Source organism: Musca vetustissima, unplaced genomic scaffold, assembly GCF_032173495.1.
Source record: "Musca vetustissima isolate MV318-11 ecotype Yass unplaced genomic scaffold, APGP_CSIRO_Mvet_v1 utg29163, whole genome shotgun sequence".
NCBI classification, from domain to species: domain Eukaryota; kingdom Metazoa; phylum Arthropoda; class Insecta; order Diptera; family Muscidae; genus Musca; species Musca vetustissima.
The window spans coordinates 1-106,192 of NW_026878112.1; the positions used below are offsets into that span (position 1 = coordinate 1).

A 106,192-nucleotide genomic window follows, 5' to 3' on the forward strand; every position below is an offset into this window, starting at 1 on the left:
AATATTTTTTCAGAGATCCATACAAGACGTGGATTTTTTAAAGATTTTTTTTTCAAGGGTCAATTTCAAAGGTCAATACAAGGCGCGGTTTTTTAAAGAATATTTTTTCAGAGATCCATACAAGGCGTGGATTTTTTAAAGAATATTTTTTCAGAGATCCATACAAGGCGTGGATTTTTTAAAGAATATTTTTTCAGAGATCCATACAAGGCGTGGATTTTTTAAAGAATATTTTTTCAGAGATCCATACAAGGCGTGGATTTTTTAAAGAATATTTTTTCAGAGATCCATACAAGGCGTGGATTTTTTAAAGAATATTTTTTCAGAGATCCATACAAGGCGTGGATTTTTTAAAGAATATTTTTTCAGAGATCCATACAAGGCGTGGATTTTTTAAAGAATATTTTTTCAGAGATCCATACAAGGCGTGGATTTTTTAAAGAATATTTTTTCAGAGATCCATACAAGGCGTGGATTTTTTAAAGAATATTTTTTCAGAGATCCATACAAGGCGTGGATTTTTTAAAGAATATTTTTTCAGAGATCCATACAAGGCGTGGATTTTTTAAAGAATATTTTTTCAGAGATCCATACAAGGCGTGGATTTTTTAAAGAATATTTTTTCAGAGATCCATACAAGGCGTGGATTTTTTAAAGAATATTTTTTCAGAGATCCATACAAGGCGTGGATTTTTTAAAGAATATTTTTTCAGAGTCTACCAAAGGCGAGGCGGGGATTTTTTAAAGAATATTTTTTCAGAGATCCATACAAGGCGTGGATTTTTTAAAGAATATTTTTTCAGAGATCCATACAAGGCGTGGATTTTTTAAAGAATATTTTTTCAGAGATCCATACAAGGCGTGGATTTTTTAAAGAATATTTTTTCAGAGATCCATACAAGGCGTGGATTTTTTAAAGAATATTTTTTCAGAGATCCATACAAGGCGTGGATTTTTTAAAGAATATTTTTTCAGAGATCCATACAAGGCGTGGATTTTTTAAAGAATATTTTTTCGATCCATGGATTTTTTAAAGAATATTTTTTCAGAGATCCATACAAGGCGTGGATTTTTTAAAGAATATTTTTTCAGAGATCCATACAAGGCGTGGATTTTTTAAAGAATATTTTTTCAGAGATCCATACAAGGCGTGGATTTTTTAAAGAATATTTTTTCAGAGATCCATACAAGGCGTGGATTTTTTAAAGAATATTTTTTCAGAGATCCATACAAGGCGTGGATTTTTTAAAGAATATTTTTTTTTTCAGAGATCCATACAAGGCGTGGATTTTTTTAAAGAATTTTTTATTTTTTCAGAGATCCATACAAGGCGTGGATTTTTTAAAGAATATTTTTTCAGAGATCCATACAAGGCGTGGATTTTTTAAAGAATATTTTTTCAGAGATCCATACAAGGCGTGGATTTTTTAAAGAATATTTTTTCAGAGATCCATACAATGTCCTCAGACCCTTGGAGATCACATTTTTTTCTATGAGTATTAATTGTTTCGTTCTTTCTTCTCTTTTCAGTCATCATTCCGCATTTGGGTACCCAAACGATTAAGACTACCACCGAAATGGCAATGGTGGCTGCCAATAACCTCATCAACGCCCTGGAAGGAAAACCTATGATCTGTCCTGCCTATTAAATTTTCAAATTTATTCATCATTATCCTTTACACTCAAACTAATAAATAAAGTATCCCATTCTTCACGATTCAAAGCGTTCAAATATTTCCTTCTCTGTTCCAGTACCACTTCCATTAAATCCGGTTCATGTTTTTGGGCCACCTCCAACGCCTTACGCCAGTTGTGCATACGCAGACACAATGCCACAGCTTCACGATATTTCCGATTATGAATTAATATCGTCTCCGCTTCAATAAGTCTACCCAACATCAGGGAATTTTCCGCCATATATTCCGGACTTGAGGGATCCAATGTTTTAATGTGCTGCAAATAGCTAACCTTATCGATTTGCAGAGCTGCCGAATAGGCTTCTTCGCTAATTTGTAGTTGATTTTTACGTGTAGCCACTGCAGCCAAGGTGGCCCATAAGTAGGCATTGTGGGCTAGGCGGCATATCTTCAGCGATTGCTGCCATTGGCCCTCGGCAAGGGTGCGATGCAATATCTCACAATACATATTCACCGCGATGGGCAGCAGAGCCCCTGAACAGCGGAATGTCACAATGGAATCTTCAAAGGACTCAATGGCAATGTTTTTACCAAATTCCCTAAAAGAGAACCAACAACAAAGTATTACAGATATCAAAAAATAGAAGAAGGGTAGCAAAACTTACGTTGCATCTATGGTCACTGTGGTCAGAGCAATAATTGTTGGATCTGGTGCCCCCTCCCCGGGGCAATACCAGATGCTATAGCATGTGTCATGGACACCCACCAAAATATTGGACTCACTTGCCCATTGTACTGTCGTCACCTGGGTTCCAATTTTATATATTTCTCCAGAGCTCGATCCACTGATACTACCAGCAATGGCACTTCTTTCGTTACTGCTATTCAAATTTCTGGTCTCAGTTATATACAATTCCCGATTGTTGTCTATCATCACAACAAATTGATCATCGACAGTTCCAGCACGACAAGCCGCAATTTCGGCAATTTGTGTCTTCGCCTTTAGCATGAAGGGTTCATATTGCCGCGTCGCTCCCGGTATTAAATCGAAAATGTGAAGGACTAGAATAAGAAACATGTACACAAAATTATAATGGTAATACACTTTTTTTCAAGGACCAAAAAGGTGAGTTCATTAACTTACCCATTGTATCCGAATTATCTCTAACCACCAAAGTATCCAATCCTAACGAAATACTGCGGCCATTTAGCAATGGTATTTGAGCCTGGCTGCCCGGATAGCGTGGATTCAAATGTAAACGTCCGGTGTAGGTATAAACCCATATAGAGGTGGAGTCCAAGACCATAAAAAACCTAAAAAATATATTTGAACGATTTTAATACTGTTTAAAAATATAAATTAAAAAACCCTTACTTCTTCCCCACTTGTATAACCCTGACATCGGTCCGGCCATCAATAATAATCGGTGTATTGATATATTTTTCATTATAAATATGTATTTGATTCGAGGTGGCCACAATCAGATGACCATAACCCACGGCGAAATTTATAACACGTTCAGTAAATTCCAGCATATCACTGCTGCCATTCGATGTATCTTCCAAACGCAGGGATTTCCTTCCTGTTGTTGTGGCCTTTAAGTTCCTCGATATCATTTGCTTTTGGACAATATAGCCCACAATTAGTTGTCCTGTCGAGGTACCACATGCCACCTGAGTACCATCCGAGGACCAGGAGAGGGTGTGGAATGATCCAACAACAGGTTCATTGAATCGGGCTGTGCTATAGGACCACTGGAAGAGAGAATATTTTCTTAAAATGGGATACATGCCAATTTTTCGGTTACTTACCCCCGCAGTGGAACACAGTTTTAGCATGTTGAAAGTGCTGACCAGCAGTATATCCTTTTCGGGGTTAAAGGCCACAGCCGTTATGGCATATTCTTCGGTGGTACTGGTGAATAAATTCGCTCCCTGGGAATCCCAAATTTTAAAACGATAATCTTCTCCACCAGAGGCTATGATATTCGATTGTGATGACCAGCTGAGGGATAAGACCAGGCCATCATGGGCACGCCACTGTCATGAGGAAAATAGGAAAAACAAATCGAAATTCAAAAAATTCTTACAAAATGCCAAACATAGGGTCATAGGAGGCCTGAAAATATACTCAGAATGCATTATTAGATGTCTGAAAAAGCTTAGAGTTTAATATTAGAAGGTCAAAAATAGGCTTAGAAGGTCTGAACAAATATTCTTAAAGTGTAATATTAGGGGACTCAGAAAAATATTCCCAAAGGGTAATATTAGGAGGTCGGAAAAAGATTCTTAGAAGGTACCATTCTGTGCCCTGGAAAAATATTCTTAGAGGTTTAAATTTGGATATCTGAAAATGGTTTTAAGAAACTCTAAGTATTGCTGGCCTTTCAATATATATTCTTTAAAAAATCTTCCATGTAGCAAATATTCTTTAAAAATTTCGGACCTTCGGAAAAAACATCCAAGCCACCAAAAACATTGATAAAAATCCTTAAGAAGCTCCTTACAAAATTCAGGCCTTTAGAAGGACATTTAGGAGGACGTTAAAGAAATCTACAAAATCCGCGCATTGTTTGGTTAGACCCTGATAAAATATTCTTTAAAAAATCCGCGCCTTGTTTGGTTAGACCCTGATAAAATATTCTTTAAAAATCCGCGCCTTCTATAGACACTGAAAAAATATGCTTTAAAAAATCAGCGCCTTCTATAGACCTTGAAAAATATTCTTTAAAAAATCCACGCCTTTTTTAGACCATGAAAAAAAATTTTCTTTAAAAAATCCACGCCTTTTTTAGACCCTGAAAAAAAAATTTCTTTAAAAAATCCACGCCTTTTTTAGACCCTAAAAAAAATTTTCTTTAAAAAATCCACGCCTTGTTTAGACCCTGAAAAATTATTCTTTAAAAAATCCACGCCTTGTTTAGACCGTGAAAAAATATTCTTTAAAAAATCCACGCCTTGTTTAGACCGTGAAAAAATATTCTTTAAAAAATCCACGCCTTGTTTAGACCGTGAAAAAATATTCTTTAAAAAATCCACGCCTTGTTTAGACCGTGAAAAAATATTCTTTAAAAAATCCACGCCTTCTATAGACCGTGAAAAAATATTCTTTAAAAAATCCACGCCTTCTATAGACCCTGAAAAAATATTCTTTAAAAAATCCACGCATTTTACAGACCCTGAAAAAATATTCTTTAAAAAATCCACGCCTTTGGTAGGCCTTGAAAAAATATTCTTTAAAAAATCCACGCCTTTGGTAGGCCTTGAAAAAATATTCTTTTAAAAATCCACGCCTTTGGTAGGCCTTGAAAAAATATTCTTTTAAAAATCCACGCCTTTGGTAGGCCTTGAAAAAATATTCTTTTAAAAATCCACGCCTTTGGTAGGCCTTGAAAAAATATTCTTTAAAAAATCCACGCCTTGTATAGACCCTGAAAGAATCCACGCATAGTTTAGACCCTCAAAACTATTCTTTAAAGAATCCACGCCTTGTTTAGACCCTGAAAAATATTCTTTAAAAAATCCACGCCTTGTTTAAACCCTGAAAAAAATATTCTTACAAAAATCCACGCCTTCTATAGACCCTGAAAAATGTGTCCTTTAAAAAATCCGCCTTGTTTAGACGCTAAAAAAATATTCTTTAAAAATCCCTGCCATCTATAGACCCTGAAAAAATAATCTTTAAAAAATCCGCCTTGTTTAGACGCTAAAAAAATATTCTTTAAAAATCCCTGCCATCTATAGACCCTGAAAAAATAATCTTTAAAAAATCCACGCCTTTGGTGGACTCTGAAAAGATCGTTTGGTCTTCATACTCACCCTTATCAATTTACTATTGGCCGCCAAAGGCTTCACCGATATATAGCTGCCCTGACAGAATACAATCGATGTGGAATTGGGTGCCCATCGGGCACATCGTATTGGCTCATCACTTTGTATGACCGTTGAGCGTAACATTCCCGATCGGGACCAGATTTTGATGACACCATCTTCGCCAGCTAGAAAAAATAAACCTCAATATCAATTAAGACTTCCAATAAAATTTCAATCCTTACCAGTCAACAGTCCAGCTGCATCGGGACTCCATCTACCCGACGAAATGGCCGCAGCATGGGCTGTAATACTCCTCTCCACCCTTGAACTTTTATTCAAAATAATAAAACGTCCATCATTGCTACAGATTAATAGAGTGTCACTACCCTTGCCCCCACCACTGCTGCGGCCACCCAGTAGCAACCAATGTAAATCTGTGGGTATGAAATCATCCGGTAATTTTGCCACTTCCACAGAGTCCCTTGTTGCCGAACTCCATTTGAAAATTTGATGGTCATCACTGTAATAGAAACAAAGTAGAATTATTTTTTCCTTCTCCATATATTTTTAAATTTATTCTAACCTCACAAAATAAATTTCATCATTACTGCTCCAGTCGACACAGCTCAAGGGGAGATTTTCCAATGTCTTATCCTTACTCGAATTTTCTTGATTACCACCAGGTCCACCAATATCCTTATTGGAAATTATTTTCAATGGATATTCGCCATTGATATTCGATGGAGTCTTTTTGCAGATGTGGGTTTTCAATTTCATTTTTTTGTTGTTCTTTTTTTGTTCTGCTATTCCATTTGACGTTTAGGAGGCTCAAAAAAGGACTGAAGGATTCGTTTTTTCCTACCAACCAATGCCATGGCAACGTATCGGTTGGTTACAAGATGAACGTTTCGCCGGTAAAACACCTGCTACATTTTGTTTTCATTGCATTTGAAAAATAGGGGGTTGGTTTGATTGATAATGGGATAGAGTTGTGGCTACTAGACCATAGATGGCACCCTCTAGTTTTCTCATTGGTTGAGAAATTGGGTACCTATGGCTTTGCTATGAAATCTCAAATGTGTTCCCATCCAAATAGGGCTATAATATTAACAATCTTTTTATATTTTTGTAAAAAAATACGTTTTTGGAAAAAATATTCATTTAAAAATCCACGCCTTATATAGGCCTTGAAAAAATATTCTTTAAAAAATCCACGCCCTTTGTAGGCCTTGAAAAAATATTCTTTAAAAAATCCACGCCCTTGGTAGGCCTTGAAAAAATATTCTTTAAAAAATCCACGCCCTTGGTAGGCCTTGAAAAAATATTCTTTAAAAAATCCACGCCTTTGGTAGGCCTTGAAAAAATATTCTTTAAAAAATCCAAGCCTTTGGTAGGCCTTGAAAAAATATTCTTTAAAAAATCCACGCCTTTGGTAGGCCTTGAAAAAAAATTCTTTTAAAAATCCACGCCTTTGGTAGGCCTTGAAAAAATATTCTTTAAAAAATCCACGCCTTTGGTAGGCCTCGAAAAAATATTCTTTAAGAAATCCACGCCTTTGGTAGGCCTTGAAAAAATATTCTTTAAAAAATCCACGCCTTTGGTAGGCCTTGAAAAAATATTCTTTAAAAAATCCACGCCTTATATAGGACTTGGAAAAATATTCTTTAAAAAATCTACTCCTTATATAGGCCTTGAAAAAATATTCTTTAAAAAATCCACGCCTTATATAGGACTTGGAAAAATATTCTTTAAAAAATCTACTCCTTATATAGGCCTTGAAAAAATATTCTTTAAAAAATCCACGCCTTTGGTTGGCCTTGAAAAAATAATCTTTAAAAAATTCACGCCTATGGTAGGCCTTGAAAAAATATTCTTTAAAAAATCCACGCCTTTGGTAGGCCTTGAAAAAATATTCTTTAAAAAATCCACGCCTTTGGTAGGCCTTGAAAAAATATTCTTTAAAAAATCCACCCCTTTGGTAGGCCTTAAAAAAATATTCTTTAAAAAATCCACGCCTTTGGTAGGCCTTGAAAAAATATTCTTTAAAAAATCCACGCCTTTGGTAGGCCTTGAAAAAATATTCTTTAAAAAATCCACGCCTTTGGTAGGCCTTGAAAAAATATTCTTTAAAAAATCCACGCCTTTGGTAGGCCTTGAAAAAATAATCTTTAAAAAATTCACGCCTATGGTAGGCCTTGTAAAAAATCCAGGCCCTTATGAAGGTCTTGAAAAAATATTCGTTAAAAAATCCAGGCATTTTATAGGCCTGGAAAAATATTCTTTTAACAATCCACGCCTTATATAGGCCTGGGAAAAATATTCTTTTAACAATCCAGGCATTTTATAGGCCTGGAAAAATATTATTTTAACAATCCACGCCTTATATAGGCCTGGGAAAAATATTCTTTAAAAATCCACGCCTTATATATGCCTTGGAAAAAATATTCTTTAAAAAATCCACGCCTTATATAGGACTTGGAAAAATATTCTTTAAAAAATCTACTCCTTATATAGGCCTTGAAAAAATATTCTTTAAAAAATCCACGCCTTTGGTAGGCCTTGAAAAAATAATCTTTAAAAAATTCACGCCTATGGTAGGCCTTGAAAAAATATTCTTTAAAAAATCCACGCCTTTGGTAGGCCTTGAAAAAATATTCTTTAAAAAATCCACGCCTTTGGTAGGCCTTGAAAAAATATTCTTTAAAAAATCCACCCCTTTGGTAGGCCTTAAAAAAATATTCTTTAAAAAATCCACGCCTTTGGTAGGCCTTGAAAAAATATTCTTTAAAAAATCCACGCCTTTGGTAGGCCTTGAAAAAATATTCTTTAAAAAATCCACGCCTTTGGTAGGCCTTGAAAAAATATTCTTTAAAAAATCCACGCCTTTGGTAGGCCTTGAAAAAATAATCTTTAAAAAATTCACGCCTATGGTAGGCCTTGTAAAAAATCCAGGCCCTTATGAAGGTCTTGAAAAAATATTCGTTAAAAAATCCAGGCATTTTATAGGCCTGGAAAAATATTCTTTTAACAATCCACGCCTTATATAGGCCTGGGAAAAATATTCTTTTAACAATCCAGGCATTTTATAGGCCTGGAAAAATATTATTTTAACAATCCACGCCTTATATAGGCCTGGGAAAAATATTCTTTAAAAATCCACGCCTTATATATGCCTTGGAAAAAATATTCTTTAAAAAATCCACGCCTTATATAGGACTTGGAAAAATATTCTTTAAAAAATCTACTCCTTATATAGGCCTTGAAAAAATATTCTTTAAAAAATCCACGCCTTTGGTAGGCCTTGAAAAAATAATCTTTAAAAAATTCACGCCTATGGTAGGCCTTGTAAAAAATCCAGGCCCTTAGGAAGGTCTTGAAAAAATATTCTTGAAAAAATCCAGGCATTTTATAGGCCTGGAAAAATATTCTTTTAACAATCCACGCCTTATATAGACCTTGAAAAAATATTCTTCTATAAATCCTCGCCATATATAGCCCTTGAAAAAATATTCTTCTATAAATCCTCGCCATATATAGCCCTTGAAAAAATATTCTTTAAAAAATCCACGCCTTTGGTAGGCCTGGAAAAAATATTCTTTAAAAATTCCACGCCTTTGGTAGGCCTTGGACAAATATTTTGTAAAAATCCAGGCTTTAGGAAGGTCTTGAAAAAATATTCTTTAAAATATCCGCGCTTTAAAAAATATTGGGCTTTTAATCTGCCCATAAAAACAACCACAACATCATTCATCATATTTTTTATAAATCATAATCGACAAAAAGAGACTTGGGGGGTTTAACCATAATCCATGTTATGGAACATGACAGGGCATTGATTATGTAAATATTTTACTATACTCTTTTTTACATTCAAGTAGATCCTTGTCCCTTCGGAACACAAAACTAATTTTTTGTATCAATCTTCTGTCATCAACAAACAATTCCTAATTTATGCATGTTTTTTTTTTTTTTTTTGTTTTGTAGTGTATGACAATTATGTTGTGTGACCTGATTTAAAAGGACGATGTCATTGTCCTTATACATTTAGGTTACACAACAAATAAAGCAGGTATTACCCATACGTGGCCCCTTTTCATTTACATCCATTCATTTGTTGTTACAATGTCCAATCAAGTTGAAAGTTCCACTTGATTGTTGTTTGTTTTATTGAAAATCGCTCATCTCATCATCGTCGTCGTCGGAGCTGATAAAGTTGTAAATGTGTTATGTTGACACATTCTGTTTTTTTTATGTCCTTGTGGAAGGTGTTACTGATGGGAATGTGTTTGAAAAACTTATTTTGAAAACTGACTGCGCCAAAAGTTCAACGTATATTGAACGAATAAGAAATACTTTTGAAATGGTGTACATGTCCAGTCCTTGAAAAAATATTTCTTTAAATAAATCCACGCCTCTCTCCATTGAAAAAAAAAAAAATCGTTAAGTTCGGCCGGTTCGATCTATTTATGGTCTCCAACATATTGAGTGTTTTAAGTTCAGTAAAGTACGTATAAACCCTTCAAAATACCGAAAATAGGGCGGGACTTTTATTTGTTTTGCCACAAAAGCGATGGTTCTCAAAAAAATTAAAAAATCGTTAAGTTCGGCCGGTTCGATCTATTTATGGTCTCCAACATATTGAGTGTTTTAAGTTCAGTAAAGTACGTATAAACCCTTCAAAATACCACTTCGATACGCTTCACTTCATACTTTTTAGGAGGTCCCAGTTCCTTGGTACAATTTTCTTTAAATTTGGTAGTGTTTTTTTTATAAAAACAACAAAGTGGGATTCAGCCTAACTATTTCGCAAAACAAAATTTTCTTTAAATATTAAAAATATACATTTTAACAACTATAAATTAATATTTGTTTATACAAATCCAAATATTAAATAGATCTCAAAAAACGCTTTTAATACCTTATGGAAAAATGTTCTTTAACAAATCAGCGCATTCAATAGTCCTTGAAAACAATTGTTTTTATAAAATAACTTAAATAACTATTTTTTTTTAATCCACGTTAAAGGGTCCTACCCTTGAACAAAATATTTCTATAAAATCCACATTTGTTCAATGTCCTTGAAAACATATTATTAAAGAAAATATCACACTGGACCACTGTCCTTGAAACCTTTTTTAAACAATACATGTCTTTAACAGTCCTTAGAGGTAATATTTTTTAAAAATATTATTTATACTATTCCACCATGGAAAAAAGATAATTCCATTGAAATAGCGCATGAAAAAAATATTTTACAAATCAGCGGAATGTCATTGGAAATATATATTTAAAAAAAATCCTCAATTGCTCCCCCCTCTGGCTATGCCGCTGACCTACATCATGAAATCCAATGGAAATCTGATTACCCTATTTCAGGATTCCAGCTCTATTGGTTCACTCTAAATCCAAATTGTACCAAGTTTGGTGCCATTAAATACTCATTCGTAGACATTTGTAAAACTTCCTACATACCGCAATCCAATACCCACTCAAAATGTCATGATTCTGGCTCTACCGATTCACCTAAATCCAAATTTAGTGTAATTTAGTACACATTTTCAGGATCCAAGCTCTATCAGTTCACCTAAAATTAAATTGTTCCAAATTTAGTACCAAAAAGTATGCATTTTCAAAACAATATCGATACCCCAATCCTACACTCAGTAACCTTATTTCCAATTGTCAGTGTTCCGGCACTATCAGTTCACCCAAATATACATTCGGTACTAATTTGTACACATTAATACGAATTTCAAAAATGTCCTACACCGCTCAATTCTAAACCCCAACAATGATCCTAGCTTCATATTTCAAGATTTCAATTCTGTGGGATCACCCAAATCCAAATTTTGTACTATTTAGTACTCAATAGTACGAATGTCCAAAACTTTCTACATAGGCTAATCCTACACTCCTACAATGGTCCTAACTCCAAATTTCAGGTACCCAGCTCCATCAGTTCACCCAAAATTCAAATTAAAACAAAATTTTTTACAATTAAGTACCCATAAGTATTAATTTCCAAAACTATATCGATACCTTATTACAGTGTTCCAGCTCTATCGGTTCACCTGAATATAAATTTGGCACCATTTTATACACATTAGTAGAAATTTCCAAAATTTTTTACACATCCCAATCCTACACTCCAACAGTGACTCTAACTTCAAATTTCAGGATTCCAGATCCATTGGTTCACCTTAAATTGTACTGGATTTAGCACACCTACGAATTTCAAAAATGTCGTACATATGTCAATTCTAATCCCCAACAATGATCCTAGCTTCAAATTTCAAGATTTCAACGCTGTCGGTTCACCCAAATCCAAATTTGGTACCATTTAGTACACATTAGTACGAATTTCCAAAACATTCTACATATCCCAATTCTACACATTAACAATGGTCCTAACTCCAAATTTCAGGTATCCAGCTCTGTCAAAATTCAAATTGTACCAAATTTAGTACAGATAAGTACCCAATAAGTACCCCAGAATGAATTTCTCAAACTACATCCATACCCCAATCCTACACTCCAACAGTAACCTTATATCCAAATTTCAGTGTTCCAGCCCTATCGTTCCACCTAAATCCAAATTTAATACACATTAGTAAAAATATCCCAAAACTTACCTCAATCCCGCACCCCAACAATGATCCTAGCTCAAAATTTCAGGATTACAGCTCTTTTAGTTCACCCAAAATTCAAATTGTACCAAATTTAGTACACGTAAATAGGAATTTCCCGAACTACCAACATACATTAATTCAACAATGCAGTAATCTTATTTCCTACATATCGCTATCTACACTTCGGATCAAGATTCCAGAGCATCCATTTCTCTAAATTCAAATTGTACCAAATATAGTACCATATAGTACGTTTCGTACACATGAGTATATCGACCCCACTTCTCAAGCCTAATTCGCTTTCCATTCACATGCTACGAAATTGAAATCAATTTTAGTAAATATTAGTACTTTTCGGATACTTACAGTTCGAATTTGCAGAAAAATCCTTTGCTACATCTATTCTACACTCCATCAATGACCCTCATTTTAAATTTAAGCGTTCTAGTTCTATCGGTTCGCCAAATACAAATGATATCATATTTAGTTCTTTTCGTACCGTTCTAGTATGAATTTCCAAAAACACAACCTTATCTGACACCTTTTTTCAATGGACTACCTATGGAATAGTTATAAGGCGTAGTTACGGTATACCTATGAACAGACATGTATAAAGCATGTCATTACCCTTTCGAAAATAGAATTTTAGTATGAAAATAAATTAAAAACCTGAACCCCCTCTGCGTACATCACTGCCTATGTATTTATACCCTTCAGCACACTGTGGTACAGGGTATTATGTCTTTGTGCATATGTTTGTAACAGGCAAAAGGAAACGAGATAGACACATGGTTCCTTTTGAGAATAAGCATAGAATCAATTTCTGAGTCGATTTATGCATGTCCGTCCGTCCGTCCGTCTGTTGGTGTTAAATTGTAAACAAAGTACAGGTCGCATTTATAATCCGATTTGGATGAAATTTAGTACAGCTCATTTGTTTGGCCCAAGGACGAACCCTATTGAAATTGGGGAAAATCGGTTCAGATATAGATATAGCTCCCATATATAATTTCGTCCGATTTTATGTAAGTGGTTTACCAAAGGCCCTATATTTCTTTCGATTTGCACGAAATTTCCCACAGCGCAATGAATTAGGTCTAGAATGGTGTGTGTTAAGTTTCCTGAAAATCGGTTCAGATTTAGATATAGCTCCCATATATAGTTTCATCCGATTTTATGTGAATGTTGCATTAAAGACCCTATATAGCTTTCGATTTGCACGAAATTTGGCATAGCGTACTCAATTAAGTCTAGAATGATATGTGCTGAGTTTCGTGAAAATCGGTTCAGATTTAGATATAGCTCCCATATATATTTTTGTCCGATTTGATGTAAATGGTGTGCAAAGGCCCTATATATCTTTCGATTTGCACGAAATTTGTCATAGCGTACTCAATTAAGTCTAGAATGATATGTGCTGAGTTTCGTGAAAATCGGTTCAGATTTATATATATATATATATATATATACTGAATTGAGTCTAGAATGATGTCTGCTAAGCTTCGTAAAAATCGGTTCAGATTTATATATATTATATCATGTCAATGTTCTTTCGAAAAGGCGGATTCTCTTAGGAGACATATGTAGCATATACCCAAAGTGGTGAAGGGTATCATATAGTAGGCCCAGTCCGACTTTACGAGTATCCTTACTGGTTTTATTATCAGTTTATAAAAAATAATTTATATGCACTAGATGTACAAAAATCATCTCACCCTAGATAATAATTTATATGTCCTGTGGTTATCGTGGATATGTATGTTAACGAGGATATTGACCTATTTTTGTCAGCACATATTTACACAATGTCCCATTTCCTTTCAATTAAGTAAATAATCGCTATCTGTCTATCATTTGTCACAATATTACCACCAGACAATTAAATGTAATTTTTATAAGATCTACTACCGTTCCAATGCCATAAGTGGCCATATTATTTTTCGGCTAATTATTTTATTTCCTTTTCGTTAACACCATCTAAAAATAAAAGTGTATGCGGAAAGGAGTAACACATAAACAGGAAATGACATTCAAAATATGTCGTATTTACCATAAATAGTTAATAGTCATAGTGTCATTATGACACTGATATAAACACAAATACTAAAACCAATTAATAAAACCAGGATATGTTTATGTTTTGTATTTATATTACAATAAATTCGAATCCTAATTGCTCACAGCCATTTACTGATTGTAAGCGATTTTTGTTATTTCCTGCGCTACCCATACCCACCTTCCAATTTTCGAACCTTATGGTCACATTAATGAAATGACATTAGAGTACACCATGTACGAAATCCTTAAACGTATGTCATGCTAATGTCCATATCCCCTTCCCGACACAATATTCAGGACACTTAAAAGTACATCGGTTGTGTGTGACCTGATTTATGCGGACAATGACATTGTCGGTTGAGTTTCCCCAATCACTTTCTTTGTTTCATTTTTTTAGATCAACTTGAAAATCTCCGGTCGTGTCATTTTTATCGTTGAAATTTATTTTTTTCTATAGTAGATTTTTTATAGCCTCCATTGAAGTCCTTAAAGTAAATGTAAATGAACTGCTTGCTGGTTGGCTGACTGACGACTGGCAGTGCGAACCGTTGACAATTTTATGTCACACATTGTAAAGTCATGTATTTCCGTTGGCACGAGAATGATATCCGGAGGAAACTTTTAAATTGCCGATTGATAAAATGTTAGACAGAACAAAATAAAAAATTATTGATATGGGACAGGATACATAAATACATTAAATAGTACTGGAAAAATATTCTTTTAAAAATCCACGCCTTTTATATGCCTCCGAAAAATATTCTTTTAAAAATCCACGCCTTTTATATGCCTCCGAAAAATATTCTTTTAAAAATCCACGCCTTTTATATGCCTCCGAAAAATATTCTTTTAAAAATCCACGCCTTTTATATGCCTCGAAAAATATTCTTTTAAAAATCCACGCCTTTTATATGCCTCCGAAAAATATTCTTTTAAAAATCCACGCCTTTTATATGCCTCCGAAAAATATTCTTTTAAAAATCCACGCCTTTTATATGCCTCCGAAAAATATTCTTTTAAAAATCCACGCCTTTTATATGCCTCCGAAAAATATTCTTTTAAAAATCCACGCCTTTTATATGCCTCCGAAAAATATTCTTTTAAAAATCCACGCCTTTTATATGCCTCCGAAAAATATTCTTTTAAAAATCCACGCCTTTTATATGCCTCCGAAAAATATTCTTTTAAAAATCCACGCCTTTTATATGCCTCCGAAAAATATTCTTTTAAAAATCCACGCCTTTTATATGCCTCCGAAAAATATTCTTTTAAAAATCCACGCCTTTTATATGCCTCCGAAAAATATTCTTTTAAAAATCCACGCCTTTTATATGCCTTCGAAAAATATTCTTTTAAAAATCCACGCCTTTTATATGCCTCCGAAAAATATTCTTTTAAAAATCCACGCCTTTTATATGCCTCCGAAAAATATTCTTTTAAAAATCCATGCCTAATATAGGCTTTGGAAAAATATTCCTTTTAAGAATATTCATTATGTAGTCCTTCGAATGAAAAAAATAAAAAAGGACTTTCCCCCAACCTTAAACAATTAAAAGAATCTAAACAAAGATTTTTTTTATTTTAGCCAAATATTTGTATTTTTGTTGCTATTATTGCAAGTAAAAACAATTTTTGGTTAAAATATTTGAGTCGCCTTATCACAGCTGAGGCATCAGTCGCCGACATAATGTGTTAATGGTTTGCGTTATTGCCTTCCCTTATTTGTTTCCTTTGGGAGCCAGCAAAACTTCATCACTCCATAATTGAGGAGAGTCGTTCGGTTGGCAAACAATTACATGGCAGATTTTACACACATGACACGCAAGCCACAATTTAATTGACAGGAATTGGGGAATATTCGTGGAAGTAACTTAAAATATATTTTCCTGACAATTTATGGGTGTATTTGTATCTGTGTAGGTTAGTGTCCTGATTGTCATTGACTTCACAAAATTCTCCCTTACTTAGTTAGATAAAATAAAACCAACAATAAAGTTAGATATTGAATAAAAGTTTTCTAATCTTATTAAAAAAACCAGTGAGCGGAGCAGTATAGTCGGACGGGGCCGACCATACGATACCCTACACAACTACCACGGAACTCAAATTATCTGCGGATGTTTATTCCGAGACTGGGCAATATTTCGTGATATTTGCACCCTCTTACCCGATTAAAGGTAAACAGCACCTTTTCCTCACACTGACATATTTTCCGAATATTACGAGTATTCAGTACAGTTATTGCCCAGATTCCCTTCACCGTGGGTTGTGTTGTGATGTTCGGCTTTCATTTGAGGTCTATAGATCGACTCGAAAATAACACAAAAAATTAAGTTTTCGGTCCACTTCATTCCAAAATTATTATCTGATCATCACCGAAAATTATAGACGTTGTCCTTGACCATAACTGGAACCTCATGGAACATTTCGAAGCGATCAGCGCTATAGTTCCGCTCTCCAGAGTGATAATGGGTTACTTAATAATATACGAATATGGAAATACCTGTAAATATTTAGGTGTAACTCCCACATCGGAGCGCATACAACAATATAATTGGTCTTAATTTAACGGTCAACCACTCTTCTTGGATATAATATCAACTTCTCGGGTATATGTCCTTCAGGGGTAAATATATACGCCATAGAATACAAATTTTGTCATTTTTCACACAAAAGTCAGGGTCCATTTGACCGGCTAAATATTGACCGATCTTTCTCCAAACAGGCATGCTTATTCTTTGGCCCGATCCGGTTCTCCATGCAAAATTTCACGATGTTCGGTCCATTGTTGCGGCCTCTGGAGCGACCAGAAAAACCGACAAAAATTTAGTATTTGGTCCATTTCATCCCCTAAATATTAAACGATCTTTCCCAAAAACAATAGGGGTCTTCATTGTCCAGAACCCATCCTACATGCAAAATTTCGTGAAGATTGGTCCATAACTGTGGCCTGTATCGTGTTTACAAATTATAATGGACAGACGGACGGACGGACGGACGGACGGACACACATGTCTAGATCGACTCAGCTAGTCGAGATATGACGATCGGTATACTTAAAGGTGGGTCTAGGACCAATATTTCGCGGCGTTACAAACTTTTGGGGCTGCACAAAGCTATAATACCCTGACAACATAGTTGTGTAGGGTATAAAGACGACAAATAAACTGAGAATAATTTTTAAAGTAATACTGCAAATTTTTAGGGTAGAGTTTGAAAAAATATTATTTCAAGTATCAACATGGGCGTGAAATTTTCCATGCAATTTTTCGAACCGATCTATATTCCACAGTTATAAGCTGATCATCACCATACAACCCACGCTGAAGTCAATCTGGACAAGTAATGTACTGAATATTAGTAATATTCGAAAAATATGTCAGTGTATGGATGATGTGCTGTTGACCTCTAATCGAACAAGAGGGTGCAAATGTCACAAAATATTTCCCAGGCTCGGAATAAACTTCCTTAGAAAGTTAGAACTCCGTCGTAGTTGTGTAGGGTATCGTATGGTCGGTCCCGTCCGACATTACTACTTTCCTTACTGGTTATAAATATTTTTCTAATGGAAACCGACATCTTTTCGTAGTTTTGCTTTGTATTGACATATTTTTTTTTTGTAATGAATATACCCCCTACACATTGTTGTCAAATATTCTCCATTCTATTTTCCTAGTATTTTTCCCCCCAGCAGCATGTGTTGCATCTTATTGGCCACGCTGCAAGAGACGCACAGAAAAACATTTTTCGACAAAAAAAAAAAAGAAAAAATAGAAAAACGTATATATATATATATATATATATATATATATATACTTATATATACACGAATTTTATTTTTGGTCAAATGATGGTCTTGGGAAACTTTTGATGGGTATTAACAAAAATGTCTCTTGTGTGCATTTACAAACAAAAGCGATTTCTATTTTGGGATAAATTATTGGCCAGACCACATTTTGGTTGTCTATGAAATTAGCATTTAAACGAACATCCAAATTTTATTAAGTAAAGAATATTATTCCAAATTCGTAAAGAATATTTTTTTCTAAATTTAAGACGAAGATTTTTAAAGGAATATTTTTCCCAGTCCTATATAAGGCGTGGATTTTTTAAAAAATATTTTTCGGAGCCATATATAAGGCGTGGATGTTTTTATTGCCCACTCCCTACAAACGGCAGCAAAAGCAACACTTGGATACCAAAGACCACCATTAAGATCTCCGTGGTACGATCAGGAGTGTCGTATTGCTAACGCAGCATATAGGGCAACCCTGTAGCAACACGTAATGTGATGGAGAAATATCGGAAGAAAAGGTGAGAGAAGAAACGTATTTTCAGAAAAAAGAAGAAGAACAAACGAAAAAGCGTAATGTTCGACCGGGCCGAACTTTGGATACCCTCCACCATGGATATACTGATATATAGGGAACATACCAAAAAGTGGTCCTTTACCGACATTTCTAAAAACGGATTATGTAATCCATAATGTAAACCATAATACAAATTTCAGAAATTTTAATGGATAATTATCTTCAGCCTTTTGGCTAATGAGGGTGTATACACTTTAACACGGGGCTAGGCCTAAATCCGGGCTATAGTTCATATATAGTACATTATCTAAGCTTACGTTCTATACTCCACAGGTGAAATGATTACAACAGAGTCTTAGAACCAAATCCAAAACGCAGAACAAATTAGATAACTATTTTAATATAAAAAAGGGGTTATATGGGGACTACGCCAAAAAGGGGGCGAATATTAATATTTTTTAGTAGGGAGATTTGTTACCATATACGACTACAAAATACCAAATTGCAGCGAATTCGGTTGAAAAACGCGCTCAAGAACCCCAAAATGCCGAAAATTGGTGGTACCCTTATATGGGGGCTATCCGAAAATATGGACCTATATTAATAATTTTTTGTCGAGAGATTTGGTACCTATTAAGAACACAAAATACTAAATTACAACCAATTCTGTGGAAAAATACGACCAAAACCCCCAAAATACTGAAAATTACGAGGTACCGTTATATGGGGGCTACCAGAAAAGTGGACCCAAACTTATAATTTTTGTGGAGACACTTAGTAGGCAATAAGAACCCAATGTACCAAATTTCAGCGAACTCGACTGAAAAACGCGCACAAAAACCCCAAAATACCGAAATTTGGCGGGTACCCTTATATGGGAGCTATGCCTAAATGAGGACCGATATATCCCATCTTCGAACTTGACCTGCCTGCAGATAAAGTACAACCCTATGCAGCACCCTATCTCAATTCCTTCAGAAGATAGCGTGATTACAACAGACGGACGGACGGACATGGCTAGATCGTCTTAAAAATTTACCCTGATCAAGAATATATATACTTTATAGGGTCGGTAATGAATATTTCAATGAGTTACAAACGGAATGACAAAATTAATATACCCTCCATACTATGGTGGAGGGTATAAAAACATGAGCGTGAGCAAATCGAGATGTACAGGAGTCAGAATGAAGTCCGAAAATTCTACCAACGAGTAAAACACCAAACCGAAGGCTTTGGTGCAGGCCCCTCCTCCTGTAGAGATGGAGAAGCAAACCTTGTGGCCGATACAGACAGCGTGTTGAGGATCTGGAAGGAGCAGTTTTAAAAAACTTCTGGTATCATAATAGTGGTATAATAGTAGCGGTGAAGAGGATACCCCAGAACCTATAATAGATGACGGTATAGAGTGTATACCACCTAGCCAATAGGGATACGTAGTCGATCGCAAAAATCTTTAAGACTTTTCGTTTTTTGCCTCTGACCAAAAAGACGATTTTTAGACTTTTCGATTTTTGCCATTGAGTAAAACGTCGACTCTTCGATCTCTCGATTTTGTCAAACCTGTTCAAAATCGATTTCCGACTTTTACCATATAAAAAATCAAAACTGACTAAAAATTTAATTTTTTGTAAGAATAATTGTCAATAGATGAAATAAAGTTCTGGAATGTGTAATTTTAGGGCAATTTCGACTTTTTGGTAATTTCGACTTTTCAATATCGACTTTGCGATTTTCTCAATGATCAAAAATCGACTTCGACTTTTAGACTTTCAATAGAAAAAGTCGATTAGTCGAAAGTCGATTTACTTATCCCTACTAGCCAAGATGAAGTCAGAATAGCAATCAATCGGCTGAAGAATAATAAAGCAGCAGTTGCCGATGGGTTACAAGCCGAACTATTCAAGACTGGTGAGCAGACGCTTATTAGTATAATTTGGCTAGAGGAATGCATGCCCAATGATTGGAACCTCAGCATCCAGTGTCCCGTCCACAAAAAAGGAGATAAGACGATATGTGCTAACTATCGCATATAAAGTGCTATCCATCACATCCCATCGCATATAAAGTGGTATCCAGTGTGATGTGCGAACGATTGAAGCCAATGGTCAATGACATTATTGGACTGTACCAATGCGGCTTCAGACCTGGCAAATCCACAGATTTTCACTCTGCGCCAAATCCTGGAAAAGACCCACGAAAAACACGTCGACACATTCCACCTATTCGTCAACTATAAAGCCGCATTCGACAGCCCTATCCATTCAGAGGTGTTTAAAGTCCTGTTACATCGACATAATAGGTCGGACATTGCGAGCGGTAACAGCCACTTTTGAACAACTTGAGAAGGAGTCTGCCAAAGTGGGTCTGGTAATAAACGACGAGAAGACCAAGCTGATGGTATCAACGGGCAAGACGTCCAGCTTCAGGTACAGCTTCGAGGTAGTTAATGATTTTATATACCTTGGTACCGTCATAAATAAAACGAATGACATCAGTTTTGAAATTCGGAGAAGACTTGTGATGGTCAACAGATGCTACTGTGGTCCAAGTAAGCAGTTTAGAAACAATTCCACCTCCCGTCAGACCAAACTCACACTTTACAAGACGCTGACACTACCCGTGTTGTTATATGGATCTGAAGCATGGGTATTCGCGCAAGCAGATGAGACAGCTCTTGGGGTGTTTGGAATAAAAATTATCCGAAAGATCTACGGGTCGATCTGCGTCGACGGCGAATATCGGCGTCGAATGAACCATGAGATTTACAATTTATTCGAGGACATCGACATAGGCATTCGTATTGAGCTGCAGCGACTACGATGGCTAGGCCATGTTGTGCAAATGAATGAGAATGTTCCAGTTCAAAAGGCATATAAAAGCGAGCCTACTGATGGTTCCCGTAGAAGGGGAAGGTCAAGAATCAAATGGAACGACCAAGAAAACAACATCTTGGAACGTGGTCTTTCAAATTGCAGGAGATGCGCACAAGATCGACTCGCTTGGAAATTTTTTTTAAGCTTGGCTTATGGAACAACCGTTCTGTAACAAGCCAGCTGAGTATGTAAGTAAACAAGGCGTGGATTTTTTAAAGAATAGGTGGATTTTTTTAAAAATAATTTTTTCAAAGGTCAATATTTTTCAAAAATTATTTTGAAAATATGTATTTACAGTTTGATCCCCTACATGCTCCAATGAATGGAGCTGGCTGGCTAGTCGTCTATCGGGTCGTATCAATGAACGAGTCGTCGTTTGTAAGTAATATTTGCGAATGTATGCATGACTGCAATTGACTGGTCTGGCCATATGGGTGTGTATGTGCGTCTGTCTGTATGTTTGTTTATATTCACTAGTCTACGATAATAATGTTCGTTGTGCATACAATTCGATTCGATTCCATTCATCGGTCGGACAGTCAGTCTCGGTTCGCATGGTTTCGGTTTTGTTCCTCCACTACAACTACTACTTCCATGAGAACGACTGTGTGTGTGTGTTTGCGTCTGTGTGAATTGAATTCGTGGGGATTTTCATTTTCATCGTTTGTAGTTTGATTTTAGTTTACGTTTAGTTGTCGAAGCGTTGATTTCGTTGTGGAAAAATATTTTACTTCTGAACCGAAAGCAAAATTTTTGACGAGGAAGTGTGAATAGAATAATAGAAACGAGAAAATCTCATAAAAGAAAATTTCTCAAGAAGAAGAAAAGAAGAAAAAGGCATTAGAAAACCAAATTATTTTCGCGCAATAAAAAAGTGTAATTCGAAAAAGAAAACGATTATTTTAAATTGGCGCGCTTTAACTAAAGCCAACACCAACAGCAGCAGCTACGGGCAATAAAATAAAAAATAAAAACGAAAACCCTAATTGAAATTGGAATTGAAAAAGTGCATAAATAAAGTAGTAATAACTGAAAGTGTTGTGCAAGCAATAAAAATTTTAAATAATTTACAAAAAATAATAAAAGTGAAATAGTTTTCAATTTTTAGAGGAAAACTAAAAAAGAAATAAAAATAAATTAAGATGTCATCATCTCATGGATATATCATTGCCCTGCTTTTGGCTATTATGGTGTGCCTTACCACAGGTTTGTTAGATTCCATGTTTTTTCTAAATATCCTATAATGGAGCTTTGTCCTGGTTTATGTGATTGCCACAATCACCACACACTTGCAGTGTAATTACAACAGGTGTTGATGGGTTTTCCCGTTTTTTCCGTTCTTTATGAAATGCTTGAAATGTAAATTTTTCTTCTGAATGAGATTTTTAATTAAAAATGCTATTATATTGAGTGATTGAAATTGTGAAATTGAACAGATTATGAAGTGCATGATGGGAATTATAAATTATTATATAAAATAACCAGTGAGCGGAGCAGTATAGTCGGACGGGGCCGACCATACGATACCCTACACAACTACCACGGAACTCAAATTTTCTGCGGATATTTATACCGAGTCTGGGCAATATTTCGTGATATTTGCATCCTCTTGCCCGATTAGAGGTAAACAGCACCTCTTCCTCACACTGACATATTTTCCGAATATTACGAGTATTCAGTACAGCTATTGTACAGATTCCTTTCGCCGTGGGTTGTGTTATAATGTTCGGCTTTCATTTGTGGTCTATAGATGGACTCGAAAATAATACAAAAAATTAAATTTTCGGTCCAATTCATCCCAAAATTATTATCTGATCATCACCGAAAATTATAGGCGTTGTCCTTGACAATAACTGGAACCTCATGGAACATTTCAAATCGATCAGCGCTATTGTTCCGCTCTCTAACGTGATAATGGGTTACTAAATAATATACGAATACCGAGATAACTGTAAATATCTAGGTGTAACTCCAACTCCCGAGCACATACAACAATATAATTGGAATTAATTTAAAGATCAACCACTCCTCTTGCATATAATATCAACTTCTCGGGTCTATGTCCTTCAGGGGTAAATATATACGCTATAGAATACAAATTTTGTCATTTTTCACACAAAAGTCAGGGTCCATTTGACCCGCTAAATATTGACCGATCTTTATGAAAACAGGCATGCTTATTCTTTGGCCCGATCCCCTTCTCCATGCAAAATTTCACGATGTTCGGAGCATAACTGCGGCCTCTGGAGCGACCAGAAAAACCTATAAAAATTTAGTATTTGGTCCATTTCATCCCCTAAATATTAACCGATCTTTCCGATAAACAATAGGGGTCTTCATTGGCTACAACCCATCCTACATGCAAAATTTCGTGAAGATTGGTCCATAACTGTGGCCTGTATCGTGTTTACAAATTATAATGGACAGACGGACGGACGGACACACTTGTCTAGATCGACTCAGCTAGTCGAGATATGGCGATCGGTATACTTAAAGGTGGGTCTAGGACCAATATTTCGCGGCGTTACAAACTCTTGGGGCTGCACAAAGCTATAATACCCTGACAACATAGTTGTGTAGGGTATAATTATAAATACAAATCTGAACAAAAATTATTATTTATTACAATAAAAATTTTGTAAAAAAAATTAAAAAATACAATTAAAAACTGTAAAATTGTAAATTAAAAAAAATACAGAAAAGTACAAAACAGTACAAAATATGAAAATAATAAGTTTTCAAAATTATAAATTAAATAAAACACAAACTTTTATACTTGAAAAGAAGAATAGATTTTACAAATTATAAAAGTTTAAATTTAAATAAATTTTCCAAAAAGGCTTGGCTTTTGATTTGGATATTGAAGCCGCGGGTTTTAAAATTTCAAATTTTTCTTTTTTTCTATTCAAAGAGTAATTATATTAAGAAAAAAATCAAGAAAAAAAAACAAATCTATAAATGGTTTGCATTTAAAACATCCCTGTGAGTTTTTGAGAGCATGAGTATTTCAAATAAGGTGTTTCCAACTATTATTTTTGAATTATTTTTTTCGGGCATTATTAAAGGCGTAAGTTTGAAAAAATATGTTTTCTATTTTAGGCCTGGATTTTTTAAAGAATACTTCTTCCAAAGGCTTTTTAGACGTAGATTTTTAAAAATATATTTTTTAAATAACTATTTTAGGCCTTGAATTTATTATCCAGAATAATAAGAATATTTCTATAGAGCTTATTAAAGGCGTTGATTTTTTTCAGAATATTTTTACAGTGTCTATTAAAGACGTAATTTTTTTTAGGTTTTTTTTTTTCAATTGACTATAATTAATGTATTTTTTTAAGAATTTTTTTTTTCATAGGCTATTAATGTCGGTAATTTTAAAAAATTGTTTTTTTAAGGACTAATTAAGACGTAAAAAGACATGAACTTTTTAAGGGTTATTAGTTTTTGAGTTATCGTGACCGCCATTCGCAAAACCAATGTTTGGAGAAAACCGCGTTTAAAGTCTGAAAAACCCTTCAGCCGTCACTTGATGCTGACACAATAGATCGGCTATATCTTTTTTTCACTTGGAATTTTGTAGAGACATTCTTGAATTATTGTATTTTCGAACTGAATCAAAAATAATTTTGACACCAAGGGGACCCCCCTTAAATAATATTTTAAACGAATATTTGCTCAAGAACTATTTAAAGCGTGGATTACTTCATGAATTTTTTTCAATGACTATTCAAGGGTGAATTATTTTCAATTGACTTTTTGGGGGTGAATTATTAAAGGCGTTAATAGTTTAAAATATTTTTTATTGATTTTTTAAAGAATATTTTTTTAAAGGCCAATCGAGACGTGGGTTTCACAAACGAAACTTTTTATTATTATAGCTTTGTGCAGCCCCAAAAGTTTGTAACGCCCGAAATATTGATCCACCTTTAAGTATACCGATCGTCATCTCTCGACTAGCTGAGGCGATCTAGACATGTGTGTCCGTCCGTCCGTCTGTCCATTATAATTTGTAAACACGATCGTCATCTCTCGACTAGCTGAGTCGATCTAGACATGTGTGTCCGTCTGTCCATTATAATTTGTAAACACGATACAGGCCACAGTTGTGGACTAATCTTTACGAAATTTTGCATGTAGAATGGGTTCTGGCCAATGAAGACCCCTATTGTTTTTGGAAAAGATCGGTTAATATTTAGGGGATGAAATGGACCAAAAACTTTATTTTTGTCGATTTTTCTGGTCGCTCCAGAGGGCGCAATTATAGCCCAAATACCGCGAATTTTTGTATGGAGAAGGGGATCGGGCCAAAGAATAAGCATGCCTTTTTTAATAAAGATCGGTCACTATTTAGCGGGTCAAATGGACCCTGACTTTTGTGTGACAAATGGCAAAATTTGTATTCTATTGCGTATATATTTGCCCCTGAAGGACCTAGACTCGAGAAGTTGATAGTATGTTCAAGAGGAGTGGTTGACCTTTAAATTGATACCAATTATATGGTCGTATGTCCTCAGATGTGGGAGTTACACTTGAATATTTGCAGGTGCTTACGTATTCAGACATTATTTAGTAACACATTACCACACTAGACGGCGGAAATATAGCGCTGATCGCTTTGAAATTTCCCATGAGATTCCAATTATGGTCAAGGACAACGCCAATAATTTTCGGTGATGATCAGATAATAATTTTGGGATGAAGTGGACCGAAAACTTATTTTTTGTGTTTTTTCGAGTCGATTTATAGCCAAATTGAAAGCCGAACATCACAACACAACCCACGCTGAAAGGAATCTGGACAAGTAATTAGAAGTGCTATACTGAATATTACTAATATTTGTTGACCTCTAGTCGGTCAAGAGGGTAAAAATATCGCGAAATATTGCCTAAGCACAGAATATAGAACCACACAAAGTTAGATTTTCGTGGAAGTTGTGAAGGGTATTATATGGTCGGCCCCGTCCGACTATACTGCTCCGCTCACTGGTTTTAAGGACAATTGGAGGTATGACTATATTATATCCTTCACCACTTTGGGTATATTCTACATATGTATCCTATCAATTTTATGTCAATGTTCTATCGAGGAAAATTGAATGAATTTAAATATGTTACATTTATCTATAAGTGGACCGACCAACGCCAATACATACTCATGTCTTTCTGCAACCTTTGCTAATTTCACTTCATTCGGACAGATTTGCGTACAATGGGACAAATTGTAGCGAAAGATAAATACGGGTCATTCACATTAAATCAGGCGAGTATATATATTGGATTTTGACGAAACTTAACGTACATCATTCTTGACTTAATTCTGTACGCTATGCAAAATTTCGTGCAAATCGAAAGATATATAGGGTCTTTGGTACACTACTTCCATTAAATCAGGTGAAATATATATGGTAGCTATATATAAATATAAACCGATTTGCACGAAATTTAGCACACATCATTCTACACTTAATTCAATACGTTATGCCAAATTTTGTGCAAATTTAAAGATTTATAGGAACTTTGGTGCAGCATTTACATCAAATCGGGCGAAAATATATATAGGAGTTATATCTAAATCTGAACCGATTTTCCCCAATTTCAATAGGGTTCGTCCTTGGGCCAAATGGATGAGCTGTGCCAAATTTCATCTAATTCGGATTATAAATGCTATCTGTACATTGTTTATATTTTAACATGGACAGACAGATGGACGGACATGCATAACTCGACTTAGAAAGTGATTCTATGCATATTCTCAAAAGAAATCATGTACCTATCTCGTTTCCTTTGGATATTCATCAATTAAAGTAGCGTATTTGTGTAAAAAATTTTTACAAAGTCTATTAAAAGTGTGGGTTTCTAAAGATTATATCTACAGAGTCTATTGAATAGGTGGTTTTTTGTTTAAAGGCTTTTCCAGGGTCTATTAGAGTCCTATATTTTTTAGAAATATTTTTCCATGGACCCTATGTAAATTGTCTACAAAGAGTTTTATATCATCTGAGAAATTGAAATACCAATTCCCAACCAGTCAGCACATCGATAATAGAGAGGAGAATATATTCAGAGTTTTATGTCGTCTGAGAAATTGAAATACCAATTTCCAACCAGTCAGCACATCGAAAATAGAGAGGGCATATTCAGATAACTATGTGAAAACATGAATCTATATCGAATATTTTCAGGAAAGAAAGAAATATTGTTCCCTCCAAGTAAATAGAAAATATGACTATGACCATTAAAATGCCTAAAATTTGAAGAGACTCGTATATGCTTATTAGTCCGCGAGTAACATATATCAAACAGATTTTGAAAACTATATGTGTGAATTTTCGAAAGCCTGGAATGCCAAATTACGACCACTAGAAAATGCAGAAAATGGGGCGAGATATTTATATAAGAGCTATGCTATAGATCTATATCGACAATTTTTCTGCGAAGATGTTTTTCACTATATAAGACCCCATATTTCCCCACTTCTGTGGGGAAATATGGCTAAAATCTTCAAAACGCCGAAAATGGGACCAATATAAAATATTTACTTCAAAAACGGACTTAATTTACCGATAGTAGTATTTCTTGAAAAATATAAACTAACTTTGATGATTTTCTATATTCCAGAATACCATCGGCGAATTTAGTGTGAAATGCGAGCAAACCCTACAAAATACCGATAATGTAGTGGGACCTTTAATGCGAAAATTCAATAAAATCTTTAAAATACCTTTTTATGACTAATAGGGCGACTACATCTAAATATGGACCGATATCAGAAATGTTCTAGAAATTTTTTGCTAATCGCACAAAAACCCAAAATTCCATCTCGGTGGATCAAAATAATAGCGTTTAGGCGGCCCTTTATATGGGGTCAATATATTTGTCTATTTTGGTATAAATGTATGGCACTGAATCGAAACCAAAAATAGCAATTTACTGCCACGTTGGGTAAAAAATATGTCTTCAATGCTCCAAAAGGAGGCTAAAGCCTGGACGGATAGTTAGAATTTATATTAGGAAGATTTCGGTTTAAGATTTGGGTGTTAATCAAAAATATTCTTTAAAAAAAAGATACAACAATTATTCTAAAACAATTAAAAAACGCTTGTTTGTTCAATAGTTCCCTCAAAAATTATTAAAATTAATTAATTTCAATCATGCAAAATACAACTGACCCTTTGTTTATCCCTTTTTCTATGTAATATGAATATTCTCACGTATGCTTCCATTTTATGTGGTGGTTTGCCACAGCATGGCATGTCCATGCGGCGCCATAACCTGACTGTAATTGAAGGTATTATTCTGATATCCTACTTGTTTTAACATCACGTTATATTCATTAACTCGAGGTTCTGTTTTTTCTAAACCACTAAAGAGACAATTGTGCTAAAAACCTTAGTCTACTTGGTGTAATTTATTACATTACACCAATGTATGTGGTGTGCTATGAAAACAAATCATTATTATTAAAATTGAGTTTTTATTTATTCCCCAAGGATTGTATTGACTATACAACTAAATCAGCTTTTATTGAATTTTTGATTAAATATAAAAATTAAAAATTTAATTTGACAATGTGCATTTTTTATAATATTTGTTTGAGTATCATAATTTTCTGTAAAAATATGTTTTACTATCCTCGAATCCGGTATGCCATATAACATATTATGTCGGCTTCAAACTGCAGTGACAATACTCGAAATACATATATCGTTACATGAGTTCGTTACCAAAACGTGGAACAATAGTAAAAATTGTTCGAAGAAATTTGTTCACAATTTTTATGGGTAAGAACACCGTATGCCAAATTGCAGACTCTGCAGAATCCACGCCTTGTTTAGACCCAGAAAAAATATTCTTGAAGTAATCCACGCCTTGTTTAGACCCAGAAAAAATATTCTTGAAGTAATCCACGCCTTGTTTAGACCCAGAAAAAATATTCTTAAAGTAATCCACGCCTTGTTCAGACCCACAAAAAATATTCTTAAAGTAATCCACGCCTTAGTCGGACCCTGAAAAAAATATTCTTAAAGTAATCCACGCCTTGTTCGGACCCTGAAAAAATATTCTTAAAGTAATCCACGCCTTGTTCGGACCCTGAAAAAATATTCTTAAAGTAATCCACGCCTTGTTCGGACCCTGAAAAAATATTCTTAAAGTAATCCACGCCTTGTTCAGACCCTGAAAAAATATTCTTTAAAAAATCCACGCCTTGCTGGGCCTTTGAAAAAATATTCTTTAAAAAATCCACGCCTTGCTGGGCCTTTGAAAAAATATTCTTTAAAAAATCCACGCCTTGCTGGGCCTTTGAAAAAATATTCTTTAAAAAATCCACGCCTTGCTGGGCCTTTGAAAAAATATTCTTTAAAAAATCCACGCCTTGCTGGGCCTTTGAAAAAATATTCTTTAAAAAATCCACGCCTTGCTGGGCCTTTGAAAAAATATTCTTTAAAAAATCCACGCCTTGCTGGGCCTTTGAAAAAATATTCTTTAAAAAATCCACGCCTTGCTGGGCCTTTGAAAAAATATTCTTTAAAAAATCCACGCCTTGCTGGGCCTTTGAAAAAATATTCTTTAAAAAATCCACGCCTTGCTGGGCCTTTGAAAAAATATTCTTTAAAAAATCCACGCCTTGCTGGGCCTTTGAAAAAATATTCTTTAAAAAATCCACGCCTTGCTGGGCCTTTGAAAAAATATTCTTTAAAAAATCCACGCCTTGCTGGGCCTTTGAAAAAATATTCTTTAAAAAATCCACGCCTTGCTGGGCCTTTGAAAAAATATTCTTTAAAAAATCCACGCCTTACTGGGCCTTTGAAAAAATATTCTTTAAAAAATCCACGCCTTACTGGGCCTTTGAAAAAAAATATTCTTTAAAAAATCCACGCCTTACTGGGCCTTTGAAAAAAAATATTCTTTAAAAAATCCACGCCTTACTGGGCCTTTGAAAAAAAAATATTCTTTAAAAAATCCACGCCTTACTGGGCCTTTGAAAAAAAAATATTCTTTAAAAAATCCACGCCTTACAGGGCCTTTGAAAAAAAAATATTCTTTAAAAAATCCACGCCTTACTGGGCCTTTGAAAAAAAATATTCTTTAAAAAATCCACGCCTTGCTGGGCCTTTGAAAAAAAATATTCTTTAAAAAATCCACGCCTTGCTGGGCCTTTGAAAAAATATTCTTTAAAAAATCCACGCATTGCTGAGCCTCAAAAAAAATATTCTTTAAAAAATCCACGCCTTACTGGGCCTTTGAAAAAAAATATTCTTTAAAAAATCCACGCCTTACTGGGCCTTTGAAAAAAATATTCTTTAAAAAATCCACGCCTTACTAGGCCTTTGAAAAAAAATATTTAAAAAATCCACGCCTTACTGGGCCTTTGAAAAAAATATTTAAAAAATCCACGCCTTACTGGGCCTTTGAAAAAAATATTTAAAAAATCCACGCCTTACTGGGCCTTTGAAAAAAAATATTTAAAAAATCCACGCCTTACTGGGCCTTTGAAAAAAATATTCTTTAAAAAATCCACGCCTTACTAGGCCTTTGAAAAAAATATTCTTTAAAAAATCCACGCCTTACTAGGCCTTTGAAAAAAAATATTCTTTAAAAAATCCACGCCTTACTGGGCCTTTGAAAAAAATATTTAAAAAATCCACGCCTTACTGGGCCTTTGAAAAAAAATATTTAAAAAATCCACGCCTTACTGGGCCTTTGAAAAAAAATATTCTTTAAAAAATCCACGCCTTACTGGGCCTTTGAAAAAAAATATTCTTTAAAAAATCCACGCCTTACTGGGCCTTGGTAAAAAATATTCTTTAAAAATCCACGCCTTACTGGGCCTTTGAAAAAAAATATTCTTTAAAGAATCCACGCCTTGCTGGGCCTTTGAAAAAATATTCTTTAAAAAATCCACGCCTTGCTGGGCCTTTGAAAAAATATTCTTTAAAAATCCACGGCTTGCTGAGCCTCAGAAAAAATATTCTTTAAAAAATCCACGCCTTGTTGAGCCTCAGAAAAAATATTCTTTAAAAAATCCACGCCTTGTTGAGCCTCAGAAAAAATATTCTTTAAAAAATCCACGACTTGCTGAGCCTTAGAAAAAATATTCTTTAAAAAATCCACGCTTTGCTGGGTCTTTGAAAAAATATTCTTTAAAAAATCCACGCCTTGCTGGGCCTTTGAAAAAATATTCTTTAAAAAATCCACGCCTTGCTGGGCCTTTGAAAAAATATTCTTTAAAAAATCCACGCTTTGCTGGGTCTTTGAAAAAATATTCTTTAAAAAATCCACGCCTTGCTGGGTCTTTGAAAAAATATTCTTTCAAAAAATCCACGCCTTGCTGAGCCTCAGAAAAAATATTCTTTAAAAAATCCACGCCTTGCCGAGCCTCAGAAAAAATATTCTTTAAAAAAATCCACGCCTTGCTGAGCCTCAGAAAAAATATTCTTTAAAAAATCCACGCCTTACTGGACCTTTGAAAAAATATTCTTTAAAAAATCCACGCCTTGCTGAGTCTCAGAAAAAATATTCTTTAAAAAATCCACGCCTTGCTGGGCCTTTGAAAAAATATTCTTTAAAAAATCCACGCCTTGCTGGGCCTTTGAAAAAATATTCTTTAAAAAATCCACGCCTTGCTGGGCCTTTGAAAAAATATTCTTTAAAAAATCCACGCCTTGCTGAGTCTCAGAAAAAATATTCTTTAAAAAATCCACGCCTTGCTGAGTCTCAGAAAAAATATTCTTTAAAAAATCCACGCCACTTTCCCAATATTACTTCATACTGACCAAAAATTCCGAAACTTGACAATTACATTTATCAACAAGGCCATAATTAACATCTCCCAACCAACAACTACAACAAAACATGACAATGATAATTGCCGGTTTCTGGATTGCTGTTATTGTTGTCTTAATAAATTGACTGAAAAATAAAAAGAATAACTGAATGCGGTCACATCAGACATGTGATTATTATTCAAATCAGATATGCAAACAAATCCAAACAGAGCTCCCAAACAGCTCCGACGAAGATTGTTAACAGAGAACGGATTATTAGCCAAAAACCTAAAGGTGATTGTCACCCAAAATTTGTTGCAACTTTTTAAAAGAAACAAAAAACTGCCGAAAATAAAGACAGTGGTTTGCCAGGGACTCCAGAGGATTTTAATGTCATTTTCTACATAGACATTTTGAAATTGAAATTTTGGAATTTTTTGGATTCCCAACATAACTTTTTTTTTTCAAATCCACAACGTCTCCGCCTTCTCAATTCTGCTTTCGGCCTTTTAAAACATTCCCACCTCAAAACTTTGCTTGTACTACAATTTTTTATTTAGTGTGAGTGTATTAACTGACATTTACACTGTCATGTCGTCCACGATTAAATCTGTTGTTGTAATTGTTGCTGTTTGTCTATTTCTTTTTTCTTAACTCACCAAATAATACAAAAAAAATTTAAACAAAAATGAAAATACAAATAAAAATACAACAACACATTGTTGTAATAAATCTTTGAGACAGTCAGACAAACATGCGTTCTCTCTGCTGCCAGCAGCACAGACATGTTGCAGTTGTTTCTCTTTTTGGTTTTTTTGTTCGTTATACCTCCACATTTATTGCTGTTGTTGTCTTGCATATTATTCGCACATTCAAATCTAAACAAATAAATCTAAATTTATGTTTGTAATTCAGTTTTTCTTTTTTTATTCGAAAAAATATCAAAGCTTTCAAAACAAATCAAATCTGTTAGCAAATTGTTCAATTGTTCGGTTTGATGTTGGGGGCTATGGCCAATAATCGCATTGTTCGATAAACAAGGGACAGCCAGTTAAAAAATTGAGTGTGATTTTGGAGGAAAAATATGATTTTGTTGTAAGTAAATTAAAAGCTGTCAATACGATGACAAAAGAGTAAATATTTGTTTGAATGGAATTATTGAGGGCGTGGATATTTAAGGCGTGGATTTTTTAAAGAATATTTTTTCCAGGACTATTTAAGGCGTGGATTTTTTAAAGAATATTTTTTCCAGGACTATTTAAGGCGTGGATTTTTTAAAGAATATTTTTTCAAGGACCAATACAAGGCGTTGATTTTTTAAAGAATATTTTCGAAGAGATCCATACAAGGCGTGGATTTTTTAAAGAATATTTTCGAAGAGATCCATACAAGGCGTGGATTTTTTAAAGAATATTTTCGAAGAGATCCATACAAGGCGTGGATTTTTTAAAGAATATTTTCGAAGAGATCCATACAAGGCGTGGATTTTTTAAAGAATATTTTCGAAGAGATCCATACAAGGCGTGGATTTTTTAAAGAATATTTTCGAAGAGATCCATACAAGGCGTGGATTTTTTAAAGAATATTTTCGAAGAGATCCATACAAGGCGTGGATTTTTTAAAGAATATTTTCGAAGAGATCCATACAAGGCGTGGATTTTTTAAAGAATATTTTCGAAGAGATCCATACAAGGCGTGGATTTTTTAAAGAATATTTTCGAAGAGATCCATACAAGGCGTGGATTTTTTAAAGAATATTTTCGAAGAGATCCATACAAGGCGTGGATTTTTTAAAGAATATTTTCGAAGAGATCCATACAAGGCGTGGATTTTTTAAAGAATATTTTCGAAGAGATCCATACAAGGCGTGGATTTTTTAAAGAATATTTTCGAAGAGATCCATACAAGGCGTGGATTTTTTAAAGAATATTTTCGAAGAGATCCATACAAGGCGTGGATTTTTTAAAGAATATTTTCGAAGAGATCCATACAAGGCGTGGATTTTTTAAAGAATATTTTCGAAGAGATCCATACAAGGCGTGGATTTTTTAAAGAATATTTTCGAAGAGATCCATACAAGGCGTGGATTTTTTAAAGAATATTTTCGAAGAGATCCATACAAGGCGTGGATTTTTTAAAGAATATTTTCGAAGAGATCCATACAAGGCGTGGATTTTTTAAAGAATATTTTCGAAGAGATCCATACAAGGCGTGGATTTTTTAAAGAATATTTTCGAAGAGATCCATACAAGGCGTGGATTTTTTAAAGAATATTTTCGAAGAGATCCATACAAGGCGTGGATTTTTTAAAGAATATTTTCGAAGAGATCCATACAAGGCGTGGATTTTTTAAAGAATATTTTCGAAGAGATCCATACAAGGCGTGGATTTTTTAAAGAATATTTTCGAAGAGATCCATACAAGGCGTGGATTTTTTAAAGAATATTTTCGAAGAGATCCATACAAGGCGTGGATTTTTTAAAGAATATTTTCGAAGAGATCCATACAAGGCGTGGATTTTTTAAAGAATATTTTCGAAGAGATCCATACAAGGCGTGGATTTTTTAAAGAATATTTTCGAAGAGATCCATACAAGGCGTGGATTTTTTAAAGAATATTTTCGAAGAGATCCATACAAGGCGTGGATTTTTTAAAGAATATTTTCGAAGAGATCCATACAAGGCGTGGATTTTTTAAAGAATATTTTCGAAGAGATCCCTACATGGCGTGAATTTTTTAAAGAATATTTTCGAAGAGATCCATACAAGGCGTGGATTTTTTAAAGAATATTTTCGAAGAGATCCATACAAGGCGTGGATTTTTTAAAGAATATTTTCGAAGAGATCCATACAAGGCGTGGATTTTTTAAAGAATATTTTTTCAAGGACCCATACAAGGCGTGGATTTCTTAAAGAATATTTTTTCAAGGCCTGGATTTTTTTAAGAATATTTGGATTTCTTAAAGATTAAATATGGATTTCTTAAAGATTAAATATTTTTCTGAGGCCTGTATTTATTTAAGAATATTTTTCTGAGGCCTAGATTTCTTAGAGAAACATTTTTAGGCGTGATTTTTTTAAAGAATTTTTTTCTGAGGTCTGAGTTTCTTAATGAAAATTTTTTAGGCCCTTCAAGGCGTGAATTTTTTAAAGATTTTTTTTCTGAGGCCTGAATTTCTTAAAGAAACATTTTAGGCCCTTCAAGGCGTGAATTTTTTTAAAGATTTTTTTTCTGAGGCCCGAATTTCTTAAAGAAACATCTTTAGGCCATTCAAGGCGTGAATTTAAAAAAAAAAATTGAAGGACTATTTAAGCGTAGATTTTTTAAAGAAGAATTTCGTAGGCGTATATAAGGCCCAGGTTTTCAAAGAATTTTAAAATTTTTTACGAATAATAATCACGGATTTTCAAATATGTTTTAAGATGTATCAAATACACGGCTTCTTTCTGTGTAGGACTTAAAATTCCTCTCAAATATACTCTATTCATAGAAGTTAATGCCTTCTTCCATATGCAGGATACCTCAAGTGTCAAAGTTTTCCTTAAAAGCCTTAAAAATGTCTATCAAAGCCTTTAAGGACTTCTAAGACCTCAAAGGTTATTACCTGAAAGATAGAAAAATTCATGCAATTATAGAAGACCTCAGAGGTCTTCTAAAATGACCCATTCCTTCTACAGAAATCCACTAAAACTATTGCATCATAATTCGTTAAACAATCCTTTCATTTATTAATAAAAATTTAATTTAAAATTTTTAAATAATAACTTTGATTTATTTCCATGCGGTATTTTTACTTTGATTTCCATACATTTATCAACATCGTCGTCTGCGATAATAATTGCGATTGCATTATGACATTTACATGGAAACAAGCTAAGCATCCAATCGATACCCGAATATCAACATACACTCGAACTAAGATACCTTTCGGAGATACAGAAACGTAAACAAATACAAAAAAAAAAAACATTAAAATATTATTAACTACAAAAATGTACCATTCCGATACTGACGAAATTGAATTCTGTATCAGTAGCTGTCAATTAAATTTTTTAACGACGACAATCAATGACAAAAATATTGCTCAGAAAACAGAAATAAACCCGATTTTGTAATTGCAGAAAATATTTTATGAAAATTATTATGATTTGGGTCCTAAAATGTAGCGGACGATGTAAGAAAATTGTGCGATCGAAATACATATTTGGTGTACAAATGCAGCAACAAGTTACTATTTTGTGACTCTGTCAAATCATACAGCCATCGAATGTGTAGTTTGTTGCAACCCACAGATCTGAAGATAATAACAACTGCAACAAATCACAACAACATTTGAAACCAATTGCTGCAATATTTGTCAAAGACATTAATCAATACAAAACAATCTCCAAAGAAACATATTTTTCCATGGGATTTGTGAATAAAAAATGCATTTAAAAAATCATTGGAAATTATACGCACATTCTTGTATAACTAAAAAAAACAACTCCTAATAATAGACCTGAAAAGTCGGACCCGGCCGACTATATGATACCCTTCACAACTTTGGGTATATTCTACAAAGTCACCTAACTGACTTTCAAATCGGACGATAATATATATGGGAGCTATATCTAAATCTGAGCCGATTTTCACGAAACTTTGCAGGCATCATTATAGACTCAACTTAGTACGCTAAGCCAAATTTTAGGGACTTTAGTGCACCATTTTCCTTAAATCGGACGATAATATATATGAGGGCTATATCTAAATCTGAACCGATTTTCATGAAACTAAGCACACATCATTATAGACTCCATTTAGGACGCTATGCCAAATTTCGTGCAAATCGAAAGATATTTAGGGACTTTGGTGCACCATTTTCCTTAAATCGGACAAAAATATATATGGGAGCTATATCTAAATCTGAACCGATTTTCACGAAACTTTACGTACGTCATTCTAGGCCTGCTTCAGTACGCTATGCCAAATTTCGTGGAAATCGAAAAATATTTAGGGACTTTGGTGTACCATTTACTTTAAATCGGACGAAAATGTATATGGGAGCTATATCTAAATCTGGACCGATTTTTCCCAATTTCAATAGGGTTTGTCCTTGGGCCAAATAAATGAGCTGTGCCAAATTTCATCCAATTCGAATCATAAATGCGAACTGTACTTTGTTTATAATTTAACATCAACTGACGGACGGACGGACGGATGTTTATTCCAAGCCTGGGCAATATTTCGCAATATTTGCTCAATCGGGCCCGATTAGAGGTCAACAGCATATCATTCTTACACTGACATATTTTCCGAATATTACTAATGTTCAGTACAACCCTTCTAATTATGTCCTTCAGGGATAAATCTATATGCCATAGAATACAAATGTTGTAATTTTTCACACAAAAGTGAGGGTCCATTTGACTCGCTAAACATTGACCGATCTTTATCAAAACAGGCATGCCAATTCTTTGGTCCGATTCCCATCTCCATGTAAAAATTGCGGCCTCTGGGGCGACCAGAACGTTAGACAAAAAACCAGTGAGCGGAGCAGTATAGTCGGACGGGCCGAACATATGATACCCTACACAACATCCACGAAAAACTAACATTCTGGGGTTCTATATTCTTATCTTGGCAATATTTCGCGATATTTGCACCCTCTTGACCGACTAGAGGTCAACAAATATTACTAATATTGAGTACAGATTCCCTTCACGGTGGGTTGGGTTGTGATGTTCGGCTTTCAATTGTGGCCTATAGATCGACTCGAAAAAAAAACACCAAAAATTAAGTTTTCGGTCTAATTCATCCCAAAATTAGTATATGATCATCACCGAAAAATATAGCCGTAGTAGTTTACCATACCTGGATCCTCATGGAAAATTTAAAAGCGATCAGCGCTGTATTTCTGCCCTCTAGTGTGGTAATGGGTTACTGAATACTATATCAATACGTAAGCACCCGTAAATATTTAAGAATATCTCCCACATCCGAGTACATACGACAATGCAATTGGTATCAATTTAAAGGTCAACCCCTCCTTCTGGATATACTATCAACTTCTCGGGTCTATGTCCTTCAGGAGTAAATATATGCGCTATAGAATACAAATTTGGTAATTTTTCACACAAAAGTCAGAGTTCATTTGACCCGCTAAATATTGACCGATCTGTATCAAAACAGTCATGCTTATTCTTTGGCCCGATCCCCTTCTCCATGTAAATTAAGTATTTGGTCCATTACATCCCCTAAATATTAACCTATCTTTACCATAAACAATAGTGAAGATTGGTCCATAACTCTGGCCTGTATCGTGTTTACAAACTTTAATGGACAGACGGACAGACACACATGTCTAGATCGACTCAGCTAGTCGAGATATGACGACCGGTATACTTAAAGGTGGGTCTAGGACCAATATTTCGCGGCGTTACAAACTTTTGGGGCTGCACAAAGCTATAATACCCTGACAACATAGTTGTGTAGGGTATAAAAAGTTGTTGGTCCATTTCATCCCCAAAATATTATATTTACCAAAAACAAAAGGGGCCTTCATTTGGCAGAACCCATCCTACGTGCAAAATTTCGTGAAGATTGGTCCAAAATTGTGGCCTGTATCGTGTTTACAAATTATAATGGACAGACGGACGGACGGACACACATGTCTAGATCGACTCAGCTAGTCGAGATATGACGATCGGTATACTTAAAGGTGGGTCTAGGACCAATATTTTGCATAGTTACAAACTTTTGGGGCTGCACAAAGCTATAATACCCTGACAACATAGTTGTGTAGGGTATAAAAATCCACGACGTATGGTAGACCCAAGAAAAATATTAAAAAAAAATCCATGACTTATGATAGACCTAAGAAAAATATTTTCAAAAAATCCGTGTCTAATGACAGACGCTACAATTTTATTTAATCCACACCTATTGATAGACCTTCGATCGTGTTTTTAAAAAATCCACGCCTAATGATAGATCTTAGAAAATATATTTAAGAAGTCCACATATATTTTACTAAATCAAATTTACTCCGAATTAATTTTTACCACTGTGCTCTTAATGTAGCCCACTGTCCTCCCTTTAAAAATGAAATTTATTCATTGAATTGAACTTGCCTCTGTTTTCAATAATTCAAATCATCATTGATCAAATCACTCAATGATTCTTTTTATATGCTTTAAATGAAATAGAAATATTTGTGTGTGCCACACATCCCATTCAAAACAAATAAAATATATTCAAATAATATTCAAACGGGTGTTGAAATGAGGAATGCCAAAGTCATCAGCCGGAGCAGCAACAATAACAAATATTCTAATTTGATTTATTTGTTTATATACGTAAATGAAAAAAAAAATACTTTTCTATGAATTATTTTTATTATATGGGGTGTGACTTGGCAGCATTAACATCCGCTGGAAAAAATCTGCATGCATCTGTGATTCTTTTATAATTTTGCATTGATGGGTGTCCGGGGACGGGGAAATGCATTAAAAAAAAAAACAAAAACTATTTGTTATTTAAAAAAATATTTCTATAATGATGACATAAATATCTCTATATAAAAATTCTAAAATTATTTCAAATATATATTTTTGTTGATATTTTTATAATGATGACATAAATATTTTCTATTTAAAAAAATCCTAAAATATTACAAACAACACGTCCATGAATAGCGAGAAAAATGACACGAAGTCTGCTCTATAAATTCTTTGAAAATATTGCATAGAAAAAATCACTTGTGTCAGGTCATTGACCTCATCGCCTTAAAGAGCCTCAATTTTCGCTTGTCAATTTCCAATTATTATTCCCTTAATCGTGTGTAATTTTCAACATAATTTAGTTTTGATTTGCATATTAGATAATTACACGAGCGAGAGAGAAAGAGATTGCAGCTAAACGAATTTCCTAATTAATTTTCTTCATATGGGATAGGGTAGACAACACAGTGTGCCTAGGCTGGGAATCTCCACACATGTCCCAGCCAAACTGTCTGATAAACTCGTCAATTCCTTGTAGTTGTTGCATTGCAGCAACACCACTAATTACACACATTAACAACATTTGTGCATAAGAAATTAGATTAGATTGGAGTTTTGATTAACCCATTGGGGGCCAAAAAGGTAAAATAGCTTTCAGATCTTCAAAATCGGACTTTCAAAAGAAAAATGATAGACATAAGAAAAATATTTAAAAACCAGTGAGCGGAGCCGTATAGTCGGACGGGGCCGACCATACGATACCCTACACAACTACCACGAACTCTAACTTTCTGAGGATGTTTATTCTGAGTCTGAGTAGTATTTCGTGATATTTGCCCCCTGTTGTCCGATTAGAGGTCAACAACACCTCTTTCTTACTTTTTTGTAATATTCAGTACAGTCCTTCTAATTACTTGTCCAGATTACCTTCACGGTGGGTCGTGTTGTGATTTTCGGATTATACTCTACACGAAAACACAAAAAAAATTATGTTTTCCGTCCATTTCATCCCAAAATTGTATCCTGATCATCACCGAAAATTGTAGGCGTAGTTCTTGACTGTAACTGGAACTTCATGAAAAATGTCAAAGCCATCAGCGCGATATTTCTCCCTCTAATGTGGTAATGGGTTACTAAATAATATCTGAATACGTAAGCACCTGTAAATATTTGACTGTAACTCCCACATCTGAGTAGATACATCACTATATTTGGTATCAATTTAAAGGCCAACCACTCCTCTTGGATATGCTATCAACTCCTGGGGTCTACATCCTCCAGGAGTAAATATATATGCCATAGAATACAAATTTTGCCATTTTTCACACAAAAGTCAGGGTCCATTTGACCCGCTAAATATTGACCGATCTTTATCAAAACATGCATGCTTATTCTCTGGCCCGATCCCCTTCTCCATGCAAAATTTCGCGGTGTTTGGGCCATAATTGCGGCCTCTGGAGCGACCAGAAATACCGACAAAAATTTAGTATTTGGTCCATTTTATCCCCTAAATATTAACCGATCTTTTCCAAAAACAATAGGGGTCTTCATTGGCCAGAACCCATCCTACATGCAAAATTTCGTGAAGATTGGTCCATAACTGTGGCCTGTATCGTGTTTACAAATTATAATGGACAGACGGACGGACGGACGGACACACATGTCTAGATCGACTCAGCTAGTCGAGATATTACCGATCGTCATATCTCGACTAGCTGAGTCGAGGTCTAGGTGGGTCTAGGACCAATATTTCGCGGCGTTACAAACATTTGGGGCTGCACAAAGCTATAATACCCTGACAACATAGTTGTGTAGGGTATAAAAACCAGGCCTAAGGATAGAAAATTATTTAAAAAACCTCGCCCTATGAACTTAGAAAAATATTTTTTAAAGAACCCACGCTTAAAGATAGATTTTAGAAAAATATTTTTAAGAAATCCATGCCTAATGACAAACCTTAGAATAATATTTTAAATATATATTTTTTATTTCGTCCTTTATATATACCAGATCAAGGTTTTAAGTTGTGTACTTACCCAAGCAAAGCCAGATACCGGAACCTGTAATAAAAGGGGAAAAATAATAATATTACAAAAAATAATTAAACATCAAATATTCGATAAAAATCCATGCCTTGTTTAGGACTCTAAAAAAATATTCTTTAAAAAATCCACGCCTTGTGTGGATCCCTTGTGACAGAACTTTCGTTCCATAAGCCGAGCTTAGAAAAGATTTTCAGGCAGGTCGGTTTTTTGCACAGTTCTTCCAATTTGAAAGACCATATTCAGCAATGTTATCTTCCACTTGATCTTTCCAGCTTATTTGTGGCCTTCCCTTCTGCGTGAATCATTAGCTGGTTCGCTTTTATATGCCTTCTGGCATATAAAAAAAAAGATCTTCTTCCATTCTCACAACATGACCTAGCCAACGTAGTCGCTGCAGCTCAATACGTCTAACAATGTCGATGTCCGAGTTAACTCATGGTTCATTCGAGGGCGAACCCGGAAAAACTGTTCTTCAAAAAATCCGCGCCTTGTGTTGACCCCTGAAAAAATATTCTCTAAAAAAATCCACGCCTTGTGTGGATCCCTTGTGACAGAACTTTCGTTCCATAAGCCGAGCTTAGAAAAGATTTCCAGGCGCGTCGGTCTTTTGCTCAGTTTTTCCAATTTAAAAGACCATATTCGGCAATGTAATCTTCCACTTAATCTTTCCATCTTATTCGTGGCCTTCCCCTTCTGCGTGAACCATCAGCTGGTTCGCTTTTATATGCCATTTGGGCTGGGCATCTTCATCCATTCTCACAACATGACCTAGCCAACGTAGTCGCTGCAGCTGAATACGTTTAACAATGCCGATGTCCGAGAATAGCTGCTACAGCTCATGGTTTATTCGACGGAGATATACACCGTCAACGCAGATCGGCCCATAGATCTTTCCGAGAATTTTTCTCTCAAACACTCCAAGAGTTGCCTCATATGCTTGCGCAAGAACCCATGCTTCAGATCAACATAACAGCACGGGTCTGGCGGGCCTTGCTTTTAAGTTGTTTGCTCAGACCATAGTAGCATATGTTGGCCATCACTATACTTCTCCGAATTTCAAAACTAATGTCATTCGTTTTGTTTATGGCTCTTTGACTACCTCGAAACTGTAGTTCTCCAGTTCCACAGTTAGTCCGAGTCTACTGGACGTCTTGCGCGTTGATACCATCAGCTTGGTCTTCTCACCGTTTACTGCCAGACCCACTTTGGCAGACTCCTTCTTCGATTTCTACAAAGGTGACTGTTACCGCTCTCAATGTTCGACCCATTATGTCGATGTCATCGGCGTAGGCGAGTAACATGTATTGTTTGGTGTACAGAGTGCAATTGCTGTTCACTTTTGCCTCTCGTATAACCTTTTAAAAAGATCACACGACAAACTGTCACCTTGTCTGAAACCTCCTTCGGTATAAAAGGGCTCCGAGAGGTCCTTTCCGACTTTATCTGCTAATCTTGTGCCACTTGAAGTTATCCCGCATAGCCGAATTAATTTTGCAGAAATGCCAAACACAGACATGGCTTTATACACCTCTGAACGAATAGGGCTGTCGAATGCGGCTTTATAGTCGACGAATATTTGGAGTGTGTCGATGTGTTTTTCGTGGGTTTTTTCCAAGATTTGGCGCAGAGTGAAAATCTGGTCAATGTTGGATTTGCCAGGTCAGAAGCCGCATTGGTATGGTCCAATAATGTCATTAACCATTGGCTTCAGTCGTTCACACAGTACGCTGTATAGCACTTTATATGCGATGGGAAGGATTCTTATTCCTCTACAGTTAGCACATATCGTCTTGTCTTCTTTTTTTTGTGCACGGGACACAGGATGCCGATGTTCCAATCATTGGGCATGTATTCTTCCAGCCAAATTGTACCAATCAGCTGGTGCATGCTCCTTACGAGCATCTGACCACCAGTCTTGAATAGTTCGGCTGGTAACCCGTCGGCTACTTTATTGTTCTTGAGCCGATTAATTGATTTTATGACCTCATCTTGGCTAGGTGGTATACTATACCATCATATCACATTGGTTGTGGAGTATCTTCTTCACCGCCACTATTTGATACCAGAAGTTTTTCAAAATGCTCCTCCCAGATCCTCAACGCCCTGTCTGTGTCTGTCACCTGGTATCCTTCTTTATCTCTACAGGAGGATGTGCCTGCACCAAAGCCTTCGGTTTGGTGTTTTACTCGGATTTCATTCTGACTCCTGCACATTTCGATTTGCTCACGCTCACGTTTTTCTTGTTCTTTCTTCTTTTTTTCTGAGAACACGTTTCCCTTCCCCCTTTTCTCCTGATAATTCTTTATCACATTAAGTGTTGCTACTGTCTGTAGGATTGCCCTATACGCTGCGTTTTTCTCATCAGTAGCATTACGACACTCCTGATCGTACCATGGGTTTCTTGTCGGTGATTTTGGGTACCCAAGTGTTGGAGTGGGCAATTTTTCTTTAAAAAATCCACGCCCTGTTCAGACCCTGAAAAAAGTCTTCTTTAAAAAATCCACGCCTTGTTAGACCCTGAAAAAAGTCTTCTTTAAAAAATCCACGCCTTCTTTAAAAAATCCACGCCTTGTTCAGACCCCGAAAAAATTCTTCTTTAAAAAATCCACGCCTTGTTCAGACCCTGAAAAAAGTCTTCTTTAAAAAATCCACGCCTTGTTCAGACCCTGAAAAAAGTCTTCTTTAAAAAATCCACGCCTTGTTAGACCCTGAAAAAAGTCTTCTTTAAAAAATCCACGCCTTCTTTAAAAAATCCACGCCTTGTTCAGACCCCGAAAAAATTCTTCTTTAAAAAATCCACGCCTTGTTCAGACCCTGAAAAAAGTCTTCTTTAAAAAATCCACGCCTTGTTCAGACCCTGAAAAAAGTCTTCTTTAAAAAATCCACGCCTTGTGTGAATCCCTGAAAAAAGGCTTCTTTAAGAAATACACGCCTTGTGTGGATTCCTAAAAAAGCTATTCTTTAAAAATCCACGCCTTGTTTAGACCCCGAAAAACTATTCTGTAAAAAATCCAGGCCTTGTGTGGATCCCTAAAAAATATTCTTTAAAAATCCACGAATAAATCCTTAACCCCCCACAATGGGTTAAAAATTCACTATGTACGAAAATTAAACTCCATATGCGGCACGTTTGCAATTGAGGTCATGAAGGCAAGTTGGCGGTAAAAGCAGAAAGACAGGCAGTCAGGCTGACTGCCTGCATGGCTGTCATATATGTTGTCAGAAACAAGTGCAATGTACTTCAAATAGGGTTTAAGCGGTTTGTGTGCATCTGTGTATTTATGTATGTATGAATGTGTGTTTGTTTTCCTAAGAGCTTTTCCTCACTATGTTTTTTTTTTTTTGTTTTAAATTGATAGTAATCAACGTGTTGCATCAAAACTAGTCGTTATTGAACCTCCTCCCCCAAGAAGACTTCAGCAAGCAAAGACGAAGTGGAACTTCGTCGTCTAGTTTTTATTGCATTTGTGTTGTTGTTGGTGGTGAGGAAACTAATGACAAACTTTTCGGTTGATAGGCAACTTTTTTTGTGCTCAAGTCGTTAAAAAGTGGCGTGGCAAAAACAAATGGAAAAATGCCACAAAGATAAGTTTTGTTGTTGCTTCAGTTGAAACAACAATTCAATTGGTGGGAATTTTGTTTTGTTTACTTCAATTTGGAAAACTAATGAAACATTCAGCAGAAGTCTTGATGATAGGGTTTGACATAATTAGAGGGTGTTAAGCGGGTGGTTTTTGAAAAGGGAGATAAAATAAATATTTTAGGCATTGAATCTAATTTCTTTTTAATAATGGTTTTTTTAATAATGGCTAATAAATATTGAAAACAAATAGTTGTCTTATGGATAATTTTTATAATTTGTTTATGTGAATTTATAAACAATTTTTGGATTTGTTTTGTTTATTTCTAAACTAAGCCATGTGTTGTTTATCTTGTTGGCAAATATCAAATTAATTTGAAAATTCCCTAATAATTTGCTGATTTCATTGTATAATTATATACGTGTGCTATATCTTTTGCTACCATCTGTTGCATATACTCGGAACAAAGATTTTAAAATCGTTCCAGGAATTGTTAGAAACTCATATATTTGAATAAAATACAAAATAATTTATGGGCTCATAACACAGTGACTCAATATCGAGCTCATGGTCTTAGGGATTAAAAGAAATTCTTATGAGGAATAAAATCCCTTGCGGGAATATTAAGAATACATAGAGATTGTAAATACCGCCTATTTATGTCTACTATATTGAATCGCTAATACAACATCCTACACCCCTTTTCCGGGTCGATTCGATTCAAAATGGATAGTTTTATAATACTTATACTCATATGTTTTCAATATCCAAACGAATATTGGTATGGTCCTTGTTTTGATATAGCCTCAATATAACCGTACCTCCCGATTTAAGGTAATTTTTGTCTATAAGCCACATTTTACAATCAAATTGACTGTAATTTGGCACATGCGTGGACATATGTCCACATTTTTTGGTAGTCCCCATATCGACGCCTCCGAAGAATAGTATGCTAAGTCTGAAAAGTGAGTTTTTCAGTAGAAGCTCTCAAATAATGGAAGTTTCTTATATCTTACGTGCCATGCTAAGTACATTTTTGCTTATAACTTTGGTTTGGATTGGCCGATGATTACCAAAATTTCAGAGAATTTAAATTAAGGACCGTAGTACGTAGAACTTTAAAACATGCTAAGTCGACTTAGCATACTATGGTTCGGAGGCGTCGATATAAAGATACCCCTATTTGAGTATTTAGGCAAATATTGGGTATAAACTCATTAACTGGCGAACCACTTGATAAAGGCGGCCAATATTTGGGTCACATGTTTTTTAATATCAAAGCGAATACTGGTATGGAAAATGAGGTCTCTGGTCCATGTTTTGATATAGCATCCATATAACCGTTCCTGCCCATTTGAGGTATTTTTATCAATTGTCCACGTTTTACAATCAAATTGGATATAAATTTGCCAGTTAATAAATTTAATTTTTACGTGGACCTACGTCGATAAATTTTTGCATATTAGGAACCATAAAGAACTCTCTGTGCCAAATTACAGCCAATTTGATTGTAAAATGTGGCTAATAGACAAAAATTACCTTCAATTGGGAGGTAACGAGAATTACAGAAAATTTGGTAAGAAAATAGTGTTTAAATCTTAAAAATACGGAAATAGGCCAGGACCTTCATATGAGGGCTAAGTCAAAATATGGACTTATATTTATGATTTTCTGCATAGTTGTATGTCAGCCTCACAAATCCGAAACACTAAATTACAGACAAAAATATGGAAATACGTCAAAAATCTTCAAAATATCGGAGTGAAGCGGGACCTTTTTTCGGGAGCTGTAGAAAAACGATGGCCGATATTGAAGATAGATACTAGAAGGAGTGGACCGATAAATCTTATATTACATAATTATACATGCATGGTTAAAATATAAGGTTGTGAAAAATGTACTTAAAATCGGTATTACATTAAAAAATTAATTTCAGCAAAAATTTGTTTCCAATTTGTGTGGGAGGTACCAGAAGTAGAGGATTACCACATTTTAAAAAAATTTACACATTGTGAGGTAGGGAGGGAGAGAGGCAGTCGGACGGAAGGGACATTGGTAAATCGAATCCACATTGTCTGAAACTAATTTGATCCAAGCAAACATGGGGTCTAAAACCAATATTTCGATTAGGTACATTTTTGTCGTATCAAAGTTCATATACTCTCATTGGCCATAAGGCTGAGGGTATAAAAATCGCACTAACATTTCTATGAAATTCAATTCCGTCCCAGGCCAATGTTGCTCCTTTTCAATTTGAACCTATATTTCTAACATGCACACAGACAAAAAATGATTATAATACCAATCAAGCTTTATTTTTATGGTTCATGTACCTCACCTAAAATACGAGTACAATTTCTTATAATCTTCAGAAAGCCACAATTTTTTCAAAAATATGTAAAAGTTTCATTAATTGCAAAACTATTTTCTTACTTCGTCTTACTTTAACACTTTTTACGCTCATTTGTTATTCTCTTTTTTGCTATTCTAACGAATGCATCCCTAAAAAACACCATTCACTGCATCTCCTTTCACTTGATGGTTGTTAGTTTTGTAACGGTGTGTTTGGCTTTTCAATCTAACAAACTCCGTATCCCTACATACTGGATTGTGGTTAGTTTAGCAATGTATTGCCTGCTCTGCATTGCTATTATAAAATTCACATATGTGTTTTCCAAATTATTTCGATATAAACTCCAGATGTTATAAGTCAGTGTTTAACATTGTTATATCGCAAGATTGTTCTAATTTTGACTTGCAAACATAGACGTGAATAAGGCAAAAAGACAAGACATAGCAGAGATAAATCAACCGATTAATTGCTAATCTGATCTCATCTAGGTTAGGTGGTATACACTCTATACCGTCATCTCTTATAGGCTCTGGGGCAGCTACTTCACTGGTACTATTTGAAGCTTTTCAAAATGCTCCTTCCAGATCCTCAACACTCTGTTTGTATATATCACCAGGTTTCCTTCGATATATCTACAGGATGTGCCTGAACCAAAACCTTCGGTGTGGTGTTTTACTCGTTGGTAAAATTTCCGGACATCATTCTGACTCCTGTAAATCTCGATTTGCTCACGCTCACGTTATTCGTGTTTTTTCTTTTGAAAATGCGTTTCTCCTCTCCCCTTTTCTCCTCTATCTTTTATTTTCTCCTTTCTTGCATTGCGCGTTGCTTCCGTTTGCAGGGTTGCCATATATGATGCGTTTTTCACATCAGTAGCATTACGATACTCATGATCGTAGCACGGATTTCCTGATGGCCTGTATTATAGCATGTCTCGTCTCGCCCTGTATTATAGCATGTCTCGTTTCATGACAGCTATAATACAGGGCGTAATCATCTGATTTACTTACGCCAGTCCATTTCCATCACATTTCCTATAAGGCAATAATATTAAATGAAAGAGGGACCTAGATAAGCCTGGGCTTTGCCATGTTAAATACAATTAGAGCTGTGGTATCTATCATTGCCTACATCACCCTTAATGAGTGGTTGGCTGGATTAAATAGAAAACCATAATTCAATTTTTTGGAAACCTCGAATGAGGGCTCATATTATTTAATAGTAAAAGCTCTTTTTTTTGAGAAGCTCTCGTTATCTAATCTACCTACCAAAAAATATAAATATCGGCCTATCATTGTGCCTTGACCCCATAAGGCCCTACGTGTTTTTTTTTCAATCGAAGTAGATGTAATTTGTAGTTTCGGGACATTGGTGTTTAAAAAACTTCTTTCCAGATAGATCTATATAAAGGGAATCATATTCATTATGTTGAATATGGTTCCCTTTTCGATTTTTTCTGTCCGCAATTTTTACTTATTTTTACGGAGAATAATAATACTCATGTTCTGACATAATTATCTGACATTGTTAAAAACGATATCAAACAAAGGACACAACTTTTCTTGGGACTTTTGAATACAGTCGTTATAACCGAAATGTCGTTATAAACAATTTCAGTTTATAAGGGTCCAAATCGATATGAGGCATTTTGAATGTCTACCTCAAGGTGGAGGGTATAAAAGTTCGGTTCTACATTTCCGTAGATAACATGTTTCCTTTCAAATCTATGTGCGGTGATCTAATAAATTGAAATGATTCACACACCTCATAACTTCTGGTCTGGTGCTAAGTAGCAGAATTGTGTTCAACATGACACAATTGCACTGACACGGATCATCATTTGCATATCAATGCAGGCAACTGTCATGATTTCGTTTTTTTTTTTTCATTTGTATTTTCTCGAAAAGATTGAAGCGTATCATCAAAATGGAAATTTCTAAAAAAATTGAGGTAATACTGACGAATCAGTCAGAATTCCTTGTCGTACTAAACGTACCCCCCACCTTGATGGTGTCTAAGCAGAACATGAAATGCGCAGTAGTCAGTTAGTTAATTTGTTTGTTCCTCATCTTAGATCAGACGACGATGATGACCCGGAAAGTGGCCGTCGTCTTTGTGTGTGACTTTGTTGGCGATTGTGGGAGGTTGATTTCGAAGTGATCATTAAATGAAAAAATTAGTCGGGAATTTGTGTTTTGAAATAATTGCAATTTTATTAAGTCGCACAAACACACAATCGCATATACACATGCCACAATTATTGTTATTAGTTGTTGCTGTTGGCATGACAAAATTGTTGTTGTTCTGGATGATGGGCTTAGATAATTTGAAGGAAAAATAAATGTGAGAAAAAATTTTAAAACAATAGAATTATTGTTAATTTGTTGAAATTTTGTCATGATTGCAACTCATAAAAAATATATTTTTTTAAAAATCCGGACATATTTTGGTATTCAAAAAATACTTTTTTAAAAAATCCACGCCTATGGTAGGCCTTGAAAAAATATTCTTTAAAAAATCCACGCCTATGGTAGGCCTTGAAAAAATATTCTTTAAAAATTCCACGCCTATGGTAGGCCTTGAAAAAATATTCTTTAAAAATTCCACGCCTATGGTAGGCCTTGAAAAATATTCTTTAAAAAATCTACGCCTATGGTAGGCCTTGAAAAAATATTCTTTAAAAAATCCACGCCTATGGTAGGCCTTGAAAATTATTCTTTAAAAAATCCGCGCCTACGGTAGGCCTTGAAAAAATATTCTTTAAAAAATCCACGCATATGGTAGGCCTTGAAAAAATATTCATTAAAAAATCCACGCCTATGGTAGGCCTTGAAAAAATATTCTTTAAAAAATCCACGCCTATGGTAAGCCTTGAAAATTATTCTTTAAAAAATCCGCGCCTATGGGAGGCCTTGAAAAAATATTATTTAAAAAATCCACGCATATGGTAGGCCTTGAAAAAATATTCTTTAAAAAATCCACGCCTATGGTAGCCCTTAAAAAAATATTCTTTAAAAAAATATTCTTTAAAAAATCCACGCCTATGGTAGGCCTTGAAAAAATATTCTTTAAAAAATCCACGCCTATGGTAGGCCTTGAAAAAATATTCTTTAAAAAATCCACGCCTATGGTAGGCCTTGAAAAAATATTCTTTAAAAAATCCACGCCTATGGTAGGCCTTGAAAAAATATTCTTTAAAAAATCCACGCCTATGGTAGGCCTTGAAAAAATATTCTTTAAAAAATCCACGCCTATGGTAGGCCTTGAAAAAATATTCTTTAAAAAATCCACGCCTATGGTAGGCCTTGAAAAAATATTCTTTAAAAAATCCACGCCTATGGTAGGCCTTGAAAAAATATTCTTTAAAAAATCCACGCCAAGGTAGGCCTTGAAAAAAATATTCTTTAACACATCTTCGCCTATGGTAGGCCTTAAAATATATCCTTTAAAAATCCAAGCTTATGGTAGGCCTTGAAAAAATATTCTTTATTAAATCCACGCCTATGGTAGGCCTTGAAAAAATATTCTTTAAAAAATCCACGCCTATGGTAGGCCTTGAAAAAATATTCTTTAAAAAATCCACGCCTATGGTAGGCCTTGAAAAAATATTCTTTAAAAAATCCACGCCTATGGTAGGCCTTGAAAAAATATTCTTTAAAAAATCCCCGCCTATGGTAGGCCTTGAAAAAATATTCTTTAAAAAATCCACGCCTATGGTAGGCCTTGAAAAAATATTCTTTAAAAAATCCACGCCTATGGTAGGCCTTGAAAAAATATTCTTTAAAAAATCCACGCCTATGGTAGGCCTTGAAAAAATATTCTTTAAAAAATCCACGCCTATGGTAGGCCTTGAAAAAATATTCTTTAAAAAATCCACGCCTATGGTAGGCCTTGAAAAAATATTCTTTAAAAAATCCACGCCTATGGTAGGCCTTGAAAAAATATTCTTTAAAAAATCCACGCCTATGGTAGGCCTTGAAAAAATATTCTTTAAAAAATCCACGCCTATAGTAGGCCATGAAAAAATATTCTTTAAAAAATCCACGCCTATGGTAGGCCTTGAAAAAATAGTCTTTAAAAAATCTTTAAATAATCTTTAAAAATCCACGCCTACGTTTTCTTAAAAAATCCACCTTCCTGCGGAGAAAATATTTATTTATTAACCAATTTTTACTCCTTGTCTTCCACAGCTCAACAAAACGTTTTAAAATGCTGGCGTTGTTCAACAGATGTTTCCAATGGTGAATTCTGCAACGATCCCTTCGAACCCAATGGCATTACAGATCAACAACGTTACTGGAGCTACGTCAATTGCACCTACAATTTGGGATTCAAGGCAGTGAATGCCCGGCCCGTATGCAAAAAGCTGGTACAGGAAGGTAAGGCCCAAACAAAAAAAGAAAAAATATTTATTTACATAATCCGCAACCATTCAATTAGCTTTAAGGTAGATTGAAAAGAAAAACAATTTATTTAATCCATTAAATAAATGGAAATTTTAAAACACACGCCCATTATATTGTCAGAGGTGGATGATTCACATTAATATGCTTGATTGCAAATAATAACCTGGATGGATGCACTCCCAGAGATGTTTTTTTTATTGCGGAATAGATATTTACATTGCTGTAAGCGTGTTAAACAGGCATGGCTCTAAATGATGTTGAGAATTTTTTTATTAAGTGTTCATTTTCTGTCTTAATGATCTATTCATTTATTAAATACTAGCCGCAACAGAATGAATGAAATTCAATCGCTCATCATCAGCTATCTGAGAATAAGATCACGTGCGCAGTCTCCGATATGACAGATGCAATTTAGTTGAAATTTATGGCATTTTAATAAATGCAACAACAAAAATGCGCAGTTGTTGGATATCATTTCTCGAAAAAATTTTTTCTTTGAAAATGCAAAACCTTAAAACCTTTTACAAAAAATCGACACCTTAAAGCATTTACACATGCCTTGTAAAAATAACTTCTTAAAAAAAATATTAAAAAAAACGCGTTGAAAAAAACGTCTTTATAAAAATTATTAAAAATCCAAGCCTACATTTTTATATCTATGCCTTCATATAAATTCATGAAAAAACCCACACATACACTTTTTTTAATGCGTGCTTTGATATTAATCCATTCAAAAACCATCGACTGGAGCAAAAAATTCAATTTTTAAAGAAAAATCAGTCCTTAAGAAAATTCCCTTCAAAAATCAGCGACTTGAGAAACATATTTTTAAACCAGTGAGCTGAGCAGTATGGTCAGACGGCGTCAATTACTTAAAATCAATCTATAATATAGGGGAACTATATCTAAATCTCAACCGATTTTCACGAAACTTGGCACACATCATTCTGGATTAAATTCAGTACACTATGCAACATAAGAACTTTGGCACATTATTTACATGAAATCGGACGAAACTAAATATGGGAGCTACATCTAAATCTGGGCCGATTTTCACGAAACTTGGCAGACATCATTCCAGCATCAATTAAGTACGCTATGCCAAATTTTGGGCAAATCGAAAGATATATGTGAACTTTGGTGTACCATTTACATGAAATCGGACGAAACTAAATATGGTAGCTATATCTAAATCTGGGCCGATTTTCACGAAACTTGGCAGACATCACTCTAGGCTCAATTCAGTACGCTATGCCAAATTTTGGGCAAATCGAAAGATATATGTGGACTTTGGTGCACCATTTACATGAAATCGGGGGAAACTATATATGGGAAACTTGTCAGACATCACTCTAGGCTCAATTCAGTACGTTATGCCAAATTTCGTGTAAATCGAAAGATATATAGGGACTTTGGTGCACCATTTACATGAAATCGGACGAAACTAAATATGGGAGCTATATCTAAATCTGGGCCGATTTTCACGAAACTTGGCAGACATCACTCTAGGCTCAATTCAGTACGCTATGCCAAATTTTGGGCAAATCGAAAGATATATGTGGACTTTGGTACACCATTTACATGAAATCGGTGGAAACTATATATGGGAAACTTGTCAGACATCACTCTAGGCTCAATTCAGTACGTTATGCCAAATTTCGTGTAAATCGAAAGATATATAGCGACTTTGGTGCACCATTTACATGAAATCGGACGAAACTATATATGGGAGCTATATCTAAATCTGGACCGATTTTCACAAAACTTGGCAGACATCATTCTAGGCTCAATTCAATACGTTATACCAAATCTCGTGCAAATCGAAATATATATAGGGACTTTGGTACACCATTTACCTTAAATCGGACGAAAATATATATGAGAGCTATATCTATATCTGAACCGATTTTTTCTAATTTCAATAGTGTTCGTGCTTGGGCCAAACAAATGAGTTGTGCAAAATTTCATCCAAATCGGATTATAAATGCAACATGTACTTTGTTTACAATTTAACACCAACAGACGGACGGACATGCATAAATCGACTCAGAAAGTGATTCTATGCATATTCTCAAAAGGAACTATGGGTATATTTCGTTTCCTTTTGCCTGTTACAAACCAAATGCACAAAGACATAATACCTTGTACCACAGTGTGGTGAAGGGTATAAACCAGGGTTAGCCAACAATACATATGCAAACTGCTATGATTGTGTTGGACACACGCATAGATCCGTTGGGAGAGTAACTTTCGCTCTCTCGGTACAGATCGTCTATGTTAAAGCATTGCAAAGCATACGACATGTTCGATGTCGAGAATAATGTTGAGTTCGAACACAGAACTGTGATTGTATTGGTACTCTCCCAAAGCGCCCACGGGCGCCTGTTTGGTGAACAGTGGTATAAACATGCCTGCAGGAAAGAAAAAAACTGTCTTAAAAAGTCATTCCTTAGAAAAAAAAAACTCCTTTGGAAAATATTTACTTAGAGTAAAGTACTTGTTTTTAATAACCTTGGAAAATTGTTTCTTTTTTTAATTCAAGCTTTAAAAAAATTTAAAAATTTTTTGAGTTTTTAAGTTTTATGCCTTTTTGGGGTGAAGGATCATTCATGTAAATATTTTTATTAATGTCTCTTTCAAGATGAGCTACATGATTGAAGTTGCAATGAAAAGGAAAACCAAAGAGATACTACATTCCCACCATTTTTGCTTATAAAAATTACTATCTTCAAAAAAATAAGTCTCTTGAAAAAATGTTTTAAAATTTAGATTTTGAGAAAAAAAAAAACATATAAAACTTCCAAAAAAGGAGAATAGTTGTTCATGAAAAAAATTCTCAGCTTTCAGAAACATATTTTTAAAACCAGTGAGCGGATCAGTATAGTCGGACGGGGCCGACCATTTGATATCCTACACAAATTCCACGAAACTATAACTTTCTGTGGTTCTATATTCTGAGCTTGGGCAATATTTCGCGATATTTCCACCTTCTTGACCGACTAGAGGTCAACAAATATTCAGTACAACCCTTCAATCACTTGTCCAGATTCCCTTCGCCGTGGGTTGTATTGTGATGCTCGGCTTGTGGCATATAGATCGACTCAAAAAAAATAAGTTTTCGGTCCACTTCATCCCAAAATTATTATCTGATCATCACCAAAAATTATAGGCGATATCGGTGACCATAACTTAAACCTCATGGAGAATTTCAAAGCGATCAGCGCTATATTTCCGCCCTCTAGTGTGGTAATGGGTTACTAAACTATATATAATAAATATTTATGTGTAAATTTTTATGTGTAAGTCCCGCATCCGATCACCTTCTCCGTGCAAAAATTCGCGGTGTTTGGGTCATAATTGCGGCCTCTGGAGCGACCAGAAAAAGTTTTTGGTCCATTTCATCCCCTAAATATTAACCGATCTTTTCCAAAAACAATAGGGGTCTTCATTGGCCAGAACCCATCCTACATGCAAATTTTCGTGAAGATTGGTCCATAACTGTGGCCTGTATCGTGTTTACAAATTATAATGGACAGACGGACGGACGGACGGACACACATGTCTAGATCGACTCAGCTAGTCGAGATATGACGATCGGTATACTTAAAGGTGGGTCCAGGACCAATATTTCGCGGCGTTGCAAACTTTTAGGGCTGCACAAAGCTATAATACCCTGACAACATAGTTGTGTAGGGTATAAATATTATTATGTAGAAATCAAGCCATCACAATAAATATATAAATAAAAAATAAACTCCTTAAAAAGTCTTCCTTCAAAAGCAAAGGTAAGTCTTTAAACAGTCCACAGAATGCTAGTTCTTCCTTAAAGAAGGAAGATTCTTGAAGGAATCTAAAACACCATAAAATCAAATTTATTTTTGAAGAAAATTTCACTCTACGAGAAAAGTATCTACTCATAGGGCTAAGAAAAATAAATATAAAAACCTTACATTTTTATTTTCAATATTACCATGCTTTTCTATAAATTTAAATAATTCCCATTCGACACCAATTCCAACACCGCAAAACATATTATTACATATCATTTTCATTTGTGAAAAATATAGATACGGAGAATTTTTCCTAATTGTTTATGATTTTTATCAATTTTCAACATTGCATGTGGTAAATATTGACGAGGGACACAGCAGAGCTGTGGCACGCCTATGGCATGGCATGCAGAATTTAAATTGATATGGGGCAAAATGGAAAGCTATTCGGAGTACATGGAGAAAAAATGAATAACCCACATAACAAAAGAAAAAAAGAAGAAAAATGGGTCAGTGGGTCTGGTTTCTCAGAGAAAGAATAAATAAGTCGGGCCTGAGGCTAAACCACGAAGGAACGAAACTTGTCCCATCCTTATTCCCGAATTTCTTAAAGTGTATTACTAAATTAATCCATATTTTTGTTGCACTCTATAATTGCCTACAATTATAGACATAAATCCGCAAAAATATGAAAACCGTATGAGGAGGGGAAAACAAAAACTCCGCCTTTTCAAAAAACCCCCCGCCGCCCCAAAACAAATTGCAAACGCCACATTTTGTAGCTCTTGAGCTGCGACCATTAATATCGACAAACTGCTATATAAATATAGACAAATGAAATAGTTTTCAGCGACAACGAAACAAAAAAGGCGAACATTTAATAATTAAAAAACGCAACATTTTCAGACAAATAAACAGCGGAAAAGTTACAGCAACAAAAAATAATAATAAATAATTAAGTTGTTTTAATTGAAAAACGTATAAAGTCATAAATAACAAAGACAACAACAAATTAATATTTTTTTGATTGAGTCTTGAATTATGATTTTTTTCATTTTCAAATACTTTTGGTAGTCGTTTACATCATTGTCTTCTTCGCCGTCGTCGATCATTGATTGACTAGTTGAGACTGGTTGAGCTGAGCTGAGCCGAGCCTACCATTAATTAAATGACGGTATCGATTTGGATTGCTGTGATTGGACTTTGTGGGTCTTCGGTAGCTACAACAGCAGCAGTATCAACATGTACGCACAAAATTTAGGAAACACAAATACGAGCAACGACAACAATAAATACTAAAGATATTGCATCATATTTTATTTTTTCGAAATTTGCTGATGAGATATTTTTGTCGACGATTTGATCATAAAAATAGAGAGAGGGGTTACCATCGCCAAGAAATAAAAAAAAATGAAAAAGCCCAAAAACAAATATTTTTTTACGCCAACAGTTTTCACAAGGAAATCCTTAGATTTCTTGTTTAGACAGTTGATGATAGTGCCTTCATGCAGAAGGGTGCCAAAGGGCTGACCGAAGGGCTCAAAGAGCAACCAATGACTATCATTGATCCTGCCATGAGGATCAGATTTGTCAATGATTGCTACTTGAAGGTCTTCTTCAGCGGCTACCTTGGTCGGCCTGTCATATGGCTTACGCTGTCTATGGCTATGAAATTTGGAGTTCGCCTTTCCAGAGGGGGTTGATGCCTTCTCTGTACTTAGCTGTTTCTCCGTCGTTTGTTGCCCAGCGACAACCGCATATGAGGTAGAAGAGTCTGCCAAGCGAGAAGTCATCGTCTCCTTGGGTGAGGGTTGCGGACCTTCTGAAGAGCGGATGCGCTTCACAGATTAGATCTGTGGGGCGACATTTGCTCCCCCTAGTCTGACTTTCCCTTCTTCCTATTTCGACCACTAGTGGATCCACCCAAAACTTTTGTTTCACTTTTGTCGCTAGGCCCAGAATCGGGCTTTGAGACTGACCCCTCATCCTTATGGGTGACATTTTGCTTCGGGATGTTCTCGATAGCCTTTTCCTGTGCCTTTTCACCAGGATTCGGCTTTCAGCTGGGCTTCAGGTCAGAAGTCGACTTAGCACCTTTGTCAGAGACAGTGGGCTTCGCAGATTCTACCACTTTTGTGCGAGTAGTAGGATTTGGGAAAGAGATCCTGTCCATCTCGATTTCACGATGGAGAGCGTGCGGACAGATTCTTTCGAACTCCCTTACGTATCTCATCTTACCCTTGATGAGGCGTACCTCCCACTCCGAGATCAAATTTGCGTCTCGCCCCACGAATCAGCTACTTCTTGGGCCTTCCCAACATTTTAGCCGCTGTCCGTTGCTGGGGTCTCGACAGATTCCCCATCGTCAGAAATCGCCTCCGTCGCAGATTGCCTCTGAAGTTTGTCGGCGGGTGCCGACACAGGACCTGTTGTAGTCAGACTTGAAGTCGGTCGGTCAATAGGGTCTGTGATTCCTTCGTTACTACTACCGCAATCCCCCTTTGTAGACTTGGCTGGAATCACCGTGGTGTCCAGTTTATCATCAGTTAGGGTAAGATTCAGTACTAGTTCCTTCGGAAGCGTATCCCCACATTGCTCTTCTGGTACCAGTCTGTCTAACTGATCGAAGAGTTCCTTACTTTGCTTCTCTAGACTATCGCGGATAGCGCTTAGAGTCCCGAGTAGGTCGTCCCCTCCCAGAACTACAGTCCTGTCAGCCAGAGACTGATTTTCATCAATCTTGACATGCCCATTTGCCAAAGGAATAGCCGGCTCGTCATAGTTTTGGTTTCGAATTGATGCACTTGTAACAGATACAGCTGCAGGTACTAAGGCATCCACACTTAGAACAACCAGATAACAATCGCTTGATCTCGACGACACGTGGCTTGTTGCCTCACCAACGATTGCCGCCGGTACTGGGTTATTAATTCCCTGCACCCTAACTTTATTCTTTTTACTTCTTTTACCCATCGTAGTTGATTTATTTAAGGGCACTACCCCGATCCATTTTGGTCCACGGGGGATCCGAAGATCCCCACGATTTTCAAGGATTCAGATAGGCATGGATTTTTAAAGAGTATTTTTTCATGCAGTAGAAAGTGGCGTGGATTTTTTAAAGAATAATTTTTCAAGCAGTAGAAAGAGGCGTGGATTTTTTAAAGAATATTTTTTCAGGGATCCACACAAGGCGTGGATTTTTTAAAGAAGACTTTTTTCAGGGATCCATACAAGGCGTGGATTTTTTAAAGAAGGCTTTTTTCAGGGATCCACACAAGGCGTGGATTTTTTAAAGAAGACTTTTTCAGGGATCCACACAAGTCGTGGATTTTTTAAAGAAGAATTTTTTCAGGGATCCACACAAGGCGTGGATTTTTTAAAGAAGACTTTTTTCAGGGATCCACACAAGGCGTGGTTTTTTTAAAGAAGACTTTTTTCAGGGATCCACACAAGGCGTGGATTTTTTAAAGAAGATTTTTTTCAGGGATACACACAAGGCGTGGATTCTTTAAAGAAGACTTTTTTCAGGGATTCACAGAAAGCGTGGATTTTTAAAGGATGTTTTTCAAAAAATCCATTCCTCTGAAAAATCTGGCAACCCTTCTTGCATTCCTCACCGGACTAGATCACTGTGTCATCGACAATAATACTGCCATGCCGCCAGTCTATCTATTATTTGCCGGCCAACTAACTCAGCCATTTGACGATGACGACGACGATGATGATGTTCGGATGGATAATTGAGTGCAATAATCGTTGTTGTCTTGAGTTGTGCCGCCGCATTCGAAATGCAGCTATGGAACAATTGTCGATTTCGATGGTGGCGATGATGATGATGTCGGTGGTGGTGATCACTTGACGACTGACTATTTGGAGTGCGTAAAGTTGTTTGTTGTGCTTGCCAGGTTTATGTTGTCGGTTTACTTAGACACCATAATTTGGGAATTATTTTTTTTTTAATTTTGTTGTTGTTGTTTTATTTTTTGGTTTATGCCGGTTGCAATTTATGGTCACAACCAGATTCAGCTACCACTCACAAAATGCAATTCAACTTTGGTTCGGTTGGGTTTGCTGGTGGATTGGTTGGTTGGTTGGCGGACTGTCCGACTGGTTGTTGTTGTCATTGCATCGAACAATTATGCGATTTCTTGTTTGACAAACACGCATTCAAACTCCCATTAAAACGTTTGTTTTATTTGCAACAATCATAGCAAGCAATTGTTGGCCATTGGTTGGTAGAAATTAAATTCGGTTACTCGGCGTTCGGTTCATATGACTGTGTGTAAGTCGTTGCCGACCACCTCCAATCATTATTACATAAAATGTTAAATAATGTTCTCGCAATGGTGTTGGTTCAAATGGTGGTTCAAATGGCCACTTTTAATTTCCATCGTCTGCGGCATCATCGCCATCGTCGTCGAATCGTCCGAAATTGTAAAGCAGCATCGGCACCAGCTATTCGCAACAATTTTTTGATAATCTGAAAATTGTAGACATCGTTCGTTCACTGAAACATAATAAAGTTGGCAGACATAAAACGTGCCTCGAATTACATATCAAATGTTCAATTACAACAGCAATAACTACAACAACAACACCACCAGTAATAATTATTGCAAAAAATTATTGCAAAGTTACAAATTTAATTAAAAATGCCTACGATTGTACTCCGGATAAAACATGTTGCCAAATTTCCGAAAGAATGTTTTGAATTTTATTATTTTTCTCTTTTGAGAAATTCGGCTAAACATTTTACAATTTTTCCATGGTTTTTTAAAAAAAATATTTTTCAAAAAAATCTACCAAAGGCTTGGATTTTTAACCCCTTCAGTGTTTTTGTCGAATATATTCGACATTTAAAATTACTCTCTTTCATTGCGATTTTTCGGTTATCCTATGTACCGTTACTATTGATGTTTTTGTTTTTGCTGAAAAACAGACGAAACTGGTCTAGGGTTAAAATGAAAATTGCTATTTTTTCTAAACTATGTCCCTTTATGTGATTTTAAATACAAAATTTTAGATTTTTATTTCGACCAAATTTTTCTTTGACACTGAAAGGGTTAACGAATATTTTTTGAAAGAAAAATTTACCAACGAGTAAACCGAAGGCTTTGGTGCAGGCACATACTCCTGTAGATATGAAGAAGGAAATCTGGTGACAGATACCGACAGCGTGCTGAGGATCGGGAAGGAGCATTTTGAAAAACTTCTGCTATCAAATAGTAGCGGTGAAGAGGATACCTCAGAACCAATAATAGATGATGGTATAGAGTGTAGCCAAGATGATGTCAGAGTAGCAATTAATCGGTTCAATAACAAAAAAGCAGCAGGTTCTGATGGTTTACAAACCGAACTATTCAAGACTGGTGGTCAGATGCTGTTAAGGAGCATGCACCAGCTGATTCGTACAATTTGGCTAGAAGAAAGCGTGCATCAGCATCCTATGTCCCGTGCACAAAAAGAGGAGACAAGACAATATGAGCCAACTATAGAGGAATAAGTCTCCTTCCCATCGCATATAAAGTGCTATCCAGCGTACTGTGTGAACGACTGAAGCTAATGGTCAATGACATTATTGGACCATAACAATGTGGCTTTAGAACTGGCAAGTCAACCATCATATAAAGCCGCATTCCATAGCCCTATCCGTTCAGAGGTGTTCAAAGCCATGTCTGCGTTTGGCATTCCTGCAACATTAATTCGACTATGCAGGATAACTCTAACTGCCACAAGATCAGCAGTTAAAGTCGGAAAGGACCTCTCGGAGCCCTTTAATACCAAACGAGGATTCAGACAAGGCGACAGGTTGTCGGGTGACCTTTTTAACATCCTTCTGGAAAAAGTCATACGAGAGGCAAAGGTGAACAGAAATGGCACTCTGTGCACCAAACAAGACAATTACCCGCCTACGCCGATGACATCGACATATAGGTCAAACACTGAGATCAGTAACAGCCACCATTGAACAAATTGAGAAGGAGTCTGCCAATGTGGGTCTGGTAGTAAACGACGAGAAGACCAAGCTGATGGTATCACGCGCAAGACGTCCTCGGACCAACTGTGGAACTTGAGAACTACAGCTTCGAGGTAGTCAACGATTTTATAGTTTTGAAATTCGGAGAAGGAAAGTGCTGCCCAACAGATGCTACTATTGTCTGAGTAAGCAACTCAAAAGCAACTCTACAAGACGCTGATACTACCCGTGTTATTATATGGATATGAAGCATGGGTACTTACGCAAGCAGGTGAGGCAACTCTTGGAGTGTTTGAGAAAAAAATTATGCGAAAGATCTATGGGCCGATCTGCGTTGGCGGTGAATATCGCCGTCGAATGAACCATGAGTTGTACCAGCTATTCTCGGACATCGACATTGTTAGACGTATTGAGCTGCAGCGACTACGTTGACTAGGTCATGTTGTGAGAATGGATGAAGATGCCCCAGCCCAGAAGGCATATAAAAGCGAACCAGCTGATGGTGCACGCAGAAGGGGAAGGCCACGAATAAGATGGAAAGATCAAGTGGAAGACAATATTGCCGAATATGATCTTTCAAACTGGAAAAACTGCGCAAAAGACCAACGCGACTGGAAATCTTTTTAAGCTCGGCTTATGGAACGAAAGTTCTGTCACAAGCCAGCTTACTAAGTAAGTAAGTATTCTCCCAAAGTCTACCAAAGGCGTGGATTTTTAAAGAATATTGTTTCAAAGATGGTCTTTGGAAAAATATTCTTTAAAAAATCCACGCCTCAGATGGTCTTTGGAAAAATATTCTTTAAAAAATCCACGCCTCAGATGGTCTTTGGAAAAATATTCTTTAAAAAATCCACGCCTCAGATGGTCTTTGGAAAAATATTCTTTAAAAAATCCACGCCTCAGATGGTATTTGGAAAAATATTCTTTAAAAAATCCACGCCTCAGATGGTATTTGGAAAAATATTCTTTAAAAAATCCACGCCTCAGATGGTATTTGGAAAAATATTCTTTAAAAAATCCACGCCTCAGATGGTATTTGGAAAAATATTCTTTAAAAAATCCACGCCTCAGATGGTATTTGGAAAAATATTCTTTAAAAAATCCACGCCTCAGATGGTATTTGGAAAAATATTCTTTAAAAAATCCACGCCTCAGATGGTATTTGGAAAAGTATTCTTTAAAAAATCCACGCCTCAGATGGTATTTGGAAAAATATTCTTTAAAAAATCCACGCCTCAGATGGTATTTGGAAAAATATTCTTTAAAAAATCCACGCCTCAGATGGTCTTTGGAAAAATATTCTTTAAAAAATCCACGCCTCAGATGGTCTTTGGAAAAATATTCTTTAAAAAATCCACGCCTCAGATGGTCTTTGGAAAAATATTCTTTAAAAAATCCACGCCTCAGATGGTCTTTGGAAAAATATTCTTTAAAAAATCCACGCCTCAGATGGTCTTTGGAAAAATATTCTTTAAAAAATCCACGCCTCAGATGGTCTTTGGAAAAATATTCTTTAAAAAATCCACGCCTCAGATGGTCTTTGGAAAAATATTCTTTAAAAAATCCACGCCTCAGATGGTCTTTGGAAAAATATTCTTTAAAAAATCCACGCCTCAGATGGTCTTTGGAAAAATATTCTTTAAAAAATCCACGATTCAGATGGTCTTTGGAAAAATATTCTTTAAAAAATCCACGCCTCAGATGGTCTTTGGAAAAATATTCTTTAAAAAATCCACGCCTTAGATGGTCTTTGGAAAAATATTCTTTAAAAAATCCACGCCTCAGATGGTCTTTGGAAAAATATTCTTTAAAAAATCCACGCCTCAGATGGTCTTTGGAAAAATATTCTTTAAAAAATCCACGCCTCAGATGGTCTTTGGAAAAATATTCTTTAAAAAATCCACGCCTTAGATGGTCTTTGGAAAAATATTCTTTAAAAAATCCACGCCTCAGATGGTCTTTGGAAAAATATTCTTTAAAAAATCCACGCCTTAGATGATCTTTGGAAAAATATTCTTTAAAAAATCCACGCCTCAGATGGTCTTTGGAAAAATATTCTTTAAAAACTCCACACCTATGGTAGGCCTTGAAAAAATATTCTTTAAAAAATACACACCTACCACATTCGTTGAAAAAATATTCGTTAAAAAATCCACGCCTATGGTAGGCCTTGAAAAAATATTCTTTAAAAAATCTACGCCTTGTATTGGTCGTTGAAAAAATATTCTTTAAAAACTCCACAACTGTGGTAGGCCTTGAAAAAATATTCTTTAAAAAATACACACCTGTGGTAGGCCTTGAAAAAATATGCACGCCTCAGATTGTCCTGGAAAAAATATTCTTTAAAACATACACACCTCTGGTAGGCCTTGAAAAAATATTCTTTAAAAAATCCACGCCTCAGATGGTCTTTGGAAAAATATTCTTTAAAAAATCCACGCCTCAGATGGTCTTTGGAAAAATATTCTTTAAAAAATCCACGCCTCAGATGGTCTTTGGAAAAATATTCTTTAAAAAATCCACGCCTTAGATGGTCTTTGGAAAAATATTCTTTAAAAAATCCACGCCTCAGATGGTCTTTGGAAAAATATTCTTTAAAAAATCCACGCCTTAGATGGTCTTTGGAAAAATATTCTTTAAAAAATCCACGCCTCAGATGGTCTTTGGAAAAATATTCTTTAAAAACTCCACACCTATGGTAGGCCTTGAAAAAATATTCTTTAAAAAATACACACCTGTGGTAGGCCTTGAAAAAATATTCGTTAAAAAATCCACGCCTATGGTAGGCCTTGAAAAAATATTCTTTAAAAAATCTACGCCTTGTATTGGTCGTTGAAAAAATATTCTTTAAAAACTCCACAACTGTGGTAGGCCTTGAAAAAATATTCTTTAAAAAATACACACCTGTGGTAGGCCTTGAAAAAATATGCACGCCTCAGATTGTCCTGGAAAAAATATTCTTTAAAACATACACACCTGTGGTAGGCCTTGAAAAAATATTCTTTAAAACATCCAGCCTCAGATGGTACTTGAAAAATATTCTTTAAAAAATTCACGCCTCAAAAGGTCCTTTAAAAATCCAAGCCTTGGAGGGTTCTTAAAAATAATCCTTAAAAAAATATACGCCTTGGATGGTCGCTGAAAAAATATTCGTTAAAAAATACACGCCTTGAATTTGTTGGTTCTGATTTAAATGTTTTCCTAACGTCAAGAAATTCCACAATGCTCTCCACACCAAACCTGGGGTTAAACAGGTGAAGACAATTTGCATTTACACGATTGGTAATGAGATCGTGATATGCTCACATCTATCTGTCAATTTGCTTGTTAAAGTCACAGGGCATAACTGATATGGACTGGCTTGGCTGGCAGTCTGTCTGTCTAGCTGGCCCCATGTCTCGACGATATGTGGGCGCTGCTCAACATCAAGTCATTTTGACACAATTGTTAGGCACGCACTTGTTAAATGTAAATTTTTGAAAAGCAAAATAAACAATTGAAAATTCCAAATCAATAAAAAATGTGAAACCAAATCCAAACCAAACATTTTTCGGATCACAATGGCAAACCACTGCCAATTTGGTAGTGAATTCTCTTTCGATTTTCCAACACCCACCCCCTCAGTTCAGCACGGTTGAGCTCAGTCGGGGCCAATTGTTGTGGAAAAATGTTCAAATTGCAACAAATTAGCGCCACATGAGATTCGGGCATAGCGGTCGCTGCATGCATCCTAACACCGGTACCGCCAACCGTTTCTGGTGTCACGGCACTCATTTGTATGCAGCAGCGCCATTGACGTCCACATGGGATCGCCACAAAAAAAAAACATAGGTGTGACCCCTAGACTAACCACCGAAAATGAAAACACCCGCCGCCCTCGGGCGATATATCAAAATGTGCATACATTACTTAGAAAATGGGCAGGAGGAATGGGGAGGGGAAAGGTATCATGGGAACTGTGATTTAGTTGAAAGCAATCCCCACCAGTTGAATTTTCCACCCAATAAAAAGAAAAATAATGAGTAGAGGCTGTGAGTCGGTGGCTGTGCAGCAGTGGCTGCCTGGCTGCTCGTTATTCAAAACCTCTTGAATTTTTGTGTGTTGCACGGGCAATAAATTTAAATAATGCTGACTGACATTACAGGCAACGGTGTTCTTCGTGTGTTCGTTCGTGGCCCGTTGGCTGCCAAACATGCAACCAACAAACCAACACTTGGCCGCAGGCAAAAATCTTGGCGAACGAGACGAAGTGGTAGCCGACGGTTGATCGGATACAATTTCAAAAATTCCATAAATGAACATTTATTTTGAAAAAAAAAGAAAAAACTGTTTGTTTGTCATTGTGGCAATAAATCGGAAAAGTGATATCCACTCACAAATCATTGGCCAGTCGATGCCAATTAATAAATAATTGGAGCACAACAGCTAGCGAATGGGGAGACGACGATATTGAGTTGTTATGTAGAGAAAAGAATTAAATAATTTTATTAATCAAACTGGACTAAAAACAATTTGAAGAATGTTTTTAAGGATATTTATAGACATGAGTTTCACAAAAAATGGAAAGAATATTTTTATAAAAAAATTGGATGCGTTGAGTTTTGAAAAAAAAAAATAATTTTTAAAGAGCCAACTCACTCTGGGATTTTTATGAAATCTATTTTTTAAAGAATTGGCATAGACGTGAATTTGCTAAAAAAATATTTTTTAAAGTATCAACTCTGGCGTAGATCTTTTAAAAAATATTTTAATAAAAAAAACAATGTTTAATAAAAAATGATTTTTTAAAAATAAAGAAAGAAGTGAACTAAAAAATATAAAAATTTGAATGCTTGATTTTAAAAAAAAAAAAAATCTTATAAGAAATATAGAGACATGGGGTCAGGATTCAGTTTCAGTTCAGATTCAAGAAAATAATACTTATGGGTACTAATTGGTACTAAATTTGGTACAATTTGAGTTTTAGGTGAACCAATAGACCTAGAATCATGAAATTTGGAGTCAGGATCACTGTTGAGGTGTAAGATAGAGATATGTAGAAAGTTTTAGAAATTTGTACTAATGTGTACTAAATTTGGTACAATTTGAATTGTGAGTGAACCGATAGAGTTGGAATTCTGAAACTTGGATTTGGGATCACTGTGGGGGTGTAGAGTTGGTGTATATAGAAAATTTTGAAAATTCGCTAACGAAGTAGCGGGCATATGCTAGTATATATATATATATATATTAAGAACCAACTTAGGCCAACTATCGTAGAATTTTTTTACATTGTGTACGAAAAGTAATAAATCGTACTATATTTTACTTAGTATCGCTGTATTGACAGAACATTTGTTTCATAAGCCGAGCTTAAAAAGATTTCCAGGCGCATATGCCTTTTGCGCAGCTCTTCCAATTTGAAAGACCGTGATCCAAGACGTTGTCTTCCGATTTACCTTTCCATTGAATTCATGACCTACCCCTTTTCGAAATCGAGTTTCCGTGCTGCTACATTAAGACGAGTGCGAACTTTGCCCGTGGCAAGGATGTGGACGAAATGGATATTTGCTCCTCGGATCGATCGAACGTCTAAAACACTGGATGGATGCCTTCCGTCTATAACAACATGGTCAATTTGATTTCTCGTTGTTTGATCGGGAGAAATCCAGGTGGCCTTGTGTATATCGAGATGTTTGAATCTGATGCTGCTACCTATCATGTTGTTTGCTGCCGCGAAGTCAATGATCCGCATGCCGTTGTCTTATGTTTCGTCGTGGAGGCTGAATTTTCCGACGGTGGGGCCTTCCGATTTTTGTATTACAATCTCTTAGCAGAATTTTAATGTCATGGCCAGGGCAGCGGTCATATGATGTTTCTGGGCACTCGTAAACTATGTCATTGGACTGTCCATGTTGGTCTTCCGTCGGAGCATGGACACAAATAAGGAAGATGTAGAATAACTTCGCTTTTATATATAAGACAATAATATCGGCTTTGTACTACTTGAGTATATCCGCCAAAGTGCAGATTCGCAAATTGTGGTCCTTTATACTTTTGCGGTTCTGGTTTCCCATTTGAGGGTTCGGCACATTAAAGTAGTTTTCTTTCATCCTCCTTGGCGCATTTTTTTACTGAAGTGGCTGTATTTTAGCATTTTTAATATTTTACCACAAAATGTTACATATACGTCCATGTTTTGACGTAACTCTCATATAAAGGCCTGTCCATTTTCTTTATTTTTAAATTTTTAGTTATATTTACTCTCCGAAGTGGTTGTAATTATGCATATCTGCTCATATACGCCATTGAGCTGGTATGCTTAATTCCATGAAAATTTTCAAAATAGGTAAATTAATATTTTCATGTGACCTCTACGTTCGTGGTTTAATTTTTAATTTTTTAAGGCTCTTTGAAGCGTGGACTAACCAAAATATTATCTCCCATATACGGGAATTTTTTAGAAAATATTTTTTGGCAGTCCTTCATGCCTGGATTAAAAAGAATATATTTCTAGGATTCTATAAGCGATGTTTTTTCATAATCCTAGAGTGAATTTAAAAAAAAAATCAAACGTGTTTTGGTTATTATTCTTTGAAATAGTTTTAATAGTAAACGTAAAATTTTAAAATCAATATTATACTTTTTTATTTATTTGTTTTATTGTCGTCTATAACTGTTGTTAATATTGAAATTATATGAAGTGCGTGTATGGACTTGTGTCTGCGTGTATATATGTGTGTGCTAGTCAAGATTTGATTTAAAAGTTGTTGAATGTTGTTTATTATTGAGTTATTGTTGTTGCAAACTCTATAAATCCAATAACAGAGGTGCATAAAATACAGTGGCTCGAAACATACGTCATTTTGCAACATTTCAGAAACATATGAAACCATTGTGGGTCAAAGGTCATTATAACTGTAAACTCTGATTGGGATCTATTAAAAAAAGGAAAATATGTGGAATATATATATATATATAAGTCTATCAATTATAGAGTTCCACATACGTTCTGATTAATTTGCCACCTGATTATTTGGCATAAAAAATCGTCAAGAATATATAGAACTGTGTCGTATTGTTCGAATCGAATTTGTATAATTCAAATCAGTTATATAATAAAAACTCATGTCTCCCAAATTCTTCTAAAACACTGTACACTCCAAGACGCAACAATTGGACAGGCTACTGAACAACTGGATAGACGGACATACACACACACACACACTTCACATTGCAAGATAAACCTTGAACCTATTCTAAAATGAAGTTTTATTCGACAACGTCGGCGACGACGACTTTTCGTCGTTTTATTATTGCCAATGCAATTCGGTGTCGCACGCAATAGGCCGCGTCCGAATCGTAACCATAAAATCATTGCTCGCCTGCCTATTTCGATTTCTCCGCCATTCTCTCGAATTATAGAAATCGTATTTTCGTACGAAACAATTCCAACAAATCACAGCACCAAGAAAAAAACAAAAACAGATTTTTTTCTCTGTGTGGAGAGAAGGCGGAGGCTTGAAAGTAGTTTTTGGCTAAAATAAATAATAATAACAATAACAGCAACAGTAACAACAACAACAGTAGTAATAACTTTATTTGCAAATGTTGACAATGTTAATTGTGTTTTGAAATGGATCGAAACAAAATGAAACGAAAAAAGAAAAAGTGCTCCAAATGTGCGTTATGGATTTTTGGGTTTTTATTGCTCGAAACGAAACTTAAAAGGGAATTTTTTTTTACATTATCCTAAAAATGTCAGGTCCTCTGGTCCTTAACCCTTTGAGCCCCGATTTTTTTTCCGTAATCATAGAACAATTTTCTGTTCACAGATTTAATGCAGCTATCCTAAATAGGATATGCACAAAATTTGACATCGATATATCCTTGCATTCGGGAGATACAGTACATTCTTTCGGAAAAATTAAAGTCCAATATCAAGAAAACCAAATGCAAAATTGTCAGAAAAATCATTTTAAATTATTCTCTATATTCAATTTTACAAGAATCAAAAGTGATTCTGAGGATAGAATTTATAAAATTTGAATACGAAGCAATATAAATAATTTGGACTGTATACACAAATTAGTACTGTACACAAATTTACCCTCTTCTCTATATTGAAAAGCTCATAACTTTACCAATATTTTGAATTTTTTTTGATTTTTCTTTTGATATGTGTCGTCCATAATCAGGTCTTGACATATGAAATCCAAATAATACATATCTACTATCTGCATAAAAAATATAAGCTCTAAAACATTTTGTTGCCTGTGGGCAACATTGGGCCTCAAAGGGTTAAATAATTTGGACTGTATACACAAATTAGTACTGTACACATTTTTGCCCTCTTCTCCATATTAAAAAGCTCATAACTTTACCAAAAATTTGAATTTGTTAGATTTTTCTTGTGATATGTGTCGTCCATAATCAGGCCTTGACGTATGCAATTTAAAGAATATATATCTACTACCAGTATATTAAATATTAGGTCTAAAACATTTTGTTGCCTGTGGGCAACATTGGGCCACAAAGGGTTAAAAATATATTCTTCAAAAATCCGCACCTGTTTCTTATACAACACAAATTCGGAATATCTGAAGTGGCTGTAACTTTAGGCAAAATAAATCTTCTTTAAAAATATTCTCCCAAGGTATTTTAAACCTCCAATATAGTGGAATGCAAAGTTACAGAAGCTTGGGCTACAACCTTAAAAATGTAAAATGTAAATCAGAACATGGACCAATAAAGATATTGCTTCTGCAAAAAAAAAAAGAAAAAAATCCACGACTTTTTGTTGGTTTTAAAAATTTGTTTTAAAAAATATTCACGGATTTTTATAGGCTTCACAAACAAAAAATTAAAAAATAACTCACGTCTGTTTTGATGGCTTGAAAAAATATTTTTTTTTTTAAAAAACCACCATGTTTTGTTAGCTTAAAAATATTTAATAAATCACGTCTGACTTGAAAAACATATTTAAAAAACCAGTAAGGAAAGTAGTAAAGTCGGACGGGGCCGACTGTATGATACCCTTCACCACTATGGGTATATTAAACAGGACTATAACATAAAATTGGATGAAAAAATGTGATATTTATCTAAATGTGAATCTACCTAGATCTATCCATAAAGTATGTCAATCGACTTCAAACAAATATAAATAGGTCATCCGTTGGGCTATGTCTGCACTTCTATAAAACGCAACTACTTAATTCTATGCTCAATTTTGAAAGTTGTGCAAAATTTGATGTCAATCTGACTAACATGAGGAGTTTGATGCCCAATTTACTTGAAATCGGGCGAATATATATATAGAAGCTCTATCCAAATATTGAGCGATTTCAAACAAACTTGTCACAGGTTAGGTTATACTAATTTCAGAACGTTTTGTTCCTATTGGTTCCTTAGTACGTCAATTACTTAAAATCAATCTATAATAAAAGGGAGCTATATCTAAATCTGGGCCGATTTTCACGAAACTTGGCAGACATCATTCTAGGCTCAATTAAGTACGTTATGCCAAATTTCGTGCAAATCGAAAGATATATAGGGACTTTGGTGCACCATTTACATGAAATCGGACGAAACTATATATGGGAGCTATATCTAAATATTGACATATTTTCACGAAACTTGGCAGACATCATTCTAGACCTAAATGATTAGGCTGTACCAAATTTCGTGCAAATCGAAAGATATATAGGGACTTTGGGGCACCATTTATATGAAATCGGACGAAACTATATATGGGAGCTATATCTAAATCTGGACCGATTTTCACGAAACTTGGCAGACAACACTCTAGGCTTAATTCAGTACGTTATGCCAAATTTCGTGCAAATAAAAAGATATATAGGGACTTTGGGGCACCATTTACATGAAATCGGACGAAACTATATATGGGAGCTATATCTAAATCTGGACCGATTTTCACGAAAATTGGCAGACATCATTATAGGCCTAAATGATTAGCCTGTACCAAATTTCGTGTAAATCGAAAGATATATAGGGACCGTTTACATTAAATCGGTTAAATATATATATGGGAGCTATATCTAAATCTGAACCGATTTTTCCCAATTTCAATAGGGTTCGTCCTTGGGCCGAATAAGTGACCTATGCCAAATTTCATCCAATTCGGATCATAAATGCGACCTGTACTTTGTTTACAATTTAACATGGACAGACAGACGGACGGACGGACGGACATGCATAAATCGACTTAGAAAGTGATTCTATGCATATTCTCAAAAGGAACCATGGGTCTATCTCAATTATTTTTGCCTGTTACAGACATATGCACAAAGACATAATACCCTGTACCACAGCGTGGTGAAGGGTATAAACACAAAAATTATATTTTCGGTTCACTTCATCCCATTATTATTATCTGACCATCACGCAAAATTATTGGCGTTGTCCTTGATCATAACCTGATCCTCATGGAAAATTTCAAAGCGATTAGCTCTATATTTTCGCCCTTTAATGTGGTAATGGGTTACTAAATAATATATGAATACGTAAGCACCAGTAAATATTTAAGTGTAACTCCCACATCCGAGTACATACGACAATACAATTGGTATCAATTTAAAGGTCATCCACTCCTCTTGGATATACTATCAACTTCTCGGGTCTATGTCCTTTAGGAGTAAATATATGCGTCATTGAATATAAAATTTGTCATTTTTCACACAAAAGTTAGGGTCCATTTGACCCGCTAAATCTCGAGCGACCAGAAAATCCGAAAAAATTTAGTATTTGGTCCATTTCATCCCCTAAATATTGTCTTTATCAAAAACAATAGGGGTCTTCATTGGGCATTGCAACATTTCATGAAGATTGGTCCAAAACTGTGGCCTGTATCGAGTTTACAATCTTTATACTTAAAGGTGGGTCTAGGACCAATAATTCTATGGGGTTGCACAAAGCTATAATACCCTGACAACATAGTTGTGTAGGGTATAAATACACGCCTGTGGCAGTGCTTAAATAAAGTCTACTGTAAAAAATCCACGGTCGGCGAAAAAATATTTCTTAACAAATATTCTTTTAAAAATCCACGCCTTTAATGGTCCCTGAAAAAATATATATTTTAAATATCTCCGGGTTGTATGACCCTTAAAAAATATTCTTTGAAAAATTCACGCCTGTTTGTGGTTCTTAAGAAATATTCTTAAAAAAATCCAAGACTTTATGGGGTCCTTAAAAAATATGTTTTAAAAATCTCCGACTATGTGAGGCCATAGAAATTTTCAGAAGGCCATAGAAATTTTTCAAGAAATAATTTTTAAAACGTCTACCTCTTCTTAAAAAAAAAATTAAAATTCCGCTATTGTTCCAAGTATTTAATGCGTGGGCTAAATTCGATACCATAAAAACTGCAACTTTAAACGATTTTCGAAATCATAAATTTGTATTTTTTAAATTATGATTATTTTCTTGTTGTTGTATTTTTTCAAAATTGCAACAATGTCATTAGAATTTATTTGATCGGTTAAGTTGTAATGCCACTTAATGGCGGCACTTCTCAAAAAATTTTGTATTTCTCAACTTGATGCATAAATATCAATCGCAAACACAGACGAAAAAAAGACGCAAATAAATTTGAAACAAATTGTAAATGTTGACATTTCAACAAGCCATAAACAATTTTGTTGTGTAGTTTCGACTGATAATTTTTAAGTGGTTTTGGGTTTTAATTACAAAAAACAAAACACGGCAATTGAATACAACACGTCATAAAGTATGAATATTTAAAATCACATTTAAAATAATTTTTCATAATAAATGGATTTTTAATATACAAATTAAAGTATCGAAAGGCCCACTTCAGAAGACCTTTAAGGCCAGCCATTCAGGTGTGGATTTTTAACATAATATTTTTTTAAGGAGGATATAAAGCGTGCTTTTTAAAGAATATCTTTCCCAGGGCCATCTGAGTCCTGAATTTTTTAAAGAATAAATTTTCAGGATCATCTGAGGCCTGGATTTTTTAAAGAATCTTTTTTCAAGGACCATTTAAGGCGTGGATTTTTCAGAGGTCACCTAAGGCGTGGATTTTTTATAGAATATTTTTTCAGGGGTCGCCTAAGACGTGGATTTTTTCAAGGGCTATATTAGGCGTGGATTTTTAAAGAATAGCTTTTCAAGGGCTATAATAGGCGTGGATTTTTAAAGAATAGCTTTTCAAGGGCTTTAATAGGCGTGGATTTTTAAAGAATAGCTTTTCAAGGGCTATAATAGGCGTGGATTTTTTAAAGAATAGTTTTTCAAGGACTATAATAGGCGTGGATTTTTTAAAGAATAGTTTTTCAAGGACTATAATAGGCGTGGATTTTTTAAAGAATAGTTTTTCAAGGACTATAATAGGCGTGGATTTTTTAAAGAATAGTTTTTCAAGGACTATAATAGGCGTGGATTTTTTAAAGAATAGTTTTTCAAGGACTATAATAGGCGTGGATTTTTTAAAGAATAGTTTTTCAAGGACTATAATAGGCGTGGATTTTTTAAAGAATAGTTTTTCAATTTTTTCCGATTACGGGTATCCACTTATGCTATAAAATCCTCCCACTTGACAATCATCTTTGATTTATTATTCCACCATCCTTATCGATTATCCAGTGTACTAACCTCAATTCCTTGTTTTATTTCAATTTCAGTTTATGGCAAACGCGTCATATCACGTTCCTGCTTCTATGAGGACATCGATGATCCAGCAGATAAATGTGCCCGTGACACCACTTCGTCGTACATTAAGACCGTCTTCTGTGAGACATGCAATTCGGATGGCTGTAATGGCGTGTCGGGGCTAATGCCATACGGGGCACTGTTGGCGTTGACAGCATTGCTGGTGAAATTAATGAAATAAGCGAAAAAAACCTTTTTCTATTACCTCCCCACGAAAGAATAAAAAATGAAAACAAAAAAACACTTAAAGCGAATCAAAAGCTGAGGAATTGTAAAAAATGCGCTTTAACAATTGAATCTCTTTAAATAATGAAATAAATAAAATAAACAAAAAAAACTATATCAAATCATTGTTAGTATTTAAGAAATATATCAAATTGTGGAAAATTTTTTTGTAAATTAAATATTTTGTTTCATGGGTTTAGTTTTTTTAGATTTTCAAAACTAATTTGTTTTTCGTTTGAATAATTTTTGTCTTTGTAAAATTAATTTCCTTGTGTAATTTTTCTTTAAAAAACAAATAATAATTTATTTTTAATTTAAATAAAAAATATATTAACTTAACTGGTTTAAGAATGTTTGCATTATTTTTTTTATAAAAGAAGAAGTTAAATAAAAATAAATATTTAAGCAGTGAAAATAAATACAAAACACACATACACATCCACCAATCAACACACTTATCCCCATTTGCACTGTAAAGGACATAAATTTGCACATATACAAACAAACATACTGCAATCAAAGAATCCAATATCAAATCAAAAAAAAAAAATCAATCCAACATACGATCGATAATATTTAATATTTTTTAGTATTATTTTATAAAATTTCGAATAAAAAAAATTGAAAAAAAAATAATTTTTTGGAGTTTCAATTTAAATGGGACCTATAGAAATATTCTTTAAAAAATCCACGCCTTATACAGGCCTGGGAAAAACATTCTTTAAAAAATCCACGCCTTATACAGGCCTGGGAAAAATATTCTTTAAAAAATCCACGCCTTATACAGGCCTGGGAAAAATATTCTTTAAAAAATCCACGCCTTATACAGGCCTGGGAAAAATATTCTTTAAAAAATCCACGCCTTATAAAGGCCTGGGAAAAATATTCTTTAAAAAATCCACGCCTTATACAGGCCTGGGAAAAATATTCTTTAAAAAATCCACGCCTTATACAGGCCTGGGAAAAATATTCTTTAAAAAATCCACGCCTTATAAAGGCCTGGGAAAAATATTCTTTAAAAAATCCACGCCTTATAAAGGCCTGGGAAAAATATTCTTTAAAAAATCCACGCCTTATATAGGCCTGGGAAAAATATTCTTTAAAAAATCCACGCCTTATATAGGCCTGGGAAAAATATTCTTTAAAAAATCCACGCCTTATACAGGCCTGGGAAAAATATTCTTTAAAAAATCCACGCCTTATACAGGCCTGGGAAAAATATTCTTTAAAAAATCCACGCCTTATAAAGGCCTGGGAAAAATATTCTTTAAAAAATCCACGCCTTATACAGGCCTGGGAAAAATATTCTTTAAAAAATCCACGCCTTATACAGGCCTGGGAAAAATATTCTTTAAAAAATCCACGCCTTATACAGGCCTGGGAAAAATATTCTTTAAAAAATCCACGCCTTATACAGGCCTGGGAAAAATATTCTTTAAAAAATCCACGCCTTATACAGGCCTGGGAAAAATATTCTTTAAAAAATCCACGCCTTATACAGGCCTGGGAAAAAATATTCTTTAAAAAATCCACGCCTTATAAAGGCCTGGGAAAAATATTCTTTAAAAAATCCACGCCTTATACAGGCCTGGGAAAAATATTCTTTAAAAAATCCACGCCTTATACAGGCCTGGGAAAAATATTCTTTAAAAAATCCACGCCTTATACAGGCCTGGGAAAAATATTCTTTAAAAAATCCACGCCTTATACAGGCCTGGGAAAAAATATTCTTTAAAAAATCCACGCCTTATACAGGCCTGGGAAAAATATTCTTTAAAAAATCCACGCCTTATACAGGCCTGGGAAAAATATTCTTTAAAAAATCCACGCCTTATACAGGCCTGGGAAAAATATTCTTTAAAAAATCCACGCCTTATACAGGCCTGGGAAAAATATTCTTAAAAAAATCCACGCCTTATACAGGCCTGGGAAAAATATTCTTTAAAAAATCCACGCCTTATACAGGCCTGGGAAAAATATTCTTTAAAAAATCCACGCCTTATACAGGCCTGGGAAAAATATTCTTTAAAAAATCCACGCCTTATACAGGCCTGGGAAAAATATTCTTTAAAAAATCCACGCCTTATACAGGCCTGGGAAAAATATTCTTTAAAAAATCCACGCCTTATACAGGCCTGGGAAAAATATTCTTTAAAAAATCCACGCCTTATACAGGCCTGGGAAAAATATTCTTTAAAAAATCCACGCCTTATACAGGCCTGGGAAAAATATTCTTTAAAAAATCCACGCCTTATACAGGCCTGGGAAAAATATTCTTTAAAAAATCCACGCCTTATACAGGCCTGGGAAAAATATTCTTTAAAAAATCCACGCCTTATACAGGCCTGGGAAAAATATTCTTTAAAAAATCCACGCCTTATACAGGCCTGGGAAAAATATTCTTTAAAAAATCCACGCCTTATACAGGCCTGGGAAAAATATTCTTTAAAAAATCCACGCCTTATACAGGCCTGGGAAAAATATTCTTTAAAAAATCCACGCCTTATACAGGCCTGGGAAAAATATTCTTTCAAAAATCCACGCTTTATACAGGCCTGGGAAAAATATTCTTTCAAAAATCCACGCTTTATACAGGCCTGGAAAAAATATTCTTTAAAAAATCCACGCCTTATACAGGCCTGGAAAAAATATTCTTTAAAAAATCCACGCCTTATACAGGCCTGGGAAAAATATTCTTTAAAAAAACAACGCCTTATACAGGCCTGGGAAAAATATTCTTTAAAAAATCCACGCCTTATACAGGCCTGGGAAAAATATTCTTTAAAAAATCCACGCCTTATACAGGCCTGGGAAAAATATTCTTTCAAAAATCCACGCTTTATACAGGCCTGGAAAAAATATTCTTTAAAAAATCCACGCCTTATACAGGCCTGGGAAAAATATTCTTTAAAAAATCCACGCCTTATACAGGCCTGGGAAAAATATTCTTTAAAAAATCCACGCCTTATACAGGCCTGGGAAAAATATTCTTTAAAAAATCCACGCCTTATAAAGGCCTGGGAATAATATTCCAAGCCTTATATAGGTCAGGGAAAATATTCTTTAAAAAATCCACGCCTTATAAAGGCCTGGGAATAATATTCCAAGCCTTATATAGGTCAGGGAAAATATTCTTTAAAAAATCCACGCCTTATAAAGGCCTGGGAATAATATTCCAAGCCTTATATAGGTCAGGGAAAATATTCTTTAAAAAATCCACGCCTTATAAAGGCCTGGGAATAATATTCCAAGCCTTATATAGGCCAGGGAAAATATTATTTAAAAAATCCACGCCTTATATAGGCCTGGGAAAATATGCTTTTAAAAATCCACGCCTTATGCTTACTTACTTAGCTGGCTTGTGCCAGAACTTTCGTTCCATAAGCCGAGCTTAAAAACCAGTAAGGAAAGTAGTAAAGTCGGACGAGGCCGACTATATGATACCCTTCACCACTATGGGCATATTAAACAGATGCATCCTATGGGGGCTATATCTAAATCTGGACCGATTTTTACGGAACTTGGCACACATCATTCTAGACTCAATTAAGTGAGCAGTTCCAAATTTCGTGCAAATCGAAAGATATATAGGGACTTTGGTGCGCCATTTACATAAAATCGGAAGAAACTATATATGGGAGCTATATCTAAATCTGGACCGATTTTCACGAAACTTGGCAGACACCATTCTACGCTCAATTCAGTACGTTATGCCAAATTTCGTGCAAATCGAAAAATATATAGGACGAAACTATATATGGGACCTATATCTAAATCTGGACCGATATTCACGAAGCTTTGCAGACATCATTTTAGGCTCAATTCAGTTCGTTATGTCAATTTTCGTGCAAATCAAAAGATATATAGGGTCTTTGGTGTACCATTTACATTAAATCGGACGAAAATATATATGGGAGCTATATCTAAATCTGAACCGATTTTCAATTTCAATGGGGTTCGTCCTTGGGCCAAATAAATGAGCTGCGCCAAATTTCATCCAAATCGGATTATAAATGCGACCTGCTTACAATTTAACACCAACAGACGGGCGGACGGACGGACGGGCATGCATAAATCGACTCAGAAAGTGTTTTTATGCACATTCTCAAAAGGAACTATGGGTCTATCTCGTTTCCTTTTGCCTATTACAAACATACGCACAATGACATAATACACTGTACCACAGTGTGGTGAAGGGTATAAAAATCAATCCTAAACATATTCTTTTAATCAGTGAGCGGAGCAGTATAGTCGGACGGGGCCGACCATACGATACCCTACACAACTACCACAGAACTCTAACTTTCTGCGGATGTTTATTCCGAGGTTGGGCAATATTTCGTGATATTTGCTCCCTCTACCCCGATTAGAGGTCAACAGCACCTCTTCCTTACACTGACATGCCTTATATATGCCTTGAAAAAATATTCTTTAATAAATCCACGCCTTATATATGCCTTGAAAAAATATTCTTTTAATAAATCCACGCCGTATATATATGCCTTGAAAAAATATTCTTTAATAAATCCACGCCTTATATATGCCTTGCCTTATATATGCCTAAAAAAAAATATTCATTTATATAAAAAAATCCACGCCTTATATATGCCTTGAAAAAATATTCTTAATATCCATAATATCCTTGAAAAAATATTCGCCTTATATATGCCTTGAAAAAATATTCTTTAATAAATCCACGCCTTATATATGCCTTGAAAAAATATTCTTTAATAAATCCACGCCTTATATATGCCTTGAAAAAATATTCTTTAATAAATCCACGCCTTATATATGCCTTGAAAAAATATTCTTTAATAAATCCTTATATATGCCTTGAAAAAATATTCCTTATATATACCCTGGAAAAATATTCTTTATTAAATCCACGCCTAATATACACACATTGAAAAAATATTCTTTAATAAATCCACGCCTTATATATGCCTTGAAAAAATATTCTTTAATAAATCCACGCCTTATATATGCCTTGAAAAAATATTCTTTAATAAATCCACGCCTTATATATGCCTTGAAAAAATATTCTTTAATAAATCCTTGAAAAAATATTCTTTAATAAATCCACGCCTTATATATGCCTTGAAAAAATATTCTTTAATAAATCCACGCCTTATATATGCCTTGAAAAAATATTCTTTAATAAATCCACGCCTTATATATGCCTTGAAAAAATATTCTTTAATAAATCCACGCCTTATATATGCCTTGAAAAAATATTCTTTAATAAATCCACGCCTTATATATGCCTTGAAAAAATATTCTTTAATAAATCCACGCCTTATATATGCCTTGAAAAAATATTCTTTAATAAATCCACGCCTTATATATGCCTTGAAAAAATATTCTTTAATAAATCCACGCCTTATATATGCCTTGAAAAAATATTCTTTAATAAATCCACGCCTTATATATGCCTTGAAAAAATATTCTTTAATAAATCCACGCCTTATATATGCCTTGAAAAAATATTCTTTAATAAATCCGCCTTATATATGCCTTGAAAAAATATTCTTTAATAAATCCACGCCTTATATATCTTTAATAAATCCACGCCTTATATATGCCTTGAAAAAATATTCTTTAATAAATCCACGCCTTATATATGCCTTGAAAAAATATTCTTTAATAAATCCACGCCTTATATATGCCTTGAAAAAATATTCTTTAATAAATCCACGCCTTATATATGCCTTGAAAAAATATTCTTTAATAAATCCACGCCTTATATATGCCTTGAAAAAATATTCTTTAATAAATCCACGCCTTATATATGCCTTGAAAAAATATTCTTAATAAAATCCACGCCTTATATATGCCTTATATAAAAAATATTCTTTAATAAATCCACGCCTTATATATGCCTTGAAAAAATATTCTTTAATAAATCCACGCCTTATATATGCCTTGAAAAAATATTCTTTAATAAATCCACGCCTTATATATGCCTTGAAAAAATATTCTTTAATAAATCCACGCCTTATATATGCCTTGAAAAAATATTCTTTAATAAATCCACGCCTTATATATGCCTTGAAAAAATATTCTTTAATAAATCCACGCCTTATATATGCCTTGAAAAAATATTCTTTAATAAATCCACGCCTTATATATGCATTGAAAAAATATTCTTTAATAAATCCACGCCTTATATATGCCTTGAAAAAATATTCTTTAATAAATCCACGCCTTATATATGCCTTGAAAAAATATTCTTTAATAAATCCACGCCTTATATATGCCTTGAAAAAATATTCTTTAATAAATCCACGCCTTATATATGCCTTGAAAAAAATAATAAATCCACGCCTTATATATGCCTTGAAAAAATATTCTTTAATAAATCCACGCCTTATATATGCCTTGAAAAAATATTCTTTAATAAATCCACGCCTTATATATGCCTTGAAAAAATATTCTTTAATAAATCCTTGAAAAAATATTCTTTAATAAATCCACGCCTTATATATGCCTTGAAAAAATATTCTTTAATAAATCCACGCCTTATATATGCCTTGAAAAAATATTCTTTAATAAATCCACGCCTTATATATGCCTTGAAAAAATATTCTTTAATAAATCCACGCCTTATATATGCCTTGAAAAAATATTCTTTAATAAATCCACGCCTTATATATGCCTTGAAAAAATATTCTTTAATAAATCCACGCCTTATATATGCCTTGAAAAAATATTCTTTAATAAATCCACGCCTTATATATGCCTTGAAAAAATATTCTTTAATAAATCCACGCCTTATATATGCCTTGAAAAAATATTCTTTAATAAATCCACGCCTTATATATGCCTTGAAAAAATATTCTTTAATAAATCCACGCCTTATATATGCCTTGAAAAAATATTCTTTAATAAATCCACGCCTTATATATGCCTTGAAAAAATATTCTTTAATAAATCCACGCCTTATATATGCCTTGAAAAAATATTCTTTAATAAATCCACGCCTTATATATGCCTTGAAAAAATATTCTTTAATAAATCCACGCCTTATATATGCCTTGAAAAAATATTCCTTAATAAATCCACGCCTTATATATGCCTTGAAAAATATTCTTTAATAAATCCACGCCTTATATATGCCTTGAAAAAATATTCTTTAATAAATCCACGCCTTATATATGCCTTGAAAAAATATTCTTTAATAAATCCACGCCTTGGATAGGCCTTGAAAAAATATTCTTTAATAAATCCACGCCTTATATATGCCTTGAAAAAATATTCTTTAATAAATCCACGCCTTATATATGCCTTGAAAAAATATTCTTTAATAAATCCACGCCTTATATATGCCTTGAAAAAATATTCTTTAATAAATCCACGCCTTATATATGCCTTGAAAAAATATTCTTTAATAAATCCACGCCTTATATATGCCTTGAAAAAATATTCTTTAATAAATCCACGCCTTATATATGCCTTGAAAAAATATTGTTCTTTAATAAATCCACGCCTTATATATGCCTTTTTGTGTAATTTCGAAATTGGAGCTACATGCAGCAGCAGCTCCTGGGGGGAATTCAAAAGTTCGTATGCAAACAGAAAAAAAGACTAAAACTTTGACTTTATTACAGTCCATTATTCCTTTATTTGAGTGCCAATGATTTGTCTGTGTAAATGAAAAATGTTTTGTAATTTTTTGTAGTAGTTGTCTGGGTGTATTTGTGACATTTCCATAGTAAAGGTGGCAAATGCTGGCAAATGGCTTCAGTGTTGTGTCATTGACAATTCTGACAATGTGCCAAACAAATAATTCGATGTCATCATTTGCAAATTTTAATAGTCAAATTTATTACCTAATCGTTGTCTACATTTGTGTCAATATTTGTTTTGGCGTTTGTTTTTATTACCTTCCTCGACAAAACATGAATCGTTTGTTGTAATTAACCAAGTTTATTGGCAATTAAATTGTAATTTTCGTGATTTCAAACCAATGGAAGAAATGAAAGGAATTTAAATGAATTTAGATTTTAGTATTGTTATATATGAACATTTTTAGAAATATTAAAAAAAATCACACATATATTGTGTACGACCATCAAAAAATTTTGAACTGAGGTGAATAGTATTTGTTCAAATTACCTGGTTTTGCAAACATTGCAAAATATTCGAGAATTGACATCTGGCGGAACAGCTAAAATCAGTCGGAAACGTAATATATACAACACGTCATAGTAAATTACTACCAGAGAAAACTATATACCAAAAGACATCCTTAAAATGCTCGGCAGTTTTATATAGCGTAGATTTTTAAAGAACATAAAAACCCTGAAATTTTTTTCGGTATTTTGGGGTTCTTGAGCGCGTTTTTAAAACGAATTCGATGAAATTTTGTACATTGGGTTCTTATTGGGCACCAAATTTCTCCATTAAAATTAAAAATGTAGGTTCATTAAAAATAAATAAAATTAAAAATATAGGTCCCAATTATCAGTTTTTGCGGGATTTTTCCCGCATTTTTCGCCGGATTTGGGTGTAATTTAGTACTTTGAGTTCTTATTGGGTAGTAAATCTCTCCAATAACAATTATAAATATAGGTCCATTTTTTTCGGGTAGCCCACATATAAGGATACACCCCAAATTTCCGTATTTTGGGGTTCTTCAACGCGTTTTCAACCAAATTTATTGTAATTTGGGTTTTTTGTAATCTTATATGGTAACAAATCTCCCTCCCAATAATATTAGCCCCCTTTTAGGGGTATACCTAACCCCTTTTTATACCTTTCACCACACATGGTATATATATCTTGGCATGGTATATATATATATAGTACATGGTGTTATATCTTTGTGCATATGTTTGTAACAGGCAAAAATAATCGAGATAGACCCATGGTTCCTTTTGAGAATATGCATAGAATCACTTTTTAAGTCGATTTATGCATGTCCGTCAATTCGTCTATTTGACCATGTTAAATTGTAAACAAAGTACATAAAAAATATAAGGCGACTTTCGCCCTAACCTACCGATTTTCGGTATTTTTAATATTTAGGATAAAGGAAATTATTGTGACGCAAAAATTGCATTTTCGAAATTGAGTTATATCAGTACTCAATTAGGCATAGCACCTTATATTATGATAACTACAAATGTTCGGCAATTCCTACACGATGTAATCAATATTGGTCCCACTAGGGACGTACTCATACAATTGTTTCTGCAAAGACAATTTTCATATTGAACCATCAGTTTCACCCAACCCCCAGAAATAAAATAGGGGTTCGTGGGTGACGGCCTCATATAACTGTGCCTTCTAAATTGCAGTTTTTTGGGGATGTTCCAATCTACCATGTGTTGCCAATATCGGTCCACTTTTTGGTGTTTTTAGGAAAAATCTCCATTAAAATTGCTAAAATTTCTATTAGGTGTATATACAAATCCACTTTTTGGTATGTTCCATATGTTTTAAGTTCAAGTTCCTAAGGTTGAGGGTATCCAAAGTTCGGCCCGGTCGAACTTAACGCTTTTTTTCGGATTTATTCAGGTTTCGGATTTAATATTGATAACATTTTATAAAATATTGACCATTTGTGAGAGAGGTACTGGAAGGAGTGGAATATTGGGTCCCATCTTTAGACTTAATCTAAACTTCGTAAAGGTATAGGATTGTGCAAAGTTTGGTTCATATCGGACATTACATTCGCCTGATATTGAAAATTTTTACCATTTGTGCGGCATGTACCAGAAGGAGTTGGTAAAGATAATAGGTTGCGCAAGGTTTGGTTCAAATCGGACATTCCAGTAGCCTGCTATTGGATACTAATATTGAATAATTTGACCATTTGTGGGGCAGGTACCATAAGGAGTGGACCATTGGGTCCCATCTTCAAATTTGATCTATTTGGTTCAAATCGGACATTCCCTTCGCCTGATATTGGATTTACAATATTGAAATTGATTACCATTTGTGGAGCAGGTACCAGAAGGAGTGGACCAAGTGGAACCAGTGGGTCCCATCTTCAAACTTGATCTAGGCTTAGTAAAGATAATAGGCTGTACAAAAGTTCGTTAAAATCGGATAGTGCGTTTGCATGTTATTATAAAATTACTTTTTAGCACAATTTTGACCATTTTGTGGGGGAGGTACTAGAAGGAGTGGACCGATATAAGTTTGAACGATATATTAAGATGTGCAAAGTTTGAATGAAACCGGTTGCTGCATTCGAGAGTTATCGTGCGCACCACGGACGGACATGGCTAAATCGACTCCAAATTTTCTGAAACGGATTTGGTCAAAAGAAACATGGGGTCTAAAACCAATATTTCGATGTGGCACATTTTCAACGTATCAACGTGTATATAACCTTATTAGCCTAAAGGCTGGGGGTATACAAATTTACGCTTAATAATAGTCCCTCAAAAACTATTTGTAACAAATCTACGACTATAAATCAAGCTTGAAAAAATCTACACCCATAAATATACCCAAAAAAATAAATATGATTGGATTAAAATAAAATACCCGTAAAGGAAAAATTACGCCTAACAGTAGCCCCTCAAAACCATTTGTATTCGGCATTATGTTCGAAATGGTAGGGGTATATACACTTTGACACGGTAAGAATGTGCCTCATCGAAATTTTGATTTTAAATGCCATGTTTCTTTGGACGAAATATGTTTCAGACAATTTGTAGTCGATTTACAAATGTCCGTCTGTCTGGCCAATAGGAACAAATTTAGACAAGGCCGGAAAAGTCAAATTTGAATCCCCACGTTTAATTTCGGAATTTTTTTCGAATTACTTCAGCATTTTCAAAAATTTCATCAAAATTCATAAAGTTGAAATCCCTAAACCCGGATTCTAAAGGGGGAACACATACGAGGATTCGGGCCTAGCCTCTTAAGTTGGCTAAAATCGGGAAATCGGCATTTCACATTTTTAGAGTCAAAAATCGGCAATATGCCGATATGGCAAAAATGGCATCCCTGGGTGAGGGTATATATCCGCCGGCAACGCCGATTGACACTTTTTACTTGTTATATTTTCGGTGGTTTTGTTACTAAAATATTTTTAAGAGTCTGCCAAAAATATATATATTTTTATTAGTGTTGTCGGAACTTCTCATTCACTTTCGTTGGTTAGCTAAGCACTTCGCTTTGTTACAAGAGACATTTGGGTATAAAATGTTTTTTTGTAAAGAAACTATTCATAGCTTCTGGGGAGAATATCCCCAACAAAAAACTAAGGTAACTGATGAGGATCAGTGGCGAGATCCGAAACTATAGTCTCCCCTGCCTTACACCTCGGCTAACAATACCATACCTTCCCCAGTAATAAATAGTTGTTTTTTTTTTTATAAAAACAAGAAACTGGGATTTAGCCGGACTATTTTGCAAAAACAAAAGATATATATTTTTAATATTTGTTCAGGAGGAATAATATTTGTTCTGGTCCAAAATATTGATACGTTTTTCTTAAATATTTTTTTTTCGGGGCCAACATAAAGTAGATTTGTTTTTGTTTATAAGCCCTGATATTTTTTAAATAATCGTTTAAGGGAACCCCCCCCCCATTCACGATTTTAATTTTTTAAGATTTTCAATGGGCTGGTAAATCAATACCAATGCTTGTTAAGGTTTGTAACTTTGCACATATATAATTGAAGATTTAAAAGAGAAGAAAAATAATTTACAAAAAATTTTTGTTGTTGTTTTGTTGTTGTTTTTTGTAATTAAAGAAAAGTCCTTATTTTTGATGGCGGGCATGATAACTCCTCACTGGAACATCGGAATCCGAAAATTCCAACGGTGTTAGAAAGAGTACATGTCTGGCTCTCGTATGAACTATGATTATTGACTTCGCTCTAAAATTAAAAAAATGGTGGACCTTTGAAAAAATCGCCGATTTTTTACCAAAAACCAAATTAAAAAATAAGGAAGATCTTCACCGATTGGCTTTATCCTAGTTCATACGAGAGCTATACACTCCCAGAGAAGCCTTGCAAAATTTGGAACCGATTGGATTATTAGTTTTTGAGTTATCGTGCCCGCCATTCGCAAAAAAATGTTTAGAGAAAAACGCGTTTAAAGTTTGAGAAGCCCTTCAGCCGTCACATGATGCTGACACAATAAATCGGCTATATCTTCAAGAGTTCTTGAGATTTTCACTTGAATTTTGTAGAGACATTCTTTAATTAGTGTAGATTCGAATTATATCAACAAAAATTTTGACCCCGAGAATGGGGGGGGGGTCCCCTTAAGAGTCAACAGATCCCTGGAACTTTTAAAAATATATTATTTTCAAGTTCCCGTCGATCAGATGATATTACATATAGGAGCTTTATATAAATTGTCATACTAAAATAATTTACACATTCATAATTTTTTTCGGACAATTAAATGGCGTAGGCGAAAATCTGTTTCCATAGAATCTGTTGACATATGGCAACCATTCACTTAAATAGCTAAAATTCCTTTATTGCATTTACGAATTACATACTGGCCGCGCCCCCTTGCTCTTCTCTGTAAGGCCGTACAACAACAACAATTTAGATTAATGTTTTTTGTGCAGTGCTTTCACAATGCATTCTTAAAAAGATTTAAAGCGAAGACGAATGGATGGATATGACGACAATTTTTGCGTGGTTGTCCTATTAAAAAAATGTTATTTTTTGTTTTGCGATTTTTACGAGGAAATATAGTTATGTGATGACGTTGTTATTATTACTATCTATTGTTGTTGTTATTGTTTGGAATTATTTTCGCATGGCTTTTATTGTTGAATTCTTTATATTTCCGTTTAGGCAGTGGATTGTGCATCACTTTGATCCAATTGTGGGCAGCCAGACAATTCAGTGCAACCCCTGAACTTTAATAAACAGGAGCAGCATCATCATCGTAGTCAGATGAAAGAATAGAATGGAGAGCACAAAATAAATAAATAAAAATAACATCAAAATATAAAGGCTTAACAGAGTCAATGGCGGTAGTGAGATGCATTAGACAAACATTCCTGGGTGGGATTAAAACAAATGGTTGATGATCGGATTTGCATTTCCCGAAAGGAAACTTCAGAATTTTTAAATTAATAAAAAAATACTCTCTTGGAAAAAATATTCTTTAAAATACCACATGAAAGATTAATAATCTAAATTTCCTCAAAATTAAAAAAAAACAGTCGGACTGGGCCGACTATATGATACCCTTCACTACTTTGGGTATATTCTACATATGTATCCTAAGAGACGTTGCGTTTTTTGTTATATATCTATATCTGAACCGATTTCAGGGAAACTTGCAAAAGACTAGATATGCTATGGAACTTTTCAGATGATTTTCAGAGACTTTGTGCACCAATTACCTAAAATCGGACGAAACTATATATGAGAGCTATATCTAAATCTGATCCGATTTTCTCGAAACTTTGCACACGTCATTCTAGACTAAATTCAGTACGCTATGCCAAATTTCGTGCAAATCGAACGATATATAGGGACTTTGGTACACTATTTACCTTAAATCGGACGAAGATATATAAGGGAGCTATATCTAAATCTGAACCGATTTTCACGAAACTTAACACTATGCATATTCTCAAAAGGAACCATGGGTTTATCTCGATTATGTTTGCCTGTTACAAACATATGCACAAAGACATAATACCCAGTACCACAGTGTGGTGAAGGGTATAAAAACTCCGCAACAATAATTTTTTATGAACTTCCTTCCCAAGTACAGAGGCGCACACCAAACACCCGCAAAACTACAATCCACCGACATGTAAATTTGTTTATTGCACAATGTCAGTGTCAGCGGAAATGAGCTGAGTTCGCCTGCGATGCGGATCAAAAGAGCAGCACAAAAGCAAGCAAAGCAGAACAGAAAAAATTAAATAATTAAAATCATTGCCGCCTTCCATTAATTAATGTTAATATAGTTTAATTTCATAATGAATTGTTTTTTTAGATTTCTCACAAATTGTTTTGGATAACAACAAAAAACAGCAACAACTACTTGAGCTTTGATGTCCAATGTCAAATCAACTGAAAACAAAAATTAAAATCTGTCCTATCATTCGAAATTAATTGCATGTGAAGGAAATATAATTACACACACTCATAAACGCCTACAAAGGGGAATATGCATGTTGATGTGAGAATATCGGGAAGAGAACAGATATATGAGATGAGATATTTAAACGATGACCCTTAAGAATTAAAAAAATATTTTTTCAAGGGTCAACCAAGGCGTGGATTTTTTAAAAAATATTTTTTCAAGCGTCTACCAAGGCGTGGATTTTTTAAAAAAATATTTTTTTCAAGCGTCTACCAAGGCGTGGATTTTTTAAAAAATATTTTTTCAAGCGTCAAACAAGACGTGGATTTTTTAAAAAATATTTTTTCAAGCGTCTACCAAGGCGTGGATTTTTTAACAAATATTTTTTCAAGCGTCTACCAAGGCGTGGATTTTTTAAAAAATATTTTTTCAAGCGTCTACCAAGGCGTGGATTTTTTACAAAATATTTTTTCAAGCGTCTACCAAGGCGTGGATTTTTTACAAAATATTTTTTCAAGCGTCTACCAAGGCGTGGATTTTTTACAAAATATTTTTTCAAGAGCTGCCTCGTCTGATTGCGTAAATACCCATGCTTCAGATCCATATAACAGCACGGGTAGTATCAGCGTCTTGTAGATTGTGAGTTTGATCTGGCGGCCTTGGTGACCTTGCTTTTGAGTTGTTTGCTCAGACCATAGTAGCATCTGTTGGTCATCACTATCCTTCTCTGAATTTCAAAACTGATGTCATTCGTTTTATTTATGGCGGTACCAAGGTATATAAAATCTTTGACTACCTCGAAGCTGTAGTTCTCAAGTTCCACAATTGATCCGAGTCTACTGGACGTCTTGCTCGTTGATACCATCAGCTTAGTCTTCTCGCCACTTACTGCCAGACCCACTTTGGTAGACTCCTTCTCGATTTGTTCAAAGGTGGCTGTTACCGGCCTCAGTGTTCGACCCATTATGTCTATGTCATCGGCGTAGGCGAGTACCTTGTGTTGTTTGTTGGACAGAGTGTCATTTCTGTTCACCTTTGCCTCTCGTATGACCTTTTCCAGCAGGATGTTAAAAAGATCACACGACAACCTGTCACCTTGTCTGAATCCTCGTTCGGTATTGAAGGCTCCGAGAGGTCGCTTCCGACTTTAACTGCTGATCTTGTGCCTGTTAAAGTTATCATGCATAGCCATATTAATGCCAAGAATGCCAAACGCAATCATGGCTTTATACACCTCTGAACGGATAGGGCTGTCGAATGCGGCTTTATAGTCGACGAATAGGTGGTTTGTGTCGATGTGTTTTTCGTGGATCTTTTCCAGGATTTGGCACAGAGTGAAAATCTGGTCAATGGTGGATTTGCCAGGTCTGAAGCCGCATTAGTATGGTCCAATAATGTCATTGACTATTGGCTTCAATCGTTCACACAGCACGTTCAATCGTTCACAGACAGCACTTTATATGCGATGGGAAGGAGACTTATTCCTCTATAGATGGTACATATCGTCATGTCTCCTTTTTTGTGCACGGGACACAGGATGCCGAGGTTCCAATCATTGGGCATACATTCTTCTAGCCAAATTGTATTAATCAGCTGCTACATGCTCCTGACCAGCATCTGACCACCAGTCTTGAATAGTTCGGCTTGTAACCCATCGTCTCCTGCTGCTTTATTGTTATTGAGCCGATTAATTGATTTTATGACCTCATCTTGGCTAGGTGGTATACACTCAATACCGTCATCTATTATTGGTTCTGGGGTATCCTCTTCACCGCTACTATTTGATACCAGAAGTTTTTCAAAAGGCTCCTTCCAGATCCTCAGCAAGCTGTCTGTATCTGTCACCAGGTTCCCCTCTTTATCTCTACAGGAGGATGTGTATGCACCAAAGCCTTCGGTTTGGTTGTGTTACTTCATTCTGACTCCTGTACATCTCGGTTTGCGCACGCTCACGTTTTTCCTGTTTTTTCTTATTTTTTCTGAAAATACTTTTCTCCTCTCTCCTTTTCTCCAGATAATTCTCCATCACATTACGTGTTGCTACTGTCCGCAGGGTTGCCCTATACGCTGCGTTTTTCATATCAATACCATTACGACACTCCTGATCGTACCATGGGTTTCTTGGTGGTGGTTTTTGGTACCCAAGTGTTGCTTTTGCTGCAGTTTGTAGGAAGTGGGCAATTATCTACCATTGTGCTTCTATATTATTATCGCGACAAGGGGTGCTTTCGTCAAGCAGTCGGGTAAGTTCAGCGGAGTAGGCTTCTTCTACCTCTTGTGTTTGCAGCTTTTCGACGTCAAATTTCCGTGTTGTGTTAGATCGCACCTTTCCTGCTACATTAAGACGGGTGCGTACATTGGTTGCCACAAGGTAATGACCCGAATCGATATTTGCTCCTCGGATCGATCGGACGTCTAAAACACTGGATGAATGTCTTCCGTCTATCACAACATGATCAACTTGATTTCTCGTTGCTCGATCGGGAGAAATCCAAGTGGCCTTGTGTATATCGAGATGCTGCTAAGTACCATGTTTTTTGCTGCCGCGAAGTCAATCAACCTCATGCCGTTGTCTGATGTTTTTTCATGAAGGCTGAATTTTCCGACGGTGGGGCTAAATATATTTTACCCTTCCGATTTTTGCATTAAAATCTCCTAGCAGAATTTTAATGTCATGGCCAGGGCAACGGTCATATGCTGTTCCTAAAATATGCTGTTCCTAAAATATGCCTGTTCGTAAAATATGCCTTTGGTCTGTTCATCTTTATCCTCGGTCGGAGCATGGGCGCAAATGAGACTGATGATTTTATACGTATTATAGTAATTCGCTCATCTACTGTAGTGAATGTGGAGACGAGGTCTTGTATTCTCTTGTCATAAATCCGCAGCCAAATTCATGTCTCGTTTCATGGCAGCTATAATACAGTGAGGAATCGTCTGATTTACTTACGCCAGTCCCTTTCCATTGCATTTCCTGTAAGGCAATAATATCGGCTTTGTACTTCTTGAGTGCAACCGCCAAAGCGAACACTGCACCTGTTCTGTACAATGTGCGCACATTCCAAGTGCAGATTCACAGATCATGGTCCTTTATACGTTTGCGGGGGTCGTCAACATTAGGTGGGTTTGGTTTTCTTTTTCTTTGCTCTTTCATAGTAGGAGGGGTTTTCCGAGTGTGGACAACTAACCCGACGCCTCAACCATTTTTTTTATTTGTCTTATGGGTGAACTCGCGGCACATATTAGCCCACTATTTCATCGGGTGATGAAAATAGCTAACCCCATGTGGCACCACGGTAGGGTCAGTGTCCACAATTGAGATGAAAGAGGGTTCAAGATAAGCCTGGGCTTCGCCATGTTAATGCCAATCAGAGCCATTGCTTGGTATCTATCATCCCCTATGCCACCCTATTGCATTTCAATCTAATAAATATTGTCGCATATTCGGCAATATTTATTAGATTCAGAATGAGGTCAACATTGTTGCATACTTTTGAACATATTTTACTCATGACATTTTTTCTGTTTCTGCTCCAATTCTGTTTCTGGCCTCCATAAAATACAATAATTTGTTTATGATTTATCTTGGCAGCAGAACACAAAATGATTGAGCACAAATTATTTTTATTGCCAAAAAACATGAAATCTGAAAAAAAATCAACCGACTGACTATAGCCTCAAAATAATTCGCATTAAAGGACCCACGCATTAGCTGTCAAGTGGCATTGCAACAATGTATGTATGTTGTAATGAAAATATGTGTAGATGTGTATGTATGTGTGTTTACAATTGCAACTAGAGTATGACACTTATATCTCAATGTCTAATCTAAATCCGAGTTAGTTCAGTTTAGAAGCGAAAGTCAAAATCTGCATAAGCGGCGGTTAACTCTTCGAACACTCGAGTATGTCACTCGAGAAAAAAAAACACAAATTTTAAAATGTCATTAATTTTCATTGGTGTTCGCTTCGAGTGGTTCGCGTAGAGGAGAGGTGCGGGGAGCGCCACTTAACCCTGTTTAAAGTATACAAAAATTATATTTTAACTATCGGCGGATTTATGTCCCCAGCTTCAGCGAACAAAATTCTGTGGCCCCAAGATTTTTTGGTTGTGCAGAATATTTAACACGCAAAACTAACCTCTAATTAACCCTTTAATGACAATCACTTCAGAGATGTTAAATGGCAATTTTGAAAAGACACACATGTGTCCATGTGTGTGCATAAAATTGAGTTAGACAAACCACTCAGCCAGCCAACCAACAATTTAACCGATCAGCCAGCCTTAAACCCAAACCTGGCTATTTTCCATATCGACAACGACAACAGCCTCAGTGTTAGTCACCATACTTAGTACCAACACTTAGGTCTAATATTTTTGTTGTGGTTGTTTTTTTTATTTTTTAAGTTGTATATATTTCTTATAAAAAATAATATAAGCCTCAGATGTGTGTCATTATCGTTAATCGCAGCTTAAAATCTCGTTAGCCATTTTTAGTTCTACTTTTTTTTGTCTGTCGTTGGTTTTGAGTTTGTCTGTTTGTCACAACATGGCAATGTACAGAAAAAATGCGTGTGTGATTTTTTTTTCAAAAAAGAACAAAAAATAAAAATCCGACACACACGACTGGCACAAAAGACTGGCCTAGCCGGCCAGCCTGCAATGCACTGTCAAGATTTGCATATTAGAAACAAATAAAAAAAATAAATTGTCAAAAAAATAATTTTTTTGAACGAGGGTAATGTGGTCAGGAATGGGTTAATAAAAGAAAACAAAGCGTGGATTTTTTAAAGAATATTTTGAGGGGTCAAGACATGGCGTGGATTTTTAAAGAATATTTTGAGGAGTCTAAACAAGGCGTGGATTTATTAAAGAATATTTTGAGGGGTCTATAAAAGGCGTAGATTTATTAAAGAATATTTTGAGGGGTCTATAGAAGGCGTGGATTTATTAAAGAATATTTTGAAGAGGTCTATAGAAGGCGTGGATTTATTAAAGCATATTTTTCGAGGTCTATAGAAGGCGTGGATTTATTAAAGAATATTTTGAGGGGTCTATAGAAGGCGTGGATTTATTAAAGAATATTTTGAGGGGTCTAAACAAGGCGTGGATTTATTAAAGAGTATTTTGAGGGGTCTAAACAAGGCGTGGATTTTTAAAAGAATATTTTTTCAGGGTCTAAACAGGGCGTGGATTTTTAAAAGAATATTTTTTCAGGGTCTAAACAAGGCGTGGATTTTTTAAAGAATATTTTTTCAGGGACCCACACAAGGCGTGGATTTTTTAAAGAATATTTTGAGGGGTCAAGACATGGCGTGGATTTATTAAAGAATATTTTGAGGGGTCTATAAAAGGCGTAGATTTATTAAAGAATATTTTGAGGGGTCTATAGAAGGCGTGGATTTATTAAAGAATATTTTGAAGGGCCAATGAAGGCGTGGATTTATTAAAGAGTATTTTTCAAGGGCCAACTGAGGCGTGGATTTATTAAAGAATATTTTCAAGGGCCAACTGAGGCGGGGATTTATTAAAGAATATTTTTGAAGGGCCAACTGAGGCGTGGATTTATTAAAGAATATTTTGAGGGGCTATAGAAGGCGTTTATTTATTAATGAATATTTTTAGGGGTCTAAACAAGGCGTGGATTTATTAAAGAATATTTTGAGGGGTCTATAGAAGGCGTTTATTTATTAATGAATATTTTTAGGGGTCTAAACAAGGCGTGGATTTATTAAAGAATATTTTGAGGGGTCTATAGAAGGCGTTTATTTATTAATGAATATTTTTAGGGGTCTAAACAAGGCGTGGATTTATTAAAGAATATTTTGAGGGGTCTAAACAAGGCGTGGATTTTTAAAAGAATATTTTTTCAGGGTCTAAACAGGGCGTGGATTTTTAAAAGAATATTTTTTCAGGGTCTAAACAAGGCGTGGATTTTTTAAAGAATATTTTTTCAGGGACCCACACAAGGCGTGGATTTTTTAAAGAATATTTTTTCAGGGACCCACACAAGGCGTGGATTTTTTAAAGAATATTTTTTCAGGGTCTAAACAAGGCGTGGATTTTTTAAAGAATATTTTTTCAGGGTCTAAACAAGGCGTGGATTTTTTAAAGAATATTTTTTCAGGGTCTAAACAAGGCGTGGATTTTTTAAAGAATATTTTTTCAGGGTCTAAACAAGGCGTGGATTTTTTAAAGAATATTTTTTCAGGGTCTAAACAAGGCGTGGATTTTTTAAAGAATATTTTTTCAGGGTCTAAACAAGGCGTGGATTTTTTAATGAATATTTTTTTTTGGCAATGGCAAAGAATTGACCACTACCTACAAACTGCGGCAAAAGCAACACATGGGTACAAAAATCCCAACCAAATACCAAAGTGTCGTAATGCTACTGATAAAAAACCCAGCGTATAGGACAACCCTGCGGACAGTAGCAACACGTAATGCGATGGAGAACTATCGGGAGAAAAGGAGAGAGGAGAAACGTATTTTCAGAAAAAAAGAAGAAAGTACAAGAAAAACGTACGCGAATCGAGATGTACAGGAGTCAGAATGAAGTCCGAAACTTCTGACAACACCAAACCGAAGGCTTTGGTGCAGGCACATCCTCCTGTAGAGATAAAGAAGGAAACCTGGTGACAGATACAGACAGCGTGCTGAGGATCTGGAAGGAGCATTTTGAAAAACTTCTGGTATCAAATAATAGCGGTGAAGAGGATATCTCTTCACTGCTGGTCAGGAGCATGCACCAGCTGATTAGTACAATTTAGCTAGAAGAATGCATGCCCAATGATTGGAACCTCGGCATCCTCTGACCCGTGCACAAAAAAGGAGACAAGTCGATATGTACCAACTATAGTCGTGCTGTGTGAACGACTGAAGCCAATGGTCAATGACATTATTGGACCATACCAATTCGGCTTCAGATCTGGCAAATCCACCATTGACCAGATTTTCACTCTGCGCCAAATCCTGGAATAAATACATCGACACATTTCACCTATTCATCGACTATAAAGCCGCATTCGGCATCCCTATCCGTTCAGAGATGTTTAAAGCCATGTCTGCGTTTGGCATTCCTGCAAAATTAATTCGGCTATGCAGGATAACTTTAACTGGCACGAGATCAGCAGTTAAAGTCGGAAAGGACATCAAGGAGCTCTTTAATAGCGAACGAGGATTCAGACAAGGTGACAGTTTGTTGTGTGACCTTTTTAACATCCTGCTGGAAACGGTCATACGAGAGGCAAAGGTGAACAGAAATGGCACTCTGTACACAAAACAACACATGTTACTCGCCTACGCCGATGACATCAACATAATGGGTCGAACATTGAAAGCGGTAACAACCACCTTTGAACAAATTGAGGAGTCTGCCAAATTGGGTCTGACAGTAAACGGCGAGAAGACCAAGATGATGGTATCAACGCGAAAGACGTCCAGTCGACTCGGACCAACTGTGGAACTTTAGAAATACAGCTTCAAGGTATTCAACGATTTTATATACCTTGGTACCGCCATAAACATAACGAATGACATCAGTTTTGAAATTCGGGGAAGAATTGTGATGGCCAACAGATGCTACTATGGCCTGAGCAAACAACTCAAAAGCAAGGCCCCCTCCCGCCAGACCAAACTCACACTCTACAAGACGCTGATACTACCCGTGCTGTTATATGGATCTGAAGCATGGGTACTTACGCAAGCAGATGAGGCAGCTCTTGGAGTGTTTGAGAGAAAAATTCTCCGAAAAATCTATGGGCCGATCTGCGTTGACGGTGAATATCGCCGTCGAATGTACCATGAGTTGTACCAGCTATTCTCGGACATGGACATTGTTAGGCGTATTGAGTTGCAGCGACTAGGACATGTTGTGCGAATGGATGATGGATGCCCCAGCCCAGAAGGCATATAAAAGCGAACCAGCTGATGGTTCACGCAGATGGGGAAGGCCACGAATAAGATGGAAATAACAAGTGGATGACAACATTGCCGAAAATGGTCTATCAAATTGGAAAAACTGAGCAAAAGACCGACGCGCCTGGAAATCTGTTTTAAGCTCGGCTTATGGAACGAAAGTTCTTTCACAAGCCAGCTATGTAAGTACTATATAAGGCGTGGATTTATTAAAAAATATTTTTCCAGGCCTATATAAGGTGTGGATCTATTAAAAAATATTTTTCCAGGCCTATATAAGGCGTGGATCTATTAAAGAATATTTTTCCCAGGCCTATATTAGGCGTGGATCTATTAAAGTCCTATATAAGCGAGGATTTATTAAATAATATTTTTCCCAGGCCTATATAAGGCGTGGATTTGTTAAAGGCCTACATTTTTTATAGAAAAAAAATCATCAGGACCTGAGACCCCGCATTATCTCTCCTTACCTCGTTGCGAAAAAAAATTACAACGCACCCCGAAGAAAAAAAAACACAAGCGTAATATTCAAAATAAATGACATGTATTTTCCAACAGAAAACAGCAATAAAAATCTAAGCAACAATATTAACAACAATAAAAAACAATCACCAGAAACAATTACAACAACAACAAAAACACAACAACTTTAGCATATGCGACAATTGCAAAAGTAGTGGCAGACGTCGAAGTAGTAGCAGAAACTACTTCTCGTCAATATCAAAACCCCTTAAGCCAAGAGGAAAAAAATATGGACAGACATGTCGACCGGCAGCATCGTAGCTTCAGCTGCTGCCTCGGCAATTATTATCAACATAATTTGGTTTAACTACCACATTTGGCAGTTTTAACGGGTTTAAATGCGTTATATGGTAATTTATTTTGTAATTCGGTTGGTTTGGGCTTCGCAGTTTTTTTTTTCAAATTCGCATAAATTGAGGATGGGGACACGTTAGCTCACCGTGAAGAATACCGGTAATAAAATCTCTGTTGATAAACGAAAAATTGAATATAAAAATTGTCAATTAAAATTAACACAATGTTGAAACATGGCATCATTTGCATACCAACCGATGATAAATAATTGCCAAAGAGAAGTGAATCGTAAATGAGGGGGCTTAACGAAGCTGCAGTGACTATAAAGCTGTGCATACCAAGACGGGAAAACTTAGTGGAGGCAGCAACCGGAATATAACAACTTTTTTTCGTATACAAATTTGAAAAAGCTTTTACTGTGCTTTACCATTCCGACCACAAATGAGATTTTGGACAATTAAATTTAGGCTAGAGGTCTCACAATTTCTTGTTCACAATTTCTTGTTCTTGTGCCATAATTACGGCCCGTGGAGCGACCAGAAAAACCGACAAAAATAAAGTTTTTGGTCCATTTCATCCCCTAAATATTAACCGATCTTTTCCAAAGACAATAGGGGTCTTCATTGGCCAGAACCCATCCTACATGCAAAATTTCGTGAAGATTGTGTGGATCCCTGAAAAAAGTCTTCTTTAAAAAATCCACGCCTTGTGTGGATCCCTGAAAAAAGTTTTCTTGAAAAAATCCACGCCTTGTGTGGATCCCTGAAAAAAGTCTTCTTAAAAAAATCCACGCCTTGTGTGGATCTGGGAAAAAAGTCTTCTTAAAAAAATCCACGCCTTGTGTGGATCTGGGAAAAAAGTCTTCTTAAAAAAAATCCACGCCTTGTGTGGATCTGGGAAAAAAGTCTTCTTAAAAAAATCCACGCCTTGTGTGGATCTGGGAAAAAAGTCTTCTTAAAAAAATCCACGCCTTGTGTGGATCCCTGAAAAAAGTCTTCTTTAAAAAATCCACGCATTGTGTGGATCCCTGAAGAAAGTCTTCTTTAAAAAATCCATGCCTTGTGTGGATCCCGGAAAAAAAGTCTTCTTTAAAAAATCCACGCCTTGTGTGGATCCCTGAAAAAACGTCTTTAGAAAATCCACGCCATGTGTGGATCCCTGAAAAAAACTTCTTTAGAAAATCCACGCCATGTGTGGATCCCTGAAAAAAACATCTTTAGAAAATCCACGCCATGTGTGGATCCCTGAAAAAAACTGCTTTAGAAAATCCACGCCTTGTGTGGATCCCTGAAAAAATCTTCTTTAAAAAATCCACGCCTTGTGTGGATCCCTGAAAAGATATTCTTTGAAAAATCCACGCCTTGGTAAACCAAAAAATTATTCTCTAAAAAATTCACGCCCTGTTTTGGCCCATGATGGTCCTTTTCGACATAATCGATTATTTTATAATGTCCTGCCTATAAGGACGATGTGTTCCTTAACAACTGAAGGTCATTTCGTAATATTCAATCAATTGTTTCCCTTTCATATTTTCCAATAAGCTTTTATTGACAATCAACTCAAACACTGTTAGCCATTGAGAAGAAAAACTCTACACAAATTTCCCCACCCATCAGCATGAAAACACAACAAAGCTTTTCCTCTGTTAAGTTTGGCGCCCAAATGGCTGCAACATGTAGATACACAACTCAACATCCCCAGTAAGACGACAAATTGGCGCCAAATTTTCCAAGTGAAAATCCTTGAAGTAACGGACAGTGACTGACTAACTGACTCGGCTCGACTTTAGAAAAACACATAAAAATCTTTGTCGTATTCGAAATTCCTGTAGCGTCAGACAACAGGACCGGACCGGAGGAGGAGAAGAAAAAGACAGAACACTTGTCGTGTTATGTCTTCGTGTCGTGCGTATTAAAATGGAACATGAATAGAAAAACGAGAAGTTGATTACATTTGCTGCCCTCCCTCCGCTCACATGAGGAAGGACACGCATCATCCCTTCCCATCGTTCAATAGCGTGATGATTCGTTGTTGTGTGAGGATAATGAAACGATGCTATTCGGTTTGCGGGTATGACGTTATACAGCACGAATGGAAGTTATGTTTTAAAATGGCACAACGACGTCATTTTGACGAGGTGCACAGTGGGATGAGGAAGTATTAAAATCCTTGAAATGTTATAAAAGTCCTTAAAAAATGTTTGTCTTTAAAAAATCCACGCCTATGAAGGAAGGTCCTTTAAAAATATTTTGTCTTTAAAAAATCCACGCCTATGAAGGAAGGTCCTTTAAAAATATTTTGTCTTTAAAAAATCCACGCCTATGAAGGAAGGTCCTTTAAAAATATTTTGTCTTTAAAAAATCCACGCCTATGAAGGAAGGTCCTTTAAAAATATTTTGTCTTTAAAAAATCCACGCCTATGAAGGAAGGTCCTTGAAAAATATTTTGTCTTTAAAAAATCTACGCCTATGAAGGAAGGTCCTTGAAAAATATTTTGTCTTTAAAAAATCTACGCCTATGAAGGTCCTTGATGGTCCACGCCTAAGAAGGTCCTTAAAAATATATTTTTTAAATATTTAATGACTATTTGACCCCCATCAACCCACTGTGCTGTGCCATACTCCTCCAGTAGCAACAACAGAAACAACAACACGCACACACACACGAATCGAGGAAAAACTAAAATATCGCCACTACTTTCATTCGCGTTCGTTCATTTCGTTTCGTTTTTCCAATTTTCCGTTTCGGCTGAGCTTCTTCCGTCCACACAGTTGGCTGTTACAATCAGTTGCTCGTCAATTTAGATAGCGTTTGCATCGAAGAGCAAATTTTCTCTCACAATAGAAATTTAAACGGTAGTGTTAAAACCAAAAAAAAATTTAAAAAAAAACTAAAAAATTGAAAATTAATAAAACAAGCATTTACATTATATTTTGGAATAATTATTTAATAAAAAGGAAATAAACCCCAGTGCATTTAAGTTGTGTTGATTTTTATTACGAATTTTTTCGAAAGTGTATAATTTGTTGTTGTTTTTTAAACAAAAAAAGCACACACAAACAAAAGCAAACAAAGTTTCCATTTCATTTAGAAAAACAAAGTGTCAATCAAAAAGTTTTGTTTTGAATTAAAAAAAAAGAAAAACAGAAACAAATAATTTTGAAAAAAAAAACTTGTCAAAGTTACCATACAAGACTAATATCTAATTTGAAAATAAAGTGTATTCTAATACCCCTCACCGGAAATAACCGAAGTTCTATTTTTTGAAGATGTCAATGAATGTGAAAATCATGATTATTGGAGTATTTCTTCTGGCAGCTGTTTTAAAAATCCAAGGTTTGTATTAAATATTAAGTTTGAAAAATTTTGAATTAGGCGTATGAAAAATATTTGAAATTTGGAGAAAAAAATATTGCCGGTCATTGCGCATGTGTATGTGATCTACTTTCTCTATCTATAATGTGTCTTAAAGACAGTAGACAATGGGAGCATATCTCTGACCTTGTTACAGTTTCGTCCGTATATGTTTCGGGAGTCAACTGTTGGCGCTTTGGAGAAATTATGTAAAATTGAGATACAAATTTTCAATCTCATTCAAAAATTATCATCAGTTAAGTTTTTTATAAGGTCAATAACATTTAGTTTTTTTCTGGTTTGGAATAATTTAAAAAATTTAAAAAAAATTATTAGGGGTGTATAAATATAAGTTTTTCTGAGGATGGATGGGGTAAGAGTGCAAAAGGATGATAAAATTGTACGATTATCGATTTGTTGTCCTTGAGAAACATATCTAAAACCTTATAAGCGGCATTATTGTGAAATATTTGGAGGTCAACAGATCTTGTCTTGTGGTATTTTATTTCAGTCGATTTCGAAGGATGAAATGTTGTACAAACAATATTCCTCTATTGATATGACTGAAGACATTACAACCCTAAAATTAAGTGCAGAAGCTATAAGCAGAGATTCTGAAAAAAGTCATCACCCCATAAAAACTTGACCTATGCCGAATTTACTCTTTTTGAGTTCTTAATATAATCGTCAAGGTTTTGCAACCCCCAGAATAAATTTCCTACCTTCCAATATCCTGTTAAATATCTGTTAATGTTTATTGTTGGTGTAGTATGCCGGTTTAATAAATTACCCGCTAACTAAACTATGTTTTATATCGTCTACCATTTGTTATATAGGTTGGGAAAAAAGAAATTCATTATTTTTTCGGCAGATGGCTGTACTGATAGATTTCTCGTAAAGTATCGATGAAACTATTTCAGATTTATGCTCGTTGGAAGGGTGACATTTCGGAGTAACAAAATTATGGGTCGATGGGTTATGGGTCGTTGCCAGTTGCCAAATTTGCATTATGGATGGCAACTGTTGTCAACATCAGTTGCCTCAAATAGAATTTTTCGGCAACCATTTATTTCTGGTTGCTGTTTGTAATAACTGAACTTTGTAGGCTTCCCATAATGGTTAATATTAGTACAAAAGAACAATTTGAGGTCCTTATTGCCCGGATGGAAGCTCACCCAAATGTAGCACGCGGCGTGCGGACTTTTGGTCAAACCAAAGCCACTATCGATGATGTGTGGAAGGCTATTTCAGAAGACCTTAACTGCTATGGCATTCCAAATGAATGGCAGAAAGTGGTGAACATCTTCTTTTGGGTCCATGATATGTACGTCCGACAACACCCTGGAACTTAGTTTTCGAATATTTTTTTTTTCTTTTTCCTCCTCCGTTAATTTGGATACAATCAAAATTTTACACAGTTTTTCCTCAATTAGCCGGATAACTTCGGCGAAAACCACCGACATTGTCGGTTGAGCCATGCCAAGGTTGAAGTCGTTGCTATGGGACTTTTGAAAACTACCAAGACTGGAGCCTATACATGTTTTTCACCATCCAAGAATGCCATATTCCGGCAGTTTCATTGGCAAGATGCGGCTGAAACGATCAAAATACCGAATATGGGAGCTATGTCAACCTATAAAGCAAGTGTTCTGCAAAAATTTTTTTCATTTGGTTTTTGAAATTCAAGCTTTAATAGACCACGACAAATATTCTCTAAGAAATTCTTGTTGTTATAACAAACTATTTTGAAAGCAGTGAGCGGAGCATTATAGTCGGGCGGGGCCGAACATATGATATCCTACACAACCACCACGAAAATCTAACTTTCTGCGCTTCTATGTTCTGAGTCTGGGCAAAATTTCACGATATTTCCACCCTCTTAGTCGATTATAAGTCAACAGCTCTGCTTTCTACGCCCGGCATAATTTTCAAATCTTGTTTTTCCGAGGAGAATATTTACGCATTAAATAAAAATTTGGTCTCTTAACGTTTTTTTTTTTTTTTTTAATTTAATTTGACCATTGGAATATTGTCCAATCATCATCTAAACGGCCATTCTAAGTATTTGGTGAGATCCCCTTCACCGTATAAAATACGTGATGTTCTGCAACTAGAAAATCTGAGGAAACTAGAATTTTCGGTTCATTGCACCCCCTAAATATAACAACAAAATCACTGTAAACTATAGGCGTCGTCCTTGACCATAACGGGAACTTCATGTAACATTTAAAAGTGATCACCGGAGCATTTCCCCCCTCTAGTAATATTAAAACATGTCATAACACATTTACACCTTTAAATATTTACATATAACTTCCTTATCCGCGTACATACAGTATACAGATACAAGCATTACCAAAAACAATGGGGATCTTCTTTGGACAGAATCTGTCTTATATGCAAAATTTCGTGGCGATTGGTACATAACGGTGGCCTGTATCGTGTTTACAAATAATAATGAATTGACTCAGCTAATCGAGATAACACCTGTATTATCGGTACATTACAAACTCTTGGAGCTGCACACAGCTATAACACCCTGACAACATAGTTGTGTAGTCAGTATACCCTACCTTACCTCAAAAATATTGGGTGGTTCCCCAATATTCGATATTTTGGGCATTTTGGACACTTTTTCCATCCGAATTGACTGTTATTTCTTATTTTGCGTTATGTTTGTATTGCACTTTTCCGAACCAAAAATTATGAATATTGACGCAAGTTTCTAGATATTTAGTATTTTGGCGATCTTTTTTTACAGAGTAGGCAGTAAATTGGTATTTTATATTCTCATTGGTTGTAAAATCTCACTATCAATAATTATTAATATTGACCCAAGTTGCAGGGTAGCCCTCTTAAAACTGTACACCTAAAGTTCGTTTTTCAGGACTTTGGACACGTTTTTCAATCAAATAGGTTGTAATTGAGTATTTTGGGTTCTCATTGTGTATCAGCACATCCTTGTACTAAAATGTATTCATATTGACCTAAGTTTGAGGGTAGCCTCCACATAACTGTAACCCCACATCTCCGTACTACAAATTGTTAGTATTGACCTTAGTTGGTATTTAAAGAATTTTGGACAAGTTTTTCAACCGAATTGGCTGTAATTTGGTATTTTGTATTCTCATTGGCTGCAAAATCTCTCTACCAAAAATGATCGATATCGATCCCAGTTTTAGTATAGCCTCATATAACGATGATCCCAATATTAGGTATTTTACAATTTTAACCATATGTTTCTCACGACTTTTTCAGTATGTCCAAAAATGAGTTTTCTCCTAGGAGCCCCATTAAGTTAAGATATTTTAAGAGTCAACCTCATGCTGGAGGGTAAAAAAACTAAAAACCGGGCCGAACTTAACTTAAATCTTCAAAATTTTGGCGACTTTGCGTGGGTTGATTGACCGATTGGCAGAACATTCAATACTGACCCTAGCTTTGGTGAACATTTTACGATATGCCAAGTTTAGATGAAATTGGATTTTCGGTCCGCTTCATACGAGATATTCAAATTGGTCCGATTAGCCCAATCTTCAAACATTATACAGCCTTAGTTAAAATATTAGGTTGTGCAAACTTCCATCCGGTTAATATCCATCCGAATTTTAAGGAAACAGAAGGAGTGACATACCGATCCCATCAAAGTACTTGTTTTAAGTGCGGATAAAAATTTAATAATGTGTAAAGTTTGGATGAAATCGTCCACTGCCTTCGAGAGCTATCGCGCACAACCTTCGAACAGATATTTTTAAATCAACTGCAAATTATCAGAAACGGGGTTTTCCAAAGAAGCTTGGATCCAAAACCAATATTTCGCTGAGGTCAATTTGTGTCGGATCAGAGTTCATATATCCGCACTAGCCATAAGGCTGAGGGTATTAAACGAAACCCATTTATTGATTCGTATTATGCAATTCAATTTTAAAGCGTGTTCACGCCTTTTCTAATACTTAGTATTGTGCGTTACCCTAATATACCGGATAAACCAAAATGGAAAACTATCATTACAGTCAAATGGTCCGCAAAAATATTTTTGTAATATGTAAGAACGTCATTATGTTCGATTGGGCTGGTTTGGTTGGAAAATACGCATAGGTCCATAATTTTTTGGACAAATCGACCAAAACTCCATAAAATGCCGAACAATAAGAGTACTAATATATGGGGGCATATATTTGGGAAATTTGTTACGCATTGAGATAATCCAAATCGGTTGGAAAAATTTACCGAATATTGGAGGAGTGTGCCCTTGTAAAGTGGGACATATTAACGTGGACCCAAATCCCATTTTTTATACTAATATTTGGTATTGAAACATTCTAGAACTATTGGCAACTTAAGGGGACCCCCCATTCTCGGTGTCAATTTTTTTTCTTGATTTAATTCGAATCTACACTAATTCAAGAACGTCCCTAAAAAATTCAACTGAAAATCTCAAGAACTCTTGAAGATATAGCCAAATTTTTGTGTCAGCATCAAGTGACGGCCAAAAGGCTTCTCAAACTTTAAACGCGTGTTTCTCGAAACGAATGGCGGGCACGATAACTCAAAAACTAATGACCCAGTCGATTCCAAATTTTTACACGTTTCTCTGTGAGTGTATAGCTATCGTATGAACTAGGATAAAGCCAATCGGTGAAGATCTTCCTTATTTTTGAACTTAGTTTGTGGTCAAAAATAGGCGATTTTCAAAAAAAAAAAAAAATTTCAAAGTTCTGTCTCTTTTGTTAATTGTTGTGCGAAGTTATTAATCCTAGTTCATACGAGAGCCAGACATGTACTCTTTCTAGCACCGTTGGAATTTTCAGATTCAGATGTTCCCGTGATGAGTTATCATGCCCGCCATCGAAAATATGAACTTTTCTTTGCACCCAAAAAACAACAACAACAAATTTTGGTAAATTATTTTTCTTCCTTTTTAAATCTTCAAATATATATGTGCCAAGTTACAAACCTTACCAAGCATTGGTATTCATTTACCAGCCCATTTAAAATCTTAAAAATAAAAAATGGAGAATGGAGGGGTTCCCTTAATTACGAACATGATAAAACATTCTCAAAAAGAAACCACGCTTGTAAATAGTCCTCGATTTTCCCTAAATTATCTTCGCAGTTCCTTATGTCCGAAATCCATCGTAAATATAGGCCACAAAATGAAAAATATTCTTTAATAAATCCACGCTTGTTATACATATAATCCTCCCAGGTTCTCGCAGTAAAAAGTTTTTTTAATGTCTTTGGAAATAAAATCAAACTATTGTAAAATTTAAAAAGAAATATATTCTTTAATAAATCCACGCCTCAGTTGGCCCTTGAAAAATATTCTTTAATAAATCCACGCCTCAGTTGGCCCTTGAAAAATATTCTTTAATAAATCCACGCCTCAGTTGGCCCTTGAAATATATCTCTTAATAAATCCACGCCTCAGTTGGCCCTTGAAAAAATTCTTTAATAAATCCACACCTCAGTT

At 35.2% G+C, this 106,192-nt stretch overlaps 2 protein-coding genes across 2 annotated transcripts; one reads left to right on the forward strand and one right to left on the reverse strand.

The window, feature by feature from the left end:
- Positions 1–1,657: 1,657 nt before the first annotated feature.
- LOC133322916 (intraflagellar transport protein 80 homolog) lies at positions 1,658–6,227 on the reverse strand. The gene is made up of 8 exons (XM_061531868.1): positions 6,034–6,227; positions 5,693–5,970; positions 5,457–5,635; positions 3,450–3,677; positions 3,013–3,392; positions 2,782–2,951; positions 2,303–2,699; positions 1,658–2,236 (listed from the first exon to the last, which is right to left on the reverse strand). The coding sequence occupies exons 1-8, from the start codon at positions 6,225–6,227 to the stop codon at positions 1,660–1,662; spliced, it is 2,403 nt and encodes an 800-aa protein (XP_061387852.1). The 3' UTR covers positions 1,658–1,659.
- Positions 6,228–22,465: 16,238 nt separating this feature from the next.
- LOC133322917 (uncharacterized) lies at positions 22,466–74,567 on the forward strand. Its single transcript, XM_061531869.1, has 3 exons — positions 22,466–22,529; positions 51,739–51,927; positions 74,349–74,567. The coding sequence occupies exons 1-3, from the start codon at positions 22,466–22,468 to the stop codon at positions 74,555–74,557; spliced, it is 462 nt and encodes a 153-aa protein (XP_061387853.1). The 3' UTR covers positions 74,558–74,567.
- The last annotated feature ends 31,625 nt before the right edge of the window (positions 74,568–106,192 follow it).

Excerpts from the sequence above, each read along its gene's own strand:
- LOC133322917 (XM_061531869.1), top strand. The coding sequence starts at position 22,466 with ATGTCATCATCTCATGGATATATCATTGCCCTGCTTTTGGCTATTATG. Across the intron at positions 22,530-51,738 it reads TATGGTGTGCCTTACCACAG|CTCAACAAAACGTTTTAAAA; the intron begins GTTTGTTAGATT and ends TGTCTTCCACAG. Across the intron at positions 51,928-74,348 it reads CAAAAAGCTGGTACAGGAAG|TTTATGGCAAACGCGTCATA; the intron begins GTAAGGCCCAAA and ends TTTCAATTTCAG.
- LOC133322916 (XM_061531868.1), bottom strand. The coding sequence starts at position 6,227 with ATGAAATTGAAAACCCACATCTGCAAAAAGACTCCATCGAATATCAAT. Across the intron at positions 5,971-6,033 it reads GATGAAATTTATTTTGTGAG|TGATGACCATCAAATTTTCA; the intron begins GTTAGAATAAAT and ends TTTCTATTACAG. Across the intron at positions 5,636-5,692 it reads TGCAGCTGGACTGTTGACTG|CTGGCGAAGATGGTGTCATC; the intron begins GTAAGGATTGAA and ends TATTTTTTCTAG.